The sequence below is a fragment of the Cricetulus griseus genome, chromosome 2 (assembly GCF_003668045.3).
Source record: "Cricetulus griseus strain 17A/GY chromosome 2, alternate assembly CriGri-PICRH-1.0, whole genome shotgun sequence".
Classification (NCBI taxonomy): Eukaryota; Metazoa; Chordata; class Mammalia; order Rodentia; family Cricetidae; genus Cricetulus; species Cricetulus griseus.
Genome location: NC_048595.1, coordinates 418,530,914 through 418,675,092, shown reverse-complemented (window position 1 = coordinate 418,675,092; position 144,179 = coordinate 418,530,914). Strand labels below are relative to the sequence as shown.

Genomic DNA, 144,179 nt, shown 5'->3' with positions numbered 1-144,179 from the left:
TAAATTGTGATTCAGGGCTTCAAGAGAGACAGGAAGGAAACTCTTACACGTGGGCACAGTCACTGTCACTTTTTATGTATTCTGCTGAGCAGCCTGCCCAGATTGAAGGCAGAGATATAGGCTCTGCCTGTCACTGGGTAGAGTGGCTTGAAACAGTCAGTCAGTTTTCATCTGCATGACCCCAGTGGACAAGTTGCTACCGGCATTTATCATGTGATTGTGCCCCAGTTCCGTCTTCATGGCAGGATGACTGTTCAGGACCCACTTAGGATGTCAAGGCATTCTCACCAAAGAGTGGATGGATGTCAGGGGGATTAAAACACACACACACACACACACACACACACACACACACACACACACACACGGAATACAAATTCAAAAACGTAAAAGCAACCATACATACAAAATTTTCATGTAGAACACGTATTCTCCAGGTCGCTCCTTTGATTCCAATAAGAAGTATTTCCTGCGGTAGTGTTTGGCAGGCCTAGGCTAGGGTCAGCGGCTGCATCAAAGAAGAGTCCCACACAGAGCTGCCTCTCCCCCGCCTCCAGTGCTCATATTCTAGTCAGGAGAGAGGAAACAGCAGTCATGGCAGAGAGGAAAGGGAAAGTGTCATGAGGGACACAAATGGAGTGATCTGGAAACCGGGAGCCAGGAATCCCATCCAGCTCCACTCATGATCTAGTGCTGACTCTGTGGGTGAAAGACAGCAAAGCTGTCTGGACAGTTCTCCTGTTCCTTCGCCCCATATGTGGTCTTCTCTAAGACAGGCCCCAATAACTAAGGAGGCAAAAGACAGAAGCAAGCTATTATCCATAGACACGCCTGCCCCCAAAGAAGAGAATGCAAACCAAATGTTATCTGAATGGTAACATTGTAACAATGTAAGTCCTTCACTACCTTACCAAGATTAGGAAATTAAAGATGATAAAGATCGACTTTCCCTAGTGCCATCTTTTATTTACCTTTTTACCCTAGTAGGGGGAAATATCTTTCTGTTGGTGTCTCCTGCTTCCAATTACTGACATTTCGTTTGGATGTGTTCTTTCCCTTTGGCTATGTAGAAATGTCAAATAAAGGCCATTGAGAAATAGCAAAGCACTCCTCGAGTGTGGGCATCGTTCCATCATAGTCTCAGAGGTACTGAGAACACCGTCACACACCTCAGGTGTGGGCCATCACTACGTTAGTCTCCTTACCCTGTACACACCATCACAATGTTGGCTTCTAGTCCTTTCTGAAAAAACAGGTTTCCCTTATTTTGTTTCTTATTTTTTAAATGACAGATGGTTAGGAAATATCTTCTTCACTCTTATAATTATTTCCCCCAGTTTTTCTCCATCAAACAGCAATTACTCTCAGGCATAGTCTTCCTAAGTAGTTATTTTCTAGCTCCCGAGGAGAATAATCACAGTGACTACATTCATCTTATGCACTTCGTGGCTTTTCTCAAACTTCTACTGAATATAATTTGTACCCCAGTAACTAACATCGACACTTTAAGCATACTCCATCATTAGTTTTTTTTTTTTTTTTTTTTAAGTAGAGCACATATTCTGATGAAGTAGTCATCTGTTTCATGACGGATAGTTTCTCCAAAATCTCCTTCAAAGTATACCTTCAAAAAGAAATTAGAAATGTCACTACCACACTGCAGACATTTTCCAAGGGAGAGGTGGAGTGTGGGGTTATCGTAGGTTTAGATTACTAAACATTTTTGCCATGCTAAGCAATTTACAAAACATGCAAATTATTTTAGAGAAGTAAAATCCCTTCTGAATTTATTTCTGAATGCTAGCAATATTGAAAACAAGTTAATTTACATTACACCAAAACCCCTTAAAATAGATTTAATAATTATGAAAATTAACTCTTGGCAAAGTATCAGAGAGGAGCAATTACCAAAGCCACAGAGGCATTATCGCTTATTTAAACTTGCAAGTGGTAAATGAATGTCAAAGGACAAAAATCCAGAGAGTTGGGCATTTGCAAATTTGTAATATTAAATGTTCAGCAACCTTATTTGGCCAGAGGTCATCCATGATTAGTTTAGAAAAAAAATCATGCTTGGCGTTTGCTGTTTGGTGATGACCACATTGCATAGATAATAAAGCGAGTGCAGTTTGTTGGGTCAAGCTTTGAGGTATGTTGAGAGCAGGGTGTGCCTAGAGCCTGTCACTAGAATCTTTCCTGGCTGACTCTAGGCCACTTGTGCTGCCATAACAAAATGTCTCACACTAAGTAATTTATAAGGGAAAAAAAGCTTATTTCTCTGGGCTGAAGAAATGGTTCAGCAGTTAGGATCACTGGCCGCTGTTCCAGAGGACTAGGGTTTGAGTCCCAGCATCCACAGGACAACCTACAACCTTCTGTAACTCCAGTCCCAGGGTATCCCAGGCCCTCTTCTGGCTTATGTAGGCACTGCACTCATGTGGTACATGTACAAACACATGCAGGAAAAAGACCCATACACATAAAGTAATGTGATAATTTTTAAAATGTTTGTTTCTCACTGCTTTGGAAGCTGTCAAGTCCAAGACCAGGGCACAGGGTTTGGATGGCTGGTGAGGGGCCCAGTCTGTTTCCAGGACAGGGTCACGAATGGCACCTCCTCTGAAGATGAACACTGTTTGCATACCTGGCAGAGTGGAGTGTGAAAGAAAGAACCCAGTGAAGTCTTATCGAAGGCATCTAACTCTTCACCATGGCTCCATCCTCATGATCTAATTACTTCTGAGTGCTATTACTTTGGTGGCTGTTTTGAATCCTGAATTTGGGAGGAGACACAAACATGGAACTATGGCAGACCCTTCTGCTCCCCTTCCCAGCAACTGAACTTCTAGTTCTTCTTTCCCACTTTCCTATGACTCACCTACAGAAGTTAAATGTTAATGCAATTGTGTGAAGGAAAGCATTTGCTAGCATTGGGCAGCAAGGTTTCTCAAACATGGAGATTCAGAAGGATTTTGCCCACAATGTACTTCTGGGGAACCATAATGTTCCTGGCAACTGCTATAGAAGGAGAATAAAGATACATATAAAGTTCATGAATCCCTGGAGAGTATCAAAACCAGGACCCCCCAGTGGTTCTCAACATATGGGTCATGATCCCCTTGGGGGTTCAAATGACCTTTTCACAGGGCTTGTGTATCAGATATACTACATAATAGATATTTACATTATGAGTCATAACTAACAAAATTACAGTTATGAAGTAGCAGCATGAATAATTTTTATGGTTGTGGGTGGTCACCACAGCATGAGGAACTCTAAGTACTAAAGGGTCATGGCATGAGGAAAGTTGAGAACCACCATTAGGGTCTAATTGGTTTAAGGGAAATGCAATCTTGACTATAAGATGGTGGTATTCAAGGAAATTAATGCTACTGTTAAGAAAAGAAAAAGGAAAAGCTGGAAGAAAGAAAATAGACAAGGCTCTCCTTCCCGGAGGACCCTTCCCAGTCATGCAGAGCAACGATTATAAGCCAGTTACTATGAATTCTGACAGTGAGTCCTTTGTCTCCAGCTGTCTCTAGTGCAAGGTCAGTAATAGCCAAGCTGGACAATGCCCAACCTCCCTCCTCCCCAGCTAGGCACTGTCGTGATTATACACCTCAGAGGTAATGATAGTAGTTCCCAGCCACTCCTGCATTCCCCAGATCTGTCACACCTCCTTCCTGTTTTCCTCTGAGTCTGTCCCACCCTCACCAGCCCTCTTCTGGACTGTCCCAGGTCCCCTAGCTGGTCTTCAGCTCTTCTACCGTTCTGTGAAGCATTGCCTGAAGAGGTGCTGTTTAACATGCCAGTCTATGCATGCCCAGGGAAGCTCTGAAACCCTGCAGAGGAATGGCCCACAGCCTTCATGAAATACCCATCCGTGGCGTGTTTCTACACCTCTCATGCTCTGGCCTTGCCTCAATCTCCTCTTCTGTCTCATGCTTCTCTTGAGTAGTGACTACCGAGGGGTCTTAACAAAGTCATGCTACTCTCACCTCCATGTGTTCTCCCTGCCACACTTGTAGACTCAGGGCAAAACCTGTTTCAGTCAGAAGGACAGACTGCCTGGAAGGATTTGCCTCTATAAAGCTGTCTCTTGCCACGTTCCATAACCCTTACCCCCAAACATATTTGTATTCCCCACTCTGCACACAACCCCTCAGCTAGTATCTAAACTCCCTCAAGTCAGACCCAATAGAATTGATTTTCAAGCCCTGTAGGTTAGCATGGTGATTGCCAGGGCTAGTATTTTCTTAAGGGAGCAGTATGTGGTGACTTACTCCTCCAATTCCGAGTGCTAGAGAAGCTGAGGCGGGAGGATTGCCCATGAGTTGAAGGCCAGACTAGGCCATATAATGAGTTCTAGGCCAGTCTGTGCTACAGGGTGAGACCTGTCTCAAAAAACAAACAACCAACAAAATAACAACAACAAAAACGAAAAACAAACCTAGAAGCAACAAAGGCATCAAAAGTTCTGAAGGAAGGAAGTAAGGAAGGTTGAGGGGTGGAGGTCAAATAGGAACTGTGGGAGACAGGACTAGGATCCTCTTCTCTGGGCTCAGCCAGCTGCCTTGGAGTCTCATCAAAAGCCCTATCAGTTCAATATCCTTCCTCCTCTACGTCACCTGAGAGCTCACGGAGGACCCAAGACTGGAGGACAGCACACTGATGGTCCAGCACAGTCTGGCAATTATGAATATCATTGATGAGGTACATGAACCTCCAGGTGTGCAGGCTTGCCAGCCTCTACGCTCAGCATTCCTGCCCAGTGTCTTCACTGCCAGGGTTCTCTGGTGATTATGTCATGATAGCCCGAGGTCGGAGCCTTTGTGGATTTCCAATATATGTGGTTGGCTGCTAGAATAATTACAGTCACAGGTCTCTTAATGATGGGGATCTGCTCTAAGAAATGCATCCTCAGGCAGTTTTGTGGAGGAACATCACAGAGTATCCCTACAGGCCTGGATGGTAAGGGTTAGTCCCTCAGATGGACAGCAGACACTGGGTGTATGACGCTGCTGTTGGTTAGCACATGGCGGTCTGCCTGTTAACCAACTAAACTCCTGCTTTTAGTCTACAAGCAGTATACACTAGGAACAGCAAATAGTCTAGTAAACAAATCAGTAATAAAGCCATCCATTATCAGGCATTTTGTACTCTAACTAATGGGATGCTGGTCAAGAATGGCATCATAGACTTGTGGAAACACGTATGACTTACCTTAAATGTCAGTAGGTGATAGGAATTTTTAAGTTCTATTATAATCTCACGAGGCCACCCTCATTTGTGCCATCTGTCACCGAAACATCATTATACCCAAACATAGTCATATTTGTCAGCCCTTGGCTGGGCAGTCCATTGATCTTGAGGCTTTTAGAGCTAGAATATATCTCTTAGCATCTGTGTGGTCTAATCCCCTCATTTTATAGCTCAGGAAGCTGACAGCTTGACAGGCGCTGTAAGTAGAACAACGAGTAGAATAGAGTACAATGCTTGGTAGAGAAAATTTCTTTTCTCTGACTTTTAACAGTCTGGTTTTTCCCTTCTCAATATAAGAATAACACAAACTCAGTGCTGACAAAATTAAAAACTAAATCAAACCAGAACTGAAAACAACACCCATGACTGAGGAAGATGGCCCTGTGGATAAAGCCCTTACTGTACAAACATGAGGGCGTGTGGTAGAATCCCCAGCACCCACATACAATGACTAGATCCAGCCACACAGCCACACCTGGCCACACATATGTAACTCAGTGTTATGAGGATTGAAGACAGGAGAATTTCTGGGGCTTGACATTTGCCAGTGTAGATCCAGGTTCAGTGAGAGACTCTGTTTCATAGGAAGAGGGTAGAGGATATGAGGGCAGAGCATCCAGTCCTTCACAAACAGAATGGTGCTTTGAAAGAAAATGCCCCCAGAGGGAGTGTTACTATTAGGAAATGTGGCTTTGTTGAAGCAAATGTGGCTTTGTTGGAGAAAGTGTGTCACTGTGGGGATGGGCTTTGAGGTCTCCTATGCTCAAGCTACAGCCAATGACACAATTCACTTCCTGTTGCCTGCTGATCAAGATATAGACGTCTCAGCTCCTTCTCCAGCACCATGTCTGTCTTCATGCTGCTATGCTCCACCATGATGATAATGGACTAGATCTCTGAACTGTAAGCCACCTACCCAATTAAATGTTTTCCTTTATAAGAGTTGCCACAGTCATGGTGTCTCTTCACAGCAATAGAAACCCTAACTAAGACAAACAGTTCCACTCTCTGGTGACCAACAAATATCTGAGCCTATGAGGACTATGCTCACTCAGACACAGCAGCTCCCCAGTGCTGCTGTTTGTGTTGCTCTTGTTACTTAAGAATATTAATGTGGATTAAATATCTGGTGTGAATTATAAACACTAATATTGTGGCTGCACTGTTGAAGGGGGAAGGTAAATCACATTAATGCAATGTCAGTGGAGGCAGTATTTAGAATTTGTGGCCTGCAGTAGGTTTCTCTTCCCTGGTTAAGGGTGGCCTGGCTATTATGTTAGCATGAAAGGCTACCTCCGTTATCTCTAGATAACTGAGAGATAGCCACGGGAAAAGTGGAGCAAGAGTGGAGTGGAAATCTCTGGATTGTATTTCCTAAACATCAAGGTGTGTGGGAACAAGTATAAAATTTGGGAATCTGTTAAATATGATGCTGCCATTGGTGCTGTGGTTGGAAAACTAAAATTCCTTCATATGAAATGTTATTAGCCTGCCTGTGGCTATTACTTGCCAGCAATCAACGCTGCCATTGTTCTGAAGCCTTTGTGTTAAAATATGCATAAAAACCATGATAATGGGAGAGTGGAAATCAAACTCTCCCCTGACATTCAAGGACTTAGATAGCAGGTCACTCAGTAGCCTTTGAAGCCTGATCTCTCCCCTGTGCCAGGCTTTGCTCCTGGGAAAGCAGGTGTACAGCATTCCTTCCTGGGGCCGTGTGCTGTGTGTCCTCAGTGAGGGCCCTCCGGAATGCTCCACTTACTACACTGTCTGGAAGTTCTGTCAATCATGACTCATCTCAAGTGTTACTTCTCCCATGACATCTCCCTCCCACGAACTCTTCTTTGATGAATGCATAGTCTTTACATTCTGTTCCAGGTTTGTACAGAGGTTCAATCAGTGAGCTTACATTGACACTTCATGAGCATTCAAAAACCACAGTTTATGTTAGAGTTTGCAGTTAGTGCTGTATAGTCTGTGGATTAGGACAAATGTCTCTTGTATTTTCCAGTCAGTCTCTCCCACCTACCTACCCTTGGCAGCCATAGATCTTTCTGTTGTATTCATAGCTTTCCCTTTTCTAGTATACCAAATAGTTGCAAATTATACAGCACATGCCCTTTTTAGATTGGTCCCCTCCCCGCCCCCGCCATGTGTGTATGTGTGTGTGTTACTTGTGTGTACATGTTTGTAAGTATGTACATTGTGTGAGTGTGGGTGCATGTGGAGGTTGAAGTTAGGTGTCTTTCTTTATTTTGGCCCACCTTAGTTTGAGGCAGGGTTTCTCATTGTTTGGAACTCACCAAGACTTACCTAGTGAGCTCTGAGGATTCTCTGTCTCCACTTCCTTAACACAACCCCTCCTGAAGAGCTTTTTACATTGATGTTGGGATCTGAACTCAGATTCTCATGCTCTGTCAGATTGGCTTCTTGCTTTCAGTAATAATACAAAGTTGGTGTTCCTTCATATATTTTCAAGGCCTTTTTTTTATTTTAGTGCTGAATAATATTCCATTGTCTGATTATAATGCAGTTTGGTTAATTAATTCACCCCCTGAAGATTCCAAGTTTTGTTGATTATGAGCAAAGCTGTGGGTTTTTGTGTAAACATACATTTTTAGATCTTTTGGGAAAACTTAGCTACCCAAAGGTGTTAAGGATGAGACAGAGACATCTTGCCATCTCAGGAGGGCTCCATGCTGGAGTCAGGAGTCCACCGGTTTATTTAAGCATCCTCTTAAATAGCTTTCCAACAGTGGGGGTGATAGCGGGAAGGCATCTATTATCATGTATAAAGCTGATATAAAATATTTTCTTTAATCCCAGAAACAGTCTTAGAACTGAATGTCCTCACCAGCCTCTCACCAGTCCCTAGGCATGCATACAAGCCCTCTGACATTCTACAAGGGCACCTCTTGCTAGTCGCTTACTAGTTTCTAGACACACTCCACTAGCCCCATGATGGGATCAAGCTGAGGATTGTACCCCAAAATATCAAAATTGATGTTTTCTGGCCCCGACAATTTAGTTAATGTCTTACAATGTGGAAGAAACTTTAGATGGTTACATATTCTCTTTGATGAGGCCTCTGTTAAGATCTTTGATTTGTTTTCTTATTATTGAGTTTCTGAGTTCCTTGTAATCCCCAGCACCCTCACCTCAGCAAAATTAAGGAGTTATTTGTATATTCTCCATGATAATCACTAATCTTGTGTGGGTTGATGGAGCTGAGATGCAGCTCCAGCTCAGTGGTAGAGCGTTTCCCAGCCCTGGGTTCAATCCCTAGCACTGCAGAAAAGGAGAACACTTTCTGCCAGTCTCTCCTCTCATTGTCTTCATTTAAATATTGCTAATTTTGATGAAATCTAGCATGTCCATTGCTTTTCGTAGATTGGGCTTTTGCTGATGGTATAAGCAGCACTGTGGTCAAAGTCATCTAGCTTTTCTTATCTTCCAGGAGACTTACAGAGTTCTGCCTTAAATTTTGATATGAGTGAACTTTTGTGAAAGGTCTGTGTCTAGGTATATTTTCCTTTTTGGGGGTCGGTATGAGGATATCTAGTTCTAGCACCATTTGTGGAAATGGCCTTTTTTTTTTTTAAACCTTTATTGTTCCTTTGTCAAAATCATTTGAGGGTTGGGGAAAAGGAGCTGCCAGTGACGTACTTGCCTTGTGGGCATGAAGACTATGATCCTACATAATTGCAGGCCACACCTGGTGTCATGCTTGTGAGATGGTGGAGACAGGAGGGTCCCTGAGACTTGCTACCTGGACAGTGTAATCTAATTGGTAAGCTTCAGGTCTGCCTCAAAGCAAGTGGGCAGTGTTCTTGGGAATAACACTGGAGATTGTCCTCAGCTTCCATATGTACACACACACACACACACACACACACAGACTCATAAACAATCAGTTGACTTTTTTGTTGTTTTTTTTTCGAGACAGGGTTTCTCTGTATAGCTCTGATGTCTGGGAACTAGCTCTTGTAGATCAGGCTGGCTTCAGGCTGGCAAGAGATCCACTTGCCTCTGCCTCCCGAGTGCTGGGATAAAAGGAGTGCATCCCCCTTCCCCCAGACTATTTGTTTTTAATCTCTGGTCTCTCTGATCCATTGACCTAATTTCCTATTCTGGCACTTGTACCTGCTGTCTTGATTACTGTAAAGCTAAAGCTACACTTTACAGTAAGTCATGAAGTCAGGTAAAGTCTGTCCTCTAGCTTTCTTCCCTCAAGGTTGTGTTGTCACTTCAAGTTCATTTGCTTCTCCCTACGCAACACTCCTAGGATTTGTTATTCCACAAATAACTGTCTAGATTTTGATTAGGATTGCATTGAATCCAGAAATCAAGTTGTGAAGAAATGACATACCAACCAATTTGTGTCTACCTGTCCACAAACATGGAATACCTCTCCATTTGTCTGGTGCCTTTTTAAAATTCAGTTTTTTAAAGGTAGCATATGACATTACATTTCTTTTGATAAAAGTTCTTTGGCAGTGGAAACTCCTCTTTAGACAATATGGATGCCAGAGTCTCTCAACTTGTTTCTGCATTTCTCTACTGGGTATTCGTTGTAGAGAAATGACTGTCTTAGCAGTGGTCCTGGTGGCTGTGTGAGTTGCTCTTATCAGTAGAATGTAACTGGAAGTGACAAGTATCACTTCTGGGCTAGGTGTTCATGGGTGGCCATGTGTTCTCATAACCTCCATGACAGTTCTCAAGATAGGAGTTTGGACATGTGAAGCACCATGTGGCAGAAGTTTGCTCTCCTACTGAGAATGCCTGAGAGTGCAGTAGTTGCTCCATTGAAGTGAGTAAAATAAATTCCCATTGGGTTAAACTGCTGCAACCTAACATTCTTTTTCTTACTGCACTATAGCCCTTTCCTTGATGAATACAACTTGGCATTCTTTTAGTGCTCAGGTCATTTCACATAACAGGGGATCGAGAGGCCTGCATTAAATTCAACTGGATATTTGGCACAAATACAAGTACTTTTACTGATGGAACATAGTTTGAAATACTTGAAAAATAAAAATATTCTTCCCCTCTTATTTTTGGAGAATAATTCTTGAAGAAAAAAAGACCCTTTTCCAAGTAATTTGCTTTATGAAGTATAAAGTCATTTACTTTGTAAGTACTTATGGGCTTACACTTTGTAATCAGTTGTCACTTTGTCTTGGCAAAGAAAAAAAGTAAGATGTTTTGCAAACTGGCTGTCATTCTGGCAAATGTGGATGCCAAAGTTTCTTCTGGCTATCTAAGCCAGATGGTGTAACTGTGGGCAATAATGGCAGGATGGAGGTACTCATTTGATTGATTGTCAAATTCTTGAGTCAGACTTCCAGACAAGGCACAATTAGTAAATAGGGCCCTTGGCCAACGGCATTTCCACACACACTCCCACACACACTCCAATTAGTTGTTCATTGTAAACTGATAGTGTTTTTATGGTTGGTATTACTTCTTAGCTTGAACTAGGGTCAAAAAGGAGAGCTATTTCTTAGCCCCAGAGTATCCTCAGTCAAAACAAGGTTGAGTCTTTAGTCCTTCAATTCCAGCTTTAGGATAATTCAGTGAGATTGAATATTATCTCGAATATCAGGATCTGGGGCTAGAGCGCTGGATGTCCCAGTGGCTAGGAGTGTTTGCTGCTATTGCAGAGGATCCGAGTTTGGTGCCCGGATCCCATATCTAAAGGCTCACAGCTGCCTGTAATTCCAGCTCCACAGGATCTGATATCGTCTTCTGGTCGCCACAGGCCTTGCACTCTCATACACAGATCAACACACATGCATAGGTACAGTATTTTTAAAAATTTAAAAATCTTTACAAGTAATTTAAAACAGGAAAAGCAATGAAGAAGAAATAACAGGTTTTGGCATACAGCCTTCCTTCCTCTCTCTCCCTCCCTCCCTCCCCCTTCCTCCCTCTCCCTCCCTCCTTCTCCCTCCTCCCTCCCTCCCTCCCTCCTCCTCCCTCCCTCTCCCCTCCCTCCTCCTCTCCCTCCCTCCTCCCTCCCCTCCCTCCCTCCTCTCTCCTCCCCTCTCCTCCCCCTCCCTCCCTCCCTCTCTCCTTCCTTCCTCCCTTTCCTTTTCTCCATATCTTTTGTTGGAGGTACTTTTTAATCTTCTTGCAGAACTCTTAACATTTTTAACCTTAATAGCTCAGTTTCTTTCTTTTCTGGCTCAGCAAGGAAGCTTCCATTGAGTAGAGTTTAGAGACATTTTCTTTTGATTTGTTTTCACTCCTCCATCACTTGGATTACCTAGCAGACCTACTATAGCATCAGATTGTTTTCCCTGAAACATGTCAAGTTAGTTACTTTTCTTGATGCTGGAATCAAATACCCAACAAGAAGCAAGTAGGGAAGGGCTTATTTTAGCTCATAGTCTGCAGGTCTGTTCCATCATGGTTGGAAAGACAGGCAGCAGGAGCAAGAGGCTGCAGATCACACTGTGTCCACAATCAGGAAGCAGAGAGCAGACAGGAAGTGAGGCCAAACTATGAATCTCAAGGAACACTCCCAGGGGCTCATTTCCTCCCCAATTGACCCTAACCCAAGGCCTGCCCATCTGCAGCTGGGGATCCAGTGGACAAACACAGTGTTGGCCTGTTTCCACCCCCCAGCACTGGGATTACAAGTGTGAGCCACCACACTGGATCGTTTTAAAATGTCCGTTTTGCAGCTGACCTGAGCAAGTGGGAGCTCATGGAACCCAGTCTGACAGCTGGGAAACCAGTATAGGACCCAACCAGATCCCCTAAACATGGGTGTCAATTAGGAGGCCTGGGCAGTCTATGGGCCCTCTGGTAGTGGAACCAGTATTAATCCCTTGTGCATGAATGGGCTTTAGGAGCCCATTCCCCATGGAGGGATACTCTCTCAGCCTAGATACACAGGAGAGGGCCTAGGCCCTGCCCCAAATGATGTGACAGTCTTTGATGACCCCCCACAGGAGGCCTCACCCTTCCTGGGGAGTGGATGGGGGGTGGGAAGGTCGGTGGGGGACATGGGAGGATGGGAGAGAGAGGGAACTGGGATTGGTATGTAGAATAAGAAAGTTTCTAATTTAAATAAAAATTTATAAAAAATTAAAATGCTAGTTTTGGGAATGGAACCCAGGAAGGACCTCATGCTTACAACAAAAGCTCTCAATCAACCAGCTTCTCCTCAGTTCCAGAGCCCAGACTTTTTGATAGGCTGCCTTAGTGTCTCTTTGTTTTCTCGTGAGAACAACCTAAGGGAGAAGAGGTCTATTTCAGGTCACATTTTAAGTACAGTCTATCATGGTTGATGAGACAAGAGTCTGAACTGTTCAGTCTCAAGGAGAGAGCAGCGTATGTGTGCTGCTGCTGTTTAGTCAGAAGAAGAAGGCAATGCATGGGTGCTGCTGCTCCATCAAAAGAGGACAGCAATGCATGGGTGCTGCTGCTCAATCAGGAAAGAGAAATGTATGCATGCTGCTGCTCGGTAAGAAGGGGAGAGCAATGCATGCATGCTGCTGCTGCTTAGTCAGAAGGGAACAATGCATGCATGCTGCTGCTCAGTCAGAAGGCAACAATGCATGCATGCATGCTGGTGCTCAGTCAGGAGGGAACAATGCATGCATGCATGCATGCTGCTGCTCAGTCAGGAGGGAGCAATGCAGGTGTGCTGCTGCTGCTGCTCAGACCCCTCTCTCCACTTAGTCTGGGATCTCCAGTCTACAGAATGGTCCTGACCCCAGTTAAGATGGCTCTTCCCACATCTATTAACATAATCAAGATTACACCTCATACATGCTCAGAGCCTCATCCCCCAGGTGACTCTAGATTCTGCCAAGATAAGAATAGTGTCAATCACATAGACTAATGATGACTTACACCATTTTTAGAGACTTGTTAATGAATATTAAAACCCAGTTAATGTATTGAGTCACACCACACTTTCAGATATCAGAACAGTATAGAAATTGGTAAATATCAATTCGTGAGTCTTCCATTAATATTTAGGTTGCTATTATATTATAATATCAAGCTGCCATATATAAGGCAAAGTTATGTATTTCTTAGTGTGGGTAAAAATATTTGAAACTCATTAATTTGGAAATATTTTTCTGGTCATTATTAAATTTCTAATTTAATGATATTGTTAGGATTTATTAGAAAATAAAGAAAAAGATCAAGTTTTTAGTCACTGAGAAGTCATCTGGGTGAGGCAGGAGCTAGCCCTCAATGGGCAGAGGGGGAAAGGGACCTGTGGTGAAAATTGCAAGTTGCTCCTACACATTGCATTCAGAACAGAGGCCAGAGCTGAAAGGAAGGTGAAGGGTTAACATGGCAAGCCTGAGATGCTGAGGAAGATTAAATAAAATGGCCTATGACTGGATGTTTGGTAACCAAGCTAGCCAGATGAAAGGAGGGCATCACCGGCAATGCAGGCTGCTCCCCCCCCCCAGACCTTGAGGAGCATATATAAGGCACCCCTACTCTTCAGACATCATTGTATCTATGCAGTTAATTATAATAGATTTAAGTGGGAATGGATCTTAACAAAAAGCTTCCAAGTAGGAAACGACCCAGACTCCCCTATAGAAAAGGAACTAAATATGCAATGTAATTAAGAAAGATGGGAACTACATCTTAGTGACTGGGATAGAGCTAGTTCTCTGCCAACGTAAAGCTACAGGCTGATCACTGAAGGGGAGAACACAGGAACATTATAGTTTAATGAACCGCATTGAGACGCCTGCACAGGGTATTAATGCTGGTTAAGTGCCTAATAGGTAGCAGACAGGTCAAAGCTGGAGTCAGGATGGACAGAAGGGGGTTCCAGCTACCCCCGACTGGATGAGCAGTACATGATCATCTTGGTTGGGCACATGATCAGTGTGTGTGATGCTCCATCGGTTTGGCTTGTGGAAGTGCAGAGGATTACCCAGTCTCAGTAGAGACTACTTCAGCCTTTGTCCAGCTTCTGTCATTTTCTGTAAGACCCCTGGATTGTGGAAATTGAATGGCTTTTTCTTCCCTTTGAATCCCCTCCCAACTCTCAAGAGTTTCTTTTCATGAATTTCTCACTTTCCTATGTCAGTTCCAAGTAAATCCATCTTCTACTTTGTCCACTTCCACCAGAGTCCACAACTTTAATTTTCATTGGTCTGGCAGTGAAATATTGGAGCCACTGACCAGATCAATCTTTGATGACTGTGAGTATCCCACTTCCTAAGTTCTTGTGTGACATACAACTGGACCACGAAAAGCCCTGTCACTCTCAAAACCTGCAGCATCAATTATCAGATCCAATGTGATAGTTTTGTAATGCAAGTATTTTATGGAATAATTGCCTCAGTGTTAGAGTAGTGGTGGTGGCGATTTGGACAAGACAAAGAGAAGACATCAAGTGCTTGCTTTCAGGTAGAAGGCAAGAATGCTACAAAATACTGAAAGAGATAATATTCTCTTTAATTTTATCACAGCATATTGCTATAATTATTATATTGTGTTTAATTTATAAATTTGATTTTATTACACACACACACACACACACACACACACACACACACACACACACGCACGCACACACAGAGGAAACAGTCATGTAAGGTTTTAGGCATCTGCTAATCATATTGATGCACGTTCCTTGTTGACTAGTGGGGACTTCTGCACTGTGAATATTTCAAGTAGTGATCAAAGAGGATGCTGACCAGCCATCTTACACATGGTGGTTGCTTAGTAAATATTACTCTCTTCCTTTCCTTCCTTGCTCCCTCTGTCCTTCCTGCTCTCCCTTCCTTCTTGTGTGTGTGTGTGTGTGTGTGTGTGTAATTCCAGGGGTCAAACCCAGAGCCATACACATGGTAGGCAAGTATTGTAAAGCTGGAGCACTGAGCTATATCCCTAGTCTGCTTTCTTTTTGTTATCACTGTTCCTTCATCATTGACAATGTAGCGATTTCTCCTGGCATCTTTAGCTGTACAAAGATTGAGCTCCTGTTCTCTCTCTGAGAAAGGGCCTTACTCGGGAATTCATGATACTTGAGATTTACTTTGTAGTCCAGGGTGGCCTCACACTTGCAGTCTGCTTTTCTGGGGCTCCTGGGTGCCTCCTTCACAGGCATACATCACTTTGCCTAGCACCAAAGGCAGTCTCAGTGTTGAGACAGATCAGAACTGTCTAAGTTCTTTGATCATCTCAAGTCCACTATTCAAGAGTTTCTGTAGTGTGATTGGCATTAAAGGTGGATGGACACAGCCTCAATGCTTCTGTAGCATGATTGGCATGCCATCTGTTTTTTGCTTCCAAAGATGCCTCACTTGGTTTTTCACTTTCAATTATAGGTGTCTCTCGCGTTCTATAAATCCACATATTCAGCAAAACACATGCACTTCCATGAAAAGCCTGTTTTGAAAGAAAGCCTCTCTATCCAACTCTTTCTGTTCAAAATTTCTTTGCTCCTGATTCAGCCCTGTGAATACAGGTTTATATTTGGAGTCTCCATATGTTCCTTCTAAAAACATTTCCTATTAAGGAACTTCCAGTTTTGCTGTCTTAGAAAAATACTGAGTGAACATGACCTAGGTGGGCCATGTGTTAGGCTTGTTACCAGGGCATCATGACTGAAGCAGGCATCAAGGAATACTTCACAGAAAGTTCTCCTGCCACACAGTTTCTTTTTTGTTGGAACCCTTGCTTCTGATAACTGGAGAGGGTCAAGCATACTCTCTGAGGAGAATGAGTTCATCTTCCTGGGTGCTAAGGTATTTCTTACCTTTACCTACCAGCTGGGCACTTCGCTGCTGTGGCGTGTGGAATGGCCAGACACCTGAAGTCACCACAGCATGAGGGGAAGCAGGAAGAGACAGATGAGCTCTTGTTGGTAGAGAGAAGCCATGGCGCTTTGGCTCAAGAGGGCAAAGCTAGCTTGGAGTTCTAGCCAAAGCCGAGGGTCTAGCTGTCAGGCATTGGCTGTTTTGTTTTGTTTCTTAATCCCCTCTTCTTTTTTTAAATTATTTTTTAAATTATTTCCCTTTTATTTTTTGAGATTATGATATAATGACATCATTTCTCCTTCCCCTTCCTCTCTCCAAACCTTCTCATATAACCCTCCTTTCTCTCTTTCAAACCTGTGGCTTATTTTTTTCATTAATTTTTGCTATATGCATATATGTACATATTCCTAAATACATAAATAAAACCTATTCAGTCTATATACAGTCACTTGTGTGTATGTTTTAGCCTGGGATGTAAGAGCAAAAGGGTGAAGGAGTTTGCTGTGAGATTGTGACTTCTAAGAACGTCAGAAATTACACCATAAATTCTCATCAACATGACTGCTTAATAATGAGCTGAATATGGAAGACAACAGCGATCGAAAGGCCAGTGTGGAAAAGAGAAAACCCAGCATGCCTAACGTGGATAAGTGACAGCCCAGCATGCCTTAGCCCTACACAAAGAACTACAGGCAACTAAGGAATGCTGAGATCAGGAGAAACAGTCTTCAACTGGCAAGAGCACACACTGGGATTTTAATGAGTGGATCTTGGCCAGCCTCAGGCTGTACCTGATCTCAGGGAAGCTACTTACTTTTGGCTGGAACATCAAGCTAGAAGGCAGGAAAAGACTTCAGAGCCAGGGGTACTGCCCTGGGATCCTTCCCCTGGGCTTTGAGAACCATGATAAGCTTTGATTCTGTCATGTGCACTAATGGTATTCTGCAGGGCTAAGAATGGGGAAGGACTGAGCCAAGAACTCAGCTTGACCCAAACTCTGTGTGGTCACCGGGCTGATTCTGGCTGGGCCCTTATTCACAGTCTTGCTTTCTTGGAGATGGTTTGAACTTCAAAATTCTTGCAGTGAGGTAAGGAATGGTTGTATGTTAGAGCATTCATTCATTCATTCATTCATTCATTCACTCACTCACTCACTCACTCAAATGTTTATTTAGCACTGATCATCTAAACAACACAGATGTGTGTGTAAACCGCACCAGCACACAAGCACAGGAATGTCCTGAGGGGCTGCTTCCACTGTGTTGCTGAAGAGGAGCATGGGGCATGGTGACATTCATCAGGCAGCTGGGAACAGATTTGATTTCATCAAGATGGAAAGCCCTCATGTCCCTGCTTATGACACGCATTCCTGCTGTGCTGGAACTGAACACTTGTCTTCTCTGTGTGGCAAGGCACTGAGAAGTCACTGAAGGGCTTAAGAAAGGTAGTGGCTCCGTTGTTACAGATGTGCATGCCCCATAGGGTCTTGCACGACATCAGCTTGAACTGGATTCTTTCTGACTTCTTGACTATCCTTAGGACAAGTCTGACTACATGCTGATACCATCAAGGGTATCCAGCCTAGTCATGGGGCCACCCAGCATCTCCGTCCAGAGCAGCTGGGTTGTGGCGATGTGGAAACTGCTCTCCCACAGGTGGAGGCTGGTAAGGTGTTTGGGTTCTCAGGATTCAGCCCAGAACTTCCTTGCTTGGGATAGGGCCACTGGCAGCTTTTCTCTTCTGCTGGGGGTGGGGGTGTGAGTGTGGGGTGCATATTCTTATCCCTTTTGTTTGGAATGTCTTTCCTCTAGAACTTTAGGTATTTGCTCCCTTTGCATTTTTAAATTTTCTACTTAAATGTCACCCTCTTAGAGGCCACCTCTGTCACTGAAGTAGCCTGCACTTGTCTTACTGAACATGGATTGCACTGCACAGCAACAGTAACAAACTCCAAATCTTGGTGATATAGCCAAGGTTTATCATTTCTTGTTCATGTAACAATCCAGTGTGGGTTGAGTAGCTATTCTCCAATCAGTGACTCAAAGACCCAGCTCCCCCACTCTGCCCACCTCTAGGGGTGTGCATATGTAGAGAGAAGGCTTTCAAGCCAGGGCCATAAGTCACACACCCCATCGGACAAAATTCAAGCATTTTTGCCCCCCTGCCACTGTGATGGTAAAAGGAGACTAGGAAACTGCCCTTTTAAAAATATTTATTTATTTATTTATTTATTTATTTATTTATTTTTGTATGAGGGCTCTTTCTGAATGTATGCCTGCATGCCAGAAGACAGCATCAGATCCCATTACAGATGGTTGGGAGCCACTGTGTGGTTGCTGGAAATTGAACTCAGAACCTCTGAAAGAGCAGCCAGTGCTTGTAACCACTGAGCCTTCTCTCCAGCCCCAGAAATTGCCCCCTTTTAACATAGGATATATCGTTTAATCTTCATAGTAAGTCTATGAGGAAACTGGTAATACACACTAATTTTAGGTAAAACCGGAGGCTTAGATTCACTCAAGGTAAAACTGAAAATCTGGCTTAGAAGGTGAGTATCAACATACTCTGAATTTAATCTCAGTACTGCCAGTATATATGTAATTGATGAACTATATATTTATTGAACGTAGAGTACCCCTCATATTTTCTGAGTGGCATCTTACACAGAGGACACAATTTTGCTAAGATGGCTAGGAAACAGTTTAGAACAGTGGTTCTGATGTGATCTGCAGGCTCTGGGGAGTCTTGACACCATTCTAGAGGATTGGAATTTCAAAACTGTTATTATAATAAGTGGTATCTGCCCCTTTCACTCTCATGTCCTCATGAGCTCACTGTGGAGGCTTTCTGACATGTGATTATGCCATTGCTGTGATGGTAATACTTTATAATGGACATACAGCTGTTGTTTTTTCTTTTATTGAAAACAGTTTTTTTTTGTCACATAATATATCCTGATTACAGTTTTCCTTCCCTCTACTCCTCCAACCTCCCCTCCTATCTGTATCCACCCCCTTTCTGTCTCTCATTAGAAAACAAATCAGTCTTCTAAGGATAATAAAATAAAATAAAATAAAAATGAATACATTGGAATGGGACAAACAGAAGGAAAAGAGCCCAAGAAAAGAAACACAAGAAACAAATATAGATTCAGAGACCCTCTTGTTTGCACTTTCAGGACTCCTGTAAAAACATTAAACTGAAAGCTATATACACAAAAGACCTGCAGGAGAGAGAGAGAGAGAGAGAGAGAGAGAGAGAGAGAGAGAGAGAGAGAGAGAGAGATACAGACACAGACACAGACACAGACACAGACACAGACACAGACACAGACACAGACACAGAGAGGTATTTGACTATATGATCTATGTGTGTGTATGATCTAAAAAGCTTTGCTATGACACATGAGGAAGGGAGCCTCCAAAGATGCCACTGAATTCTTTTTCTGATGGCCATCTACTGCTGGGCATGCAATCTACCCTTAAGAGTAGTTTCTTTCCCCAGTGAGACTCTCTTGAAACAAAATAAATTTTTATTTGCAAGTGGTTATCAACTGGACATAGTGTCTGGGTTAGGGATGGGGTCAGTGTCCACTTCTCCTTTCAGCTCTAGAGTCCTGTCTAGTCAGACCTGTGTAGTCCTCGTGCATGCTGCCTCAATCTCTGTGAGTTCATCTGTCTGTCAGTCCTGTTGATTTAGCGGTTGTTCCCTTGGTGTCCTCCATCCCCTCTGGCTCCTACACTCTTTCTGCCTCCTCTCCTACAGGGTTCCCTGAACCCCGAGGGGAGGGATTTGATGGAGACATCCCATTTATGTCTGAGCGTTCCAAGGCCTGTCATAGTCTCTGGCTGTGGGTCTCTGTATTTGTTTCCATCTGCTGAGGAGGAAGCTTCTCTGATGATGGATGAGCAATACACTGATTTAGGGTATAGCAGAATGTCATTAGGAGTCATTTTATTGCTATGCCCTTTTAGTAGAATGTGTAGTATTTGGTTTTGCCCTAGGTTTCTAGGCTATCTAGTCTTAGATTCTTGGTCACCCAAGGAGTGTTGGGTATGGTTCTGTCTTGTGGAGGGGACCTTAAGTCAAATCAGTACTGGTTGGTTACTTCCACAAGCTTTGTGCCACCATTGTCCTAGCATATCTTGCAGACAGGACATCATTGTAGTTCAAATGGTTTATAGCTGGGTTGGTGTTTATTTTTCTTTTTAGGTAGCATGCAGAGTACTTTCCTGTACCAAAGATGCTAGAACATAGGTAAAAAGGCTGTATGTAGGCACCAGCTCAGCTTCCATATGGTCAATGAATAGTATAGATTTTGGTTTCAGCAATGGGTCTCTGCTGTCAGTTTGTGGAGCCGCCTATAGTGTGGGAAAAGACTGGGTTGTTTGGGGTTCCTATAGGACCACTTTGGCCAACAGCTCAATTAGGTGTAGTAGAAGCTTCATTTGCTAATGAGATATCCAGCTGGGGCTCTGTCTTCCCCAATATTTGCAATTTTCATTTAGATCATCCCATCAGTGTATTTTAGGAAGCTTCTACTGTATTAGGTTTCCATACTACACCTCAAATGGCTCTTAATTTTCACTGCCTTTACCTGTATTCCCTTCCTTGTCACTCGCTCCCCTCCTCTTCCCCACGTGATCCTCCTGTTCCAACTCCCCATCCATCCATAACTATTCTAGAGAGAGGATTAAAACTTAATAGTGTAAAACATCCAAACTTTCCTAGAGAGATCTATCCCTTCACTAGTCCTTTACTCTATGCCTCACCTCTGTGGTTCTACAGACTGTAGCTTGGTTATCATTGGCTTAATAGCTAATATCCACATATAAGTAAATATATACAGTATTTGTCTTTCTGGGTAAGGGTTACCTCACTCAGGATGACTTTTTTCCAGTTCCATCTATTTAATCTCAAATTTTATGATGTCATTTTTTTAACAGCAGAGTAATACTCCATTGTGCAAATGTACCACATTTATCCATTCTTCTATTGATAAACATCTAGGTTGTTTTCAATTTCTGGTTATTATGAATAAAGCCTCAATGCACAGTGTTAAGCAAGTGTCTCTGTGGTGGGATGAAGTGTCCTTTGGGTATATGCTGAGGAGTGATAAAGCTGGATTTGAGGGTAGATCTATTCTCATCCTCCTGAGGAACCACACACAGAGTTCCAGAGCCGCTGTACAAATTTGCACTCCCACCATCAATCGAGGACTGCTGCCCTTACTCCATCCACATCCTCATCAGCATGAGCTGTCATTTGTTTTGTTGATCTTAGCCATTCTGACAGGTGTAAGATGGAATCTCAAAGCAGTTTTGGTTTGCATTTCTCTAATGACTAAGGATGTTGAACATTTCTTTAAGTGTTTCTCAGCCATTTGTTTCCTCTTTTGAGAATTCTCTCTTTAGGTCTGTATCCCATTTTTATTTGGGTTATTGGTTTTCTGGATATCTGGATTTTGAATTTCCTTATATATCTTGGATATTAGTTCTCTATTTGTGTGTTGTTGGTAAAAATCTTTTCCCATTCCATAGGTTGCCACTCTGTCAGAATGATAGTGTGGTTTGCCATGCAGAAGCTTTTCAGTTTCATGAGGGCTCCTTTATTGTTGATCTTAGTGCCTGTGCTAATGGTGTTCTGTTCAGAAATATCTTTTCCTGTGCCAATGATTTCAAGGCTATCCCCCACTTTTTCTTCTATCAGATGCAGTGTACCTGGTTTCATGTCGAGACCTTTGATCCATTTGGAGTTGAGTTTTCTGCAGGGTGCTAAGTATGGATCTTTTATGTTCAGCCATCTTGTCTGACCAGCACCTGTTGTTGTAGATGTTATCTTTATTCCAGTGTATATTCCTGGATTCCTTATTAAAAAATCAGGTGTCCATAGGTGTGCAGATTTATGTCTGGGTCTTTAATTTAATTTTATTGATCAATGTTCTTGTGCCACTACCATGCTGTTTCTATTTCTGTAGCTCTGTCATACAATTTAAGATCAGAGATAGTGATACCTTCCACAGTTCTTTTATTGTCCAGGATTATTTTAGCTTTTTGATTTTGTTTTGTTTGTTTCCACATGAAAACTGTCCTGTCAAGATCTGTGTGAAATTGTGTTGGAATTTTGACGGGGAATGCATTGAATCTCTAGATTGCTTTTGATAGGATGGCCATTTATACTATGTTAATTCTATAGATTCATGAGCATGGGAGATCTTTCAATTTTTTATATTCTTTGGTTTCTTTTTTGAATACCTTAAAGTTTTTATCTCACAAGTCTTTCACTTGCTTGGGCAGAGTTATCCCAAGATATTGTATATTATTTGAGGCTATTGTGAAAGGTGTTATTTCCTTGGTTTCTTTTTCAGTCCATTTGTCATTTGTAATGAGTTACTGATTTTTATGAGTTAATTTTATATCCAGTGACTTTGCTGAAAGTGTTTCTCAGCTATAAGGTTTCCTGGTGGAATTTTTGAGTCACTTATATATACTATCATCATCTATGAGTAAAGATACTTTGACGTCTTCCTTTCCAATTTTATATCCCCTTGATCTCCTTCAGTTGTCTTATTGCTTTAGCCAATACTTCAGGTACTAACTAAAGAGGTGTGGAAAGAGTGGACAACCTTGTCTTGTTCCTGATTTTAGTAGAATTGCTCTCAGTTTCTCTCCATTTAAGTTATATTGGCTATGGGCTTTCTGTAAACTGCCTTTATTGTGTTGAGGTATGTCATTTGTATCCCTAATATCTTCAGGACTTTTAACATGAAGGGGTGTTGGATTTTGTCAAAGGTCTTTTCTTCATCAAATGAGAATATTATGCAATTTTTGTCTTTCAGTTCTTTTATGTGGTGGGTGGATTACATTTATCATTTTACATATGTTGAATCATCCCTGCATGAGTGGGATGAAGCCTACTTGATCATGGTGGATGATGTCTGAAGTGTTCTCAGATTCAGTTTGCAAGTATTTTGTTGAAAAATTTTGCATCTATGTTCATAATGGGAAACTGATTTGTAATTCTCTTTATTTGTTGAGTCTTTATAATGTTTAGGTATCAGGGCGACTGTGGTCTTGTGAAACAAATTTGGCAACATTCCTTCTGTTTCTCTTTTGTGGAATGATTTGAGGAGTATTGGCATTAACTCTTCTTTGAAAGTATGGTAAAAATTCTCTGCTAAAACCATTTGGCCCTGGGTTGTTTTTGATTGAAAGACTTAATAACAGCTTCTATTTCACTAGTTTTAGGTCTGTTGAAATTGCTTATCTGATCTTGATTTAACTTTGGTAAGTTTTGTGTATTGAGAAAATTTCCATTTTCTTTTAGATTTTCCAATTTGATGAAACATAGGTTTTTAAAGTAGGTCCTCATGATCCTCTAGATTTCCTCAGGGTCTGTTGTTATGACCCGTTTTTCATTTCTAATTTTGTTAGTTTGGATCTTCTCTGCCTTTTAGTTAAATTGGATAAGGATTTGTTAATCTTATTGATTTGTCTCAAAGAACCAAATTCATTTATTATCCTTTGGGGTGGGGGGACATTGAGACAGGGTTTCTCTGTGTAGCCCTGGCTGTCCTTGGAACTCATTTTGTAGAACACACTGGCCTCAAACTCAGAGATCCACCTGCCTCTGCCTCCCGAATGTGAGAACTAAAGATGTGCACCACCATGCCCAGTTGATTCTTTATCTTTTTGTTTGTTTCTATTTTATTCATTTCAACCCCAAGTTATTATTTCTGGTATTCTGTTCCTTTGGGGTTTGATTTCTTTTTTTGTTCTAGTGCTTTCAAGTGTGCTGTCAAGTTACTAGTATGAGATCTCTACAATTTTTTTATGTAGACATTTAGTGCTATGAACTTGCCTCTTAGAACCCCCTTCATTGTGTCCCATAAGTTTGGATATGCTGTGTATTCATTTCCATTCAATTTTAGAAAGTATTTAATTTCTCAATTTCTGTCTTGACCCATTTTTCATTCAATAGTGAGTTGTTCAGTTCCATGTTCAGTTTGTAAGTTTTCTGTTGTTTGTGTTGTTGATACCTGGCTTTAGTCCTTGCTGGTCAGATAGGATGCAGGGTGTTATTTCAGTTTTCTTGTATCTGTTGATACTTGTTTTGTGTCCAAGTATGTGGTCAGCTTTAGAGAACATTCCATGAGGTGCTGAGAAGAAGGTATATCCTTTTGTGTTTGGGTGAAATGTTCTGTATATATCTGTTTGGTGCATTTGGTTTATGCTGTCAGTTAGCTCCAGCATTTCTCTTGTAGTTTTTGTCTGGATGACCTGTCTATTGGCAAAAGTGTGGTACTATTGTCTCCCATTATCATTGTGTGAATGTCAGTATGTGGTTTAAGCTGTCATAGTGTTTCTTTTATGAGTTTGGGTGCCTTTGTTTGGTGCATAGACATTAAAAATTGCAATATAATCTCGGTGAATTTTTCCTTTGATGAGTATGTAGTCTCCTTCCCTATCACATCCAATTAGTTTTGGTTTGAAGTCCATTTTGTCAGATATTAAATGTCTACACCAGCTTGCTTCTTAGGTCTATTTGCTAGGAGTGCCTTTTCCTATCATTTTCACTCTGATGTGATGTCTGTCCTTGATGTCAAGGTGTGTTTCATGGATGCAGCAGAAGGATGGATTCTGTGTTTGTATCTATTCTGATTGATAGTTTGTGTCTTTTTTTTTTTTTTTTGGTTTTTTTTCGAGACAGGGTTTCTCTGTGGCTTTGGGGGCTGACCTGGAACTAGCTCTTGTAGACCAGGCTGGTTTCGAACTCACAGAGATCCGCTTGCCTCTGCCTCCCAAGTGCTGGGATTAAAGGTGTATGCCACCAACGCCCGGCTAGTCTGTGTCTTTTTATTGGGAAATGGAGTCCACTGATGTTGAGAGAAATCAATGAGCATTGTCTGAGGATTCATGTTATTTGCCATTTTTGTGGCGTGTATGTGTGTCCCTTTTTTGATTTGCTGGTTTAGAATTATTTATTCCTGTGTTTTCTTGAGTGTTGCCAACATCTTTAGACTGGAGTTTTCCTTCTACTGTCTTCTGTAGGGCTGGATTTGTAGATAGATATTTCCTTCTCTCCTTTTTTGTTTTGTTTTTTTGTTTTTCGAGACAGGGTTTCTCTGTGTAGCTTTGGAGCCTATCCTGGCACTCACTCTGTAGACCAGGCTGGCCTCAAACTCACAGAGCTCTGCCTGCCTCTGCCTCCCGAGTGCTGGGATTAAAGGCGTGCACCACCAACGCAGGGCAGATAGATGTTTCTTAAGTTTTTTTTTTTTTATCATAAAATGTCTCATTTTTTCTTCATTTGTTATAATTGAAAGTTTTGTGGGTATAGTAATCTGAGCATCTCTGGTCTCTTAGAATCTGTAGAACATCTGTTCTGTGCCTTCTGGATTTTAGAGTATCCACTGAAAAGTCAGATTATTCTAATAGGTCTTACTTTATATGTTATTTGGTCTTTTTCTCTTGCACATTCTAATATTCTTTCTTTGTTCTGTATATTTAGTGTTTTGATTAGTATGTGTGGAGGGGAATTTCTTTTTTGGTCCAGTCTATTTGGTGTTCTGTATGCTTCTTGTACCCCAATAGGCATATCCCTCATTAAGTTAGGGACATTTTCTTCTATGATTTTGTTGAAAATACTTTCTGTGTCTTTGACCTTTGCTTCTTCTCCTTCCTCTAATCCTATTATTCTTATATTTGGTCTTTTCATAGTGTCCCAGATTTGCTGGATGTATCAAGCCAGGATTTTTCTTTTTTAGATTTAACATTTTCTTTGATGGAATGTATTTGCTACAGAGCTGGGAATGAGAATGAGAGATTAGATTTGGAGAAATGGAGAGAGAGGTGAAGGTCTGCAATTAGCCTAACTGTGTCCCTTGTTAGAGTGACCTTTGGATTCCCAGGCTGTTCTTGCTTGAGTTGGGGGCTGGGATAAAGTGATGATTGGGGGGAGGGAATTTGAGAGGGGAAGATCTGTGTGACCCACTTGAGGTGAGGGTAATGGAGGAGGGGAGGGCTCAGCACGCGTTCTTTTGTAGAGCTGGGGGCGAGACTGGGAGTTTGGATTTGGAGGAGATGGGAGTAAACTGAAGATCTTCAGTTAGCTTCCCTGCTTCCTTGTCCTAAGTGTAGACATATGCTTGTTCTCTCTCTCTCTCTCTCTCTCTCTCTCTCTCTCTCTCTCTCTCTCTGTGTGTGTGTGTGTGTGTGTGTGTGTGTGTGTAGGCACGTGACTCTGCACCTGTGCATATACACATGGTGGCCAGAGCTGGACATCCATTTTCTTCCTTGTTGCTTTCCACCTTATTGCCTTGAGCCTATTTCTCATAGGACCAGAAGCTGGCCACTTAGGGCAGGCTGTATATAAAGATAGCTCTCAGAATTGGCCCGTTTCTGTCTCGTAACCTGGGGTTACAGGCAAGCATAGCCATGCCCAGATTTTTACATGGGTGCTGGGGATTCAAACTCAGATCACTATACTTGCAGAACAAGTACTCCCAGCCATCTTCCCAGTCCCTACATACTAACTTTAAACTGAATTAACGAATTATTATTTTAAGTTTTAATTTCATAAAATCAACACTGCTGACATAGTTATAACCCCCATAAATAAAAGTCCCTTAGGGTCTTCAATGATTTTACAGAGTAATGGTTTCTTAGACCCAAGAGTAGGAGATATGCTGCATTTAAACTGTTCAAAATTTAAAAGAAATCTTTTTAGAAGGCTTATTTCATAGTAGCTTTGTTTATAAACTGAGATTACAGAATATTCTTCATACTAACTACATTGCAGGGCACTGTCAATAAAGCCTAGAGCGCTAATCAAGTAGCATAGATTACAGTTCTGAAACACAAGCACCTCAAAGACGTCTCCTCACTTTTCTGTGTATTGGAGATTCATAGCCTGACCAGCTTACCTGGGCTTGCACAACAGCCTCAAGTTTCTGGAAACAAAACTAAACTTTTACTGTATACTTTGTAAACAGTTCTTAAACTGGTGGTGTATCTTTCAGCTCTCAGTATGGTGGGGTTAGGGGTTAGGAGATGGAGACAGCTCAGTTAGTAAAGCACTTGCCTTGCAAGTGTGGGGACCTAAGTTTGATCCCCAGCATCCATGTGGAAACCATAGAAAGCAAAGTATGGTAGTGTACACGTGAGACCCCAGTGATGCTGGGGTGGGTAGTGTACACATGAGACCCCAGTGATGGTGGGTAGTGTACACATGAGACCCCAACCTGAACACTCCATATAGGAGTATGCCACCCTTCATACTAACTACCTTCAGGAGTGGATATAATTAATCTAATCACTCAGGCTTGCTGGCCAGCAACCTAGCTCCAATTCGATGGGAGAATCCCATCTCAGGGGACCAAGGTAGAAAATGACAGTGCAGGACACATGGTGTCCTCCTCCGTGCACTCGTACCTATATGCTTATATCCACACACACATATACCACCTACACACACACAATAAAAACACCTAACATGGAGATGCTATAAAAGACATTCAAAAAGAAGCCAGAAAAAATCAGAATGATGATTAGATTCTCAAATATGCTGGTGAAGACAGTAGTGCCACCCTAGAATGAATGGCCGCTCTCCTGGGCCAAGGCTGACAGCAGGAAAAACCACTAAAGATCCAGAAAACCCTGCCCCCCAAGTGAGATGGAATGACAATATTCCAAACAGAGGCAAGTTATCAACTCAACCTCACCAGGAGCCAGGTGGCTTCTGTTACAGTCATGAGTGACAAGATCGGACAGGAAAGAGAGGATGTGGCCAGTTCACAAAACACAACGTAACTGGGAGGAAAGTAGGTAGGCAGACAAGCAACAAGGCTACCATTTCATTTGAGCCAGCTGAGGAAATTTCAGGTGGATGACAAGGAGACCAAGGCGAATGGTTCTAATATACCCCTCACCCGTTTTTATAACCAATACCCCACTAGTAAAGAAGAGGTCAGCTCCCCAGGAGAAAGCTTCTATTATACTGCAATAAATACACACTCTTTAATTTTTGTTTGTCTGAAGGGACAAGACCTCTCTATGTATTTAGTCCAGGCTGACTCCAAACTGGTAATGCTGCAGATGCCCTGTTGCTGGTAGCATAACCACATAGGGTGACTGGGGACTCGAAATGTTGTTAGTGTAACCAAGGAGCTGTTTTGTTTTGTTTTTTGTTTTTTTTTTGTTTTATTTTTGCTTAAAAATGTTTTGAACATACATGATTATCACTTTAGAAAGCTTTGAGTAGATTGGAAGTAACTCAATTGTGTGTATCTACCTTTATAGCCTTAAATTATGGAATCTAAATATAGATTAAGATCTTAACATCTGAATTGGGATTTACTATAAATGTGAATGCTTATTACCCCACCCAGAATTATAAAATATGACAATAATATTTAAATTTTTTTTGAGACAGGTTTCTCTGTGTAACAGTTCTAGCTGTCCTGGAACTCACTCTGTAGACCAGACTGGCCTCAAGTTCACAGAGATCCACCTGCCTCTGCCTCCCTAGTGCTGTGAGCAATTGCTGTGGGCAGGTAGCTGCTCTGTGTGGTAACAGATATGTTTCATCTGGTTTGCCATTAGTTTCCAAGTCTCTGATGATGTAGACGTTACTGTCGTGCTTTAAAAAAGTGAAGAAGTTGATCCTGAAGATTTCAGCTTAGGCACTGATCCCCTGTACGCAAACACCGGCCCATGCTTATTTTCAATATAAATTTGTGGAGTTCAAACAAATTTATAGTTTATGAATATTTTCATCAAATTATCGTCCTTATTCATTTGTCTTTGCAGTTTGGATTGCTGGCTATTCTGTCTCCCGGCCTCATAGGGATAAGTTGAAGACCTAAGCACCCTGAATCAACTTTTCTGTGGCTACGGAGAAAACATCATGGCCAAAAGCAACTTATAGGGAGAGACAGATCATTTGGGTTTATGGTTCCAGGGGGAGAGTCCATAGTGGTGGAACACCATGGCTGCAAGGCAGACAGAGAAGTAACCTGACAGAGAACATCTCAATCATAAATAGGAAGCAGAGAAAGCAAGCTGGGTGTGGGACAAGGCTATCAACTCACAAAGCCAGCCCTCAGTGGCATAGGAGACATATTTCCTCCAGAGAGTCTGGGCATCCTAAAGGTCCCATAAGCTCCCCAAACAGTACCACTAACTGGAGACCAAGTGTTTAAATACCTGAGCCTATAAGGGGCATTTCTCATTCAAACCACCACAAACCCAGACCAGTGAAAGTGGCCTTATTTGCAAATACAGATGTTCTTTGATGTATAGGATTTGCTCCCTGTAAATCAATCATAAGTTGAAAATGTTTTAAGTAAAAAAATGCCCTGAAGAGATGACATGCTGGTGCAGGCTTGGAATCACAGTTGCATGAGAGGCTGAGGGAGGAGGCCAGCCTGGGCTTATAGAGTGAGTCTAAGGCTAATCCCAGGCAACTTAGTGAAACTCTGTCTCCAAGTCTCTAGACAGTAAAAAGAAGGCTGGGAGATAGCGCAGTAGTGGAGTGCTTGCCTTGCATGCTTCAAGCCATAGGGTTAATCTCTAGTACCAGAAAACAAGGAGGCGTTGAATAGTAGCTAACCCGTGGAACGTCATAGCTGAGCAATATGGTACACTGTGGCGTGTGTATTGTTTCTCCTTAAGATCACGAGGTTGGCCGGGTGGTGGTGGCACTTGCCTTTAATCCCAGCATTCGGGAGGCAGAGGCAGGTGGATCTCTGTGAGTTTGAGACCAGTCTGGTCTCCAGAGCTAGTGCCAGGACAGCTCCAAAGCTACACAGAGAAACCCTGTCTCAAAAAACTGAAGAAAAAAAAAAAAAAAGATCAAGAGGTTGGCTGTGAGACAATGGCCAGCATCTCATGTTACTTACCAAACACTGCTAGCCTGGGAAAGGATGAAGTATAAACTTCAAAGTGCAGTTTCTACTGAATGCATGTTGCTTTTCTTACTGTTGTACTGAACCATTGTAAGTCAGGGACCATCTATTCACAGATATAATCAAGTAAAGATAAGGTAGTATGGGGTTAGGGTGGGTCCCAAACCCAGTGTCTGATGTCCTACAAAAAGAGAGAGCTTGTGCACAGGGAGAAGATGCCACATGAAGGTGGCAGTGGAGCCTGGGTTTCTCATCCTACAGCCAAGGGACACATCCAAGGCTACCAGAGGCAAGGGAGGATCCTTTCCTGGCACCCGTGGAGGGAGCACGGACCTGATGACTTGTGACTTTCAAAATTCTTTGTGTGTACATGGGCATTTTTTTTAACTAACTAGTTTGTTGTCCTTTTTTTTTTTTTTTTTTCCCATGGGAATTAATACAGAGGCTTGCTGGTCTGGAGCTAGTTGAACGTGAGATCCAGAGAACAGGGTCATGACCCTGTTCTGCTGTGGCCGGCACAAGTGGCTTCTTCTGGAGAGATGGTCATAGAAGGAGCAGTAACTAGAATGAACTGAACTCATAATCTGATGCTGGGACTTTTCTGGGGGAGATGAAAACACCCCAGATAGGACACTGGCAACAGACTGAGGATGACTCCACCCATCTAGTTCAGTGAGCAGTGAGCTTCCTGGGGTCACCAACAGCCGCATGATGACTCAAGGCAGCTGCAGCACTCAAAAGCTATCCCAGCCTGAGTGGTGAGTCATGAAAGCCACATCCTAGGAGCCCGATGCCCAGCTTGAAGGTGGCTCCGTGATGGGAGAGACTCTTCTCCTGAGACATTCCTACTGCTTTTGGAACCTTGAGAAGGGGCCTTTACAAATACTGCTAAGTTTTGTTTACTGTCTTCCGTCTTTCCCAGTCCCAAGAGAGAATGGTTTTACTTCAGAGGAAATAAATGCTCAGCGTCCGGCCCTGACTCTAGCTATGGAGTGAGGTCATTGAGAATCTTAAAATGGAGTAATGAGATACTGCCTCAGCTATTTGCTGGTGTAAGGTAAAGAGTAGAATATTGAATTTGACCCTTAAAGACAATGAGGAGCTCTTGAAAACTAGGTAGCAGTAGGGACCACGAGCAGGTACAGGGAAGGGTAGGGCTGGGGATGTGGTGGGGCAGTGATTGTTACAAGGAGAAGACCGCAGAGGGGGTGACCTAGAGGGAAGACAGAGAGAGGCAGAGCACTGACCTAGGGTCTGCAACTCCCTGTGATGCCCAAACAGCTGAGGTTACGGCCCCTCAGGTCACCACAGGATGGTGTCAGCCTGGTTACCCCTACCTGCTGCTGCTGCTGCTGCTGCTGCTGCTGCTGCTGGCACAAAGACAGAAGAGTGGCTGGTCTAGAAATACTAGTGTTTGCCTCAAAGGGGAAAAGATGGGTTCAGGGGAAAGCAAGAAGACTCTGCTATGCAAGAAGTGTCAAGTTCAGATGAATGACCTGAAAGTTGGCAAATGATTTTGGTCCTTCCCAGGCCTTTTAGGTCTCCAGGAAAATGGAGATGGAAACATGGGCTTCTTTCCTGGGGGTGGCTCTGTGGAGGGTTCCATGGAGGACAGAGGCAACCTGGGATTACACAAGCTGTCACTAAGCACTTGTAAAATGTTGACCCTGAGAGGCAGGAAGGGGTGAGGCGTGACTCTCTTGGGTTACAAATCCTGTTTTCTGGGGGAAAGCTGGCCCAACAGCCAAGAGTAGGGAAATGAGCGACATGGATGCTTATCACGTGCTGGGTACTCTCCTAATCTCTGAGTGTGGGTGCTCACCTTCCTCCTCACTGCATCAGTACTGGGCCTGGTACTGTTCCCACTTTGCAAATGAGGCAATGACATGCAGAAACGCAAAGTTCCCAGTGCAGGTTCACAAGGAGAAAAAGACGTGTTTCCTTAAGTCTTGTTGTTGGTCTGGATTAGGATTAGTACCTGCTGCACTGTCCAGTTTATCCTTACAATCCAAGATGGGATGGGACCTCATCACTAGCCCCTATACAGTGCAGGATGGTCCTCATCTGTAGTCCCTATTGGCAGAAGAGGAAACAAGCTCACAGGATTTTGGTGAACTCTATCAAGGTTACTGTTAGAGGACAGCACAAGTTCAAGGCCTATCATAGCAAATTCCCTGTTTTTTTCCCATGGCATCTTTCTGGCTGCTGCAGAGGACTTGGCTTGTTTTAAAAGAGGTGTCTTTGAACAAGCTGGATTTTAGTATAAAGCGGCCAAGTCTTCAGGGTTGGGGGGAGGGGGAGAAAAGCAAGCTTCCTAAGAAACAGTAGCCTAGGGAAAACCTACCGACAGTGTTGAGGAAGCAGGAGAAAGGTAAGACCAGAGATGGCTGCTTGAAATGTACCGGAAGGAAGCTGTGAGGCCTGAAGGGCCCCTCAAGTGCACAGACTGAGGGTGACGAGGGATGAGGTAGGACCACGATCTGGGGGGCTGGCTGGGTTTGGCCCAGTGGCTCAAAGTAAGTATTTGAGCAGTGTTGAGAGAGCAGAAGATTGACTGCAGGTAGGGGACCAGGTCACAAGAACTCTGAGGCAAGTCTGGGCCACTTACAATCCTGACTGTGTTGGAAAGGAAAGGAGCACAGTAGAGAGAAGGTTGTGAGGAGGCTAGAGAGCCTAAGGGAAACCGGAAACTGCTGAAGCATGTGCTTCCTCAGGACCAGAAAGGGGACCTGACCAACCTCTAGGACGTTTGTGCTGGTGCACTATTTTGTCCCACAATGGCCAGAAAGATGGAGCAAAGATCATGTTTCATGCCACATTTTTTTTTAAGACAGGGTCTCACTTTATGCATAGAGATCTGACTGGCCTGAAACTCCGTATGTAGATTCGCCTGCCTCTGCTTCCTGAGTGCTGGGATTAAAGGCATGCACCATCACACCTGGCCTGCTATGCCATAAATATTTATGGAAGCTTATTCAACTCTAGTCATTTGCTAACCATGTGGTAGGAATCAGATGTCTTCTTGATACACCTTCATCTGTTAGGACAGGGTTTTGGCAAATTTGATGGCCAGTTAGCATCACTAAATCATGTATGAGGAACTTACAGAATTTTTGTGTCTTGTCTATAGGACTTATTAAAACACACACACACACACACACACACACTTTACCTATTCATTAGGATCCTGGGTTGTATATATACATCAGACACTCAAGCACCATTAAGCAAAAAGGGCACTTTATCCCATTACTTTGTTACCCCTGGCATCCAGGGGTCCACATGTACCTAGGAAGGGCTTAGTACTAGAAATGCTTGGCATCCTGGCCACTCTGCCCCTGGATTTCTGCAGACATCTGCTTCTCCGTTTACACGGCACTCTGACAACAGCTCCAAATAGTGCGATTTTATATCTTCTTTGTTTAAGGGATCAGCCAGACTGAATGGATTAGGATTGTTTTCCTTCTGCAGAAAACAACACCAAAAACAAAACAAAACAAAACCTCAAAGGGCCTAATCTAATTAAGGAATTTAAAGGCTCACATAATGGAAAATTCTAGGCTGACTGGATCCAGGTGGTCAGAGGGCACTAAGACAAGCCGCCTCTCCCTCTATCAGGGTTGTTCTCTACTGGTGCAGTTCTCTGGGGACCAGATAACTACCTGGACCACTTCAAGCTTCTCTCCTTCAGCAACAGCCTGGTTTTCTGAGAGTGCCACCAAGACTTAAGTAGCTCTGGTCAAGCCTTGCTTTAGCCACACTTTTCACTTCTAATCCACATGTTTCAGATGGAAGAAATGTGCCCAACAGCCAAGCCTGGGACCTATGCCTAGTCATAGAAGTGGGTCCGAGGATAGTACACCCCCAATACAGAGCTGTCTGGGGGAACAGTTCTCAGTAGGAACTCAGTACCTTCCTCAGTTTCTAATTCAGTCATCTCCCTATTCTTACTTTATGTATGGAAAACTGAGACAGAAGCCCTCATGGCTAATAGCCTCCAACTTGTAATAGTTTGACCTTACATCAGTGTAAAAATGATGTGCATTTAATAGGAACCATACTTTGAGCTTGGAGCTTTTCCCAGGCTGGTGATATATGCAGCACGAACATCCCCTGGGATGCTGAACAGGGCAGCAAGCTGCAGCTTCCACTCAGCCACAGGATCACAAGGAGAAACAACGGATGGTCTGCAGTGCTGTGTGCTGCTAAACTCTACGGTGTTGGTTAGGTTCAGTGTATTCTGTGCATTTTCAACTCCCAAGATTTTTGACTGACAGTGGGCTTACCCAAATGTATGTAACCACTTTGTAAGTAGAGGGGCATTTATAAATTGTAAACTGGGAGCTGACTCAGAACGTGGATCCCCCAGAAGATGGGATTTTGACCATTAGCAGGAGAGAACTGCTCCATGGAAATAGGAAATAAATGCTGAGCAGGCAACAACAGCAGATGCCTTCAGCAACTCTGATTTCTACATAAAGCTTTGGACTTGCACTTGCTGGGAGGTGAGTAAGTGATCAAGTTGTAGCAAGGTGACTGCTGCTTCTGTGACCTCAAACATGGAAGAATTCCAGAAAACAGGAAGGACAAAGGAAGAGACCTCTTCGATTCTTCTTGGAGTTGTTGCATGACGGGAGTAGGCAGTTTTTGTTTGGCTGATAAAAATAAAAAGGGGTTGCAGAGGTGGGGGGATGGTTCTTGGGTAAACCAGCTGCCATGCAAGTGTGAGGGCGTGAATTTGCATTCCCAGGGCCACTAAGGCCACGTGTCTGTCATCTCAGGGTTCTACAGTAAGACAGGAGAAGCCAGAAAGACTCCCAGAAGCTTGCAGACCAGGTAAGGTGGACAACAATGACATCCTGTCCCAATGAGGAAAGTGAGGACTACACACAAGACTTTGCTTTGACTTCCACAAGGGTGTCATGGCATACATGCACATGTACACACACACACACACTGAAGGGACCAGCTACCCGTTTTGGCAGCCATGACAGCCTAGCACATGCTTACCTGACCTTGCCTTGGTTACTAGGAGGTCAGACGCCTGCCTCGTGGCAAGGAACCAATCAGAAGTTAGCTGGTGGCGCTATGCTTTATGGCTCTGGGTGTGCTTTATGGACAAGTGCACAGCAATGACACACAGAGCATAACAATTGCCCTGGGAGGGCCTATGGGCCATAACAACCAGTTGACCAATCAACACAGGGCAAGCCTGGACGCACAACAATCCTGAGCCTGTGCGTACCCCTAGACACTCCCCCTACGCTGCCCTATAAGATCTCTATGCAGTGGCTTCTTGCCATCTTTCCTAGCCATCTGCCATGGTGGAAGGATGAAAGTCCTGAGCTAACATGGGGTTAGCTCGTTAAACAACTGCAATAAAGCCTCGTGCTGTTTGCATCAAGCTTTTGCCTCTGCCCAGTGATTGGGGTGACCTCAGTACTGGACCGAGATCCTGGGGGCCTGAGCTTCCAGGAGTCTTTCAACACACACACACACACACACACACACACACACACACACACACAGAGCTATTGTGCAGGAAAGGAACTTTGCACTTATCTATTTCTGAGGATTTAATAATTGTGTCTTTGAAGTGATAGGAGACAGATTAAGAGAAGGAAAGGCTATTTTATTATATGCATGGGTGAACCAGGGGAAAGGAATGTGAATACCTCTAAGCCTATGAGACCTGGAAACTTAAGAGGATCCCGGACTACAGACAGCAACAGAGGCATGGGCCTTCTTGAGGAAGGGGTTGATAGCAAGCTGTGAGAGGGAGAACCGGAAAAACTAGAGGTGTGCAACTATCTTGTTATGAACAAAAGCTCTCAAGTAATGAGAGTTGTCTCAGAGAGGCCCTGTCAGAAGAGCACTGTCAGTCGGGCAGTGGTGGTGCACGCCTTTAATACCAGCACTTGGGAGGCAGAGACAAGTGGATCTTTGTGAGTTCGAAACCAGCCTGGTCTACAGAGAGAGTTCCAGGACAGGCTCCAAAGCTACAAAGAAACCCTGTCTCGAAAAACCAAACCAAAACAACAAAACAAAAAAAATAGAAGAGCACTGTCAGAAGTCCCTGTCAGATGGTCTCCATCACACTGTCTTGTGACCATCTGAGCAAGACAATGACCTCCTGATTCTGGGCTCCCTAGTTGAGGCAACTCCCAGGAGAGAGGATCCATGACCATTGTTTCCTTTTTTTTGGAAGAGCCATCCAAGGGAGATGAAGGAAACTTGAGAGAAAGCCTCTAGTAACCTCAGTAGAAAATAGCATCCCCAGACTTTACTTCAGGATGCTATTTCCTGAACTCCTTCACTGTCAACTAGTGGACTTTGGCCTATTTGTACACCAGCCTACCCTGACTGTGCAGGAAGGTGGCCACCCATCGTCCTGTGATGGTGCACAGGGAGGCTGCACATCTGGAGGAGGCATCAACCATGTTCCCTATCTGGTTGCAAAGTCCCAGGAGAGGATCACATAAAGGAGACCACACCATCTTTCTAGAAGGAAAAAAAAAGCACAAGTCTATGGATCATTATATCTAAATGCACTTTAGAATCACCCCCAGACAATATAAAGAGTAGAGCCTTTTGCATATCCCAAGCAAGACTGAAAGTGAGGCCAGGTATGGTGGCGGCTCACACATATAATCCTAGCATTCAGCAAGCTGAGGCAGGGGCACTGTATTGAGTTCAAGAAAAGGTCAGGCTATAGAGTGAGAGTCTGCCTGAAACAAAACCATGTAGTTGGCATTTTCTTTGGGCTGACAACCAGCTACCAAATAAAGACACAGAGACATTAATTATGATGCTCAGCCTTAGCCTAGGCTTGTCCCACTAGCTCTTTTAACTTAATTTAACCTTTTTCTATTCAACTACAATTTGCCTTTTTACCTTTTCTTCATTCTGTACATCCTACTTTCTTGTTTCCTCTATGTCTGTCTGTCTGGCCCCGGTATCTCCCTGTGGTTTCTTTTTCTTTCTCCTCCCCACCTCTTCCCAAGCCTAAATTCCTCCTCCTACATACTCTCACTGCCTATACCTCCTCCCTCACTATTGGTTGTTCAGTTTTTTACTTGACCAATCAGATGCCTTAAGCAAAGTAAAACAGCAACACATCTTTCCATGATTAAAAACCAACAACAATAACAACACATCTTTACATAGTTAAACAAATGTAACACATGTTTGCACAACCCAATCAAAACCCAACCAAATGAGGCTGTCAGTGAACTGTCCCCTCTGTTCTTAGAACTGCGTTTTAATTAAGGAATCCTCAAGATGATGCTGACACTGAGACTCAAGAGGACAATGTATAAGTTCTTACATGCAAAATTCCTTGCCAAACAGCTCCATACCTACTCAAACATTTACCTCATTTTTTTTTTCTGAGACAGGTTTTCTCTGTGTAGCTTTGGATCCTATCCTAGCACTCGCTCTGGAGACCAGACTGGCCTCAAACTCACAGAGATCCGCCTGCCTCTGCCTCCCAAGTGCTGGGATTAAAGGCGTGCGCCACCAACGCCCGGCTAACATTTACCTCATTTAAGCTTCTTTTCTAAGCCACTTTTTATTTTGTATGACTCTTTTGACTGCACGCATGTCTGTGCACCATATGCATGCCTGGTGCCTGCGGAGGTCAGAAGAGGGCATTGGGGCCCTGGAACTGAAGTCTTGGATATTTGTGAGCCATTTTGTGGGTGCTGGGTACTGAACCTGTGTCCTCTGCAAGAGCAAAAGGTGCTCTCAAATCTCTAAGTCATCTCTTCAGGTCCCTTTACCTCACTTTGGAAGTCTCCTAGCTTGTTCACACCCCTGTTCTGCTGCTGCCTAAGTAATGCTGCAACACCCCCAGATCATAATTACAACAAAGGTTTCTTTCTCACCTCTGCTTCAGTTCTGCCCCCTTGTGCTAAAGAATATAAGAATGTAAGACACAAGTCCTGGCTAGGCCTGGTGGTTTACAACCTTCAGAAGTCCCTGCACTTGGGAGGCAGAGGCAGGCGGCTCTCTAAGTTCGAAGCCAGTCTGGTCTTCAGAGCCAGTTCCAGGACAGCCAAGGCTATGTAGAGAAGAGACCCTATTGTAAAAAAATAAATAAAAGGTCCCGGAGTAGCTGGAAAGGAGCAACAACACAGCTGTGAGAGGCACTTTCACCCATGTTCTGATGGCCAAGGCAATTCATATAGTCAAGTATGAATCAAGGCTGTGAGGAGAGGCCCTTTGATGGGGCATTAAACAGCTCTGTGGCAGGCTGAGCAGTTAAATATATACTCTTTCACACATGCTCATTTTTTCCCCCAACGACTACAATTTTATTTTTTCAGATATTCAGAGGACCACTGGTTGTTTTGGCTTGATAAACTGTGAGTGAGCTCTCTCTAATGTCTACACTGCTATGTAAGTTGTATTTCCCTAAGAGTGTGTGCCCTTTCTGAGCAAGTCGGTAATAATTAAAACACGGGGAACTAAGGAGGGGACAAAAAGGACACCATAAGTAAACATCATGTTGCAAATGCTCTCATTAGCAGAGTGCTGCATAGCTTGGGGGAAGTTGGATAGATGGAGTACAAGGACACAGAATGGCTACCCAGATTTCAGGAACCTGGGGAGTTCAATCCATTTAAAAACTTGAACGTTTTTCTGGCCTCAAAACATACTTTCTTGTGCCTAGGGCTGGGCCCCTAAAGGAAAGAAATGGGAAAGAAAATACGAGGAAGGGATTTCCTTTTTTAAATAACTGTGCATATGGATGGGGTACAGTGTGATTTTTTTACTCGTGCATGTAATTATTCACTATTAAATCGGAGTAATTAACATTTCTCCTAGTGGGAAAAAAAAAGTGAGATTTAAAAGTAAGGGAAGGAAAGAGGGAAGCTGAGCGGTTGAGACAGCACAGATCCACGGAGCAAGTAAGGAGACAGGACCTACTAAGAGAAAAATGGAGAGGAAGAAATGACTCAAACAGAAAGCTCTGTAACTTGAGGAAAGGGATCTTACTGGCTTTCCGTTTACTCCAAGCCACCTGTCCCTAGCCTTGCGTGGGCTGGTGTTGGAAATGCGGAGGTCAGGCACGCCGCCTGCCGGCTGGGCGAGGCGAGGGCAGCGGCGACTCGGCAGGGCCAGACACGCGGACACCCTCGGATGGCGGGTCCGGGGACAGGGTTTTGCAGTTGAGGATGAAGGGAAGGATCTTAGAAATGTGGTCGCGTCGGCAGGATGGGTGTAGGGGACGACGCGAGCGCCCGAACGGGCTGCACGTGGGCCGGGGCGCCGCACGGCCACTCCCCACCGCACCCGCGCCGTGGTAGAGACGTCGTAGTGACTTTCCCACCTCATGGCCACAAAACGGACAATGACCTCGCTTCGTACCCTACTCTGGGGGAACCAATTTCACCCACTAACTGTCCACTTTTAAAGATAAGCTCGTCACGAGGGCGCGACCGGTGCAAGGCAGCGGCGATTCGGCGTCGCGGGCACCCCACCACCTGCACACTCGCCCTCTCTCCCCGGCGCCCCAAGACCGTAGGGTATTACATAGAGGAACTACATAACCGGGTCAAACAAGTGCAACACTGGAAAAGTAACGGACCGGAAGTCCGAGCCTCCCTTCCCGGAAGCAGCTTCCGCCCGCCTCCTGCCCAGCTGCCCTTTTAAGGCGGAGCTTTGCACCGCTACGGAGGGGGGGGTGGGGGGGTGGGGGGAGGTTACTGCGCTTGCGCGGTTCTGCAGCCTCGGGAACCGTGAGTATCGGCTCTGAGACGCCGCAGGGTGGCCTGCGAGCTGTGTCCCTCCCGCCAAGGTCCCAAAGAGCCGGTGGGTCGCCCTTCGGAGCCGGGCTCCCACCCGCGGCGGGTTCGACTCTGTCGTGGACGCGGGGACGGCACACCCGAGGTGGCGGGCGGGCGGGCGGGACGGGTCCCGCAGCCGTGCTTTCTTCTAGGCACGTTTTCTGCCAGTGTGGTCGACTCCCGCCTCCAGAGTGACTCTACTCCTCTATAGCGAGCCAGCGAGGATCAAAAGTCAGGCAAACCGCCAAGATTCAGCCTAAGGATCCATTCGGCTCCATCTTCCCCCTGAACGTGGGCATGTAGGCAGGAAGACCCAAAACAAAACAAAAATAGCAAAAACATGGGAGCCGGGAGATGCCCAGGGCTATTACTGTCACTTTGTGCACCATTATACAGCTCCACACTCATGTAGAGTAGCAGGAGAGTGTAGGACGCCCCTCACGGAGTTGTCGAGTCTAGGTATTTTCCCCCAGAAGTATCAGTAGACACGAATTCAGAACCAAATTTTACTTCCCATAAGACTCGGAGGAAAAGTTGTTGAAGAAATTGCATGTACCTCAACCCGTTTCTTGCTTGAACTTGTAGATAGCTTCAACAGCTTTCTGAAGTTACTTCAGATACGATGCCACTAAGGATTATTTTTGCATGACAGGTTTCAGCAAAGAGACTCAGGAGAAATGGCCCTGGTACCCTATGAGGAGAGCATGGAGATAGGGCTCCAGAAATTCCATAAGCCTCTCGCCACCTTCTCTTTTGCAAACCACACCATCCAGATCCGTCAGGACTGGAGGCAACTGGGAGTCGCGGCAGTGGTTTGGGACGCGGTAAGTCAATTCTGGAGGGCCTCTGAAAACGTCTGCAGTCTTGACTAGATTATAATTTTAAAAAGGAAATTGATTGTTTTATTGAGATATAATTCACATGTGCTCTCTTCCAATGTAACAAAAGCCCTGGGTTGTTCAGTTCATTCATAGCAGCGCACTCACTACTACTCTCTGTTTATAAACTTTTCGTCATCCCGGAGTCCCCTTACATACATTGCATTTTGAAAGCTGAGGGAAGTGAAATGACCCACCAGTGATTGCCCTATGAGTACCAGAAAACTAAAAGGAAAACAGGAGCCTATTTGTCCTGGTCACTATTAGGTTAGTTTCCGAAATACCACACAAAGAAGTATGGAAACAGAACCCGAAATTAACATCATGTTTTAAGTTTTCTATAGTTGGAAAACATTCTTGCTTTTGTGCTTCTGATAGCTCTGTCTTCGTTAAGTAAATGATTGGCATGAAGACACTTCTATTATACTCCTAGTATAAAGCTATGAAAAAAAAGTAAAAATTATGGGATTGTAAACAGATGCTCACTGAATATGTGGAATTATAAAACTAGATGAAAAATCTACCTTCTGATGTACAGAACATGACCAGGGTCTCTGTCGGTGACTCAGCAGCAGGGCCCAGAGAGCAGTGGGCACTGTAATGAGTCTTTGTAGTTTGGCTCAAGACCTGGACATTGCTTTAAAGAAAATCAGAGATCATCAAGTCACTTCTTCAGAATAGTTTTGTAAACTTCATGAAATGTGCTTCAGTACAGTAAAACAGCAAGCTTTTTAGATGTAGCTGCCCCCTGGCTGACATGTACCATACTTCAGGAGCTTTGGCACCACTGTGCCTGTGCTTGCTCTAATAGATTACCTTATAGCAGCAGGTAAGTTCCTGTGGGTGGGGAATTTTACTTTGCAGGCAGAGAGGGAAGAAGAGAGAAGAAGGGAGGGGAGAAAGAGAGAATATGGATGTTGGGTCATTGTTTCTTCCTGCCAGCATTTGGCATCTTGAAGCCATACAGCTCTTCAAATATTTACAGACCTTAATCATAATCATATTGTGTTCTGACTCAGGCCATCGTTCTTTCCACGTATCTGGAGATGGGTGCCGTGGAGCTCAGGGGCTGCTCTGTTGTGGAGCTGGGTGCTGGCACAGGGCTCGTGGGCATAGTGGCTGCCCTGCTGGGTGAGTGCAATGGGCTAGCTTATTACTTATGAGCAGAACTCATTGAGAGATACACTTGCTGTTTCCTTGTGGTTGGGATCCCCTTACTGAGCTAACTTCTTTTTCCAATGCTTATGAGTTGTGGGCTACTGGCTGGCGTTCTCAGCTCTGGGGGCTGACTATAATTTCTTCTCTTTCTCTCATCCTCTTATACTTCTACTGAGAGATCACCTTGCTCTCTTTGATTTTATGATGCAGACAGCATTGGACAATAACCCTTGTGTACACTTTCTTTGGTTTAAAGTGCTAAGCCCATAGACTACTAGATTTAATCTCTCATTGTTGAGAAAATGGCTGGTTCTCAGAGGAAACTGATTGGGGTAGGGGGGTCTAGAATAGCAGAACATTGAATTATTTGTACTCTACTGATATTTTAGTCCCAACCTAAGTCTCTGTTGTCCTACTTTTTCTCTTCTCTGATGACTCATTAGTTTTCAGTATTCCCTTTTCTGTTTTGGTTCTATAGTCGGTGTTGCTTTCTTCAGTCTTGATTGGAGAACAATGGTGGGGTTAATGGATAAAGTATACTTAGAGGCTAGGAATGGATCAGAAGTTAAGAGCACTGGCTGCTTTTCCAGACAACCTGGGTTTGATTCCCAGCAGCCCCGTGCAGCCTATAACTTCAGTGCCAGGGGATCCAGCACCCTCTTCTGGTTCCATAGAAACCTATGTAAGTGGTGTACAGACAGACTACATGCAGGCAGAATACCCACATGCATAAAATAAAAATGAAGGCTAAATTTTTTTTTAAGATATACATTGTTTCGTTTGTCTAGAAGCAAAGACTATAATGTGTTTCTGTTGGCTTAGTGGCTGCACATGAATCCATTGATATTTTAATTGTTGTCTTCAGCATGGGGGGCATAGCCTGCAAAGTCAGCACCCCACTGTGGCCTGATGGGGCTTTTGGTCCCACACCCTGCTCTACAGTGGCCATTGATAATATAGGTTTAAATCTATTTACCAGCAAAGATTCCAAAGTCAGATGTGGGGTGAAAACCTGCTAGATCAGAGAAGCTGAGAAACAACCAGCTGACCTTGCTTTTTGGCCAGAGACACTGAAGGAGGTTCGTCTCTGGGCACCTGTGCTCACACATGGTATACACATAGTTTAAAACTTAAACAAACAAACAAACCATAAACCAACTAGATTGATGACTTTTTTGGAAATTATGAAAAATAATAAGACTGATACAAGTTTATTACAGAAATGATTAGCATTGCAGCAGGATTCCTATTTGCATTTTGATGTATTTCTCCATGTGCATTTTACATAATCACAGTTGTCATTATGGTTTTATGTCTGTGTGCGTCTGTACAAGTGTGTCTCTTCCTATGCCTATCATAAGCATTTGTGTTGCTGCATGATTTTCATACTCACTACAAAGTATTAGATTGGAGACATTTTGATGCTAAAAACTGAGAGTAAGAAAAAGTTTTAAAAATAGAAACAGAACTAAAACATGTAGTGATTTTGAGACATTTGGAAAGGGATTGGTTGTTGTCTTTTTCAAGTTTGTGTTTTGGCACTCAGTCATTTATCCTTGAATCCAGGGATTACTTACCAAGTGCCTGCTGGGTCAGTGTGAGCAGCACACTGTGACCAGACAGGCAGATTGGCATCTTAGGAAGCTTACTTACTTTCTTAGTCTAGAGGGAAGGACTAGGTAAAGACAGATTTTATAAAAAGTAGATGATACTATGCAGAATGTTAGTTACTATTGGGTGTGAGGCTTCCTCTGTAAGAGGAGCAGTTCTGTGTGCAGTTAGGCTGCATATTCCCAGGGTCATTCTCACAGTGACCTGTATAATAAGTAAACTCAACCATGAGCTTTCCTTAAGTGTTGACAAAGAGTTAATGGAAGTAAGTAACTTGCTCAAGGTTACACAGCTATGGATTATGGCAAGACTTTTAAACAGGGTTTTAGTTCGGGACCCCCCCCCCCCAAATCTTTATGCTACTTGGGAACTACTTATACATGGGAGAAAACAAATCCCATTTTGAAGATAGAATTCTGTAAGTTGGGTTGGGTTGGAGAAACCGCATTTAAAAAAATCTGTGTAATTTGATGCCCAGTTAAGCCTGGAGACTCCTGTCCTAAAATACAGTGCTCAGGAAGATGCTGTCTGCTCACTTGCTATCATTCTATAACAGCTGAGCCTTGGACCTGCATTCCTGCACACTAGCATTCTCCTGGCTGTTCCCTACCTCTCCCCTTTCCTTCTTTGTTTTACATTAGACCATTTTCCTAGTATCACCAGAGTTGAGGGATAGACTGTACATTAGTGTCATTCTTACAAAAGCCTGCATGACAAGTGGAACTGGTGGACTTACGTTCTCTTCATGTGGTATAATGGATGGGACCACAGAGTTAGTTAATGAGTTATGGTTTCAAATTCAGCAGCCCGGAACTTTGTGTCATGACTATTTCTCTAATGTTGACTGGAGCCCTCCCCATCTGTTCCCTGCATGACTGTAGCCTCCGCCCACCTGGTCTCTGCTTTCTCAGACTCACTTCCTGGAGTAGCTGCCAGATACTTATCTAAAATGTGCTATTAATTGATGGTGTGGTCTGTGTTTAAACATCCGGTACCTTTCTGTTGCTGCAGACCACATCCCTGGCTTGTTGGCAAGGTTTTGTAGTCTCATCCTATAGAGTTTATCAGTTTCTTTCATGTTTTGAGAAGTTCCCAGGACCCATACTGCTTATGCCTGCTGCCTTTTGCCTTGAATGGCCTTTTCTCCTTCCCCAGCTCACGGCCTCATCTGATGCGTAAGTTCCGCTTTCCCTTGAGGGATTTCTTGAGGAATTTCTTTCTGTGTGAGTCCTGCCATGCTCTCTGCCTCCCTCTGCATCACTGTTATTCTTAGCTTTTTCTCACTCGGGAGACTATGCTCCAGGTAAGGGTTTCTTGCTCAGCTTTGTGTTTCTAGCACATGGGTTATATATGAATGTTTTATCAAACGTAAAGCAGTGCTTATAAAACAAAAACTAAACCGGGCAGTGGTGGTGCACACCTTTGATCCCAGGACTTGGGGAGGCAGAGGCAGGCAGATCTCTGAGTTCAAGGCCAGCTTGGTCTACAGAATGAGTTCCAGGACAGTCAGGGCTACACAGAGAAACCCTGCCTCAAAAACCAAACCCACAGCCAACCAACCAACCCACCAAAAGAACAATATAAAAACTAAAAGTGATGACAAAGGTTTACACATTGTTTTTCCATTCCTGAGTGACAGCCCACTGGTTTTTGTTAGGTCCATTTCCATTGTCATTTATGAACAATATTAACTTGTTTTTCTACTTGTAGTATATATCTTACAGGAAGCCATTTTATGTCTTCTTGTTTGGTCCAACGTCACGCCCTTCCTTACCTTATCTTCTTCACCAGGCTGTAACCAACCTAGGTAAATTGCAGATTTTCCTAGTAGGCCTGTGCTGGCTCAGCTAAGTGTGACTGCAGTGAGCACTGCTGGGGCTCCCTGGCTAGCAGTAGTCACTTAGATATTTGTAGAGTTGGTAGATGTTTAGGGTATTGTTCGGGTGGCATTAAGATCCTGTGTCGTCATATCTAGTAGGTAGAGACCCCCAGGATAGGCACTAGAGGAGTCCTCAGAGTAAGTACTGAGGTAAGCTTGAATGAGTAGATCACTCTGGTATTGCCAGTTGAATGCTGTGTACCCTGCCAAGAAATACACAAATAAAAGTACTAATTCAAACCAGGAAGGCTGCTGCAGTTTTCATTCTCAGAGAACAGTCATTGAATTCTGCTTATTGGACAACACAGTCTGTCAGTGAATCAGTAGAGTGGTAGGTCCAGGTTTGAAGACCCAGACAGCATTTTTATCGTCATTACCATCTAGAACTGTAAACCTCAGGTTTAATTACATACGGCCTTAGTGTTTTATTAAGATAAGAAACACCTGGTGAAGCTGCCGCTGGAAAGATGCTGGGATCCTTTGGGAGCTTAGAAAACACACACACACACACACACACACACACACACACACACACACACACACACACACACAAAGATACTATTATGAAGGAATAAACCATTTTAAATATAAAGCTTTCTGATGTTAAAACTAGACATGATTATACTTCATAAATGAGTTATAGTAAGACTAACCAAATATAGTTGGCTGAGGTTCAGTTTTCTCTTACCCACATTGGTTTAAAAAATATAAATAGCTCTTAGAGTTCACTGTCAGTAACCCATAAAGGCAGATGATAAAATACTGTGCCATTAGTGTTCTCATTTGCATCTGGAATAGCACTTGGAAAACATGAACTTCCCTTTAACATGTCACTCAGTACACACTAAGTCTGTACACTAATTGAGAGGACAGTTTTTCAGTAATTATGTTTGTATCACATAAAAGCTCAGTTGTTTCAAAACAGCATGAAGGCAGTCTGGACATTTTCAGTAGCTGAGTTGTCTCTTGTGACAACTCCGTTTTATCATTAGTCCCTCTAAAGCAGAATTTTGGCTTGTATTTGTATCTTCTCATCTTGATAGTCATATTCAACTTCTCGGTTTTTCAGTCTTGAATTTTATTTTACCCTGAGCCCTACTGATTTGAAGGTTATGACCCACTGAATCAAGTTGAATGGTGGATACTCATGAAGGTCGGGCCAGCTCTACTTGGAGAATTGAGGAGCATCAGCTTGTGTCACTCTTTGAGTTGACAATTTACTAGAACCACTTTGGCAAGCAGTAGGTATGCCACAGACGCAAGCCGAAGGGTTACTTTTTATTTACACAGCATAAAAGGAGTCTAGTTCTGGTTTGGTTACCTCTCTGTGGAAGGTCGTGGTATTCTGTACAACATCTGGGAAAGTTAGATAATGCCCTGTGTTAACTGGAGCAGACCCTCTCTGTCCACTGTGGTTGTATGACGTTCACCTTACTTTCTGTTTGTCCCATATTATAGGTGCTCATGTGACTATCACGGATCGACAAGTAGCATTAGAGTTTCTTAAGTCAAATGTTGAAGCCAACCTACCTCCCCATATCCAACCCAAAGTTGTTGTTAAGGAGCTGACTTGGGGACAGAATTTGGAAAGTTTTTCGCCTGGAGAATTTGATCTCATTCTTGGCGCTGATGTCATTTACTTAGAAGATACCTTCACAGATCTCCTTCAAACCCTGGGACATCTCTGTAGCAGCCGCTCTGTGATTCTTTTAGCTTGCAGAATTCGCTATGAACGGGACAATAACTTCTTAATGATGCTGGAGAGGCAGTTTACTGTGAATAAGGTCCACTACGATCCTGAGAAGGATGTACATATTTACAAAGCACAGAAGACAGACCAGAGGGAGGACTTGTAGTAGGCATTGTTTTCTAAGAACAATGTGTCAGTTAAGGTCTTACAATCAGAATTCCCATGTTAATGTGATGGCAGACTGCAAGTCTGTCCAACCAGAGCTGCTCAAGGAACAAAGCACTTGTGTTCTTTGCAGACAAATTCATACCTTGAGCCATTGCCATAACTGTCTGTTACAACAGGCTCACTGCTGAGCAGTAAATGTACATGTGAGGTTTGACTGGTGTTCTTTCCTTAGTCAGTGTGCCCACTTGGTAAGCAGTTTCCACTGACAATCTGAAAAGAGTTGTGTAGAGGTGTCTTTAAACTGGTGAGATTCAGTCATATGTTCTGGGCTGTATGTTTGTCTCAGTTTCCTTGGCTGCTGGGTGTAACGGGGTTTACTGCATATATTCCTGAAATGTTTGTGCTGTTGAAGTCTCTTACTTTTTTGTGAGCTAAGGCCTTACTCTAGCCCTGCTGGGACTGAACCGGTGTAGACCAGGCTGACCTCAGACTTGCACTGATTGTTTTGCCTCTGCCTCTGAATGCTCGGATTACACATGTGTGCCATGGCATCTGGCCTACTATTTAGTTCTTAAGCACCTTGAGATGAAGATGAGTTTTCTGGTTCTCATAAGATACCTTTTTTACCAGATTTCAGGGGTATGTAAGCAAAGAAGTAAATAAAAATAAATTTTTACATTTAAAATGTGGGCTGAAATTTTCTTCCACAATGCTTTGTTTCAGCTTTGCTGTTTCTCACTGTTATTGTATCTGTTTCTTGGGTGGCTTTTTTTCCTGCCTTTTAATATGTTAGTTTTTAAACATTAACTCTCATTTTTTCATAAAGGTTAGCTCCCAAGGTACAAACCCTGTATTGTACCTATAATTACTCCTTGGATCTCAAGATTCCTGCTGGGTTGCAAGCTGCTGGGAGGCCTCTCTCACTTTCCTTCCCTAGTGTCCAGTAAAAAGCATATAACCAAGTGATCAGGGTAAATTCCATTTAGAGGTCACTGATGTTTTGTGGTGCTGGGATCAAACCCAAGGTTGTGCACACACTGGGCAAACACTAACCCCGAATTACTGCATCTCTAGCCAGTGTTATTGGCTTTTGAGTTTTCTCTGTGTAGACTTTAGGAATAAAGTTATCGATACAAGCTTTTCTTTATTATTATTATTATTATTATTATTATTATTATTATTATTATTTGGCTTTAGAGACCAGGTTTCTCTGTGTAACAGCCCTAACTGTTCTACTAGCTCTGTAGACCAGGCTGGCTTCGAACTCACAGAGATCCACTTGTCTCTGCCTTCTGATTGCTGAGAGTAAAGGTGTGAGCCACCACCACCCAGCTACGAGCTTTGCTTTTACATTAAAGCTTAACTAAAAACTCAAGCAGTTCAAACCATGGCATATTATGAGCTCACAATGGCATTTGATAATAGAAATTTGTTGTATAGACTATTCAAGGCCTTATTTTCTTTCAATAAATATTTTGGATATGAAAGTACCTGACATTGTCTTCTACATCTATTTAAAATGGTAGATGTATTAGGATCCTCTCTTGAAGAACAGAATGGGGGGTGAGGGGGGAGGATTATTAAGAGTGATTTATAGTCTGTGTAGTCTACCTAGTTCAACAATGACTATTTACTAATGGAGAGTCCCAAGTACCTACTAATTATTCAGTCCACAAGGCTGGATGTCTATCTGGCCTTCAGTATATGCTGGAATCCCCCAAGAAGTAAGCTCTAATGCCAGTGAAGGAATGAACTTGCCAGTGAGAGTGAGGGCAAGCAGGCAAAGAGAGGGTTTCCTCCTTCCATGTCCTTTATATAGGCTGCCACTGGAAGCTGTGGCCCAGATTAGGTGGATAGTTCCATCTTCAAACATCTGTATTTAGGGTGAGTCTTCCCACATCAAATGATATAATTAAGAGGCAGGCAGATCTCTGTGAGTTTGAGGCCAGCCTGGTCTACAGAGCGAGTGCCAGGATAGGCTCCAAAGCTACACAGAGAAACCCTGTCTGGAAAAACAAAACAAAAAAAAAAAAAAAAAAAAAAAAAAAAATCCCCCACAGGTATACCCAGCCCCTTGGGTTTTAGTTAATTTTAGGTGTAGTCAAGTAAAGGTGGGCTAAAAGCCATGAGCATTTGGTGATGTCCTGTTTCAACAGTTCTGATAAATGATATGAATCGGGAACATACATAGCTTACTGACTCTGAAATACTACTGTACCCCGACACTGAAGCTCTGAAACAAAATGAAAGCCTGACAGCATCACCAACATTGCAATGAAAACCTGATGCTGCTGTTAGTACGCTTCTTGGTGTGATTTCATAAAATAGTAACTACGGATCAGAGAAGGGTGAAAGTATTGCCACTTCTACTCCCTGTGTTCTACAAATAGAACACTCTGTGTGTGTGTGTGTGTGTGTGTGTGTGTGTGTGTGTGTGTGTGTGTGTGTCAGAGAGAGAGAGAGAGAGAGAGAGGAGAGAGAGAGAGAGAGAGAGTTTAGTCATTATAAGTGAAAATTTTTAGTGGTTTGGAATATTTTTCCAAGTCAGATTCCCTAGGGGAACATACACACACACACACACACACACACACACACACACACACACACACACACACACACACTGGCCTTTACATCTCAGTGTGGTCTGGCTATTGGCTAAAAGGGGCACAACCTTGGGCTGAAGAAAATACCTGTAGAGGGGTGCAATTGTCAGAAATTTATTCTTTTACATAGAAATCAGAATTGAAATTCATTGAAGTAAATGAATAAAATACCAGATTTTAAAAATTGGTTATTTTATGTATGCCTGTGTGCAGGTATATGCATATTAGTATGTACAGAAGCTAGAGTTGTATTCCATCGAGCTAGAATTACAGGTTATTGTGAGCAGCCTGGGTGCTGGGGATTGAACTTGGTCTTCTGAAAGAGCAGCAAGTGCTCCTTACCACTGAGCCACCTCTCCAGCCCTGAATGTTAGATTTGTTTATGGGATGGAATAACAACTTACTGTTTTAGACAGCCTAGCCATGTTGTCCAGGCTGACCAGAAACAACAGATACATACCATCATTCCCAGCTTGCCTGCGATATTCTCTTAACAAATACAGTTTATACTAGAAATATAACATACCACTGAATTTTAGGTGGTCATAAAGGCAGCTCAATAACACTGATGGAAAAAAAATCCATTATGATGATTTACCTAAATGGATAACTTCATTTGTTTCTTTTTCTCTCTCCTTCCCCAATGTGTCCAAGAAATAGATTCTCAGGCTATTAAAATAACAACACATGCTCTCAATAATGAAGCTACATGAATGTATGTAAGATTTACCAATAGCCAATGCTGTTTAACTGCTATACTTTTCTTTGCCCCTTGAGACCTTGTCTCGTTATATAGTCCAGGATGATCTTAAACCAATCCTCCTGTCTCACTCTTACACACTTTGCTATAACCCCAGATAACTGCTATACTTTATTGGAAGCATTTTCTATCAGTTCTTTAACAGAATAAAACCTTAAAAACAAACAAAAAAATCAACCCACCAATATATACAGTATTGGTAAGTTGTGCCAGATTCAGCACTTGAGTTGGTAGGAGGCATGTGTTTTGTAACCTTGCTGCTGCTCATAACCCATAGAAAATAGCACCTAAGTTCTTTAAAGAATAAGGGGAATCACTGTTGTGAAGGCTGCATTAGCAAGCTAGAGGCGTGTTCACACAAGCTGAGCAAGCTAGGCAGTCTTCAGTTGTGCTTGAACATTTGAAAGCTTGTTAGCCCAAAGGTTCTTAATGCTGTAAAACTGTAAATGCTTCTTGGTATAACCAGGAAATGGTTAAGTTTAAAAATCCTGAGATAGTCTCAGGAAAGAAATACTGTCAACATGGGATGCTATAGGGAAAACTAAGACTAGAAAGTCTACCCATGTCATAACCTTGTGTGAAAGTGGCTCTGCCACTCCAGTTTTCCTCCCAAAACCAACAAAAATGGAGTCAGACACGAAAGAAGTTAAGGGATGCAGCTCAGAGGTAACTGGCCTAGCATGCAAGAACCCAGGGTTCAGTTAACACATACATGAAGATACAGGATGTGTCAGAGCACTTGACTAGTATGAGCAGGTACTGGTTTCAACTCCAGTGTCACAGAAATATGACAGAAATATGTTTAGTGAAAACAGCTAGACACAAAGTCATACACATTGTATGAATGAAATACTCAGAATTCGTAGATTCCTAGGAAGGAGATTGTGGGTTGCCAGAGACAGGAAGAAAAGAGGGAAGTTAACCATTTAGTGGGAGTAGCATTTTATCCAGGTGATGGAAACTTTTTTTTTTTTTTCTTCTCGAGACAGGGTTTCTCTGTGGCTTTTGGAGGCTGTCCTGGAACTAGCTCTTGTAGGCCAGGCTGGTCTTGAACTCAGAGATCTGCCTGCCTCTGCCTCCCAAGTGCTGGGATTAAAGGCGTGCACCACCAATGCCAGGTGGAAACGTTTTTGAACTACACAGAAATGGTGGTTGCACAAGTGTGTGAGTGCATTCTCTGCTACAGCTAAGTGCTTCAGTTTACAATGTAATTTTGTTACTTGTATCTCAGTTAAAAAGCAAAAATAATATTCCTGGAGATGAGCCTGCCTTCTACTTGATGTTAGCCTCTCATCTGATGGCTGCTTAAACTGTGGAGAAAATGTAGTATCTAATGGGCAAGGCAGCATGGAGGAAGATAGCACTTTGCTGGAAAGTGGCAGCATTTAGGACATGAAGATTTTGGAGAGGTTAAAAGTTCTCTTTGGGACCTGTGCTTCACAGTGAGTGTAAAACATCAAAGTCTAGAATTCATTGCAGAGGAAAGGGCTACCAACTATACAAAGTTATTACAATTATATTCTTGGAGGAATGTGTTAGAATTTGAGAAAAATGACTTCCTGTCCCTCCAGTTTCTAGAAGTATGTCCTCAAATGAACATCAGGTGACAGCCACCATGGAGACAGGCATTCTAATTTTTCCAGAGGTCCATAGCTTACCAGTAATGTGCCTGGCACAACTCTGGGTTACCTTTTGTCCTCATAAACCTGATAGCAGCCTTTCACTTGTGTTTAAAGAAAGGGTCTCAGTATGTAGTTCTGACTTCCCTGGAACTCACTATGTAGATGAGGCCTGCCTCTGCTTCCCAAGTGCTGCGATTACAGGTGTGCACCACCATGCCATGTTCCATCTTTACACTCTTGAAGTCTCAGTAATTCAGTAAGTTTGGTTGTTTTGTAGAAGGGAGAAACATGAATCCAAGTGACTCAAGCTTCAAGCCTGCATTTGATGACCAGGAAATATTACAGCTTAGAACTAAAGTTCCAGAACTTACCTCAGAATATTACAGGAACCTTTTACTTTTAGTCTTTGTTCTTTGGCAATGGTAACCATACCCTTCCCTACTTCCCCATAGGACCTCACCAGAGATAGCCCAAACTAGCCTTTGTTTCTGCCTCCTATGTTTCCCTAGTCTGGGATTATAAAAGCATACTACTGTACCTGTCTCCCACTGCAATTGACACAATCACTAATTCAGAATAAAGGTGATCTGAGAAGTTGTTATTGTTCTTTAATACACACATTTCCTAACTGTAAGCTGCTGTACATGCCTTCATTAGCTACTCAACAGGACAGCAACACTTGCAGATCTTTAGGTCACTGCTCAACATTACTGAAAAAAAAAAAAAAGCTAAAAACAAGTTTAGTAAAATTGACTTTAGATGTGTTGTGAATTACAATTGTCTGTTGCTAAGCATCACAGCTTGTGATATATTCAATGTAATCTTTGCTCAGTTGACAAAATTAGTAAACTCAAATTCAAGAAAATGAGGGCAAACATCTACTAGGTGGTGGGGGCAAGAGGAGAGAGAGGGAGGGAGGAAGGGAGGGAGGGAGGGAGGAGAGAGGGAGAAGGGAGGGGGGGAGGGAGAAGGGAGAGGGAAAGACAGAGAAAGGGGAGATATCCCAGCCCAAAAAAGAGACTTTACAGAGTTTTAAAAGCATGTTTATGTGTCTGCACATAAATGTCTGTGTAAAAAGGGCATTATGACAGTTGATACCACAAAGATTACAGTAAGAAAAGCACTTTATGACAATATTTCACAAATTCACAAGGATCACTTTAATATACAAAGCAACTGCTACCATTCTGAACACAAAGCAGCCAGTATGTACATAGTGTTAATAAAATGCATGGTATCTTGGTACTTTTATTCTTTACATGTAAAGCACAAAAAGATTTAGGTAAAAAAATTTAAACAGGGATGTTTCTAGATTGTAGGGAATTTTATTAGAAATGTATTTCCCTCATAGTTATTAGTACTCAACTCCAATAGAAACATCAGAGTTAAAAGCGGATACCCTGTTTTGTGCTGACAGTTCTAGGGGAGGAATTCTCTACTCCAGTACTCAAGGAAAACCCAAAAAGCCAAACACTGTCCAAGGACTTCCCTGGTTATTTATTTATTTATTTATTTTCAAAAGTTTCAAGTGACATATCTAGGTTGGAAATGATCCCTTCTGCTGGGGGCATTATAACCGATGTGCACAGATGAGCTGAAGACAGCTTTATACACACACACAAAAAAAACTGCTAACTAACACACATCTCCATCCTAATAAATCTACACGCACAGAAAAATGTTGACAGATTTCCCACTTTTAATATAAATAATTTTATTACATACACATTGAAGTGGCACCTGGGTAAAAATACGTCTATAAAGCATTTACCAATTCAATTTTAAAAAACATAAGAAAATAAAACCTCCCAAATATAATAAATCATTTCATGTGGCCAACATAGATCACGATCTGCAGAGATCTTTCTTCCCTACTGTTTTTTCTTTCCACATCTCAGATGGACTCTCATGTCAGCTTAGAAATGCTGTTCTTCTATGGGCAAGTAGTGAATCATGCCTGGGAAGCAGGAGTTTCCTACCGTGTGACCTTTCTTACATACCTCCTAAAGATTATTCATCACCCTGTACTTGCTGCTAATCATTTAACACTTACCCAGCTGGACCTGCCCCCACAAGTACCACAAAGAGGACTGGCCAGCATTTGCTAATCCTCTGCTTGTTCTTATACTGCCAACTTGCTTCCCAAACTTTGCTCTCTTAGTTATTTTTTTAATTTTTCTTTTTTTAAAAAATAAATTTCAAGCTAAAACACCTGAAATATAATTCCTCCATTCAAATGTTTCTGGTCCTTGTTAAAGTTTGTCTGCCCCTGAGGACACATACAAAGGCTTAAAAACTACATTCACTCATGAGGAAGCATACCATGAGCAGATGAGTCAGCCGGAACCGCAGCACCCTGTTTGATTTGTTTGAAATTCTTCCATACTGACTCAACTTCATGATATGTTCAACCCCTCAAGGATTATATGCCTCTCTTGGCCATTGATTCTAGAAAGTCAAGGAAACCAGTTCCTAGGACATAACAGTGACGGTTAACTTAAAAGTCAACATTATTAACATTGAAAGTAATCAAGACACACATGAGCCACCCAACAGAAATTCTAGTTGTGCTTTGTACAACTCTGTGAACAAGTTTATTCTATGGTGATTTACCTATACAGGCCTAACAAAGCATCCTTTACTTCCCCCTCATCTGTCAAGTTTAGGCAGCATTTCTTTGAAGTTAACAAAGTCAAATTTAAAATGAAAATAATTTAGTAACAATGATTTTTACATAGTCTCCTGTGATGACAATAAATGAGCTGCTTTAACAAAGCTTGCACTATTCTGGAAGAAATTTTGGCATATTCTACATAGAATTAATGTTGGGGTGAGGATGAAATTTAAAGTTACAGGTATTTATTTTTTCTTTCAATATTTACTCATGATGAAAAAGTCTCAGCTCACTTTTTATTTAATTGGACTAGTCAAATTTAATTCCCAGATATTGAGCTTTTATAACATGCTTTAGATTAGCTATGATATTGTAATCCGTGAAAAGCTTCCATTAGGAAGTCATGATTTGGAGAGAGGAGGAAGACATAAGTCAGTGGGGAACTAACTAACTGATGAGGGAATTTCCCAAGTTGCTGATACCCAAACTGGGTCATTAAAAAAAAGTGCAAGTTACACCGAACATTTACAAAGAATTAATGTAACTACAACCCCACGTAAATATACAACCTTTGTATTGGGCCCCGGAGAATGATATGCCACCAGTTTTCAGTGTTACAAAGGCAAAACCAAGCCTCTGGAAGAACTGAAGATGAAGCAGCTATTGGTAGAGAAACGAACGTGTCACTAGCTCACTGGAGTCGGCAGAGAATGAAAGCCTCTTAAACAGTAAAGAAGACATTTAGATTTAAGTCACTCCAAGTAATTAAAAGCACCCAGGTTATATAACTCTGTTTCTAAGCCCCAATCTTTGTATGATTCCATGTCACCTTCAATGGTGGGAAACAGCAGGGAGGAGTCCTGAGAGACAGACAAACTTCAGCCAGATGACTTGTGATGGACAGCCTGCCTGACTGGCTTTGTGCTTTGGACACTAGCACTGCTTGCTGACCTGCAATCAAAACACATTTCCTGACAAAAATCCCTGTTCAAATGAAACACCAGAAGTCTTTGCCCAATATGATTCTCAAAAAAAAAAAAAAAAAAAAGCTATTGTCAAACTGTTCTTAGCAATTTTATAGCTGCCAGAAACAAAGCAGGAAAAACAAAGACAAAGAAGCTGTGGGGGCTAGGAGTTTTCAAGTGACTGGTAACATACCCAAAAGCATCAAGCCAAAGAAAACTAATAAAAAACTGGATGAAAAATAAAGGATAAAAACCAGTTCTGAGTGCTGGAGTAATACAGTCACTGAAACCAGTAGAAGAGATGCGGAGACTGTGCACAAGTGTGGGATTTCCTCTGACCTCAATACGCTATAATACTCAGCATTCCTGACTTAACAGCTCTCTCAGAGCGTTTAGATGATATACTGTATGTATGTATATATGTACACATATATTACAAAATGCCACTTCCCCACCCATTCTATGACATCTAAACAAGCACAGCACCTATGACAATATGATGGTTGCTAATATGGTACTTGCTTTTGATAAAGAAAGAACTTAAATTGTGTCTCATACCAACTTTTTAATATGAACATATTGGATCTAGCCCTTTCTAAACCACTTTTCAGTTAAACACTATCAAAGCTTGAAAACTCAGAAGAGTAATATATCAAAAATAAACCCCTCCCCATTTCATCTTTATTAGAGTTAATCTGTCCTATAGATAAGAGTGCCACATGGCCCTATATATGCAAAGTGAGCAATACCAAACTTGCTATTTTCTAGGCAAATCAGTAGCATATGTACAGATTCCTATGACAACATTTTCATTCCCTTTTGGCCAATATCAAGAGAAAAACATCACCGTTAATGTGGCCACATACAATCTTGGATATAAGTGTTTTTAAAAAATTATGTCATTTTCTTAATAAAGATTCTCCAAGTAGCTCAAAAACAAAGTTTTTTTTTTTTCTAATTCTTATATTTAAAAAACAGCTTGCATTAAAGAGGCTTGATTTCTTTCTGTATAAACTGAATCTTCAAGGCAGATTTAGCAACACCACATATTTCCTTCTCACCTTATTAAGTAGCCAGCTTCAAACCAGTGCAGCTGTGCTCCAGGCACAAGGGCCCAGGCCTCTGGACTCAAACTCATCCAGCTAGTAAGTGTGTCTGAGACTGCTGCTTGCAAAGGACTAAGGAGACCACCAATTTCCTAAGTATGGAGAAAGCCTCAACTTTTGAAGACAGACACCTAGAGATAACAACTTCTACACGCTAGGCAACTTTCCACTTGTGACTTTTAAAAGGCTCAATCTGACATTTTGACTTCAAGTGAAGTAATTCCAGTTCGTCAACAGATTGTGGTTTTGCTTCATCTCTGTTTAACAAATGATACATCTACATGCTGGTACACAGTTTTTATGCTATCTCTTTCCCAGTAAGCTCAGCAGGACAAACATCAACCTTTACAGTCGTTTGAAAGCCTTCTTGAGAATCTGGTGAACTGTCCAAACATAAGGATTACATCACTCAAGTCTTAGAATGATGCTCCTTCACAAACTGTTCATCCTTGAAAAAAGACAATGGTTTGTTACAAACAAGATATAACATTTACAGATAGTAACCTAAAGACTTATCTTTAGAAATGGGCCAAACATCTAACGCTCATATGTATATGCTGGCATTAAAACCAGCTTTCTTAATATCCCATGAGCAAGTATAAAATCACCTTCTGAGTTCAAGTTCTTTCTCAAACATGAAGTAATCTAATATGACAGCCTCCACCTTCCTCATACTTGTCTTTGAAAGAGTAACTTTTAGACTTTATCAGACTTAGTGTATAAGATGAGTTATTACTAAGTCTTACCATCACACATAAATGTAGACACTGAGTCAGGATTTAAGTAGAGAGCGACTTTAGGAGCAACAGAATAGCTACTGGATAGCTAAAGAAGTACCACCTTTTATGGGAGGAAAAGAGTGTTTTGCCAGTTGTTGTACCACAGCAGACACTCCAATGTCCAAAGAAACTGCTTTTCTTGTGTGCATTTAATAACACATTTCAGAATCACATCCTTGTAACTTCTTTCATTTAAAAAAATTCTAAGAGACTTTCTGAGAAACTACTGGAATACAGAAATGGCTGTAAATTTAGAACTTCTTTAAAGCAATCAGCTTGGACATCTCGAAAGCTCTCCTGTTGGTGGCACAACATAAATGCAACAGTGAAGTAGAAACAGCCTTTTAAAATGAGTGACAATATAAGGATTTTGAAAGCAAGGGCAAAAGCTTTTATTTATTAAAACCTTGTAATATAACTCAAGGAGTTGGCTTCCTGGCCAGCATCTGCTCATTAAGAATTAGTACTAACCAAATAAGCTTTGTACTTGAATTTTAACTTAACTAAAACTCAAATACCATGCTTGCTTTCAGTTGGTTACTTCTTTGAATGTATTCAAATTGCTGAATACACAGAACTGAATTCAGAAGTAACAACTGCCCTACAGAAGAGCTGAGGCTAATACAGAATGCTTCTCAGAACCAAGGACAACTTTTAGTTAGTACTGAAGAAAAGAACATACATAGAAAGTCTACTCTTCAACACTGAACTAAGATCCTTTTTTAGAGGGCATGTCTTTGAACAGTTAGTTTTACATAATTCACAATGAAACTATAGAAACATCAATTTGGCAATCAACACTTCTTCATTGCACCTTACTTACTTTCCTCACGCGCCCACACATTACTTCAGCTCGAGAGGCTGAGTAAGGCAATCATGGAGCTCAGCACAAACCTTGAAATCATTAGAAAGAAACAAAACAAAACAAACAAAACAAAACAAGCCAAGATTTCATTTCCCCCAACAATTTACAAATAAACAAATGATTACTTCTTGAGGAGGGTGGGAGATGGAGAGCAGAAGTCTCTTCATGATTCCTGGTGCTGCACATTTCTTGAGGGGAGAAGTGGAAGCAGGTGTTGGAACATTCACAGTTTAATGCAAAAGCAGAAATGAATGAAATTCTGTAGTTGCTTTCAGGCAGTTTTGCGCATAGAAAAAAAGAAATGTTTAGAAAATAAATGTTTATTTTGTCTTTCTGGTTGTGGCCAATCCAGTCCGTTTTCCACCATAACAGGTGAAAATTAAATCCCGAATTAATCTGATTTGTGGCAGTAAAGGTCCTTAAGTGCTTTTAGCTCCTCAATCAATGTCTTGTTTTGGTTTTCAAGCACTGCCACTCTGTTCTCTAAACATTTCACATATTCTTTCTTCTTTCTACGACATTCTCTTGCTGCTTCCCTAAAAAAGAAAGCACACAACAATCATTTCACGAATTCCATTCCAGTAGTTTTAGAATACCATGTTTTCTAGAGAAAACAGCTGAAATGAACAAATGGTCGGCATTGCACAGACAATAAATAATGTTGAGGTTGCCTGGTGAGATGGCATGTATGGAATGGCCCTTATTGCCAACCTGAGTTTCACCCTGGATCTCACATGGTAGAAGGTGAGAACCTACTTCTTTTTCTTTACAGATGTGCTTACACACACACACACACACACACACACACACACACACACACACACACACACACACACCCCAAACATAAAAAAAATTCTTTCAACTACTTAATAGATGCTTTTGGGAGCTGGGGAAATAGCTTAGTAGGCAAAGTGTCCGATGCACTACTAGCACCAGGACTGGATTCATATCCCTAGCACCCTGTTAAAAGCCAACAGTGAGGTGGGATAGAAGACCGAAGACTCCATGGAGTGAACTGGCCATAAAGCCTAGTAAATCATTGACCTGCAGATTTAAGACTCTTGTCTTAAAAATGAAGGTTGGCAGGTCACATGTAGGCTAACACATATCTGCCCCTCTCTGCTCCGCCAAATTCAATCCCCCAGTCTCATCCCCAGCTCTGCAGTGGAATACTTGCTGGGGGTCCCCACACACTATAAATATGTATTATTCTCATTGGCTCATAAAAGTTGATTGGCTGGCAGCTGGGGCAACAAGTATAGGCAAGGTGACCAAACGAAGGAAGGGGGGGGTGAGGGGGAGAAACAGAATGAGCCAGTAGACTCAGACAATCAAGATGAATGTGCCATGCTAATAGAGGTATCGCTATGTGGCAAATAAGGAATATGGGCTAATTTAAAATCTAGGAGCTAGTTAGTAATAAGCCTGAGCTATTGGCCACACATTTACAAGACTCTGTGGTAATTTGGAAGCAGCTCCTGGGATGGTAAAACTCCACCTACATCCCTGCTCCACTGGATCACACAGATCGCCCCTCCTAGCTTCCGTACCCCAACTCATTGCTATATCCCAGACCCCATCTCCAGCAGGCACTCCCCGGGAATCCACAGGCCACTTTGACCAGGGAGACTGGCAGGCTAACTACACATCTTTACCCATCTCTCATCTCCTCCAAATCCCCCAGTGTCATCCATAGCTTTGCAGCAGATCACCTGCTGAGGTCACTGTGCCCCCTCATCCTGCTCCCATCTCTTTATCTCTTCCTCCATTCCTCCAAGTTCAGTCCCTCAGTATCATCCACAGCTATGTAACCGACTACCTCTGGTAGCCTCTCCTCACACTCTGGCCTCATTCCCAGGGGACTAAGCAGATCCTGGTGGAACATCCTGCTTTCCTCCTTTCTGTGCACCTTACCCCTAGACTCATCCTAGACCATCTCCATTCCTAAGTGTCAGACCCCAATACCTACACACACATTTCACCCAGAACCTCCAGTGGCCACATCTATCAGAATCCCATGAAAATTTCCTACGAGGCAACACATGGCAACCACATTCTCCAAAAGAACGAGAGGGCAACAGAAACCAAGGAATAAAACACCCCCCCGACAAAGACAAGACCAGAATTACATTCTTCTCAAAGCGGTGGCAAGATATCAGCATATAAACAGCAATAGCCAGGACAATGTCTCTACTACAGCCCAGCAACCCCACCACAGCAGGCCCTGAGTACTGCAACATAGCTCAAAACAAGACAAAGACCCATAGACTTTATCAGTATGACAGAGGTCCTTAAAGAAAAATGAATAAATCCCTTAAAGATATCTGTGATAACACAAACAGTAGAAAGAAAGGGTTTCTCTGGGTAGCCCTGGCTGTCCTGGAACTTGCGCTGTAGACCAGGATGGCCTCAAACTCAAAGATCTACCTGCCTCTGCTTCCTAAGGGCTGGGATTAAAGGCATTCATCACCACTGCCCAGCTAAAGGTTTTTATTTTACTTCTGGTTTAGGACATGAAAAACCGTTATTCTGCCAAATTGGAAAAACCTAAAAGAAATGGATAATTTTCTGTATGGGTACCATTTATTAAGGTTAAACCAAGATCAGATAAGCAATTTCAATGGACCCATAAATCCTAGTGAAATAGAAACAGTCACTGACTGCCTCCCACCCCACCCCAAAAAAGCCAAGAACCAGATGGTTTTACCATAGAATTCTATCAGATTTTCAAAGAAGAGTCAATGCCAACATCCCTCAAATTATTCCACAAAACAGAAAAAGGGAACATTGTCAAACTTGCTTTACAAGGCCACAGAGTACCCTGATATACAAACCACATAAAGACCCAATAAAGAAATAGAATTACAGACCTATTTACCATCATGAAGATAGATGCACAAATTCTCAATAAAATACTTGCAAGTGAATCCAAGAACAAATCATCTGCCATGATCAAGTATGTTTTATCCCACTGATGCAGGGATGGTTCAACATATGTAAATCAATAAATGAAATCCATCAAATAAATTAATGGAAAGACAAAAACCATGTGACTATCTCATTAGATGCAGAAAAGGCTTTTGACAAAATCCAAAGCCCCTTCATGATCAAAGTCCTAGAGAGAACAGGGATACAAGGGACATATTTCTATATAATAAAGGCATTATACAAGAAGCCCATGGTCAACAACAATTTAAATGGAGAGAAAGTCAAAGCAATTCCACTAAAATCAGGAACAAGACAAGGTTGTTCACTCTTTCTATACCTATCCACTATAGTACTTGAAGTCTTGGCTAGAGCAGTAAGACAACTGAAGGAGATCAAGGGCATACAAATTGGAAAGGAAGACGTCAAAGTATCTTTACTCACAGATGATGATAGTATACATAAGTCACTCAGAAAATTCTACCAGGAAATCCCTATGTCTGAGAAACACTTTCAGCAAAGTTGCTGGATATAAAGTTAACTCATGAAAATCAGTAATTCTCCTATACATATGACAAACGGACTGAAAAAGCACAATAGCCTCAAATAACATAAAAATATCTTGGTGTAACTCTACCCAATTAAATGAAAGACTTGTGTGATTAAAAACTTTAAGACACTGAAGAAAGAAATTGAAGAAGGTATCAGAAGATGGAAATATCTCCCATGCTCATGGATCAGGAGGATTAACATAGTATAAATGGCCATCCTACTAAAAGCAATCTAGAGATTCAATGCAATCACTATCAAAATTCCAAAATTCCAATTCTGCACAGATCTTGAAAGGACTGTTTTCAGCTTCATAAGGAAACAGACACACACAGAGAGACACACAGATACACACACACAGACACAGACACATGCCCCAAAACAAAACAGGCTACCTAAAACAATCCTGAATAATAAAAGACTTGCATGAGGTATCACTATCCTTGACCTCATCTTGTACTAAAAGCTATAGGAATAGAAACAGCATGGTAGTGGCACAAGAACAGACACATTGGTCAATAAAATTGAATTAAAGACCCAGACATAAATCCAAGCACCCATGGACACCCCATTTTTGAAAAAGAAGCCAGAAATACACATTGGAATAATGTCAGTGTCTTTAACAAATGGTGGTCAAGCTAAATGACTGTATATAGAAGAGTCCAAATAGGTCCACACTCATCACTCTGTACAAAATTCAACTCGAAATGGATCAAAGGTCTCAGATACACTGAACCTGATAGAAGAGAATGTAGGGAATAGCCTTGAAATCATTGAAACAAGAAAAGACTTTTCTAAACAGAACACCATTAGCACAGGCACTAAGATCAACAATGAATAAAGGAACCCTCATAAAGCTGAAAGATTGTGCATGGCAAAGGACACTATCTATTTGGACAAAGTGGCAACCTATGGAATGGGAAAAGATTTTTACCAACTATATATCCGATAATGGGATAATATCCAAAATACATAGAAGAACCAAAAAAACCTAGGTGTCAAGAAAATTAATAACACAATTTAAAAAAGTGGAGGCAGGTGGTGATGGTGCCTACCTTTAATCCCAGCACTTGGGAGGCAGAGCCAGGTGAATCTCTGAATTGGAGGCCAGCCTAGTCTACACAGTGAGCCAGGCATAAACAGAGAAACTCCATCTTGAAAAACCAAAAAGGAGAGGGGTACGGATATAGATATAATAGAGAATTTTCAAAAGAGGAAACCCCAAACTCAAATGGCTAAGAAACACTATTGGAACATTCAACATACTTAGTCATCAGAGAAATGCGTATCAAAACTACTTTGAGATTCTTACACCTGTCAGAATGGCTAAGATCAACAAAACAAGTGACAGCACATGCTGATGAGGATGTGGAGTAAGGGGAGCAGTCCTCCATTGATGGTGGGAGTGGAAAACTTATACAGCCACTCTGGAACTCTGTGTGGTGGTTCCTCAGTAGGATGGGAATAGACCTGTCTCAAGATCCAGCTATATCATTCCTAGGAATATACCCAAAGGACACTTCATCCCACCACAGAGACCCTTGCTCAACCATGTGCATTGAGGCTCTATTCGTAATAGAAATTGAAAACTTAGATGTTTTTTAATAGAAGAATAGATGAAGAAAAAAGTGGTACATTTGCACAATGGAGTATTACTCAGCTCTTTTAAATAAAAGACATGAAATTCAAAAGTAAATGGATGGATCTTAAAAAAAAAAAAAAAACTATCCTGAGTGTGGCATCCCAGAACCAGAAATACAAATATGGAGAGAGAGAGAGAGAGAGAGAGAGAGAGAGAGAGAGAGAGAGAGAGAGAGAGAGAGAGAGAGAGAGAGAGCACGCATGCGCGCGCACAAGAGCATGCATGTATGTATGTATGTATGTATGTATGTATGTATGTATGTATGTATGTATGTATATTAGCTGGTAAGTCAATGACAACCAAGTTACAATCTGTAAAACCAAGTTACAATCTGTATAACAGAGGTCAGGTATGGAGTGAGGGATTGGGCAGTGGACAGACAGTTCTCATATGGAAAGCAAAACATAATAGTTTTTGATGGACGGAGGTATAACGTGTGGATGTGGCTGGGACAGGAGGATCAAGTAGGGAGAGGGACGGGAGAGGACAAAGGAGGGAATATGGGGAGAGACACCTAAAATTAAAGGCTATTTGAGTAGTACAGAAACCTAATATAGTAGAAGATTCCTAAAATAAATACATATGAAGACAATCTGCATAAAATCACCAAATAATGAAGTAGACAGAGCCCTAAGCAGGAATCTATTGTCAACAAATGAAGCTTCCAATATTAGAACTGGGTTACATCTGAGTTGTTGGCCAAAGTGTTCCCAAGGGAATCCACAAACAACTCTGTGTTGCCCCTGCTCTCTACAAACTGATGGTAGTGATCTATTGCTGAAACCAACAGCTGGACTACTCTGACCAAATTGAAGTTGAGCTGGTGCCTTCATGTGTATGTTCCAGTGTTCGTTTGTTTTTACAGGAAGATACTCTGCAGGCTACCAGAGGAGAAACATTAAGATGAATGCTGTCACAAACCTTTTGAACTATAATGGTATCCTGAATGCAAGATACGATAGGACAATGGTGGCACAAAGTTTGAGGAAGTAACCAACCAATACCAGAGTCGATTTAAGGGTCATTCCACAAGATGGAACCCATACCTACACTGCTTCGGTTAACAAGAATCTGAGATCTTTATATATCTGTTTCTATAACACTCTTCACAATATCCAAGATATGCAAAAGCAATGAAGTGTCCCTTGACAGATGAAGAAAATGTGGTACAATTGTGAACGAAATGTTATTTGGCCTAAAATGAAGGAAATCTTGATAAATGCTATAATGTGGACACTGCTATTTGAAATAAGGTAGTCATAAAAGACAAAACTGTACAGTTCTACTTCGAAGAGGTAGCAAAAGTAAAATTCATAGGACTGAATGGGGCTGCCAAGGGATAGGGATGGGGTTAGTAGTGAGCTGATTAAGTACATAGGGGGCTTTAGGGTCTTGTTTTGAGATCGAATCTGACTCTACTGCTCAGGCTAGCCTGGAACTCACTATGTAGCCTGGGTTGGTTTCAAACTCAGAGCAAACCTTCTACTTCAGCCACCTGGATAGGTGGGATTAAAGGCATGAGCCATCAGGCTGAGTGTTTTGCAAGATAACAATGTTCTGGAAATCTATTAAACCATGATGACAATATACACAGCATTATTTAACTATAAATTTAAAAATAGTCACGATATTAACATTTGCTATTATTTTTACAGTACTTTAAAAAAGGTTAGAAAAAATCTTAACAGATTAAGAAAATAAAAATCTATTCTTTAGCAAGCTTCAAAACAAACTCACAAACTACATCTATTGTTCAATGATCCTAGCAGTTAGAAGTAAAGAGCAATTAATGCAGATTAAGATTGGAAAGACCTGGCCGGGCATTGGTGGTGCACGCCTTTAATCCCAGCGCTCGGGAGACAGAGGCAGGTGGATCCCTGTGAGTTCGAGGCCAGCCTGGTGTCCAGAGCAAGTGCCAGGACAGGCTCCAAAGCTACATAGAGAAACTCTGTCTCGAAAAAAAAATAAAAAAACAAAACAAAACAAAAAGTAAAGAGCAATTTTACTGAGGAATTTTATAGCCAATCATTTATAATGGAAGCAGATACCCCTTATGAATTATGCAAGAAAGAGGTAAATTACTCAGTCTTATTACTGAGTATAAAAAGAAATGAAATGTTATGTACCACAAAAGTTTTACAAGGAATAAATAAACCAATATGTAAAACACATAAAACACTGTTAATATTTTTTGATATTTCAAGTGGTACTATTGTATTATGATAGATGTGGACATTATACTAGTACTGAAGAAATTTTCTCCAGAAATAATACTTAGAAAGTTCAACATACCACTATACAATAAAGAAGGCAAGTGGAGTGTTTTAGGACCCAGAGGAAGGTACGAAGGTGCTGACAATGGGAATGAGACAAGAGGTCAATTTAGTATTCTGTTGGACTCTCTTTTCAGCATCTTCAGTCCTTCCACACTACCCATCTTTTCTCTTTTGCCCACAAACTGATACAAGTTTTAACTGGGCATGGTGATACATGTCTACAAAATCTAGTACACATGAGGCTGAAGCAGGAAGTAATCTGAGTCATGTACTACTGTGTACCAGGTCAACCTGTGCTACAAATAACATCCATCTAAAATACACAATTTGTACAGGTCTTTCCAATCTTTTTTCAAGACAGGGTTTCTCTGTGTAGCTTTGGAGCCTATCCTGGCACTTGCTCTGGACACCAGGCTGGCCTCGAACTCACAGGGATCCACCTGCCTCTGTCTCCCGAGCGCTGGGATTAAAGGCGTGCACCAACAATGCCCGGCCAGGTCTTTCTAATCTTAATCTGCATTAATTATTCAATTAAAAAACTATGTGTACTGGGAACTGGGGAGATGGGTCAGTTGGTAGGGTGTGTCTTACAAATATGTAGACACAAGTTAGACTCCAGAGCCAGGTAAAAAAACCACCCATGGTGACCTGTGTTTGTAATCCCAGCACTGGGGAAGCAGAGACAGTGGGCATCTAGTGCTTGCTGGCAGGCCAGTCAAGCTTGCTTGCTGAGCTCTAGGCCAATGGGAGAAATATGGATGATACCTAAGAACACCACCAGAGATTGTTTTCTGGCCTCTATACACAAACAAACAAACAAACAAACAAACAAACAAACAAACAAAAAAAGTGTATACTGGTTCTGGCTTTTGCCCCAGGATGTAGTGAAAGAATAAAGTTACTCCTACTCTACCTGTCATAAAGAGGGTTACTAAAATTTGAGGAGACAAAAATCACACCCTCACTTGAGATAGAGGCAACTGGGTAACAGTAAATGTATTTTATCACTTCACCTAAAATATGTGATATTACAGAGAAGGGTAGTTTTAACTTCCGAAGAGTATAATAAATGGAGGAATTTGCATGTTATTACATGTTTTCTTCTCTAGGAACCCCCTCAGGCAGTAAGGAAAGAATACAGAGTCCAAAGAATTCTACGTAGTACAGTCCTGGAGAAGGAATGCAGCTGGGTGGGAGGAACATGAAACTGTGGTGAGTTGTGTGCATGACAGCACGCTTCTCCTCCTCCCCAGAGTCTTGCTAAGTAGACCAGGTTGGCCTCAAAATTCAGTCCTCTGACCTGAGTGCTGGGATTACAGGAGTCCACCACATCTAAAACAGATGTGTCCAACTTACAACCCACAGGCTGCATGTGTCCCAGGGTAGTTATGAATATAGACCAACACATCTATTCATTACAATATTATGTTGTTAGGTCAAAAGGTTGGACAGTCAAGGAAGGATGAGGAGGTGGCTCAGTCAAACACCTGCCATGCAGTGGTGAGGATTTGAATTTGGATCTCTAACAACCATGTACAGAAGGGATGAGGGCACACCTGGATTTATGATCCCTACCCTGGGGAGGTGGAAACAGGCAGATCTCCCAAGCTCACTGTCCAGCTAGTCTATCCAATCAATGAGTTGTGGGTCAATAAGAGAACTGTCTACAAAGTACAGTAAAGAATGAGGGAGGAAGACACCTGTTGTCATCCTCCAGCCTCCACATTCATTTTTATACACACTCAAGGAGGACCTGTGCAAGTGGGCGAGCATACACACAAATTACCTACAATATGCAGATATCTTTAAAAAGGATCAATTAAAGCCAGGCCTTTAATCCCAGTACTTGGGAGGCAGAGGCAGGAGGATCTTTTGAGTTTGAGGCCAGCCTGGTCTACAAAGTAAGTTCCGGACAGCCAAGGCTACACTGAGAAAACTCTGTCTCAAAAAATCACCCCCCTCCCAAAAAAAAAAGAAAGAAAAAAGGAGAAATAGAAAAACCAGAAGACAAAATTTTTCTATAAACCATCAGATAGCAAACATTTTAGGGTTTGCTGGCATATGAGCACATGCATGGACATATATAAGTGAAAATGATTCTGAGCAAGGTTTGATCCATAGGACACAGTTTGTGAATTCCCGATCTAAACCTAAAAACAAACAGATAAATAATACATTCTTGATAGTTTATTTTTATTTTATGTGCATTGGTGTTTTGCCTGAATGTATGTCTGTGTGAGGATGCCAGATCCCCTAGAACTGAAGCCACAGACAGTTGTGAGCTGCCATGTGGGTGCTGGGAACTGAACCCAGATCCTCTTAAGCACTAAGCCATCTCTCCAGTCCCCAGGCAATATCTTAATTATATGTTCTCTTGAAGGTGCCTACCTCAAAAGACAAAGATATGTGAGGATCAAAAGGCTGGCAAGGACACACTCTGTAAATACTAATTAAAAGGAACCCGGTGTAGAAAATTAATTCCAGAAGAAGCACATTTAATCTTAACTCTCAAATTGTCTGGCTTGAGAGAGATGCCTAGGAAAGGTTACTAAAGGGTCCTTCTCATGGGAAGACTTTCATTTGAGACAGGGTCTCTCTTTATAGCCCAGACCTCCTGCCCCTCCTCCTCCAGCCTTCAAATACAGTGATTACAGGCATGCATCACCACACCAGCCTGTTAGATAACATTTATTTACACACAAGGATTGCCAACTGTACCTTGCTGCTGATTCTGTGGGGAAAGGGGGAAGGGCTTGCTACATCTTAACCATGTTCACCTTTGTATGAGGATGTATCCAGAGATGATTAGAACACAAGGACTCAGACTTAATGCTTTCACTCACTGATAGACTCAAACTCTATAGACTATTGAGAGGTGGCAGGATTGTATAGAGTTGGGTATAAATGGAGGAAGTGAGTTTTTGGGTATGCCTCTGAAAGATGTAACATGGACATGACCTCTTCCTATTACTCCTATCTGCCATGAGGTGAGCGGCCTCAGCTTCATGTTTGTACTGGCATAATACTCTGTACTATCTCAGGCTTAAAGCAGTAGATCTGACAGGGAACTCAAACTTCTGAATCCATGGACCAAAATAAGAGCCCCCTTAGATTTTTCACAGGTGTTTTTCAAAGCAATATAAAGTACCAGGCATGAAGTCCCTCTTGTGAGAATTCAATTCAGTGAAAAGTTACTGCTGCTGTAAAAGCAGTGTCACTGCCATGTTTACACTTAGTAGTATAGCATGCATGGGTGGACAATGCTGCTTCCAGAAGACACGGCTTATTAAATGAAAATCTCAGTCAGATACCTGGAAGAATGCACTCAGACAGTACCCTGGTCAGCCCAGGTGCAAAGGACCCCTTTAAAAGAAAGACCTACACCCATTCTCTCTCTCTCTCTCTCTCTCTCTCTCTCTCTCTCTCTCTCTCTCTCTCTCTCTCTCTCTCTCTCTCTCTCTCTCTCTCTCTTTCCTGCTATTCCCCTGGGACAGACAAGATTTTTCCTGTCTTCCTCTTCTTTTCTGTCTTCTCTGTCTCTTTACCCCCAACCCCAATAAAACTTCTCACTTAATCTCTGTCTGCCTGGTATGTTTGTTCCTCCCTTAGGTCAACCTCCCCTGCCATGGAATGTGCCAAGGTCCCCCACACGCTTCATCATAACAATACTTCCCTATAAGTTACTGGTCAGGTAGACCCCAAAGATTCTCAAAACAACTTAGGCTACTGCCATTGCTTTTATTTGCTTGATATAACTACTGCTAAAAACACAACACACAGATTAGTGGTAAAGTGCTTTTCTAACACGAAAATGGCCCAAAGGTCAGTCCCTAGTACTGCAAAGAAGGGAGGGGAGGAACGAAGTTGCAGTGTTGTTTCCTCCTGCACATGGTTCCACAGCCTTTCATTTCTGTTCAACAAGAGCCAAATTATGTGGACATAATCTAACGTCCTTTCTAATTCTGACTACTGTGTCTACTTAGAATTGGTTTTTGTTGTTGTTGTTGTTTTTGTTTTTTGAGACAGGGTTTCTCTGTGTAGCTTTGGAGTCTATCCTGGCACTCACTCTGTAGACCAGGCTGGCCTCGAACTCACAGAGCTCTGCCTGCCTCTGCCTCCTGAGTGCTGGGATTAAAGGCATGCGCCACCAACACCCAGCCTAGAATTGTTTTCTTTAGTAAGTGCTGCAGCCTTAGAATTTATAATTAGGTCTACTTGAGACTTCTTAAACATAATAGTTTCTTATTTTAGAAAAGGTCAACCATTTCTTAACAAATACTTTAAAACTCCACATATTAATTTGTAATTTAATTCGTATTTTCAAATACATTTAAATAAAAGTTAGGCATTTACATTTCTGTTATGACTTAACTACTTTATAGCTGTTTGTGCACTAGGCATCTTTCCAACTTTCCCCTAATATCTCAGAATGGCTCTCCCCTTTCTCCGGGCTAGGTATAATTTACTAAGACTGTGACAGTTACAACTATTTTAGGAACAAAGAGATTATCCCTCTGAAATACAGAACTGCTCAAGGAAGAACAGCATTTCCTTGGAGCACCACAGTTCCTGCCTGCTCACGGGACTAATCTTACCTGACCCCAAGAACAACACTCTGGGTGCAAGGAGTGCCCTTATTTTACTCAAAGGCAGAAACTCAAGTTCAGAAATGAAATGAGTTCTTCTAAGTTCAACTTGTTTCAGTGAATTTATTATAGTATATGAACTCTTGGGGTAAGTATAAGAATTTCACCAATTTCAAATTGTTTCTATCTTTATACACTCGTGGTTTTCACCCTACCCGCCCTGCCCCGCCACATAATTTTCAAATTTTTTTTTTTTTTTTTTTTTTGTTAGTGAAGACTATCTTCCTTTATGCTACTTCCAGCTTACCCTTTCTGTGACAGGGTTTCCTAAAAAAAAAAAAAAAAAAAAAAAAAAAACAGAGCTTACAGAAACAGGCAATTTACCTAACCAGCTTGCCCCAGGAACTCTATCTCTGCCATCAGACTGGGATTACAGGGCCCAACCAAGTATTTCATGTGGTGGGTTCTGGGGATTTGAACTCCAGTGCTCTTGCTTGTGTGGCAAGTGTTTTAACAAATGAGCCATTTCCCCGGATCATTTGCTTTGTTTTTTTCTTAATCATTTCCACACTAATAATTTCCTTTTGATTTTAGATATTGAAACCACTGAAAGCTAATAAGTTTCTAAGAAAGGCTTATGTATGTTTTATAGATTCTCCTATCAGCACTTTAATTACTGAAGACTAAAATTAACTGCACATTAAGGCTTTGTCAGTAATACCATAATATTTTTAGAATTAATTTATTTTAAAAGAGTGTTTGGATGTTAAATTATTATTTTGAATAAAGAAAATGAATGCTCCCTAAAGCCTGGCATGGTAGCACAGGCTGGTAAACTCAGCAGACTGAGGCAGGAGGATCAAGAGTTCCAGGCTACTCTGACTCAAGAATACAAAACAAGGGGCTGGAGAAAAGAGCTTAGCAGCTAGGAGCACTTAACTATTCTTGCAAAGGACCTAGGTTCAGTTCAAAGCACCCACATCAGGAAGCTGACAACTACATGTCACTATAATTCCAAGAGATCTAATGCCTTTCTTTTGGCCTGTGTGGGCTCCAGGTATGCATGTGGTGCTCATACTTACATGTACGCATTCACACATATGCCTAAAATATATATAAATAAATCTTTAAAGTGAATAAAAATGCAAAAGCATTCACTAAAACAAAAATGGCTACTATACATTTAGTACAAATAAATTTAATGTGAATAAACTAGATCTAATGTTAATACACATGACACTTTGATGAATGTTATTTATGAAAAAAAATTTCATTAACCTACCCCATTGGTTGGGAAAAGTACAAATTCATTAAAGCTATATATTAAATCTCTTGTGGAAAAAAATACTTTATGATTGAAGACTGACCATTAAAGTTCCATTAATGCAGCTTAATAAAGCTTTAGCAATATCCATTAATTCTACCAGGAAACAAATAAACAAACAAAAAAATCAATGCACAGAATCTACAGCCACTAAATGTAAAGGCACGCATGGAAAATTTATAGATATACTTGACCCACAGCATGTAAGTATCTGGAATATCTATACCTGTTCTTCATTAGACGAACCTCTCTCTTCCGGGCTGCTTCTTCAGCAGGCTGCGTAGGAAGTGCTGGGGAGGATGCCATAACAACTCCAGGGGCGATGGTGCTAGTGGGTGCTGTACGAATTTGGTATGTTTGTACATCGCCAGAGGCAGCTGCAAAAAAGAGTGAACGAGGTATAAGATACAGAAACACTACAATTTAATTCAATTATGTGTCAATCAATCTAAACATACTTGGATTAGAAAGGAAATGGAACAGATGATTCTGGCTAAAAAGAAGATGCCAATTTACTGTACTATTAGTGCAGGTACAGGTAAGGATGTCTTAGTGTCTCTGCTGGGTCTTACATTTATGTTGCATTGGAATGGAGATCTATTCTGGTTAACATGCTTACCAACCTTAAGTCTAAAAGGAAAGTGAGGCCCACCATAGATGATCTTCCTAGATATAGTCCTCAGTGTCCTCCTTTGATTTGGATAAATTCATATTAAAAAATTTCAAGCAGACTCTTGCCACGACATAAAAACGACCATGATTTTTCATAAATAGCAAAATGGAAGAGAAAATAAGCATATGGTCAACTATTACGAATTTCTAATTCAAACAAAACTCAAAGTATGAAAAAGTGGACTACTGGGTGCCAATCATGGTATATGTAAACATATTATTTTAATGTAAGTGATAATAAACAACCTCAAGCTGGATTTTTTTTTTTTTCCTTTTTAGTTTTCTGAGACAGGGTCTCACTATGCTATCCTGGAACTCACTATATAGACCAAGCTGGCCTAGAATTCAGAAATCCACCTGCCTTTGCCTTGCCTCCCAAGGGCTGGGATTAAGGTGTTCATCACCTCGAATGGCTTTAGATTTTCTAACCATACAATCTACCATATGTGAAAAGAAACATAATCACAATTTGTCAATTATTTGCTTCTAAAAACAGCTTAATGATACACTGTCCTAATAAGTGACCTAACACTATGTTGAGATTTTGAAGGTCTTTATAAAATCATCCATATCAGTTAAAGTATCAATTGTATTGTTTGAGTGACAAATATTTATATACTAAACATGTTACCATCTTCAAACTGACGTTGAGAATTCAAATTCACTGACATCCTGCTTTACAATTTTTTGAGTACCTGCATGTAAAGTGAAAAGGTGTTTTACTCCCATTAATAAGCAAAATATTTCTTCAAATATCATTGGTTTAATAACAGGATATTGTATAAATATATTTGGGATTGATTAAATAAAAGGCTTTCTACTTAGTGTTTTGGTACCATTAAAAAGTAATTATCCATGGTGAAGGGATATAACTCTCATTAACACAGGCAACATTCGTTATTATTAACAAAAATATTTTAGAAGCAAATGTTATTTTCTCAGCCTATGAATTTTTAATCTGGTATAAACTATGAACTGTTCAAATGAATTAATGGAGAATAGTTAACACTCTCCAAACTCCTCTAATCCCTTGAGGACTTAAGAAAACTTTGCTCTCCAAAGAGCACAAGATTTACATAATGATATATGTTCTTTGGAATGTTTTTATCTGAAATCAAAATTGATAACTTTAGAAAAAAAATCTAAGTTCCTTTTAAATAAATAAATAAAACTAAAAAACAAAACAAAACAAAATACCAAAACCCCAGAGAAGAGAATCCACTAAAAACTAAAAGTTGGCACACATGAGGTATGGGGAGAAAAAAAGAGGCCCATAGTAGGTGGGTGTTAACTTGAGTCCATATAGCGTAGCTGTGATCTCCTTAGTTTTTCTTCTGATTTATCATGTTTCTTCTATCCCTGCCTACTGAAGGTATTAAACATAGGTATTACCCCGTTAAAGCTAAAAGATAGTTGTTTTTATGCCATGACATTTTCGTCTAAGTGAAAAAATAGAAAATTTCATGAGAAATATTTATATATGTATTAATTGTATACATAGCTAAATCTTTAATATCTAAATCTACACTGAAGAAACTACTTTAATAGTGCAATATACTTACTTTTCCTGTGTACACATTGGTTTTTAAAAGAATGTACCATATATATGAATTCTTAATTCCATTACCTTGAACAACAACTTGGTTGCTGGGCACTAGAATCTGCTGTCCATCAGTGGTCTGTGCATACTGTAGAATAGTGGTACCCGGCTGAGTGGCAGCTGCATTGGTCATGGTTAATGTCTGAAGGCCCTGTACCCCATCGGTACCATTGTTAGCCAGCTGTATAGCTCCTCCCTGGGTAATGGCAACTAAAACCCAATGAATTTTATTGTTACAAGTTTAATTAATACCATGTAAGACTTTTAAAACACACTAAACCCATGCAATTAGCAAAGCATAATGTAGGAGAAATTATTATAGACAGTAACATCACTAAAAAAGACTCAGTATATTCAAGTAAATGTGTACTCAGGAAAAACATATCCAATTGTCATGAGAAGTGTACTCTAGGAACTGTACTACAATAAATAATGTGTGGTAATAATATTAAGAATTAAGTGAAAAACTCAAATTCTTTTTGAACTTATTTAAACTGAGGAGGCCCTCGTTCACAATGATACTTTACAGCACCATTAACTGCCTCATCTATTATTTATATCTGTTGCCTTAATCATAAATGCATTTCTTGTAAGTAGGAAACTAATATAAGAGGCACTCAATAAATGCTTGTTAAAATATAATTAATAGAGCCATTTGTCAATGAATTATACTTTCTAACTCTTAGAGTGAGTTATAAAATCTGTCGGTAGTACACTCAAACAGCCCTGGGAATGGCATGATATTTCTCAAGGGGCTAAGGCAGAAAATTCACTTGAGCCTATGAGTTTTGAGACCAGCTTGGGAAAAATAGTAAGATCCCATATAAAAATAAACTAAATAAATGATTTTTTTAAAAAAGAAAAAGAATCCAGTAATACACAGATTGCCATTAATGTTTAAGGCCTTGAACTCAGCCTCTACCACATGCTATCCATCATCCCCACCAAAAATTTTACCAATGAAAGCAATGAAATACTCTGGACTTTAGTTATTATGAGTGTCTATTCATAAAAGGACAAGATCATCATTTAGATAAAATATCTCACTCCACTCTAAGCTCCATCTCTGAGTCCTCATATAAGGTCTTCCCTTGATTGAGGAATAAACACATTTGCCACTATCTGGCAAATGGAAACTAATGAATATATACCAAATAGATACTTCATTCTTAAAACCCTAAATCACCTTTATCCAACGATACACAAAAAAAGCTAATGGAAAGTTAAGTTATTATATTACTGGGAAGACATAATCCTTTAGAAACCAGAGCTGAAAAAAAAAAAAAATGGTTGACTCCTTCTCTGACAAATCTTACTAAGGACCAAGTTTTCCAAAACAGATTACCTGAACAACTTCATTGTGTGGATATGTGATGTGTGTGTGAGCGTGTGCGTGTGCATGCCCATGAATGTGCTTGCACATGTGCATATCCAGGACCTCACACATGATAAGAATGCACTCCATCAACTGAGTTATGTTCCAGTTCTCCATAATGGATTATAATTACAACAGAAGAAAGGTTTAAACATGTGGTAACAAAGTTTTTGACTTAACTATGGTACCATTGATCAGAGGGGGAGTTAGTTTGGGACCCATTATCAGTAAGCTCTGGGGAACTCTATTATCCTGAGGGATGTGTACACAAAAAACTGATTTTTCACTGCTCTATCAAGATGTATGAGTTAATGGTTATTATTTGATCACTTTAGCAAGATGAAAAACTTGTGGAAATTAGCACACTAGCTTATACAATCTTTCGTTAGCCAATCCCAGATTTTACTATCTTCAATGTGAAAAGAATGTCTAAGAATTATTCTACAATTAATTTTGATAATAAGGGATAACCCAGCAGTTAAGAGCACTGGCTGTTCTTTCAGAGAACCTGGATTCTAGTCCTAGCGCCCACAGGGAGGCTCTCAGCCATTTGCAACCAGTTCTAGGGGACTGGACATCCTCTTTTGGCCTCCACAGGCACATACACATCTGGCACACAGGTAAAACATCCATACACATAAAAAAGGTTTACTTAAAAGAATCTTAAGTTAACAGAATCAAATCTTCATTTCTCATATAGAGTTAACTTGCAAATTCAAATGTATTTCTCTCTCTCTCTCTCTCTCTCTCTCCTCTCTCTCTCTCTCTCTCTCTCTCTCTCTCTCTCTGGTTACAGAGCAATGAACTCAAAGTGAATTGAAAAAACTACATATGAAAAGATACAGACTCTCGTCCGATAAGCAATCATTTGATTCTGCTACTTTACTTGGAAATCTAAAAACATCCGATCGTAGAGATGTGCAGTGGTTGTAAACATTAAATAAGGTCACACACAAATATATAATTCTTTGAAAATGTTTCATCTAAAATTTACACATGTTTTTTAACTGTAATGTTTTATTTGTACACTTGATTATTTTAAAAGTGTAAGATAGTTTCAATGAAACCAAATTCATTAAAACAAGAATAGAAAGACAATCGAAACTTATATCTCTAGGTGTACTTGATGACTACCAAGAAATACAAACTAAGGAAATATGTTACAATTTAATATAATCTAAATACAACTAAGTTGTATTAGTTGAGATTCTGTACATATATTGGGCAGTTTATATAACAATTAGAATGAAAAAGGAGGGGTATATACAATTCTTCCTACTGGGAAAGCATGAGAGAGGTTTACAGTTCATAGATGTTATAAACCTCTAACCCTTAAATTTTGATAATCATGTTAAAGTTAAAAATACAGCGCTATAGAGATGGCTGAGAGGTTAAGAGCACTGACTACTCTTCCAAAAGGTCAAGCCAGCACCAACATGACAGCCAACAACAAACTGTAACTACAGTTCCAGGAGATCCAATGCCCTCTCATGGCCTCCATAGACACTGCATACATGTGGTGTTGACATACATGTAGGTACAACACTCATATACATAAAAATTTTTTAAAAAGTTTAAAAATAAACAAGTTATAAAGTATGTAGTATGCTATATATGTGAGTATCCATTATGATGTTTCTTAGGGAAAAAAAATCAAGAACATAATGCTAAATCAGTTTCATCAAAGGCACACATACATTTACAAAGATGATAGTAGATAAAATGAATAAAGCTTAAGAAAAAAACTCAAAGTACTAATGTATTTAAGCTATCAATATTGTTGGAGCAGTTTGAAAAATAAAGTACCTAAGGGGATGGCAGGCAATCCTATACTTTGCATCTTCCTTTTAGTTTCTGTATGGTTCTTCTAAAAACCATTCGCGAGACCCTTTATAGTAAGTGAATCTACTGCTGAAAGGAATGTGTTATACCCCTCAGTATGTTCATGCTAGGGGAGAATGAAGTCTTGTACAATGTCAGAGAAGAACCATCTTGAATACCTAAAATTATCAGGATATGAAATCTTAAACTAAACACAGGGAAGGGGATACCCTTTTACAGCTGCCAACAAAGAATTTAAGAAGGAAAAAAATTCCTCTAAGCTTATTTAGCTCAGTTATCATAGACAGTAAGATAGTTATCAAAAACACCACAGATGACTTAGTAGCTAAGAGTGAGTACTTACTCCTCTGGTAGAGGACCTGAGTTTGGTTCCTACCAACCATATTAGATGGCTCACAACCATCTGTCACTCTAGTTCCAAAGGGTCTGATCCAGAGGCTTCCCAGAGCATCAGTACTCATGTGATGCACATAAATTCATGCAGGCGCACAACCCCCCCAAAATAATGAATCTTAAAAAAGCCCTTCCTTATAAATAATATCAAAAGTTTTGGTGTTGGAAAAGCTATTTTTAATGTAGCTGGAATGCAAATTGTAGGCAGGCAAACTAACATTATGCTGAAATTAAAAAGCTAGTAATTTGTGTAGGAATCATGTAAGAGATAAATGGAAGAAGGCAAGAATAGAGGGGGGGGGAAGAAAATCACATTTCACAAATGCCCTTTATCAACTCAAAAGTACTTTCTAATGGATTCAGGTAAAAGACCAAAAGAAAAAAAATAAACAAAAAAGGAAGTAAGACAAAATTAATTAAATGTAAGACAGATATGAATTGGAAACTATAATGGTTTTCAAAAGTCTTTACTTTCAGAAAAGCGCAGCAAGGCTAGAGAGATGGCTCACCAGCTAGGAGCACTTACTGTGCTTTCAAAGGACATTGATCAGTTCCCAGCATCACATGGTGACTCATAACCACCCATAACTTTATCTAATTCCAGGGGATTCTGAGCCCACCTTCTGAACTCTGTAGGCACCATGGTGTACATACATACGTGCAGGCAAACATTAATACACATAGTATTTTCCACTGCTTGCTTGCTTCCTTCCAACAGGGCCTCTCTATGTAGTCTTGGCTGATCTGTAACTAATGATGTAGACTAGGCTGTCTTGAATTCATAGAGATCTACCTGCCCCTGCCTCCTGAGTGCTAGGATTAAAGCCATGCAACACAATACCTGGCACACATAGGATTTTTTTTTTTTTAACTAAAAAAGTGACAGTATCTTATGTGCATATTGTCATAGTTCACTACATCAGCTTTCAGCTTTTCTAGGAAAAGAATAATAACTGAACACAATGGCACTCCTACCTGAAACACTAAGCTCAAAGATTTGGAAATGCTATTTTTAAGAAGCAGCATTAAATAAAAAGTTACAATAATGGAACTATTTTTGGTCTTCATCATGTTTTCCTTATCTGAAGAAAACATCTTCTCTTAACATTATGAGAACTAAATCTAGATATTTAGTCCTTCAAAAACTTTCAGACTGCTTCATGAAGCTATACTAAACTGAGGCAAATGTAACTGACTCACACACTTATGTACTCCTAACACTACAAAGGAAAGCCTTTTATTATAGACTCTGATAACAGGGCAAACAATGGCACCTAAAGCCTTGGCATTTATCATTTCTTTAGAGAGAATCTAACAGTTTATCTTCTCACTTTTCATAATAGAAAAAGTTATTACTCACTATACTGCCCACTGCTTGTCTGGTAAATCGGAGTTGGCACTGTCACAGTGGTGATGGCAGGGGCTGAAGTCTCCTCTTCCGACTTTTCTTCTTCAATCCTTGGCACCCCTGGTGCATCAGAAGATAAGTCATTCAAAATTTTCCTAGAAAAATAAGAGGCTATTTTAATTAAGAATAAAATTCACTAAGTATAAATAGTAAACATTAGAAAACTACTAATGTATAGGGCAAAGGTTTAAACTATATGAATTATATAAGTAAAGTTCAAACAAAGCAGGAATTTCAAATACAAGAAGTAGGTGTGTATGGGGGGCTATAATAAATAACACTATTTAGGTTTTGTTTGTTTGTTTGTTTGTTTGTTTGTTATGATATGCCTTTGGGTGTTTTGTCTGCATACCTGGTGCCTGTAGAGGCCAGAAGAGGGCACTGCAGACCCTATGATTACAGTTGGATGGTTGTGAGTTCTTATGTGTCCTGGAAATTGATCCCAGATCTTTGGAAGAGCAGCTAGTGTTCTCAACCTTTGAGCCATCTCTATCCAGCTTCTATAAGCCATATATATTAATTCTGTGTGTTTACACACACCCAAGACAGGATTTCTCTGTGTAGCCCTGGTGTCCAGGAACTCAGAGATTTGCCTGCCTCTACCTCCTGAGTAATGGGACCAAAGGTGTGTGCCTTTAATCATCTGCTTAATTTGGGTTTTAAGACATCAGTCCTGTTGGGTGTGGTGGCACACACCTTTAATCCCAGAACTAGGGAGGCAGAGACAGGTGGATGGATCTCTATGAGTTTGAGGCCATTCTAGTCTACAAAGAGAGTCGACAGCCAGGACTGTTATACAGAGAAACTCTCTCAAACTGCTCCCTCAAAATAAAAAGTGTCTTATCATTAATCTCAGGTTGGCAAAGTCACAATCTTCCTGCCTTAGCTTCCCCAATGCTGGGGTTACAGTTACACACCCTGCATTCCATGGCTCTAATACATATGTTTATAGATAACTATACAAAACCGTAACATGAAGATATATTCCTTATTGAGGATTATGGTTGAAGGTTAAAAATTACCAATTTGGTCTCACAATCTAACCCAGCTTCCTTCTTTTGTAAGAGAATCCAAAGACACAGACAAAGACATCATTAACATTCTATTTCTGGTTGCTCTAGACCATACTGTTGAAGAGAATAACTTTTTTGAAATAAATTCTTAATCCGAATTAAATATTTGAACAACTGGCTTACTTTATAATCAGTTTTGAAGACTTTACATTTATCACTATAGTATCAACCTATTTATTTCAACCCACTTTCTTTGCCTGCTATATGGTCTTTAACGTACTCATTCTCCTAGCCCCAGGACACTCATTAACCCCCTAGTTCTGTCATTTATAAATTTAATACGCATGGCTTCTGTTTTTCCAGATCAGTTACTAGTATAAAAATCAAGCCAAATGAGCCCAAATGGAGCACCTTCCTGCTTCATACGAATCAATTCCTTTATGAGGATAGGTTATGCCAATAAAAATCTATTTATATTATCAACCAATATCATTTTTCCAACCTTGCAAGCATGTTATATAAGCTTCAGTTAAACAGTTTGCTATAGTCTAGATATAAAGGCTGCATTTCAGGAATTCATAAACTTCATATTAATATTACCCCAGTGTGAACGTCTCATTATAAGGTAAGGTAACATCCTTTATAACCCTTTCTTTACACGTTTTGTCTCTAGAGCTTTCTTATGATTATTAGAACATTATTTATTTAAAGAACGTGGTAGAATTATGGCCAGAAAAAAAACTAAGGCAAATATTGTCTTCAATATAAAGCTGGTATCTTAGTGGGTTTTCTTTTCCTTTTTTTTTTTTGTTTTTGTTTTTGAGTGTGTATGTGTGGAGGACAACTTTGTGGAGTTGGTTCTTTCCTTCTACCCTTACATAGATGGAACTTACCAGGCTTGAGCAAGCATGTTTATCTGATAGAGCCATCTGGATGACTTGTGGCTATGATTTGCATAGTTTACAGAAGTCATGTGATTTGTTTCTTAATACTTTGTTGGATTTGCTTCAGGATCAAAGCTGTTATATAGTAACATGATATATACTTCCATGTCTCAAAATCTAACACTTGCTATATTTTAAAACAAAAAGAGAAGGGCTGGAGAGATGGTTCAGCAGTTACTAGCTTCAACTCCCAGCACCAATGGCAGCTCACAATGTTTGTAACTACAGTCACTGATGATCTGACATCTTATTTTAGTCCCTGTAGGTACTTCATGCACATGGTGCACAGAAAACACTCATACACATAAGATAAAAATAAAAAAACAGATTACACACTGCCTATAATATATATCCCACAACATAAAATTTCTTAAGACTTCAAAATCAATTGACATAAGATTTATAATTCATAATTTGTGAAAAAGAACTTAGTAGCAACTATAATTAAGTACATGGATCAAGGTGAGGCTTCAACCACTGTTAAAAAAGGAGCAAGGCCACAGAGAAGGCTCAGAGGTTAAGAGCACTGGCTGCCACACAAAACAAAATAAACCTAAAAGAAATGATCAACAATAGCAGCTTAGATAAATAGGTACAATTTAAATTAAGACGGAAGGTAACTGTAAAATTCTGAATTCTATAGTAAGCTTAAGAGATTAGTAGGTGTGTTGTTTCTAGATATACTCAACATGGAGTCAACTGATATACATACTGGTTTTGACCTTCTTTCGAGAAGGCAAGGCATAGATGAGATTTGAACCCAAACTAGAGGATGTGAGCAAAGTACTACCCTGAAAACTACTAAATACAGGTGTTTGCTAAGTACCAGGACATAAAAACATCTGTAGATGAACAGCTAAGCAGATCACTAGTGTATCCCCAAAACAATGCTATAATTCAAATATACCCCAAATTTTTTAAAGGAAAAGCAGCAGTCAGCCTAGATACAAAAACAGAAAGATGGGGGAAATGCTTCCCTAAACTGTTTAGAGCAGGGATTCTCAACCTTCCTAATGTTGTGACCCTTTAATATAATCCCTCATCTTATGGTGACCAGAACCATAATTTTTTTCATTGCTACTTCATGACTGTAATTTTGCTACTGTTATGAATCATAATGTAAATATCATTTTCTAATAGTCATATGGGGGCCATGATCCAATGGTTTAGAGTAAGTATAGTAAACTTATTTGAGAAGTAACTCAAGAGAAATCATCTACAAGACACTTGGTTTAGCAGCTTTCTAGGTATTCTGATACCTACTATCTGCCAGGTACTAAGCCTTTCTGCATGTCTCAGACTATTAAATCACATACCTGTAGGAAGGCCTCCTTGAAAGAATTTCCCTTCGCTTTTGGGAATCAGTTACACTATCCACAGATTCCTGTGAATCCTCACTTTCTGCAATAGTTGAAATCTGAAAACAAAGAATAACTTTATCTTGATTATCAAATTTAGTTCCCATAAAATATTTAAGTCCAATACAAAGAATGTATATATAACCCTTATACATGCTTCAGTTTTAATGGAGACAACTATACCAATAAAACTCATCTCCTACAGACTAAAATGATGTCATGGAAACAAAAATATTTGTCTTGAAAATGCCTTTAATTTCTCCCAAGCAAACAATCCTGAATATATCACTAACAGCAATTATTCCTTGCAGTTGTTAGAACAGAACTGCCAACCAAAATAATGTTTCTGTCATAAGGGCAAGAACAAATAGTTGGGCCTAAGTCTCTGACAACATAATTTCCTATAATTGCTGTGCAAACACATATTTACCACACTGTAGACTGTTTGTCCTGGCTAATTTTGATACAAGCTAGAGTCATCAGAGGAGGGAGCTTCAACTGAGAAAATGCTTCCATAAGATCCTGTTGAAGGCAGGCCTGTGGGGCATTTTCTTAATTAGTGATTGATGTAGGAGGGCTCAGCCCACTGTGGGTAGGGCAATCCCTAGGCTGGAGGTCCTGGGTTTTGTAAGAAAGCAGACTGAGCAAGCCATGAAGAACAAACTAGTAAGCAGCACATCTCCATGGCCTCTGCATCAGCTCCTGCCTCCAGATTCCTGCCCTGTCTGAGTTCTTGTGCTGACTTCCTTTGATGATGGTCAGCGATATTTAAGTATAAGCCAAATAAACCTTTTCTTCCAAGTTGCTTTGGTCATGGTGCTTCATCACAGCCAAATTAATCCTAACAAAGACACTGTTGTTTTCCTGCAAGTCAGTAAACATCCCCATATATAAACATACTTCAAAGTTGGCATTCTATAATTACTTTTAAGTAAAACGTCAAGGTAATGAGCTATGCATTTCGGTTAAGGGCCCTCAGATTGGAAAAATTGGATGGATGGATAAAGACTATGTGGAGTAGCAGAAACTAGAATTTACTAATAACTTATTATGTGCCAGATTTCATGCTAACACATTCATAGAGTCCACTATTTCATACAGTAAACATCAGGTATCAGATGAGTCCTGGTCTTATGCTCATAGAAGGAGATAGAAGAACTGAGACATAAGCAGGGTAGGTACTCAAAGGGACCACAGAGCTAAGGAATGTGACCTCTGCTCATGGTCAGCACTTCCACTTTAGACTTTACCAGCATTAAAATCTTGGTGGTCGCAGTGTCAATGATGTCAGAAACAATAGCCTTGTAGCACTTTAGGTCACTCTAGACTCACAGTCCACTCATTTGTGTGTGCTTGTCTGTAATATTATCAAGTTTTTCTAGTCTATATTACAGAGGCCTCACGTGCTTTCTTCCATGAAGTACACATGATGCTGTCACACTGAGAAGGAGACTTAAACAAGATGAGAGGGCCTATGTAGGTTAGCACCACCTCAAAATAGCCAACAACAGCAATAAGGAAAACTATACTCAGACAAAAAAGAAATTCCAATGGAACTCCACATGCAGTCCAGCTCAAGTACTAGAGTGGACACTCCCCCTTGACAGTGGTGAATGATGTGTATGCTCACTTCAGAGAGAAATAAGGAATGCTTTAGCTGCCATACCTAGCCTACTCACTGGCTCTACACAAATGACCTCACAGATAGACGGAAGATCAGAAACTGGGAAAAAAAATCATAAAAGGACATGAGAAATCAGTAACCAATAAATTCAATGTGGGCAGTACTATGGCAAGTTTACCTATTTTCGCTAATCTTAGCTCCCCTTTGGCTTTCTTTTTATCTCCGTTTGACTCTTACATATAATAAACCCCATCCTTACAACTATCTTACTATTTTTCCCTTGGGGAAAATGGGGGGTAGATGAGGCTTTCCTGGTCACCCTGGCTGGCATCAAACAGACAATCATCCCAGCCCTGCTTCCAAGTGCTAGGGTTATAGGTATGCACTGCCATGCCTTGCTCTTAACTACTATCACAATTTTAAGGACATACACTGACCCAGAAGACCTCATTCACTCTGAAACTCACTAAAACAAGCCCTATGTAGCTCAGTTAGTTGTGTTTGCTTAGAATGAACAAAACCCTGGATTTGACCCCTAGTACCACATGAAAGCAGATCTGGTGGCTTATGCCTATAAACTTAGCACTGGGGAGATAGAGACAGGAGGATCAGCTAGGTTTTTTCATGCCATATAGTAGGTACAAAGCCAACCTGGACATATGACTCAACAATAACAAAAATCAAAATATATAAATAAGTAAACTAAGCACAGATTGGTTTCGAAGTGAAATACTGCTTTTTTTTTGTTGTAGCTTTGTTTCCTATACCAACTCAATGGATTTTGTTGACCCCCTCCAATCTAAAAGATTTTTGCCAATTTAAACAGAAAGAATTAACTAAAATGAGAAAAACCCAAACCACATGGCTATAAAATGTACCAACACGGAGAGAAGCCTGTGTACCATCTTTACACTTGGAGTTAAGATGATTATGATGCAGCAGTTCTAACAAATGTAACAATCTGGTGTGTGGGGGTGTTAACAGGGAAGAAGCTATGCTTGTGGGAGCCAGGAATACATGGGGAAACTCTGTAACTCTCAATTTTGCTGTGAAAAAACCTGCTCTTGAAAATGAAATCATAAAAAAAATAATACAGGATCCACAATTTTTACACTAATAAAAATATCAAGGTCCAATTTTATAAATATTCATAAATATATAAAAATTAAAACCCAAATACAGACTCCACGACTATAACACTCCAGCAGCAGAGCTCCTTCTGCCTGTCCTCACACCTCCTGACATGTCCTTTAATGTCTGTCTCCCCAAGTTCCTTAAACAGGTCTTTACCTTTGGCCATCAGTAACAGTCTAGACATTTCAAAAATCCAAACCATTATTTTTATTTGACATTTCAAAAGAACTATACAGTGGTTAGAGATAAAGAAATATTAAAACTATACAATCCTTTGCAAACTTAAAGTGTTTTGATTGATTACAGTTAAGACTCCTGGTTTAGATAATTTTTCACTCAAAAAACCTCAGTAAAGCCTAGAATACTGATCCTAAAATTTGTTCTGCTTATGTCCCTTACAAACAAGAAAACTGGGGTCTGGAAAAGTGGCTCAGGTAAGAGCATCAGCTGCTCTTCCAAAGTACCTGGGTTCAATTTTTAGCACCCACACAGCAGTTCAAAACCACCTCCAACTGCAGTCCCAAGGATACCCTCTTCTAGCATCCACAGGTACCAGGCATGCACATCTTATACAGGCCTACATGTAGGCACATTAGAAAATTTCACATGAACACACACACACACACACACACACACACACACACACACACACACACACACCCCTTGTAAATTTTAAATGTTATTTATAATCAAATATTTAGGATAGGCATAAATATGAAATAATTTATTTAAGTAGAATTAAGTTTTTCACTAAGAGTGAGAATAATGTCCTTTAATGTGCTTCACTGAAATCAATATCTTTCAACAGTGATTCTGGTCAGGTAGGGAGGTACATGCCTTTAATCCCAGCATTGAGGCAGAGACTGCAAGGGCTGCCTATACAGCAGCACTTACCCTGTCAACCTAGGCTTAAATTTTTGGAAATGTGATTGGATACCTAGTTTAAAAGAGAATTTTAAAGGTAGAGATTAACAAAACTAAGCTCTTTTTAGCTGTGCTTAATTTTTTTTTTTCATTTCCATCTATCAATGAGGTAAGCTGCTGATGAAATTGATCTAGTGTATCTGATCCTTGGATCTAACTAGTTACTATGCAAGAAGGTATGGCTTTTTAAATTTTTCTGCAACAGGATTTCATTATATTTAGCTCTGGTTTGCTTGATCCTTGCCTTGTAGACCAGGCCTGCCTTGAACTCACAGACACCCATCCCCCTGTCTCTGACTCCCTGATGCCAATGTTAAAGGTATGATCTCCATGCCCAGCTAGTTTCATATTAAACAGAGAAGTGCAGCCGCTACAGAGAGACTTCTGAAAAAAAACTGAGAAAAGTCTAAGAATTTAAAGTATATAGATAGGAGTTTTTAAAGAAAACAAACCTACATTGTTTACATGAGAAAAGTTAAGAAAGCACCTTCAAATTTCTCTCCACAGCTTAAGTTTCTTCTAAAAAGTAATTATTCTTTCATTTGTGGCTAGTACTCCCCACCCCAAGAAATGATTTTTTTTTTTAACAATTTCTTAAAAAAAAAAAAAAGCCAAACAAACAAAAAAAACCCTACAGGTAAAATATCCCTTCAAAGCCCTTGCTAGCCATAACCAAGACTAGACTAGACTAGAAACTTTGGAACACTTGTCTTAGGTTAAAGAAACAAAAGCCACTCCCCCACCACCCCTATTCTTAAACCAGACAACAGTAATGCTGTATAATGGCCACAGAACCACTATGCTGTACAAGGTTTTTACTGCTGTCCCCATCATATCACGAAGCATTAAAGAAGATTCTATCAACACTGAGTTTCCAGCCACTTTCCTCCTCCGTACTCTACTTAGGGAACCAGCAGTACCATGCTAGTCTTTCAAATTCCAAACATACTCATTTCCACATCTTTGGACTGTTTTAATCAATAGCTTGGCTCAGCTGCTTTACTGACTTCTGGTGTCTGCTCACTGTGTTCCCCAACCACCTCACATAGATTATAGCACCCTTCCCTTTGCATCTTTTCTCTACCCTTTCCCCTGTTCAATTAACCTCTGAGCACTTATCCTCACCTGACATATTTTACTTTTTCATAGTATGTCTCTCTTCACTCAAATGTGATCTTCATGAGAACAGAGATGTATTGTTTGTTCACTGCTGTCTTTGATAGCACCTAGAACAATGACTGGCACATAGCATGTGATCAATAAACATTTGGTGAAGAAATGGATGTAATAATTTAAAGTAATAAAACCTATAATTCCTTTTTGATACATTTTAGACAGCACTATATTGAGATGTGGCCCAAACTGATACATGCCACTACCAACCCTATGTACACTGTGAAACTGCCATTATTTGTAAGGATTCTCACATTATCTGTGAGATGTGATTTATACATGTAGAAATAAATTAGGATGGCAAAGTGAAGCTGTACATGAAATAATTAGTTCAGCACAGTCTCTGATATTACTGTATTAAAATATATCAACAGAAATCCACTGTTCTTATTCTCCCATTAAGAGACATATACCTTGTAAATTTTGGAAGCTTTGTTATATAACATTCTACCATCTAGAAGCTTGAGGGACACTTTCACTCTGTTTGGTAACCTCTTGTAAACCACTACTTCCTAGTTACTAATACTAACCATGGCTAGCTGGCTCAAATAACCACGCAAATTTAATACATTCTCCTAGTTTAGAGCATTTAACAAAAAAGAAACATACATTTACATCTCCATATAGTCCAGGCTTCAAGGAGTCCAACTTTTCTCTTTTAAAATTATATAGCTCACTGTGATAAAAATGTATTCTTGAAAAGAGAAATTTCTAGTAAAGTTAAGGACATTCACTACCTGGGTTTAAGTTATGTTGCCACAAAATAAGATTAAAACTAAGAACATAAGCAACAATTAAACATCACATTTTCTTAATTAAAAACTATAATATACATTTTGTACCCTAGTTTTATTTTTTAATTAAAATAAAATCTCTGTAAGTGAAAAAGATAGTAAATGTGTTCAGTGTCACTTGACTTATTACTATCCAAAGTAGATCTATCTCTAAAACTCTTGACAAGCAGACCAAGTTCTCTCTATTATATTCTAGAGAAGAGTTAATGCATGGAATTAGTAATGAGATAATATGGAGGATGACAAAGTAGCATTCAATGAAACAAAAACTAAGTCAAAAGACTACTTCTTATGATTGTGGTTTCTAGAAATAGGCCTTTACTTGGATAATACTGTCACCGACTTGTTAATAAAGTCCATTCCCAGCATCTTCAGGAAATTGGTAACTTTTCCTGAACACGACAACAGTTCTCCCCAATAAGTGTTAAGGCAAACCAAAAGCATGAAAGAAAAAAGTAGAAGAGGTAACAGCAGCTCAATACCTCAGCATAAAGCTGACAAAACCTGACATGGGTACTGATGACAGTAACAGAATGATTCCAAGACAAAGGAGGAAACACCCTAGCAAATAGCAATCACTTCTGCTACCATACAAGGAAAACAAAAAAACAAAACAAAACAAAAAAACAATTAAGTCTGAGTGAGAGAAATAAAAGGTTACATCATATAATCAATGTGGGAGAAAGGATAGCTTGTTGGATCTGTAATTTTCTTTAAAGTAGGGAAGGTGTGGGGAAAGAAGGGAGAGGAAATAGTCCTACAGGAAAGAATTCCATTTGCTTAGTTCTTAGGATCACCAGGTCACAATACCAGAAAGGCATATTCTGGCTAGCCACACAATATTTCAGCAATTAGGCTTCACCTCTAATTGTACAGTCCTCAGGAGGTACAGCTTCCTTTTTATCAAAGTGTTCATGCAATTCTGGACTACCAGTTGGAGGGAAAATGTTATAACCAAGTGATGAGCAGGTACAACACTCAGGCTGAGAGTTTGATTCAAACCTTGAAATTCCATGTTCATAGAGAAGGACAAAGACATAAATAATTTCTCACCTTCCTTTCTAAAAATAGTTTTCTTCAAATCTAGGACCTAGGACTCACCTGAGTTCCGGAGAAAAGTCTTTTTAAGTCCTTACAGGAAGACTGTGAAGTAAAAAAATATGAAATGGGAGGCTGGGGTTATGGCCTACTTGCATGAATGTTCAGTCTTTGTTTTTTTTTTTTCTTCAATCAGCTGAATTGCAAAGAATCACACTGCTACTGCTCTTGGGTCCCTCGACCTAAGTAGTCACCTTCAGAAGTTTAGAGTGCCGTTATTCCCTTTTACCCAAAAGGAACAGACTCTCCAAAGAATCAGAGAGTATATGTGATACAATCAACATCTTTATGATGTACCTCCTGAATATATTATTACTTCAAAGTTATATACTCTACCTAAAACCTCTAAGCAACCAATATTATGTCTAATGTGATCTCTAAGTACAAATCCTATCTCAGGCAAGGTTATCAATTTTTATGAAGTCTTTCCCCATATAAACTTAGGTTTACTTTAGGTTTATTTTCCTTAATTGAGGTACATCAGTCCTACAAGTCTTTCCTAAACATTTCCACTTATCACATGTATTTACTATCTCTCTAAATAAATGCTTTTTCTTCTGTAGCTTAAAGAAGTAGTTTTAGGTCTGTCCTTGCATATATAACAGAACTATACAGACACAACATACTCATTTACTATGAAGTAAAATAAATCTAAACTAGATATGTCCTTATTTTCACAACTAATAAAAAGAGACAGAAATGGCTATAAACAAGTTATTAAATATATGTGGAACTTTTCATACACATACCTGAACTGTTTGGACTTGTGGAGACTGAATAACTGATGGCTGGGCCGCCTGAATAACTCCATGGACTTGGACTGTCTGCCCATTGGGCAGCTGCACTAAGGTTACAGTGGGAGCAGATGATGTCGCATGAGCTGCTGGCATGGATACCTATAGAAACATGGAAAGCAATTACCAACACAGAAGTCTCTGTGAGACTACTCAGGTTCAATATGAAGTAATTACTAATAAAGCAAAACTATGACCTTCTTGCTTGATAAGAATTCAATGATTTAATATTCTTTTAAAGAAAATTTCAAACGCTATACAAGTCCTCCTCCCCTCTACTTTTTTCAGCCTGACCCAAGTGACAAAAAAAGCGAGTTATCCCATGTATCATCTACACCCGAAACCCAATCATGCTCTGAAGACTAAGGAATACTTCAATCATATGGTGCTTTACATTTTCCTCCTGTTTTTATATCCAAGTTTTCTTTTTTAAGTTAAAGGCTGAGTTATAAGGATTATTTTTACTTACAGACAAAAACCATCCTAAGAGAGTAATTCACACAATGTCAACAACAGGCATTCTGGCCTTAAGCATAAAGTTTTCAGAATACCCTGGTGTTAAACTAGTTAACAGGAGGGATTTTAAGACACGTGTGTGTGTGTGTGTGTGTGTGTGTGTGTGTGTGTGTGTGTGTGTGTGTGTGTGTGTGTGACAGAGGGAAAGACATGCATTACTGTCCAATGTCAGAAGCAGAGATACAGAGGTTCAAAAGGTTTCAATGGTCTAATCATAAAAACATCTCCATGTTGCCTTAAAAAAGTTTTCAAGCCAGGCATAGTAGGACATGCCTTTAAACCCAGTACTCAGTAGGCAGATGTAGGTAGATCTCTGTGAATTCCAGCCCAGCCAGAGGGGTAGTGAGACGGTGTCTCAAACAAAAACCGTGCATTTTAACCAGTTATAGTGTCACATGCTCATAATATCAATACTAAAGAGGTTGAGGCAAGAGGATTGGTACAAGTTTAAGCAAAGTCAGCCTAAGCTACTATTCGAGCCCTTGTCTCAAAAATAAAACAACTTTCATCTATTCTGAGAATATAGGAGGAATTGCTGGAGTATTTTTTTTTTTTTTTAAACCAGATAACATGGTGAAGTTTCCATTTTAGATCAATCGATTTAGTGGTTGAATAAAAGACATAACAAACACTTCAGATGGAGAAAACTGGAGGTGGGGGGGACCATGAGAAAGCCTATATAGTGGTTAGGGTAAGGTGATAAAGGCCAGAAACAGGGTAGTAGGAGGTGGTAAGGAAGGGCTTTTTGAATGACTAGCTGAAGAGGAATTAAAGATGATAGAAGCAGCAAATTGCCAACTGAAACAGAATGAAAGACAGACAATGTTTGGGATAGCCAGGGTTGTATGAAAGGTGTAGCACTGAATGTGGATTTGAAGAGACAAACAGCAAGAAGTGGATGCTTCTGTGAAGCTGGGGAAAATATCTTTGGAAAACAAGTTATCTTTAGCACACAGATTAAAAGTAGCAGCTTCCTTAGATGGCCACAAAACCTTCCTTTATTGGTCCTATTCTCTCTGGTCACTCTGAGTTATGTTTAATTTTACATGGTTTTCTAAATGTGGTACCAGGATTATCTGCAGAGTCACATAGGTTGTCCTGTTTATAACATCATAATCTAAGAGGAAACTAAGGAAGGATATGGTCCCCTCAAGTTTAAAAGGTTCAGTCATAGAGTTCCTATGAGCTAATTGTTGCATCTTAATTCCATAGGAAAGCTGTTTGAATATTTGAAGTAATTACAGCGTCAGCGTCTCGTTCCATGCATCCTTTAAAGGCGAACATAAGAAGCTAACCCAGTGACTTCTACCCTACTTAAAAGTTCCCATAGACATGTAAATCTAACATAAAGTACTAAATAGCCTGACCCCCTTCTTGTGAATGTGGGCAGGAAGCAGACTCTAGCACAGAGTATCTCCATCCCTCCTTTTTCACTTTGAAGACAGGGTCTCATTTAATTACTGAGGCTGTCTTTGAACTTGTGGTTCTATTGTCTCAGATTCTCAAGCAGCAGTTATTACAGGCCTGTCCTACAAGGCCTGGCTAAAAATCCCTATATTCCTACTACCAGAACCACCACAGCATTTTTGCTATTTTTACACAGTGCCAGGGATTAAACTCAGGGACATGTGATTGCTAAGCTTGCTAGGCCAGCACTCTATACTGAGGCACATTGCTACCACAGGTGTCCTGTCGTCCCACAGTGATGTTTCGACGTACAAATGTTTTGGGTCACATTCACAACTACCTTGGAAAACACGTGGCCTGGTCCCAAGTGAGACATGCTTGACAGATGTTTCTCAAGACACACAGATGTATTCAATTTTTATGACACCATGAAACCTATTTTTCAGTTTTAAAATCTGCTATAAATATCTCTGCAAAGTCTTACTAAAAATATGGCTACATAAAGGATATAATAGAATTTGTTTAATGAAGTCCTATTATTACTTTTTACTTATATTAAAATTTTACATTCTCATCTGAGTGTGAAGATGAATGTCTGTAAACCTAGGACTGAGGAGGGTAAGGCAGAACTGCTCCAAGTGTGAGGCCAGCCTAAGGACACGTGGTGCAGTGTCTTAATAAACTAAAACTGTACATTCTCATGATCAAAACCAGAAGCTTCTTTAAACCTTAAATTCTAAAAGTAAGATATATTTTTGTTGATTATCTTTCTTTCTTTACTAGTTGGATTCATTTTGTTTTCTTGCCCTCCTATTAATTGACAATCATCTTGCCTTAGCTTTACAATGTTTTTCTAGTTTTGAAATGCTGGCATTAAAAAGTTATCTGGAGTCAGAATTAGCAGGAAGTTATGTTAAAATCCATGATATACACTTCCCTGGAACACGGGAGGTGGGGAGATATAAAGGTCAAAGGATGGGAAGGAATGCTGTGAAACTCTTTGCTGTGGACATGACACTGCTGTTACACTAACAAACTAACAGTTCTGATTACCTGCCTAGATGGAGCTTGTACCATTCTGTCACAGATAGAATGGGGGGTAGGGCTTCAAAAGTTCCCAGAGAAACTATTAGCAGTTAATGGTTGCTGGGATTTCTTTAGTAGTATAGTAACTTGCAAGTTGTCCATACTTCAGTAAGTAACTCCCCACTCAACGTTCATGTAAGCAGCCATAATTAAACTCAGTGGGTCACAACAATAACAACAAAAAAAACATCAGAGAAGAAGGGATCTTGGAAACAAGGGGTTTTGTGGGAAGAAAAAGGTAAAGAGGTCATGAATGGGACCCAAATACATTACATGAATGCATCAGACTGTCAAAAAAGATTATTTTTTAAAAGTGTGGAGTGTTTGTTTTAAGGAACTTGGATGAGCCAAAAACAAAACAAAACAAAACAAAAATTATAACTAGACAAGAAGGAAGGGGAAAAGATAAGCGTTCTTAAAGTTCAAGTTCAACTACACATTGTTAAGTCTTCAGTGCTGGAGGACTGCCTAATGACAAACAGAACATGTTCCCTTCTGAGTTCCGAATTATAACTCAAAAAATTGATTTCACTTTTATATGTATAATCATGTAAGAGTGGAAACTAGGAAAGGAGGCAACAGTTTTGTAGGCTGGAGAGCAGATGGATCAATAATAACAAACAAAAACTCCAAGACCACAGGTGGCCAATTCATGGAAGAAGGGAAAGCCTGCTTTGTACCACAAAAATCCAGATGCTTAGTACCTTCAACACTTCATGCCACAAGGTGGCATGAAGAGAAGGGCTGAAAGTAAACAAAAGGGCGGCTGGAAGCTCTTTAGGAACAAATGAATCCTTTTTTTGTAGAAGAAAAGTCTGGCCCACTGTGAGAGAACAGTACAGAACCACTACAAATAATGGGTCTTAACCACGTAACACCAGGTTGACTGAGTCAGTATTAAACCCTAGCTCTCTTCTCTCCCTTGGCTCCCAGGCCCTTTCCACATAAATAGGATGAGTGAAACCTCTGAGGACCCGGTATAACTCAAGAAGAAGGTCCAAGACACTAACAGTTAAGATCACCACTGCCTTACAGTTAAGTTCATGGTTGGAAGCTGTTGGACTCCAAACCTACCCATGAAGCTTCTAAAGTAGCTTCTTAGTCATTTATACCTATTTATCATTTCATGTCCGGGCATGAGCCCAGGGCTTTACATGTGCTAAGTACATGCTCTACCATTAAGCTACAATCCTATCTCCTAGTCTCCCCTCACTTTAATCCTAAACAGACATCCAGAGTGTTAAGAATTTGGTGAAAGCCTCTACTAGGAAAGATGGAGAATAAAACAAATGGAAATGGAGATGAAGAGCTATATGGTCGTGTGAGAAAAAGAAACTCAAAATAACCACCCAAACAAAAAAAGAAAACCTCTTTCCCTGGGGATAAAAGAAAACACTACCTTATGAAATGGGATATTCTGTTAAACACCAAAGGACCACCCAGGGAACAAACAGAACTCTCGGAAACACGATAGCAAAATAAAATTTCACAGGCAGGATGGAGTGCATAGAAGAACCTCCCAACAAGTAGAGCAAAAGGGATGAAAACAGCAAAGAAAATATGAGGAAAATGAAGAAACAAACAAGTCCAGAAGCATAACATCTGGATCACAAGGATCCTAAAAGACATGAAAAACAAAACCACCACCAACTAATTCAAAGAAATTTCCCCAAACTGAGGATGTGAATTCCCACTATAAAAGGACCATTGAATACAGAGAATTAAAACAAACCAATTATTAGTATGTACTGCAAGTTGAGACCTAAGGCATTTTATAAATATACCAGATATAAGAAAGAAATTTAATCTCATCACATTTTGTAAACAACACTAAGTGGATCACAGAAAACAACAGAAAATTTCTAAAGAAAAAGTCTTCTTACCAAGAGTTCTTATTCCAGTTAACCTTTCCTTTTCAAGAGTCTGTTAGCTACACGCTCTACCTTTTTAAGAATACAAATTCCCTAAGAAAAAGTCATGAGAGCAGAAGGAATTTCCAAGATGACTCTATATAGTCAACTGAGGGAACAACCAGGCCAGAAGAATAGTGCCACAACAGAACAATGTTGAAGGTTGTCATCAAGGAGCCTGTTCAGCTAAATGCTCAGATGAACTTCCATTTCTGTGTGTACTGACAAAGTGCTGCCTCATGTGATATATTAACTTATCTCCAAGTATATCTGGCGTTATCTTACTCTTCAGATCTGCAGGGGAAACCCCGTTCTCTTACAAGAAAACACAGGCAGCCTGCCTACTCTTTCTGACTATTCCTGCAGGAGCCCCAGTATCTGACTCACTCCCACCCTCATCCCAGCTGTGGTGAGCCCTGTATTTCCCAAGACTTATTCTTATCAGCCATTTCCATTGTAGACTCGTAACTCTTGGAGAAACTGAGGTAGGCAAAGGAAAGCCTCTGAGAGCAGGATTATTTTTCTCAGGAGCTTTCATTTTAGAGAGGAAGCAGCCAGGTGTGGTCATGCACATCTTTAATCCTAGCACTGTGGAGGCAGAGGAAGATAGATCTCTGAGTTTGAGACCAGCCAGGGTTACACAGGGACAGACTGTCTCCAAAAATGAGGAAAGGGACTAACACAGTCTAACCCTACAGGTTTATATGTATTTGGTTTCTATATTAAGCACTGTTGTTGTTGTTTTTTTTTTTGTACTAATATTGAGATTAAAGATTTGTTAATAAGGGAAAAACAGATAAGAGCAAAACAGTAAGTACAAAGATGATAAATGGCCTTAAGGACAGGACACTTAAAACAAAATCAGACTAAATGTATTTAAAATGCATAGAGAGAAAAACTGCTTTATTTCTTAGGACTGCTTGACACACCAGTTTACTTACTTAATCTGCTTTTTAGTTTTAGACTATATAAACTTAGCCTTTCAAATATATCTGTACCTCCAGGTCCCAAAATAAGTTTGTGTGATATTAAAACAAAAACAAAAAAACAAGGCAGCTGTCATAATCAAGGTTTTATTGCCTTGAGAGGGCCAATTAATTTATGTTAGTAAAAAATAATTATTTCTGGATCATGTCACTACACACACTATATTAATGTTTAATGGTGCATTTTACTGTTAATTAATCATTACTCTCATTTCTAAACATAAGCTAAAACTAACAGTAAATCTGAATTCTGATAGTCTTAAGAAAATTTTCATCATTCTATGTATATTTCTATTAAAAACTAAATTCTCTTGGAAGAGACACAGCCTGAAGTCTCTCCATGTATTTTATACCTGGGCTAATGTGGCAATCTGTGGTTGGGCTTGAGCTGTCATTTGTTGATTTTCAGCTTCTGTTACAGCAGCATCTCCACTCTGCTGGTTGTCTGCTCCAGATTCCATGGTCATTTAGTTACCTACAATAATATGGAAGAGCGTTACGAGCACTACAGTGCTTTTCTTGTGTGACTTTAAAGGCAAACTTCAAATTATAAATAGGTTTATGTGATGGTTAGGTTAGTAAATGCACTTAGAAATCTAGTTAAAACAATATAGTTCATCTTTACTCAACTTGTTCAAATCTGCTGAGCTATAAACCCTAGTACCTTCAAAAAACAAACAATGAAGAAATTCAAAGTCTTCCTTCGGGTGTTTCTTCCTAACAGGAAATAGGGATGGTCCCTCTCATGCCTCTTCCTTTACTAACGAGGAGGGCAGAGGTGGCAGCAAAGCTGATTTCTCAAGCTGCACCAGCCAGGTTCAGAAAGAGGGTAGAAAGCAGGAGCGAGCGTCAGGTCTGAGATACTGGCTTCACATCCCTCCTCTAGGCATTTCCTCCTGTCAGAGCAAGAAGCAGAGCAACTGTCAGCCACTTCCTAGTAGACAAATGTAACAAGGCAAATGAACCCAACTTTCAAAAGCCCATGGAGTGGGCTAAGGAGGTAAAAAGGTAAGATTAAGGTCAGCGCCTAGTCAGAGACTCCAAACACTGAGAAAGTTGTGGTGCTATACTCCTCACCCACAGCAGAGTGTAACACAGAAGCAAACACATTTTTATATATCTGACTGTAAGTTCTAGATAAGTCAATACTGGACTCTAGTACATTTGCTAAGTAGTTCTGCCAACAGTGTTCGTATTTGTGTAGTGTTCTGGCACCTCACGGCAGCAAAAGTTGGTGGAGAAGAGCTCCCAGTGACAATAGTTACATGGCAGATTAGCAAATTTTCAGATAACTGGGAAACAATCCTTTCTAAACATTGTGTGTGTGTGTGTGTGTGTGTATAGGGAATACTTCTGGTATATCCCTCTTCAAGCTCAATGCCTACATATTACCAGACAAAAATGAACTGATTATGAGTAATATCTATACTCATCCCTCACATAGTAGAGAAATCAATGTTTTACCAAACAACTCTAAAACTAAGAATCAAAATTGACACGCCTTATATACTATCAAAATGTATCCAATATTTAACACATTATTCATAATAGTTTAAACTGAGGATAAATATAACAAGTTAGAAATACCAGCATCCACAAAACACAATGTAAAAAGGTCACCAGACTTGACAACATGGTTATTTAAAACAGTCATGAAGCTACCAAGACACTGGGAAAAATAACTGCCATATACGCCACAATATCATCCAAAATGGAAGTATGAAACTCAATATTTAGTTTATAAAGATGCAGTTCAAAGATATTTAATGTAGAATTTGTTTGTTTTTTTTTTTTGTTGTTTTTTGGGTGTTTGTTTGTTTTTTGGTTTTTCGAGACAGGGTTTCTCTGTGGCTTTGGAGGCTGTCCTGGAACTTGCTCTTGTAGACCAGGCTGGTCTCAAACTCACAGAGATCCACCTGCCTCTGCCTCCTGAGTGCTGGGATTAAAGGCATGCGCCACCACCGCCCGGCTGTAGAATTTGTTTTTTTAATATCATATAACCAGCTTTAGGAGGGTTGGGAAAAGAATTACTGCAGTAAAAAGAAACCTGTCTACAACATAATGACATTAAATTGAAGGGAATCCCATTTATGTTAAAAGAAAAAAAAAAAAAAAGAAAGAAAACAACAGATGTGAAGGCGCATCCATGGGAAGACTGTGGGGGATTAAACACTCAGCCAGAAGTGTTACCTACAGAACTTCTAGAGGATGACACGTCTCATCTGGTATTCTTTTTACATACTTTACCATCAGTACTGGTTAGGGATTTTTTTCCTTCTAGGGATTCAAGAGTGTTTGTACAGTTTAAAGAAAGAAAGAAAAACAAAAAAACCTCATCAATAACATTTCTGAGCCATGGACCAAAACTATATTTCAAGAGTTATTTGAAGTTACCCATTGACATTTTCTCAAATTTCACTTTTTCTTTTATGTAATTACCTATTTTGGTGGACTATCTGCTCTGTATTTACAACTGGGGGAAAACCTTGAAATAACCTGGTTATTATCACTCATGAAAAAAAATTTAATTATCACAACAGTTATACTCTAAAATTTTTAAGAAAAACTTAATATGTAAAAATAAAACAATTTAGCCATCCCCAAATGTGTCTATGCTTTTGACTTGGAGGAATATGGCACGTGGAACAAAGTACTTATTTCAGGAACAATAAATGAATATTGTAATACCTCCTTTGCAGATAAAATACACACAATCATTTAAAGACTTAATTCCAAGCTATACATATTTTTACAGCTATGTTGCCATTCACAAATAATTACATTCTACCATTAGCTCATAGGCAATCTACAGATGGGTCACACTTTTTGTTTCTATTTACAACACAATGAGATTACTTTAAAAAAAATTAAGGGATAAGCTTCTTTATGAGATTTTGGTTCAGAAAATAAGATTCACCACTAAATTATAATAAAAGAACAGAAAATTTAATTATAGTATAGACACTCAAAACAGGGCTATGATTTTTATTTCCCCACTCTAACTAGATAATCTTCTTTCTCATTGAAAGCTACGGTTTTTCCAATGGCTACAAAATCCCAACTAAACTGCTAGTATTTTGTTACCAGTTCATTCTGGTGGCTACTGACCCTTATTCAGGGTAGGTATCAACCTTAAACTGTCAAGGTTTAGCTTAAACAGATAACAGCCAAATGGGCAACAGCACAAATAGTGTCCTCCATAAGAAAATAGTGTTGGTAAGAATTACTACGGCGATGAGAAGGTTCAACTATAACAGACACTCTTCTTTTGGTTTCCACCTTGAAGGCACTACAACAGCAATTTGCCAGTTGGACTGAGGTGACATTTTTAGTAGGATCATTCATGTCACCTTGTTCAAAACCTTGTTCTTGTTTCATGTCCTCTAATATGGGAAGAATAGACTCTGTAGCAACATGTGTAGAATCTTCAGTTTTTTTTTTTCATTAACCCAACTGCCATATCCAGACACAGAATAAACCTATCATAAACAATTTGTGGGATCCTGAACAAATAAGACAGTTACTGGACTAATTTACAACAAAATTCCCTTTACTAGTATATTTTACTAACAGTAGTCTTAAATTTCATCAATTTACATTATATACATTATGCTTGTATGAAAACACTGTATCTGAACATGCTGAGCATTATTCAAGCTACTAAGAGAAAACAAAGAACAGAATGAAACCTTATTATAGACATCTTTTCCTTATGGAGCTTATATTCTGCTGTGTGGGAGCAGGGCAAGAGAGCAGGCTAATAAAATGTCTGTCATGTCAGAGGATGTAAGTGTGTAGGAAAATCAAACTAGTGAAAATAGTGGCAGTATTGTGTGTGGCATAATATTCAGTATTATGAAGGTTAACCACTGAACCTGTCCTAACAAGGTAGCATTTAATTCCCCTAAGTAGCACCTACACTCAAGTGTGTTAAATCGGAAATAAAATTGGCAGCACTACCTCCCTATCTGTCTATACCAAGTTAATGAAAATTGTCATCAAACTGCAAATTAAAGTTCATCAAAGCCAGACAAACTGCCACTTTTACAATCACTAAGTAAAAAGGAAGTTTTTGAACCTTCACTTACTTCTTTTTCTTGATTTTTATTCTGATTTTCATAAAAGAACCTCAGTTAAGATCTCCGATATTTTACAGGTTTTTTGAAAAGTAAATCCATCTTCAGGGGTCTGGAGATGGTTGAGCAGTGAAGAGTACATACTGACTGCTCTTGCAGAGCCCTCAGTTTGGTTCCCAGCACCCACATCAGGCAGCTCACAATAACCTGTAAGTCCAACCTCAGGGAAGCCAAGTCTGTATCTCCTGGCTTCTGCTAGAACCTTCACAAACATGCCCAGTCTCACACAGGCAGACACATATTAAAATGAAATGTCTTAAAAAAAAGGGGGGGGGGGACAAATCCATCCTTCTCACAACCTGTCTATTTAAGCCCCTAAATTTACAAATTTAATTCTTTTAAAGATGTCAGATAAAAGAGTTCAAAGAAATGCATTTCTAACTAATGGAACATATGCTGTTTGTTAAGATGGAAATGACCTCAATTAGGATTGAGAAAAAGATTCCCCAGCACAAGAACAAGCTCACAACTCATCTTGAACTCTTAAAATTCCAGGGATTTAAGGAAACCACATAAACAGAACTCTGAAGTTTCTAGGGCAACTTCAGCAAAAGGCATATTTGGGCACAATTTAAAAACTGACTAGGGTTAGAGAGATGACTTGGCAGTTAAGAGTGTGGATCACTCATTCAGAGGACCTGTGCTTGTTTCCATCAGCTCACACTCAGTTCCAACGCTAGCTTCAGGGTCTGACACCTCTGGCCTCAGCGCGCGCGCACGCACACGCACACACACACGCGCGCACACACACACACACACACACACACACACACACACACACGCACGCACGCACGCACGCACGCACGATAATCTTTAAAAATAAACCTTACAATTCTGTTGCCATAAATGCATTAACTAAAAATGTTCTGCAGAAGTATATCCATTCTCACATGGGATACAATCATTTCTAGTTCTTTTGTACTTGTTTTTAGTTTTCTGAAGAATTTAAAAGCCTTGTCAAGCCATCCTTCTGCTTCTGATATGTGCTTCTTTCTGAAGTATTACTGAAGAACGGTAAAAGCTCAGCTTCTGTAAGACAGAAATTATTTCACAGCCAATAACCATGTAGCATTGCCTGCACTCCTCTACCTTAACCCCTGCAAAGTTCTTTCTGGCTGTTACCTTGAAACATTTGCCATTTATATGTTCTGGTATGTCTAGTCTAACAGAATTGAAATGTATGTAATCAATACTCAAAACTGACCAATGCTCCAAGTTTCTGAGACTAATAATAGTCTCCTGGTGCTAAATAACATTCCTTTATTGAAACCAGGTAAGGCAAGCCATATTCAGTCATCATATGCATAACATTTTAGACACATACCCAACTTAATACTTATTAGCCCCAACTGTGTAAACCCAAGATTTGGTCAGACTGGTTATATTCTAAAAAAAATGAAAGTGTACGTATTTTGAAAGAATGAGTTAAGACAGGCAATGAGATCAATTAAAATAAATAGCTGTCAAGTTGATTAAATTCTGTTCTCAAAATTTCTGAGCCCTTACCAAGGTCCTTTTCAAACAGAGAATACATTTATACTTAAGTCTCTTCTCTAGATAACAGAAGACAAGAAAAGTTGTAATATGAAGGTGATTATAATGTAATAACTTAAACAAATTCTAGGGGCTGGAGAGAGAGCTCAATTGAAAGTGTTTGTTGACCCTTCCATGATCAGAGTTAGGTCCCAGCACATCAGGTGGTTTACAACTGATTATCACTCCTATTCTAGGAAACACACAGGTACCCAAACACACATGCTACATGCACACAGTCACACCCCCCACACAAATCCTTGAATAAATTCTAGAAAGGCTTTAGTTTTTGTACTTTCATAGACAATCTGTACCAACAGTAAACACCAGTATAACCTAACTACCTCTCCAAAATGGAGACAGCATATAGCAACACACTGCAATATTATTTAATAAATTCCCTGATTTATTTGCTTAACTCAAGAGAAATCTTAATTTCAGTATTTTACGGCTTACTGAAGTTTTGTATTACCATGTTATTGGCATGCCAGTTTGAAATAGTTTAACATGTAGCATAGCTTAAATAAAGTATTATGTGATTTGTGTAAACACTGTATAACTTATGGCAGTCATTATAAATATCTAGTATATAGTTCTTTTCAACAAGAGAGTTGAAAAATCCAAGTTTTTCATCTTGTTTTTAAAATATCGGCAATATTCACTTGCCTTGTTCTCTTTCAGGTGAGACTACAAACGGCTCTGAAAACAAGCTTTCTGCTATCTATCTATCTAGTCACCTAGAGACAGTGCTACCTGACAAGCACTGCAACTACACAGCATTTGACACAGTGAGGTTTTTTTTTTTTTTTTTTTTTTTTTTTGATGACAATAGTGCCTTTAAAAAAACATTTCTTTACCATATGCAAGCACAAAGTATGGCGGTCAGAGGGCTCTCTGTAGAGGGTTCTCAGCTTTTATTGGGAGGTTCCTAACACTTAACTCAGGTCATGAGGCTTGGCAACAGGCACCTTCACCCACTGAGCTGCATCACTGGCCTCACATGGCAACATTTTTATCCCATCTCTTCCCAGTGAACTTTCTCTGCAAATACTCATCTCATACAGCTTTTTACACTGAACCTTTTCAAAAAGCTGACCCTTTAGGCAATGTCTATATGTAAAGTGCTACAAAATAGGCCTGGAAGCTCATTTCTTAAAAATAAAAATGATTATCTACCATCAACAAGTAGTTACTTTTATAAAATAGTTTTCACATTGAAGGAGAGTAAAGCTGTCTTTAAATTTTAAGTTCTGATTTATACTCTAGTTCAATTCCCAAACTGTAAGGATTCCAAAGTTATGACCTGAACTTAAATATTTAGCAAAACCTAAGGACTATGTGAAGCTACTACATTCAATGGAGCCTGAACGACTGAGTGTTTTTTGGTTTTTTGTTTGTTTGTTTTGTTTTGTTTAAGAAGAGGTCTGTACATTTAAGCAGCACTATTAGATACTTTGAACTAAGTCTTGAAATGCTTTTCTTGGTGAAATGTTTACAAGTTAGACATGTAACAGTGAAAACTCAGCTCCCTGAGGTGAGACTGCATGCTAGGGCAGAGGTTATATGACACACATCCAGGCTTTAGCTCTGACCTTACAGACAACTAGAGATGCTGAGAGGTCTGTAAGGAATTTACAGGCTTCAGGGCTATCCTTACAGCCAACAATATCATAAAAGTGGAGAACTGTCTGTATAGTCAACACCGAAACTCTACAGAATTAGAAATACACAATTTTAATTATATGCAATTAAATTTCAGCAAATGAAAAAAATCCAAAGATATATCATACTTTATTTAAAACAGACATGGATATTCTATAAAGCTGATAAATGGCATGCAGACAAAGGCAAAATTTTATTTATTTTTATTGTACTAATTTATTTACTTTTTACATTAGGGTTTATTCCTGGTGCAACACACTGTGAATCTAGACAAATATATTGACATGCATTCACCATTATAGTGTTGTGTGATATTTTGTTTGTGTTCTGAAAATTAAAGCTTGCTTGTAGTCAAGAGGGTGGAACTAGCCACTAGTTAACCATAGAGATCTGGAGGACTATACAGACAGTAAGTGATAAGGCAGGTGGAGAGAGGATCTGGGCCCTTTTGGTCAGAGGAATGGAAGAGGTAGGAAGCAACTGTAGCTGCTCTGCTCCATTGCTTCTCTGATCTTTCAGGTTTTTATTCTGATATTTGGCTCCCAATTTGTTATTGGTAAGATTAATTAGATTAATGCTTTATCTGACACCCAACCTGGGGCGCCATATGTAAACAGATGTTTCCTGTCCGAACAGCCCAGTACCAAATAACTGACTCAGAGGCTGAGTATGAATTATAAATGCTGAGCCTATAGCTCAGGCTTCTTAATAGCTAACTTTTACATTTTAAGTTATTTCTATTCATGTTTTGCCACATGGCTCATGGCTTGTTACTTCATTTTTTACAAGTCTTGATTACTTGCTGGCTGGCTAGCAGCTAGTGACTTGGCCCCTCTTTATCCCAGAATTCTCTCAGTGTCTGACTGTTCCTCCTATACTTCCTGTCTTTCTACCAGCCTGTCAGCTCTTTATTATCCAATGAGAATGATACATATTCACAGAGTACAGGAGGATTATTCCACAGCATTTCCCCCTTTTGCGTGCATGTGCAGAAGCAGGTGGATCTCTTAGTTGAGTCCAGCCTGGTCTACAGAGCAAGTAAGTTCCCAGGCAGCCACAACTACATAAAGAAATCTTGCCTGGTGGGGGGGGAGGGGGTTGAGAAGTCTGCAGTTACAGACAACATGCTGTGTCTACTTCTTTTAATCTGTACAACTCTAAAAGAAAACCACTGTTAACCCTCCCTTTCAAATTTATGGCCCTCAAAGAGTAAATCACTAAATAAGTATGCTTCCTGCACAATGAATGTTCTGATAAAATACTCAAGAATGTCCTTGCAAAGAGCTACAATTTAGAGATGAAATATTACATCAAAGGAGACAAGTACAAAGTAAACTTATAACCTGGCTCCCTATAAATATTCCCTCTAAACAAGTATTGCTATTTAATAAGCTATTTAAAACCACACCTTCCATTTGGGAATGATTGGGATATAAGAAATTGGGAATAGGGGTATATGACCTAGCACTTATTATAATCTCTCTACTATACAGATCTGATTAGGAAAATAATTAAATTAATTCATTTTCCATGACCTACACTACTTCCTCCAAGTGATGTATTTATAAACTAAAACTGATACTTCTTAAAGACAAACTTTAGTAGTTATTAATAAAACAAGAGCCTTGAAAACTTTTTCCACAGAGAGATAATGCTACAAAAAACAAATGCTTTCCTGTGACAGTGAGTCCATCATTTACATTCCACAGGGCCAGTCCAGTCTAAAAGAAAATGAAGACACTATCACTCCTCTCACGTCTAAGTTTAAAAGTGAATTTCCCAAATAGAAGAGTTTATAAGTAAATACACTACACCCATACTGACACCGTTAAGTTCACTCAAAATTAGCCAATTAATATGTTGAAAATTGTCACTTCTTCGTTCTTCATTTTCATTTCCTTTCATCAGTCCCTCCAAAAACAAAAACAAACAAACAAACAAAGGACTATGTACACAGATTAATGGAGAAGAACTGGAAGTAGAATATAGCTTCACACACATTAGAGACTTCAACTGTGTTTCATTAAACAGTGGTATTGTTTGCTGGGATTTCAGAGTTATTTGGAAAATGTGACATTAAAATTAAAAAAAAAGAAAAACAGAAAAGATTCAGCTAGGCAGTGGTGGCACAAGACTTTAATCCCAGCACCTGGAAGGCAGAGACAGGCAGATGTCTGTAAGTTTGAGGCCAGCCTGGTTGACAAAGTGAGTTCCAGGACAGCCAGAGCGGTTACACAGAGAAATCCTGTTTCAAACAAATAAACATTCTAACGGCACAAGCAACAAAAGAAAGTAACTGATGGACTAGGAATAAAAGTAAAAGTATTCATGCCTCAAACAATACTATCAAGAAAGTGATGGAGCAGGGCATAGTGGCACATACCTCTAATCCCAGCACTTGGGAGGGAGAGGCAGGTAGGTATCTGTAAGTTTGAGACCAGCATAGTCTACATAGTGAGTTCCAGGACAGCCAGAGCTATATAGTAAGACCCTGTCTAAAAAAACCAAATAAAGAAAAAAAAGTGAAATGGCAATTGATAGAATGAGAGAAAAAAATGTCAATCATATACCTGGTAAGGCACTTATACCTAGAGTGATAATTCAATTTAAAAACAGGCAAAGGATCTAAATAGATACTTCTCAAAGATATATAAAGGACCAATAAACACATTTGAAAAGATGTCTGATATCATTAGAGAAATAGAAATCAAAACCACCATGGCATAGCTTTCTTGGCACCCACAAGAATGGATATAATAGAAAAGATAGAATAACAAGTGTTAATGAGGGCACGGAGACATTAAGACCCTCATTCACTGCTGGTGGGAATGTAAAATATGTGTAGTAGCTTTAGAAAATGACCTGACAGTTCCTCAAAACAGTTACAATGGGGTTAACATACAGCTCAACACTTTCCTGGGTATCTATGCAAGATAAATGAAAATATGTCTATATTAGTATCACGTAGTCAAAAAATGTCTATGAACTAATGAGTATAATATAGATTATTATTTGGCAAAAAAATAAGCACTGATAAATATTATATGGGTGAACTTTGAAAATATTATACTAAGTTAACCATGATCAAGAATACAGTATATGATTTTATTCATATGAAGTGTCCAAAGCAGATAATTTATAAAGCATAAAGCAGATTAGCAATTGTCTAGGGCTGCTGTGTAGGGAGCTTAGGGGGTTCTGGCTTCTTTCTGAAGTAATGAGTACGTTTCAGGGCTGACTGTGCAATAGATGCACAATTTGATAACATAAAAAAACAGACATGGATGGATTTTAAATAGTAAATAACTACCAAATGGGTGGATTTTATATAGTAAATAACATTTCAATAAAGCTGATACAGAAATTATAATGTCCTTTACAATACACTGGAGGTCAAGAAATCTACATTTTAAGATAATTCATTGTATTTTGTGTGTGTGTGTGTGTGTGTGTGTGTGTGTGTGTGTGTGTATTTCTTTCTTCTTATATAAAACAAACGTATGCCTCCTATTTAGGATTCCTTATAATGTCAATCTACAGTTATTCTAACACTCTTGTCACCAATTTGTATATATATCAAGTTCACTAAACTTCACTGTCCTCATTTTGTAGTCTACTTTACTGCCTAGAATATACTCTTTTTACTTGTTGTAGTCTACTTTACTGCCTAGAATATACTCTTTTTACTTCTACCTATACAAATTCTTCAATATTCCATTTGAATGCTGCTTGCCCACTAAGACTCACTGCATGAATTTTCTTCTCTTCTAAACTCCATAGCTCTTCATGACAGCAGTGAGGTTATCCTTGCATCACCAGCCCTTACAGATGTACTGCAAGCTCTTCGTAAGTAAAGACATATACAAACATTCTATTTATAGCACCTAAACAATCTTAATATCCAGGAATTATTTTCTTAAATACCTGAATATATTTTCTTGTGATTATTCTACCAACTATGAATCGATGATCAGCAGATATTCCATGAACAAATTAAATTAGGTTGACACAAATAAGAATAGAATATGACTATTATTATTTGCAGCAAACTATAATGTTTCTACTGATTGAAGAGAATGACACCCCTTTAAGAGTAACAATGGATGTTGGTGGTGGGGCACGCCTTCAATCCCAGCACTCAGCACAGGAGGCAGAGGTAGGTAGATGCCCTAGATCCAGGCTAACCTGGTTCACAAAGTGAGTTCCAGGCCAGCCAAACCAGAAAGTGAGAGTTTTGTCTCAAAACAAATCACAAAGTAAAAATGAAAAACCCTAAGAATATAAATGCTTCCAAATAAACAATAACAATTATCACTGTGGTGATGAAAAATAAGATATCTCCAGGTTTCCTCCTGTCAATTGCTAAATCAAGCATGGATAAATTTCTCAAAAATGTTTTATTATATCCTGGCTAAATTAAACACTGTTTGCTACATCTATATCATAATTGCAACCAGAATCGTACATGCAAATAACCAGCTTTGAGGATACAACTGAAACTGAAATGCCAGTTTCAAAACAGATCCATTAACATTTGGGAAAGAAACCTTCCATCATGGCTGGCATTAGTCAACCTCACTCCTCCATTAAGGTAACATTACTTAGCTACTTTAACTTACTCTTCAAGTTAGGATCAATCTTTTCTCCTTTCAGAAAAAAATTCTCTGTTAATCTTCTAGACCACCTCCTCATCAAACCTTGCTTCAATTTATTTAGATCAAACCCTTGTTCTCTATAGGCAAGTGTTCTCTCTCACGGAGTTATATGGCCAGTTCTAACTACTATTTTGAGATTTATATAAACAGCCTCAAGAATTAAGTACTTAGTAGTTCTGGATAATGTTTCATGACTAGAATGTCTAATGTGTGAATAAATTACAGATAAGTATGTATTAGGGAAGGTACTGCTTTATATTTATCTGCTAAAATGAGAATATGTAAGCCGTTAATTTTTTTCCCCTTGGTAGTCCAACAGATAATCAAAAATCTAGGCAAAATATAATAAAATATACTTTCCCATGAATTTGTCTGGAAGAATTAAGAAAAGAGAAGAACGTAAGACAAACAAAACCAGAACTTGAGACAATAGAGCACACAAATTAAGGGAAGAGATGCATTTTGAATGTTGAAAAAAACTAAATGGCTACCTTTATTCAAAGTTTAATTTCAAAAACCTACATTTATAAATGTAATAAGCTTACACTTATTTCAAAATGATTCTAAGCCAGCCACACCTTTAATCCCAACATTTGAGAAGCAGAGTTCAGGCCATGCTGGTCTACAGTACAAGTTCCAGGACAGCCAGGGCTACACAGAAAAACCCTGTCTCAAAAAACAAAGAACAATGATTCTAAACAAACATTAAACTGAAGGAAGAACTAACAAAATAGCCATTTTTCACATTATCAGTTTGTTGTACCATCAATGAGGTGATTCCAACCCAGGATGCAACTCAAATACACTGAGAAAACATTTACCTTACAGATAGCTGGCAAATCCTCAGAAGTCATCTGCCTTTATAAACTTCACCGAACTCTCACTCACCACATCTGTCTAGATGCTTTGTGCACACCTTAATTATGCAGCAGGTAAAAATAGCATGTTGAAAAAAAAATAGCATGTTGGCAGTAACTGTCTTATAAAACTGTAGCGTGTGTCCCATACCACTTTCATTCAACTTAAGCCCTTACATCTACAATTAAGTCTATCATGACAGCTTTACTTAATACTACAAGAAAAAAGTGGAATGCACTGTTCAGAAACTGTCACATGTATATGTAAAATGTACTATAGCCTCATGCTGCTTTGAAGAGCCAAGAAGGAAACAAAGTGCTGGGGTTGAAATGTATCTGATTTAGTCCAGCTGACTGACTAAGGGCTTTCAAAAAGAAAAAAAAAAGTAGTGTGATTTTCAGGAAACAGATGTGCATCAAACTACTCATTTTCTATTTAAGCAAGAAATAGAAAACTTACTGATTACACACACACACACACACACACACACACACACACACACACACACCCCCAACCAACCAAAACACTGTCAAGAGCACTATAATCCCAGTACCCAAAAGGTTACAAGAAGCTAAGTAGAATGATTTCAAGTCTGAGGCCAACCTCAGACCTACAATAGTCTAGACTATACAAGACCCTTCCTCTCAAACAACCAAAATAAATAGAAAGAAAAGAACCTCCCTTCAAAAAACACTAGACTAAATTAAATTCTTATTTTATCAATAGAGAAAACTACCAATACTTTTTCGGTCAAACTATTTAATTGCATGTTCAGGATGGTAATAATTTCTATGTCAGCCTAAACTCACCTTTTGAGTTAAACCATTACACACACACTCCAGCAGTCTCTCTATACATCTTCATCTTTTAACTAAAGCTTTTATAAAGTGGAGTTAAAATAAGGCAGTTTAAATGCCAGCTTCCTTTCACAAACTACCCCATTATTTCTCACTCAATGATTCTTGCTTAAATAAAGTGTTTGTTTGTCTGAGACCAGGTCTCACTATGTAGCCCTCGCTAGAACTTGCTTATAGACCAGGCTGGCCTTGAATTCAGAGATCCAGTTGCCTTTGCCCCCCTGGGTGCTGGGATTAAAGGCATGCACTACCAAGCTTGGTGGCATTACAATTTAAAAGGTCATGTATGACCTAGAAATAGAATCAGCTCAGTAAAAGATTAATAGATTTAAGCATATCCATATAAAAAGTGCTTTTTTAAAAAAGGTCCAGGCTGGAGAAAGGGCCCAAGAGGTTAAGAGCATTTACTGCTCTTCCAAGAGGACGCAGGTTCTGTTCTGACATCCACATGGTGGCTCACAACTTCCTGTAACTCCAGTTCCAGAGGATAATCCGATGTTCTCTTCTGACCATCTCAGGTTCCTGGACACATACACAGTGCCCATTCATATAATCAAACATACACATACATACATAAAATTTAAAGATCTTTTAAAAAGATCTTTATGTGCTTATACAAACAAAGCCATTATAATTGGCCTGGGAAATGAGTGCAGAGAGACAGGCAGGCAAGGGAGCACAGAATTCAAGACTATCTGTATTGCATGCTATTATGTGTATAAATGGAGATACACATATTTACTTGTGTAAAATAGTGTTTGTGAAGACACTGGGCAACAGTGGATTAGAGAACAGAGGCTATTATTTATGTTTTGTACTATAACCATCTGAATAATTTAAAAAACAAAACTGAAAATACAAAAGGAGGGGGGTCACTCCTTTTTACTTCACCAAGAATCTTCTCTTTCTTTTGATTGTTTTCTAATGATAGGTAACTGTTCCCAACAGTTTCTTGAGAGTAAAGACAGTGAAATTCCTCATTAGATTTGTGGAACGTTCTGGCTCAGTATATTCAATACAGGAAGTTTGGAGAAATTAAGACATCTGCAGAAGGCTCCAAAGGTAGGAAGTTCAAGCTAAGGTGGACAAACAGGGCTGGGTGTTGGTGGCAGACGCCTTTAATCCCAACACTTGGGAGGCAGAGGCAGAGGCAGGCGGATCTCTGTGAGTTCGAGGCCAGCTGGTTACAGAGCGAGTGCCAGGATAGGCTCCAAAGCTATACAGAGAAACCCTGTCTCGAAAAACCAAAAGGATGGACAGTTATAATCTGCTGAAGACCCACCTTAGGAAAAGTACTTTCTATTTATCTAAAAAAAAAAAAAAACAGAAGTATTTGCTGTTATTATAATTTTACAAATGAGGAAACTGAGGCAGAGAAAGCTGTCACATTCCCTTGGTAGGTATGTTGACAGGGCTGGCAATGTTAGGATTCAAAGCCAGACTTGTAACTTTTCCAAAGCAGATAAGACACTGTTTCATAAGACACTGTTTCATGATACCGGCTGTCAACCGTAAAGTGTTAAATATTCAAATCACCATGGACTACTGTCAAGTGTTACAGCAATATAGTCAAGTTCACACATGCTCAAGCAATAAACTACTGTAATTATCTATTTTCTAATATCTGCTATATTCTTAAAATCAGATTTGAATGCTAACTATTCAGAATACAGAAGCTAGTGCTAGAAGTAACACAGCAAGAGAGATGTCTACATGAATGTATAACTGGAAAGTTCACACCGATGTATCTGCCAATCTACCTGTTTATGGAATTATTAACATTTTACATTTCAGTGGCATAGTGTAAGCACTGTCACAAGTAAACAATGTTGTCTACTATTTTTAAAAAAGGCATATAAGATTAAAAAAATACATACTTGGTCTTCCACAACTACTTTCAACAAACAAAAACAAGTGCCTTAGGAGCTACTTCTCTAAGAACACTAAAATATCTACTAATTTAGAGCTGATCTGTGAGTTTCTGAACATGAAAAAAGGAAATTTATGGATCAGGTTTCTGTTTCTTCAGGCTCTTGAGTGAAATTTTGTTCACAAGTGGTTAACACTAGTTTCAAATTCCAAAAGAAATGTTCATTTAGTATCCACTAGGTAAATTCTTTCAAATAATTCATTAGTTTTTTAAATGCACAGGTCAATCCGAAAAAATGAGAGAGAGAAAGGAGGAGGGAAAGGAGGGAAGCAGACACAGCTGTAATTTTTACCAGCCCCTGGGAGACAGAATTACAATTCAGTGACAGGTTCCAGGTGATTGCTTGAAAATTAATGTAGACAAAAAATATTCCAAGTTTCACTTGCAATTGCTGAGAATCAATTTGATTCTCCATAAATGACTCCATAAATAAAATTTAAGATATCTTTTGGTCAAGGCTGAAGACAGGACACGACAGGAATAATTTTTTATTCTCACAAGGGAAGAATCCTCTTCATGTATCATCACTATTGGCTGGTAGAAAATCTTTTGAAAACACTATTTTACCATCATCACTTTGTATCACTTCATAATTTTGTGGAAATAAAACTCTCTTCTCAATCCTATGGAAACATTCCCTCTACTGCATCTTAATTTTCTTGACAATGGCAAATTGTCGAAGAGCTAAAGACTAGCAATGCAACAAAGTTTCAGAGTCCTTACTGACACACAGTAAAACCAAACACAATGGCTCTGTTGTCAATCAATATTTATTCCTACCCGAAAATCTTGTATGCATTAATCACAATTCAATTGTACAGTAACTGGTTGTTTTAAAAAAACTGTGCATCTTTCAAAGTAGTAAATAATTATTTGGGGCTTTGCTTTTAAGTCGAGGAAATGATCAGTAGGTGCACAAGATTTTAATAGACAGCCCCAAAGTATCTTATGCTAAGTTGTGAGGCCAGATGTGATGCAAACTAGAATCAAATAGATCATACTGCAATGCTCTTAGAAAATGTCTTTCAATCTTTAAAGTATCGATAACTTTTTGACAGTCCCCTTTGCCAATATTCTAGATGAAGGGAAAAAGAGAAACACCACAACTTCTGTCATCAACCTCAGACTTGAGATTGCCTACTACACAATATACAAATAATGGACAGTTTCAATGACCATGTTTAGAGTGAGAATTATATCAATCTTCTATTAAAGTTTAGACAGACGTGTGTGAGAAACATAGTGGTGAGTGAGCAAGATTAAGGGGAGATCCGATGACTCAAAAAACCTTGGCAAGACTGCCCCCCTCCCCCCAGTGGTATAAAACAAAAAGTACTTCGGCTAATATTCGTTTCTAAGAAGGGTTTCAGAATGATTGACCTCAAGTGATTATTATCTTATTGGAAAGGGTTAAAACCGAAACTGTTTTCAAACATGAGCTTCCCTTTTACAAGATCCCAACAGTTTCTGTAAAAAGTTATTACAAATGTTCTTAGCACCCCTTTCCTTCCCAAAAGAATGCATTTCCATGACTACTGAGTTGTTTTTTTTATTCTTCATCTTCAAAACCGAAGGGTGTGGGAAATAGTCAAAAATCCTCCTTCGAGCAGCCAAGGGCAGAAAACAGCATTTTCTCCAACCGCGTGGGAGCAGGGGAGAGGGGCAAGAATAAAATACAGCACCAGAGAAAACCTTGGGTTTCGAACTTTATTGCACAAAGAGCAGAGAGGAAAGCAGGTCGGACGCTGCAGCTCGTCCGCTCGCCGAGCAGGCACCGCCGAAAAGGCGGCAGCACCTTCACCTCCTCTGCCCTCAACTGTCGCCTTCTTCCTCCTCCTCCTCCTCCACCCCCCACGGGCACCCAGGCGGCGGCCCGGGCGGCTAGCCCGGCACAGCCGAGGTGTGTGAGAAAGCAAGCGGGCGGGCGAGCGAGCAGGCGGGCGGCGGCGGGCGGCGGCAAGCGGGGGGCGGCGGCGGGCGGCGGCGGCGGCGGGGCGGCCTCCCCCGGGGCGGCTCCGCTTCGCTCCGCTCCGGCTCCGCGCCTGGCCTGGCCGGCCGGCCCGGCCCGGCCCGGCGGCGGCGGAAACGCGGGGCTCCAGCTTGCCGCGGCCAGCCGGCCGCCTGCTCGCACCCCGCCCGGGCCGCCCCCCGCCATGAGCGCCGCGCGCTGGCTGCAGGCAGAGTCGCTGCCGCCCGGCCGCCGCTGGCTCCAGTCCGCCGCCATTATTCTTTGTTCGCTGCGAGCGGCGGCGGTGTTGTGGGGCTCGGGCGGAGGCTCCATCTTTACCGCGGCCCCTCCTGCGAGGGGAAGGCCCCGAGCGCGGGTGTCCGGCGCCTCCCCGGCCCCCCTCCGTCCCCCCGGCTCTCTCCGGCTCCTGCCTCCTCCTCCTGCTCCTCTTACCGGTGGTACAAGCTCCTCCGTCACTGCTTTCGTTCGCGGCCCGGATCTCGCTGGAGTTTTATTCTCTCCCCCACGTAACACACCGCGTCAAACTACACCTCCGCCGCGTCACTCACCAACACTCCGCTTCTCCCAGCCGCCCGGGCCACAGGCAGCAGCAGCCGCCGCCGACTGAGGAGCCGCAGCCAGGGAGCCAGCCAGCGCCGCCCAGTGCCGAGTGCGCAGCGGCCACTCACGGAAACAGCCGAGCTCGGCCCGGAGCCGCTCGAGAGGCCCCGCCCCCACGCTGGCGGCGGAACCTGCCGAAGGCTTTCGGCCTCTTCCGGGAGCAGCAAAGGCATGGATCGCGGAAGACAGGTGTAGGCGGGTTGAGACCCGCTCTGCTGGAGCGGTCCAAACCTCAATACGGCGAGCTGAGGCTTCAAACGCCGGCTGAGGAAATTTGGAGGAAGCGGGGTTTGAGTGCGGCCAGATCGGGGGATTCCCGGGGTGGCGGGGACTTGATGGAAACCCCCGCGCGGTCTGATCCTGCGGCGGAAGCAGACCGCCCGGGAACTTTGACAAGCCGCGAGGGTCAGGAGCCGTGCCGGCGAGCTGGAAGGGCAGGCGGACGCCGGCCACCAGCAAGGGGAATCTGCCGAGAACTGTCTAAAGGGCCCCAGGTGGTTCTTTGCCGGAATGAAAGCTACCTGACACGTGGCATGTGAGATTCTGCTTGGCTGCCTGTACAGCCAGAGCCCTGCGGTATGTTGTTCTCTCTCTGAGGCGGGAGAAGTGATCTTTTCTGGCCGATGCTGCTGTTAACACTCGAAATAGATCCTCACCTTACCTGCCTGCTTTTTTTCAGGCAGCATCCTGTGTTGCCTTTTCTCAGTCATTTCTGCAGAGGTGGAGTGCAGCTGCGGCGAGGTGGCGCGGCTTCCACCCTTTTGCACCCCTGGAACTTGACAGTGTGACTTCCGTAGCCTCAAAGCTACTACTCTCTGAGGTTGCCCTTACCACCAGCTCTTCGCCCTTTTTTTTTTTTTTTTTTTCTTTTTTCTTTTTTCTTTTTGAACCCCTCAGCCTTCTCCCTATAATTTTGTTCCTGCTGGACTCTGGCCCTTATTGACTTTTTGTAACCCTGAGTTTGCCTTCGTTCTGTTTCCTATCCCTTCCTACTTTCCCGGAAAGTAGGAAGGGAGTATCTTGATTTTCCTTTTGCTTCTAACCAGAACCGTAAACATGCTAACGCTTCATCCTTTCTTTAAAACTATTCTTCTGGGACCGATGAGATCGATAAAGTTACTTGCCACCAAGCCTCATAATCTGGGGTCACCTACCAGAACCCACATGGTAGATCCAGCTCCCATAAGTTGTCTTTTGACCTCATCACTTACACCACAGTACACAGTAGTATGTGTGGCCAATAAATAAACAAATAATGTTAAAAAGCTTCCTCCCTGAGTAGCTCTCAGAGCTCCACCTGTCTCTTGCTGTCCCTCTCCATTTGCAGTGGCATTTGTTGTCACATTCTTCCTGTCCATCTAATTTTCAGTCTCCCTTCTAGAAGACCATCCCAGCATTTGAGCCTGTTGGGCGTCTTCCAAATACACTCTCCCCTCTTCTCTTGCCAGTTTTCCTCTTACCCCTACTCTTCAACAACTAGCTTCTTTATCTGACTCGAGTTGGAATCGTCTGAGCCATGAGCCTCCACAAGTGCCACCATAGTCTCTTTCCTCTCTTCTTCCGCTGGCTTTAAATGCCCTCTCTCGGACCCTCCAGTCTTCTGAAGCCTTGCCCTGGAACTCGGAGTTCATCTTTCCAGCAGCCTCTGCTACAGGTCCATGTGGATGAATGACCAGAGTATGTTGTCAGTCCTATTCAGCTTGAGTTGTCATATTCCCTCCTAACCTTCTTCCCATAGTTCTTAGTCAGTAAAGGGTCAAGACATCCATTGGGATATGCTAGAAACCTAGCACACTTGATACAAAATAGGATAGGTTAAATTGTCTGCTTCCTGAAAATCTGAGTGTATGACCCGTTCCCATGTCATTCACCATCCTTTACCACCACGCTTTGCTAAGCTGCCTTCCTCTCTTGCTTGTAGTCCTTCCGTAGCCACCATCCACATTCTTTAAAATTGCTCTTGCCTCACTCCAGTCTATTTGTCACTCTGCTGCCAAATGAATTGTAATGACACAGATCCAGTCAGGTCACCATCCTTCCTTAAGCCCTTCAGTGGTTTCATTTTGCTTAGTATACACTGGCTAGAGCTCCATTATCTGGACTTGTTTCTCTCATTTCTCCAACTGTCTCCTTTACCCTTTGTTCTCCAGCCATATTAACGAGTCTGTGTTTTGCAGGATCTTCTCTCCCTTTCCCTTCTAGGGCAGGCTCTCACCTCGGCCTTTGCACTTGCCATCCCCTTTACCCAGAATACTTTTATCAGGTTGTAATCCATCATTTTCTTTTCTGTTTCATGGTATCTGTAATTTATTTGTTCATTTTCCTGGTAATCTGTGTATTTCTTCCTTCTCATCCCTAGGAATCCTAGCAACATAATGTCTAAGATATAGTAGTGCTCATTAAATATTTATTGAACACCCCAGACTATTTTTTTAAAATAACATCTTTGGGTTCAAATCCTACTCTTAGTAGATCTGAGGTTTTTATAATAAAGCATTTAGACTTAGTGGTTTTTAAACAAATTTCTCCCAGTTCTAGAATCTGGAAGTCTGAGAGCACACTACCACTATGGCCAGGCTCTGAGCCTATCCATCTTTTGGGATGCAAGTTGCCATTTTCTCTTTGCAGCCTGACAATGTGAAAAAGCAGTCAAGAGCTCTCAGGTTCCTTTTTTAAGGGTACTAACTAGGCGGAAAGATGGATCAGTGATTAAGAGCTCTGACAGAGGAACCAGGTTCATTGCCAGAACCCACCTGGCAGCCTGCAACAACCTGTAACTCCAGTTCCAGGCATGTATTGCCATCTGCTACCTTAACCTACATGGTTTTAGAGTTGACTTGTATGGAGCAACAGGGAATGAAGAAATGACAGGCACAAGTAATATAATGCTGGAATGGGCTAGGCCTTGCACTTGGATGGAGATGCTCTACAAACAGCTGGGAAACAGCAGGTTTGTTATATATAGCACAAAAGAGGAGGCTGGGAGAGGAGCTGTCTGAGGCTGCAGTCATGGTGATGAGGAAGCTGCAGAAGGTACTTTATATGTGTTCTGGTGTAGGCTAAAGGACAATCAGTCATACTGGGAACATACTGGGAACAAGGAGAAGGCTTTGCCGTTCCTGTGGGCTTTGGTATCCTTGACATGGCTGTGTTTGTGTCAACAATACACATTCACTTGGGACATCATCCTCTCCTCTCTTCTGGCCTCCAGGGGCATGAGGCACACAGATGGTGCATATATATATATATATATATATATATATTATATATATATATGATCTAATACTTTAAAGATATATACTAGTTAGTTTTTATCAACAATACAAACCCTGACATACCTGAAAAGAGAGAATTTCAGTTGAGGACTTACCTCCATCACACTGGTCTGTGGGCATGTTCTTGGGACATATTTTTAATTAATGATTGATGGGGGAGGACCAAGCCCACTGTGGTTGGTGTATAAGAAAACATGCTAGGCAGGTCATGCAGAGCAAGCCATTATGCAGCATTCCTGCATTGGGGGGTCACTATTTTATCACAGCAATAGAGAAACAAGCTAGGTGTGGCATTCATATAGGCTCTGCCCGCAGGATCCATTTATCTCCAAAAGACCCACCAACATGTTGATGGATAGGATTTCGGTATGAGTACAAACATTCAATTTATCGTACTAATTCAGCCACTTAGCTAATGACTCTGGGCAAATTACTTACTCTTGTGACTCAGTTTCCCCATATGTAAAATAAAATAGCACCTCACAATGCTGTTGTGGTGATGAAATAAGGTAATAAATGTGAGATGTACCAAGAGCAGTGTTTGACAGGTCTTGAATTCATAAAAATGTTAGCTGGATTTATGTTGAGGTCTTTGATCCATTTGGACTTAAGTTTTGTGCATGGCGATAGATACAGATCTATCTCCATCTTCTACATGTCCGCATCCAGTTATCTCTTTGTGGAACTATGACCTGGGAGCTGTAAACTGAAATAAACCCTTTCCACTCCAGGTTGGTTTTGGGCAGTGTTTTAGCAGCAATGGAAGGCAAACTAAGATACCGCATCAAACATCGCAACTTGCTTTTATGTTTTTTCCCCTTTGTTCACACATTTAGACTTTTTTTTTTGTTTTTTGCACATCTGCCAGTTCTAAAGTGCATGCTAACATCAGGCTTATTTTATCATTTTCACCTGTATCATCCCATCTGACCCGTGGGACTCACACAGTTGAGTTATGTGTTCTATCTAGTGTCCTCTGTACCCACATAACCTTGCTCATTCTTATTGATTCATTCAATGCAAGTTATTTTGCTGTACTTAGGCAGAATCTAGATTTGAAACCCAGTCTTCCAATGGATACTCTGCTTTATCTTCAGCCTGTACACCATAGATATAAACCAGGAACGCCAAACTTTGATACACACAATTTGTGTTTCTGGGACTTGAAATCACTTCCATTTTTTTTTTTTTTAAATTAGCCTCTGTTGGAAAAGAGAGTCCATACTGGTGGTGAAGAAAGAGATGAAAATTGGCCATGTGGGTATAACTTGATGCAGTAAAAGATGCAGTATCTTCACTGGGGGTGAAGAAAGAGATGAAAGTAGGCCACGTGGATATAAAACTTAACACAGTACAAGATGCAGTATCTTAAAAGAGGCACAGGTTGGAAGAACATCCCATGAGATGATTCTAAAAGGCTTTAAGCAGACAGTGTGCTTGAGAGCTTTTCTCTAACCACAGCTTCCTCTTTCTGTTATTTTCCTCTCTTGCTTCTACTGTTAGACCTACTTTTCACCTTCATGGGGTTCAAGTTCCTTGAGCCAGCTTACAGAAGTTCATTGCTCTTTATGGCTTGATTTTCCTTCCTATCTAACCCAAAGGTTCTGATGATCTACTTCATTCATCCTAAAATTATCTGGTGAACCTGCCATGCACTTTTCTAGAGACTGGAGTGAAAACCAACAGTAAGCAGATCTGATGTCTCTGCTCTCCCAGGGTCTGTTTTTTTTTTTTTTTTTTTTTCATTCCTTTGTGCTCTCAACCAATGTCATGATAGTCTCCATTGACTATCTAATTCACAACACTCAAACTTTCATGTTCCTAAATCACTCTCCCAAACTATGACTCATTTAAACAACTTCCTCCCCACATATCTACTTAGATGTTGCCTTAGTTTGTGTTCTCCCAGAAGGCAGAACTGGAGGCAAAAGCATTTGTACTATTTTCTTAGAGAGCAGAATCTTAGAAAATAGAAGAGAAGGAGAGGTTAAACTTCAGTCAAAGGCATGCTTACACCACTCTCCCTTCTTCTCAATAATGCACATACACTTCCATATTGTGTGGGTGTTCAATTTTAAGATGTGTCGCCAGGATACAAGGCAGAGTGCTGTTGGGTCTACTTCCTGGGGTCACTTGTCCAGCAGCAGTAGGACAGTACTCAAAGGCCCTTCTACAGAGCCACAAGCAAGACTGTGACAATGTAAGGTGTCCAAAATAGAGTGGTTATTCACATCAGACATCTTCAGCCTTTGCCATCTTAATTAGTGAGGTCCCACATCTATTCCATCAGGGAACCTCATTGGTACCTTAAAAATTTATCTCCAGGCTGACTCTCACTAGTACTAGTGAGCATGGTCCATAGTAACCTTCATCCGTTTCCTGGATTGTTACAAAGCATCTTAAAAAACCTGTCATGACATCCCTTACTTTCTACTTTTGGTACCCTGGGCTGTTCCTTTACTCAAAATGTCTGTTTTTCAAACAGCCAACACTGTTATATCCTTCAAATCTTTGCACTGAGCAGGTTTGAAGTTCTTACTGAGGCCTTTCTCTTACAAATTAAAATTGTCACTTAACACCCCATATACATAATTCACTACATTTTATGTTTAGTGGTGAGTAGTTCCCTGCTAAAATTCTAAAAGCCAATATCTAGAAACATTCCCTGATGTAACCAATACTCCATATGTTGTCAAAAAATTTGCAACTTGTTAGTTTTGAGTCTAGGTTTATTTTCTTGGTTACTCCCACAATAAAAATGAAGTGAAGTTAGTAAGGGATTTTCTCCTTAAGATTTCCTTAAGTACTAATATGACAGTTGAAATCCTAAATATTTTTTTCTCTAAGAGCCTTAATACCATAATGGCCCAAATGTCTTCACCTCTGAATAGTAAGTCACATAATTTACTGTTGCCTCTTATATGTACAGTGTCTTAGTTACTTTTTTATTGCTGTTAACAGATAGAATGACTAAGGCAACTTTTTTTTTTTTTTTTTTGGTTTTTCGAAACAGGGTTTTTCTGTGGTTTTGGAGGCTGTCTTGGAACTAGCTCTTGTAGACCAGGCTGGTCTCAAACTCACAGAGATCTGCCTGCCTCTGCCTCCCGAGTGTTGGGATTAAAGGTGTGCGCCACCAACGCCCGGCATAGGGCAACTTCTAAGAGAAAGTATTTAATTTGGGGCTCACAGTTCCAGAGAGTAGTGGAGTCCATGGCCATCGGGGTGAAGAACATGGTAGCAGGCAGGCAGGCATGGTATTGAAGCAGTATCTGAGGGTGTCTTAATCACTGTTCTATTACTGTGAAGAGACCCATGACCACAGTAACTCTTATCAAAGAAAGGATTTAATTGGGGTTTGCTTATAGTTTCAGAGGTTTGGTTTATTATTATCATGGTGAGGAGCATGGTGACATACAGGCAGACATTGTGCTAGAGAAGAAGCTGAAAGGTCTACATTCAGATCTTCAGGCAGCAGGAAGAAAGATACTGGGCCTGGCTTGGGCTTTTAAACCTCAAAGCCAACCCCCAGTGACACACTTCCTCAAACAAGGCCATACCTCTTAATTCTTTTCAAATAGTGCCACTGAGTATTTAAATCTATGATCCTATGGGGTCCACTCTTATTCAAACTACCACTGAGAACATACATGTTGAGACAACAACCATGAGGCAGAGAGAGAGAGAGAGAGAGAGAGAGAGAGAGAGAGAGAGAGAGAGTAACAGGCTAACAGGGGATGGTGTGGGCTTTTAAAATCTCAAAGACCACCCAGTGACACACCTCCCAAGGCCACCTTCTAGTCCTTCTTAAACAGTTCCACCAACTAGGGACCAAGCAGCCAAAGATATGGGCTCTGTGGGTTATTCTCATTCAAGCCACCATTATTGTGTATGTCTTTATCTATTAAAGTATTTTATTTATAATCCACTCACTTGTTTACATGGTTTATTGCCTCACTAGCTCATTGAAAGCAAAGTTTGTTTCTTTGAACTTGCCTCACTACTCACTGGTACATTATAGATGTTCAATATTTTATTCCCTGTGCTGAAGACTGAACTCAACATCCCCACATCAATGTTTCTTGAATGAAAGAGTGAATGGATGGTTAGAGTTTCTCTGAAGCAAGCTGGTGTGCCCTACTCAGCCATTTCAAACATCTGGTCCATTCATTACTTCTTCCTCTGCAGTGTAGATGGATGCTTGAGACTATTCATAGTTGAAATCAGTGCAAGAAGGCGCTGGTATAAATGCTTACTAAGTAATTTGTGATTTTGACTTTCTAAAAACAGAGAAATCACAGATGCATTCATAACTATTCCTGATCTGTTTGCCAGTTACATGTTCCCATGTTGTGTCTTAAGATCAGTTTGCTCAGAGAGAGAGGAGGAGGAGAGGGAGAGGAGAGAGAGAGACAGAGAGAGAGAGAGAGAGAGAGAGAGAGAGAGAGAGGAGAGAGAGGAGAGAGAGAGAGAGAGAACAAATAAGAGATGATGAATGAGAATTGGAGGTAAAAACCCAAGAGAATCAAAAGCCTTTGACATATACCTCCCCTTACACCTCCAGTACCATTTTTTTTCTGTTCTTTACAGTGAATTTGTTGTTCCAGTTTCTAGCAGCTTCATGCTTAGTAGTCTACGAAGCTGCTCTCCATGGTACAGAACCCCATGGCCAGTTCCCATGTCTGTCTTGACCTATCAGTTATAATTGTCATAGTAGCTTACTTGCTACTCTCTGAATATTTCTTTATATAGCTCACAAAGACACTTTACTCTCCTGGTTCATTCCTATGTTACTGTTCTTAATCTCCTTGTCATTTTGACCAATTAATATTGAAGTTTCTCCCAAGACTCTGCCCTTGAACTGTTCCCCATCTGTTTATACACTCTCTGAGTGCTCTTGATCTTATGACTTCAACCATGAATACACTCACAGCTCCCTCATCTGAAATCCACACTTAATTCCACTACTTCAACACATCTGCTAGGACGCTTAATAGACCTATCTGTTTTAATATATCCTAAGCTAAATTCCCAACCAGCATTTTCCCTCAAGACCTTTTCTACTTGTAACCTTCACTGTCTCAGTTAATAGCAACTCCATAGTTGATTGCTGGGGTTAACTCAACAGCTATTTTATCTTTTAGGGCTTCACACATGCTAGGCAAGTGCTCTACACCAAGCCACATCACTACCTCTCAACAGTGGTTGAAAGCACTTCCATACCCTCGCACAGTTCATAATCAAATCCTGTTCTCTCTTCAAAGTAGATGACCATCTTTACTGAAAGCCTGTTGCTCCAGACCACTATTACATATGACAAAGATCTTACCAGCCAGCCTGAACCTATATTCTGTCCTCAACATGGCAGCCAGGATGGTTATATTAAAACAAATGCTTGTGCTGGCAAGATAACTCCTAAAGGTAAATCGCTTTAGAAACTTGGCTGCCTGGTTTTGATCCTCAGAAACCATGTAAATGTGAGTGAAGCAAAACAACTCTCCAAAGTTGTGCTCTGACTTTTGCCTGGGTACCTGAATTTCCCGTCACTAATAAATCAATCTAAAGCAGACAAGCATTATACCATGACTGCTTAAAAGTTTCTAGCAGCCCCTCTCCACCCAAAGTAAAAGCCAACATTCTCACATTTGATCCTTCAAGACCTTATTATTTCCTCATTGTTCTTCCTGCTCTTATTGCCCAGCCAATCCTCCATTTGGCTGTAAAGGCCTAGCGACTCTCCTAGGTCTTTCCTACAGACTTTGCACATGCTCTTGTTTTTGCTCTGACTGCTTTGCACAGGCAGTTCCTTGCTTCTTAAAAGCTCCCATTCACCTGACATCTACACCAAGTACTCAGATACACTGTTTGTCTTAGTTGGGGTTTCTCTTGCTATGAAGAGACACCATGACCATGGAAACTCTTATAATGGAAAAACCATGTAATTTGGGATGGTTCACCAATCAGAGGCTTAGTCCATTATTGTCATGGTGGGAAGCATGGCAGCACTCAGGAAGACATGGTACTAGAGAAGGAGCAGGAAGCAGGAAGAAAGAGAAACACTGGGCCTGGCTTAGGCTTCTGAAACTTCAAAGTCCACCTCCAAGTGACATACTTCCTCTAGCAAAACCACACCCATTTCAACAAGGCCACATCTCCTAATAGTGCAACTTCCTGGTGAGCAAGCATATCTATGACTTTATGGGGAGGGGGGTCATTCTTATTCAAATCACCACACCATTCATGCTGATGTAGGCAGATCTTTCTGAATGCTGGTGGGAACTAAGGCACCAGATAATGAAGGGTCAACAGGTTCACCCTGTGTCAACGGCTCTTGAGTTTGTTGTCTCACATTGATGTGAGACATCACAGACAAAGGAGGGAACAAAGTAAAATTAGGTTTATTAGGTTTATTAAGGAAAATCAAGAAAGACTCCTGAGAATGAAAGGAATCCCAAGAGAGGGATATTGCTGAGTGGTATGGTACAGTGGCTTTTTCTGAGAATTGTGGCAGAATGGACAAAGACTAGGGTATTTTTTGGTTAAGACTGGTTAATTCTCTGAGCAGATTGCTGGCTAAATCAATGGACACACACACACACACACACACACACACACACACACACACACACACACACACACACACATGTGCATTGTGCATGTCACTTGGCCCAACCAAGGAGATGATCATGAACTGTTCACCCAGTCAAAGGCATCATCATGTTTTATGGAAATATATATATATTACCTTGGCTAAGTCTGTTAGCTTTTCATTAAAATATTCTCTATTTATTCTCAGATTTTTTGTCCAGCTTATACTCTACCTGAGACCCTTGCACTTATAGCCTCTAGGGAGGTAATTCTTGCCTCATTGCTTACTCTCGCCTCAACACTACCTCTGCCTTTCTGCTCATTTTCTCTCCTTATCTCTTTTCCCACTGTTATGTGACTTATCCTGGGAAATGTGAACAAACATCTATCCATCCCATTACAGCACTGAGGGCAGACTATAGTAGATAGATAGATAGATAGATAGATAGATAGATAGATAGAAAGATAGACAGAGATTCTCACTCAAGACCAGCTTGATGACTTTTGGAAGCATCAGTGACTTGAAGGCAACTGCATCATCATCAGAAGCCCTCCCCAGTGTGGCTGACAGCCCAGGAAAACTGCATCCTTGGAGCAACTTCAGGCACACCCCCCCCCATACCTATTCACTGCTTACATAACTTTCGGGAGCAGCCTTGTGAATCTTGGAATTTTTTGAGTTTCTCAAGCTCTGTATGTTTCCTTAGCCTCTTGAGTCTTATGAACCTCCCTCATGTTCTGGGAGGCTATGTTTCAATATCTATGTAACACTTTCTTTCTTTTCTTTCGTAGTACCGTTGCTTTCTGGTATTCTGTATTTTAACTCAATTATTGTTTATTGTTTGCAATCTTCAGGATAGACACTACCCCATAATCCCTACTTTATCTTTCATATATAAAAGACTGGCTGCTACTCAAATATTTGTTGAATGAATGCAGTTGAGATTCTAGCTTTAACCTTCTGGCCAGTTTGGTGCACATAGCAAGTCTCTCTTTGATGGACCATGCCTGGGTGCATCTGTATTTTCTGTACTGCAGCCAGAATCCTGCTGGCTCCACCAAGGTGTTGCTTTCTGGTGTCAACACAGCTGGATATAGTCAGCAGTTTTGTTTCTGTTCCATAAAATGTGAAAGTTAGGACCTCACTGATGCCTTTTGGACTTTCCACTGTCTCAGAGTCAGAATTGCGGAAGTGATCAGCAAGATTGTGGTTGCTTTGCAATATTATTTCAAGTACCATGTGGTAATGTGCTGTTGCTGTTCTTCACTGTTTCTACAACTGAAAACAATGCCTTACGAAAATTCACATGATCCATTATCCTTCTTGAAAAAATTTAAAAGGCCAGTGGTTGGCAATTGAAAACAATAATAGTAACAAAGATTTACTGAATGCTTCCTTTGGGCCAGCCACTCCTCCAGACACTTTAAAATATATTATCTCATTTATTTGTCATAACAACTCGATGAAAGAAAATATTGATATTGGGGATAATTTACAGATGAGGGACCAGAAGTCATAGAGGAAATATGTCTCGATCCCTAGAGTGGGCGAATGGCAGTTTGTTCGTGGTCTATGCACTTCAATTCTGTGTTCCAGGTCCTGCCTGTTAAATGCAACAGCGATGGGAGAAGGGAAGCTAGCTTTGAAAAGCAAGTCAGGTAATCCCATGACTTGGAGGGACCATACCAACTGAAACACTGTCTTCTCAGTGAGCCCTGTTACTGCTTCCCTGCTTGACTCGAGAGTCAGGTGAAAGACCTACCCTTTCCCTCTTCAGAGCAAAGAAGCAAGATGCTTGAAACTCCCTTCCCAAGTTCTTTCTCCTTCTTGGCTCCAGGAGACCTTGCTCGTTAATTGAGTTCTGAGAGGCTGGTGACAGTGAGGGCCCTACCTAAAACCCGACGGACCCTAGTCCCATGCCAACAAGCAATTTACTTTGGCTTAGGTGATGAACTCTTTCCATCAAAGCCCTTGCCACAGTTACTTTTGATTGTTTAATGTCTAGTAACTGTAACCTCTGTGTGGCAGATATACTATCTTATTCATGCCTTATTCATCATATCCTTCATGCCTATCGTGGTGTTAGTATGTAGAAAGAGTTCAACAAATTCTTTTGAACGATTCAAAGGGGTATTTCTGTAGAATATCTGCAGTCATACCTACGTTACACATTTTCTATAGCTCAACTAGTCCATCCTTTAGAAATAGTGAAGATGTTTTTCTTTAAGCTTCCTTAATAGCTATTGGGTTTTCATGTTGTAGCCTCATGGCCAATGTCTTTGGATTTCAATTTCCTGTGCTATAGAATGAAAATACTTAATGGACTTGTGCAAGATCAGACTATGAATTTGAGAATTAAATTTAGAACTTGCAGGTATAAATTATCTTTTTAAAAAAAGATTTTAAGCTGGGCATTGGTGGCCCACGCCTTTAATCCCAGCACTCGGGAGGCAGAGGCAGGCAGATCTCTGTGAGTTCGAGGCCAGCCTGGTCTCCAGAGAGAGTGCCAGGATAGGCTCCAAAGCTACACAACACAGAGAAATCCTGTCTCGAAAAACCAAAAAAAAAAATTAAAAATAATTTTTATGACCAGGCATTGGTGGTACACTCCTTTAATCCCAGTACTTGGGAGGCAGAGGCAGGCGGATCTCTTAACTTCAAGGCAAGACTGGTCTAAGAGCTAGTTCCAGGACAGCCAGTGCTACACAGAGAAACCCTGTCTGAAAAGCAAACAAAAAACAACACAGTAATTTATGCATATGGTTATTTTTCCTGCATGTGTGTGTATGCACTGTATGCATGCCTGGTGCCTGTGGAGGCCAAAAGAGGGCACAGGGTTTCTTAGAACTAGAATTATAGAAGGTTGTGAGTCAACATGTGAATGCTGGGAATGGAACCAGGTTCCTCTGCAAGGGCAGCAAGCACTCAACCTTTGATCTTTTTAAAAAATGTATTGCTTCACTCTTTCCATCTTTTCCCACCCTTGTCTACTGCTTCACAGCTAGCACACAAATTACTAAGTGACATGTCTTTCATAATATTTATATGCACGCCTTTAAAAAAATATGTTTTCTCTCCCCTTATTTCTTTTTCTGCTTTTACTCAGGTTCCTCTCACTTTTGCTTTCAGCTTCCTTCCCAAGCACTAGTGGGGTTTATAAAGACATTTCTGAGACCAGCACAACCTCATGAATGGCTTAAAGGCCTTATTGAGATTGGATGATGATTATGATGATGATGATATATTATTATTATTATTATTATTATTATTATTATTATTATTATAGTTTTTTCGAGACAGGGTTTCTCTGTGTAGCTTTGGATCCTATCCTGGCACTCACTCTGGAGACCAGGCTGGCCTCGAACTCACAGAGATCCGCCTGCCTCTGCCTCCCAAGTGCTGGGATTAAAGGTGTGTGCCACCAATGCCCGGTGAGATTGGATTATTTCTATTATGACATTTATGCTCTTGTCATATTTATATCAGTAATAGATGTGAGAAGAACCTCAGTGGCTGGACTCAGGATGTAAACTATTTGGGCTCCTGATCAAACAAAGTGACTGAGCATATGCTGTTGCTCTTCTTTTTCCCTACCTTCCACAGCAAGGGAGTAAGAGACCTTGCCGTGAGACAGAACAATGGTTTCCCCAAAGATACTGCTATATAAACACAAGGCTTCAAAGACCTCAGAGTGTCCATGAAAATACCAAAGAAAGAAGTAGGAAAGCTCCAGGGGAGTTTGAATATCTTTAATCACTTATGCAGTCTTCAAGGCAGCTGGGAGCCAAAGATCCTTGTGACCTCCTACAAGCAGCAGCAACAATATACAAATGCAGACCCCAGAGAACAGGGTTCCCGTGCTCCAGGGTGTAGCTGACTGTTAATGGATATTTGCTGTCTACTGGGCCTTATTTCTCTTCTTGCTCTGCCTTCTTCAAAGGAGAGAGATAGCTAGTCACCCTCCTCCCACACCAGCTTCCTCGTCCACTCTGCAGACACTGTCCAAGGACGAGGTCACTGTGACTGCCTCAGACACTGACACTGACTGTTCCTCACAAAAGACCATGTCCTAATTGTGAAAACTTCTAAATATTTCTATCGTCTGGCAGAAAGGATTTTTTGTAGGTATGATTAAGTAAGGAATTTGAGATGGGGAGAGTCTCCTGGGATGTGTGGATTGGTGATCATGCTGATACTTGGAAAGAAAAAGAGGGGCATTAGTCAGAAAGGAGAAACCAGAATTTGCTCTCCTGCTGGCATTGAAGATGGAGGATGAGGCCATGAACTAAGGAATGCAGACAGCTTCCAAGGGATAGAAAAGACAAAAGGAACAGTGTCTGGTAGTATTTCCAGAAGTATTTCCAGACCTGCCTCTTGGTTCTTGCATGAGATAGATCTTGAACTCCATCTCTCTAAGACTATAAATAATAAACATATTTCGTTTTAAGCCATCAAGTTTGTGTTAATTAGTTACAGTGTCCATTAGAAAATAATGCAGCCCCACCCCCACCAACATGGGGGCAGGAAAGAAAATAATAGCAGCTGAGATACTTTCTCACAGATAGGAAGTGGATGGAGGAAACACACCTGACCTGGAAGAGTAGGGCACCAGTGCCTGAGTTTGTGGAAGGAACAGGAGGCCACGCCTTCTTCAAACCATTCCCAGGTTCAGGATACAGAAAGATACAGAGAATTTAGGTAAATATTTGAAAGTTATGAATCTAGCTGGCAAAGTACTGATAGACATACTCTCTCCTCCCATCCTGAGAAAGGCAGAAGAAAGATCTTCCAATAGTGGTTTCTGCTCACTTTCCAGTTACTTTCGGTGGTCTCCAGTTGCCAAGTCCTGGTCCTGTACACAGACCTTCACTTGGCCATTTTAGTGCCTTGTTCTTTTTCATTTAATTAGTTTTAAATTTTATTTGTTCTTATTCTATGTGCATGAGTGTTTTATCTGTGTAACAGGTTCAGAGAGGGCTTCATATGGAGTGGGAAGAATGAGAGCACCAAGGTGCAGCACTATTGCCTACAGCTCTGCCAACAACCATGGGTCCCGCATGGCTGCCTTTCTGCTGGGTTCTGGAAAGACAAGGGAAGGGTGAGGTAGGAGACTGCCATTTTCCAATCAGTTTTCCTTTTCAGTAAATGAATTTCCATCTCATCAGCCACATAATACAGTTATTCATAACATGCTTCTCTTTCTTCACCCTTTGCTAAGGCATCTGGAAAGAAACCAAAGAATGCAGTACTGTTTTCTAAGAAGCCATGAGCGAACAGCGTTAGTGACTCTGAGATGTGAATTGCGTAATGATAACAAGTTTTCTGTTTTATAATCCTATAGGATGTAGTTCAGAAACACCAGAGGATATTTAAGGATACTTGAGATTTCTTTCAGTATATACATAAAATGGATCATATGGTCAGTAACTGTCTCTTAACATAGAAGTTCGTGTATAGCCAGATAAAACTGATCCATGCTAGGTTTTGTTGTCATGGAAGATGCCTTGGTAACACTGGAAAACAAATCATAGCAGACTCATGTTCTAACAGGAATCCTGGTGACCCAAACCCAGGTATGGGATACCATGTAAGAAAGCAGCTGGTCTCTGCATTTGGAAAGAATAACAGAATGCTTGGCCTGTAATGCTGAGTTCCCATGTGTCCTCCAACTAATCATATTGAGGTATCTAACTTACATGACTTCCTTAGGTTCTTCTTTTTCTGATACCTTTCCACCAATAGCATCTACAGATAGAGCAAAGGAGAGGAGTGGTGTATTTTAAAACTCCTCTCACCAAGACTCAATCTCCTCTTACACTCACCTTGGTGGGGATTTAAGTGTACTGATGATAGGAAGGGAGAAATACATTGTTATTTGTTACTGTTTTGGAACTGTATTTCCCTTTATAATAAGACTAAAGCGTTACATCTCTATTTGGGATCTACCCCTCCCCAACTTTGTGAAGATATAATTGACAAATAAAAATTGTATACATTTACAAAGCACAGAATGATGTTTTGATCTGTGTGAACTCATTCAGTAAGCTGTTAGCATTTTCATCACCAAATGTTTTTAAAAGAGAATTGTGGTAAGAACAGTTAAGATTTACTCTGCTATGTATGATACATGGCTATTAGTTCTAATTACTGTGCTGTGCAAAAACATTCTCTAGAGTTGAACAAAACTCTCTAGAACTGAAAAGAAGTGCTTTTGAAATAATTTACTTATTTTTATTTCATGCTCATTCATGTTTTGCCAGCATGTATGTCTGAGCGAAGGTGTTCGAGTCCCTGAAACTAGAGTTACAGTTAGTTATAAGTTGCCATGTGGTTGCCAGGAATTGAACCAGGTTCCTGTGGAAGAGCAGTCAGTCCTCTTAACTGCTGAGCCATTTCTTCAGCCCCAGAAAAGAAATGTTTTTAATCTGCTTGTTCAATTTGGACAGCATACTGTCAGCAGTCAAGGTAAGGGCAGTTTCTTGCCCAAGTCGCTAGCTTTTGCCACAAAGAAAGCAAACGCCATATGGAGTTTCTTTGAATTCCATCATCCTTTTATGAAATAGATTAGTGCTGCCAAGAGCAGGTGTGTCTCACTGTCATGAAAATCCTTGTTATTAAAACATTTAAAATACCATATTCTGTAGGTTTCTGAAGTATTTGAAGGCCATCTATTTAAAATATGTCTTTGATTGACCTTGAAAACATACCTAACATGACTTTAAGTTTGATTGTTATAGATGACTAAGTATTAACCTGTATTTCCTTATTATCCTAAATAGCTTTCAAGGACTAGAACTTAATATTTTTAAATGAGCTGCATAAGTACAATACCTTAAGCAAGAAATAGAAACATATAGTAAGACAAAATAACCTGAAATTTGTATCAATACACAAAAATATCTTACACAAGAGTAGAAACATATATACAATATAATAAAAATAACTTTAAATTTATATCAATATACAAAAACATCTTACACAAGAATAGAAACATATATACAGTATAACAAAATAATCTTCAATTTGTATCAATATACAAAAATTCATAGAACGTAAAGTATTTAAGACCAGTAGTTGATTCTTTTAGTTTAAAAGCAGATTCAATAATCTATCCTTTTATCCTACCATTTCTTTTTTTATTTTAAAGATTTTATTTATTTATTATGTATACAACATCCTGCTTCCATGTATATATCTGCACATCAGAAGAGGGCACCAGATCTCATAGCGGATGGTTGTGAGCCAGCATGTGGTTGCTGGGAATTGAACTCAGGACCTCTGGAAGAGCAGTCAGTGCTCTTAACCTCTAAGCTATCTCTCCAGCCCTTATCCTACCATTTCTATACTCCCTTTTTTCTTTTCAGAAAGAGATCCCTGAATGCAATCTCATTTGTTTAGCTTTTTTCCTGACCATGACCAACAATAACTTGTAACCAAACCCCTTAAACAAAAACAAACATCTATAACCTACCAAATGACCAAAACCACCAACCTCATCTCTTAAGAATGTGGGCATTGTGTTCTCTAGACTGCTTTCTGTTGCCAGGGGCACTGGCATCTTTGGGTGACCTTGAGAAAATTAGGATAATGATTAGGTCTTGGCTAGAATAGTCTATGAGACTGGACCATCTCAGCTAGCAGCTTTGAAGTTGTTCTGGATGCAGAATTTTGAGGAAACTGCAACAGAGGCATCTGAGTCTGGATCACCTAGGCTACTTGTTTTCATTGGTGTCTAGTCCTTGTGTTCTGAAAATATATAAACTTTTGAATGTAACATATATATCTGCATTAACACAAGTATGGAATGTGAGGTGTGTACATGTCAGTCAAAGATGATTTTTTTTGTTTTATGATTAAGCAGGTAAAAGACATCTGTCAACTTTATAAGTTTGTTTGAACTGTATAAGTAAACCTCTATACATGCCATATGAAAAAATGGCATGTAATAATAAGTCATGAGGAGTTTGTAGCCAACAAGATTTATCATCCATCTCTGAACTGTTCCCATACACAGGGATCAGCTTACATGTCAGCTGTCCTGTAGTCTTTCTTGGCTTCCTCCTTCATGTCTGTACCCAATATACTCAGGAAGTCTCTCTCTCTCCCCCCAAGTCTAATTGGATCTCTACTAACCTGGAAGAAATCCATAGCCGTTTGTTTCCTGTGTAAATAAGAACATAAACTCTTCCCCAACATAATATATTTTCTGACTTCCATTTTAACATTAATGTATCTTTAAAATATATAGGTTGGTTTAATTTAGTAGTTTTTATAATCCAATGTCTCTCAGTAGCTATTGTCCGTTCATTAGCAGTCAAAAAATTCAAAATTAACAAAGTACCACATAAGCTCCAAACTTCCTGTGTAACAACATTTCCCTTCCTTGACATGGCTTGTTTTTTATTGCTTTACTTCTCTCTTTAAACTATTTTTATGACTCTATATCCTTTTGTCCCCCTTAAACCTATGCACATTGTTAAACACGGTGTAACCTGTTTAGAGGTTGTTGGGTTTTATTGTTTTTTCAGTCTGAACCTGCTTTACTACTTATCTGTAACCTTTTCTGTCTGCATTAGCAAAATCTTAAACTGCCTCACAGCTTACCTCATGACACACTGGCTGTTCAAACCTGCAGACAGAGGGTGGGAGACACATCACTGTACTGCAGCCCGTATGAGAGACTGTGGGACTAGGAAGCCATATTTGGCTCTGTTTTTTTGTTTTTGTTTTTGTTTTTGTTTTTGTTTTTGTTTTTGTTGTACGTTTGGAAACTTTAAAAAAAGCTTTCTCAGACCTTATGTGGAAATACATATCCCCATATTGTTAGATACATTTCTCATCAGGACCATTGACTCCTGGCACTGGAGATTTATTATTAATTATGAAAGCTCAGCCGATAGCTTTTGCATGTCTCTAACTAGCTTTTATAACTTAAATTAACCCATTTCTATTTGTTTACTTTCTGCATTGTGACTTTATTACCTCCTCTCCATCGTTGCCATCCTGCTTGCTCTGTGTCCCTGGTGTATCTACCCTTCCTCTTCTCAGTGCCCTCTGTGCCTGGAACTCATGCCTAGCTATTGGTCATTCAGATTTTTATTAAACCAACCTGAGTGACACATCTTCACAGTGTACAAAAAAATTACTCCATAGCAAGTAAGATTTACCAACAGAGTCTTGAGTATGAATGTTTCCTTTCTGTGCAGATTATTTTTTTAGCAAGATATCTGTGTAATGAATTTCCGATGTTTGGTATGTTCTTAAAGGAGGCCTGTGCAACAGGACAGTGATTTGGTGTATGTGTTTGTGTACATTGTGTAAAGTACAGTCCCTTGTTCCAGGAAATGTCTTCTTAACAACCAGACGTAGAGGAGAGCACACATGGCTATGCCTCCTCAGTACAAGGGGCTTCCATTTGTGAATCAGATAAAAATAGTCGTGATGAGATGTTTCAGCTGGTGAAAACAGCCACCATGAAGCCTGAACCTAAGTTCAGACCCAGGGTCCAAGTGGTGGAAGGGGACAATTGACTTCACAAACTTGTCCTCCAACTGCCACATGTTCACTGTGGCACATGAACCCACCCCTAGATAGATAGATAGATGATAGATAGATAGATAGATAGATATAGATAAATAGATAGATGACAGATGTTTTAAGAAGTCTGTTCCATCATAAAGCATTGGATGGAGCAGATACATCCTCAGTTCTGAGGTTCTTTTAAGCTAGGAGACCCCTTGATATTTTCTATCAAGAGAGAATATATATATATATATATATATATATATATATATATATATATGTATATATATATATGAATAAATATGAATGGAAAGTGATAAACAGTCTTCTTAACCAGATCTGGGATCTTTCAGTGTGGACTATTCCCCAACCAAAGAGAAATAAAAATGCCCCTGTCTAATGCTCAGTAAATGTTACTGGCTCCTATCTAGTCTCTAGCACTGTGTTAAGCATTTTGTTTTTGTTTTTATTTTAGACGAGGCTTTGTGCTAGACCCCATAGAATGCTTTTGTAATTGTGTGTCAGAATTCCTTGTGCTTTTCACAGGAAGCTGGAACTGAATCATCTGCAGAACTTTTATATAACCTGGTCTACCATCTTTAGTTCAAGATTAAACAAATACCATATGCTCTCGTGGCCTACATCATATGAGATGTGCAAAGCTATAACTGAAATACTCCCTAAGTGGGTCGCTACAGCTAGGGATTCTTGCCCGAAAGAATACAAGGTGAAGCCAAAAAGAGTTTAAAACACACTCTTCTCTTTCCCCCAGAATTTGCCTTGAGTTGTCCATTTCCTGTCAGAGCTTACTGTTTCAGAGGCTGGACGCCTGCCATGTGTTATGCACTCTGTTACCCATTCATGCAATTGTCTAACCTATATTCTATAAGGACCTGAAAACCAAGAGCTAAGTTTTATTCTTCCTTTTGGCCTCGATATCCCCTTTGAACTTAATACAGCTTTTCTCTGGATTAGGGGAGGAAAACCATAGGACACAGAAGAGGCTGATTTGGAGCAGAGAGAGCATCCAGATGTGGGGGTGACAGATGGAATCGGCAGGGAAGGATTTGTTCTCGGGATCCTTAAGGTAAGGACTTACAAGGGTGCCTCAGCTTAGTGTGCTGCACTCACTTTCTCGTGTTTCGCAGATCCCTCACCCCCAGCACCTCAGGTTGAAGGTCTGTGACAATCCTGTGTGGAGGAAGCACATCAGCTTTCTTTTTGACTCTGGGTCACATTTTGGTAATTCTCACAGTATTTCAAACTCTTTCATCATTATTGTATCTGGTATGATGATCCTTGAGGTCAACATCAGAGTGGTTTGGGGATGACATGAACCTTGCTCATACTGGTCAATGGAAGCAATAAACATTGTGTTCAGAGTGTTCCAAAGATCAGCTGTTCCCCAAATTCTCCTCTATTCCAGCCTCCCTGGTCCCCGAAACACAACAACACTGAAATCACACCAGTTAATGGCCCTCCATTGCCTTACATACACAGTATATGTTCTAGGGAAAGGAAGAGGCACACATCTCTCACTTTAACTTAAAACCTAGAAATTGTTAAGCTGAGGGGAGGGTAGCATTTAGAAAAGCCAGGAGAGGCTGGAGGCTAGACCTCTTAAATCAAACAGCTAAGTAATGGATATAATGGAAATGATCACCCAAATGCTATAAAAGTGAAATGACTTATTGATGATATAAAGATTGAATGGTCCAGGTAGACCAAAGCAGTCCAATATTCCCCTGGCCAATGTCTATCTCCAGCAAAACTCCTTCTCTTCAGTTCTACAAAGGCAGAAGGAGGAGATGTAGCTGTGGAAGAAAAGTGTGAGGTTACTAGGGGTTGGTTTGTTTCGGGCCAGAGATATGGTTGGTTTCACAGCAAGAACGTATGCTTAAGTTGGTTCCCAGCACCCACACCAGACGCCCAACAGCTGCCTGTAACTCCAGCTCCAGATGGAGATGTATACAGAGTCTCATGAGGTTTTCCTGTCTGCTAACACAACAGCTATTCTGTAGTCATAAATCAAGGAATAATTTTGACTTCAAGTCTTACTATTTAAGAGACATATTTCACCTGGAATATATAGACAGTAATTTCTCTGATGGAGCTGGGCAATAGCAATTGAAAATTTGCATGCTTATTTATTCATGTAAAATTTATACAACAATAAGAGTAAAAGGGTTGCTATATTTTGCTACTCTTGGTGGTACACAAATATGAAAACAAAGGGCTACGTGTCTGATACTGAGTGCACATTCCTCTTAAGAAGTAATAGAAATGCCATGGGTATGTCACTTGAATTTACTCATGAAGGGAGAATGTATGTCCATGTACACTGTGTTTTCTAATATTTGTAGTCAAAACCAATGAGTAGTGTAACAGACACAAACTATACTTCTTATCAATTTTTTTTTTGGTTTTTTTTTTTTTTTTCGAGACAGGGTTTCTCTGTGGCTTTGGAGGCTGTCCTGGAACTAGCTCTTGTAGACCAGGCTGTTCTCGAACTCACAGAGACCCGACTGCCTCTGCCTCCCGAGTGCTGGGATTAAAGGCGTGAGCCACCACCGCCCGGCTACTTCTTATCAATTTTGATGACTTGTTCAGGGTCAACAGAAGGAATCAGCAAGTTTTGAGGTCTAAAATAAAAAGCCAAAAAAAAGGAAAAAGAATTAATATTAAGGTGAATCTTATTCCATTAACACAAGGAAAATCGTCACAGATGTGTGTGAGGTAGTCAGGATTTCATGGGAGGAAGTCACTAAAGATGCAGCAGGAACAGCAGCAGAAGTAAAGGGCCTAGGCTGTATTGCTGCAATCTCATGATGAAACCTTAGTGGATGAGTTGTTTCTTATGAACGAAAAAAGAAAATAATCTGATCCTTACCTCAAGAAGTTTAATCCTGGTGAAGATGTGGAGAACTTGTTGAAATGACATCAGATTTGAATATTACATAATCTCAGTTGGTAAATCAGTGATAGATAGGGTTTGACAATACTGGCTTTTATTTTGAAAATATTATATCTATATATCTTATCCTATCATCCATCCATCTACCTATCTATCCATCCATCCATCCATCCATCCATCCATCCATCCATCTGTCTACATCTGGGTGTGGTAGTACTCTCCCATAATTCTAGCACTTGAAGGATTGACAGGACAACCAAGCATTCAAAGTTGTCCTTAGCTATTACTCAGTTCAAGATCAGCCTTGGTTATTTGAAAACTTGTGTCAAAAAACAAACAAATCCTATCAAACAAACTCACAGGCTACAGAGACATACTTTGTGAAGGGAAGACATAATATTGAGCAGACTTTACTTATGTCTTTCTTATTTGAAGAAATTGCTGTATCCACCCAACTTTCAGCAACCAAGACAACCAGTCAGCAGCCTTCAACATCCAGGCAAAACCTATGAGCAAAAAGATGACTGAAGACTCCAACAGTGATCAGCAACTTTCAACATTGAACTACTTTAAAATTGAGGCATTATAGTAATTACTTGATTCTCTGTGAAAAAATACCTGGCCAATGCAACTTAAGTGGGGGAGGTTTGTTTTGTCTCACAGCTAGAGGGCACAGTCCATAATGTCAGAGACGGTGGCAGGATGGCAGCAGGAGAAGAAGATGCAGGTCATATTGCAGTCACATCCAGGAAGCAGAGAGAGAGAGAGATGATGATGACCGTGCTTTGCTCACATTCTCCTGTTTTATTTTGTTTTGTTTTAATTTACTCCAGGATCCCAACACAGGGAATAGAACAGACCACATTTAGGGTAGTCTTTCCAACTCAGCCAGCCTAATCTGGAGAACACCTCATGGGCATGTCTGGTGTTCATTTTAAATCCCATCAATCAAGATTAACCATTACTGTTTTGTCTATTTCTTATTTCAGACACAATGAACTGACACACTTGTGTAAACATGACTCTTACTTGCACTTAGAAACAAAAGAGAGTTTCAGAACTTGCATTAGGCAATATTAACATGAATAATTTTAATGAGGTGGTTTGAAACCAAACCTGCAATATCTGATGTATTCTTCCATTAAATAACAACTGATAAATATTTTTTAAAGTACAAAGATGTCTAAGTTTTCTCCACTGTCTTGAATTTTCTCAAGGGGTAAAATGATGACAATGGCATCACGAGATTATTTTGAGGGTGAAATGGAAAGACCCATATACATCACACAACACTGGAAGTGACAAGGGAGAGTGCAGATTTCCATAACTGCTGTCACCAAAGTTATATTCATTGATAAACATCTAGAATTTTTCTGTAGAGTTTTAAATTCATAAATTCTATTCCAATGCAATATATGAAAAGACAAGTACAGGCAAATCATTTCAAGCAGCTTTGAAAAATTTTCATTTTCAGAGTTGGTCTTTTTTTGAGTTTAAGTCTTTTAGAACATATTTGCCTCAGAGACATTGGTTTTGGGGAATTTTCTTTTCTTCTTGCAATGTTGCTGTTACATCAGGAATGTTGGAAAGAAGCGATGAGCATATCTGAAATGTGCCCCTCTGCTGAACTCAAAGTTTCTTTCAGTTCACAGACACCTACTCTCCTTGTGCTTGCTCTGTCTTACCAGAAAGTGCCAATGGAAGGTTGCCAAGCAACCACATTTGTATTCTTTCCTCAAGTCCTGCTATTTGCATTCTTAATTTTTTTAAAAATTATAATATAATTACATCATTTCCACCTTCCCTTTCCTCCCTTCAAATCCTCCGTCCATGTAGCCCCATCTTGCTCGCTTTCAAATTCGTGGCCTCTTTCCTTAATAAGTGCTGTGTGTGTGTGTGTGTGTGTGTGTGTGTGTGTGTGTGTGTGCGTGTGCGTGTGCGTGTGCGTGTGTGTGTGTGTGTGTGTGTGTGTGTGTGTGTGACAGTGTGATCATTCTTGGCTCCTCTCTGTCACTTACATCCTGTATCCCACCCATCAAGATTCAAATTGTTCATACTATTCTGGCCTGCAGCCTCATCATCCCTCACCTATAATTACCCTTTAACAGGTTTTTCTGCTTTTGTCTTGGCCATACAACAATTCTATTCTCAGAACTGGCCAGAATAAATCTCAGAACAGTTAGATAATGGCTCTCCTCTACTTAAACTTCCACTTCCTGTTTCTCTCAGAGTAAAAAGCCAACCATGCTCATGGCCCCCAGGCCCTGTGAAATCAGTGCTCCCTGCTTCACCTCTCTTCTTCTTTTCCTCAGGTCTCATACCCTTTGCTACACACATGCTGGCCTCTTGGACATTTCTCAATCTTGTAAAGCATATTTCCCCCAGAGGGTCTTTGCTCTAGTTCTTTTCTCCCTGTAACATCTTTCTTCCAGCACCTGTAGAATTAACTCCTGCCCTAGTTTGCTTCCTGTTGCTGTGATAAACACCATGGACATAGCCAACTTGGGGAGGGAAGGGTTTGATTCATTTTATAGGTTACAGTTGCTTGCTAAGGGAAGTCAAGGCAGGAATTCAATGCAGGAGCTTGAAGCAGAAACCATAGAGAGCATGCTGACTGAAGGGCTTTTGAGCTCTTGTTCAGCCTCGACTCTTATTGCCCAGACCCACTTGCCTAGGGATGGCACTGTCCACAGTGTGCTGGGCCATCTAACATTAATTAGCAATTAAGTAAATGCCTTACAGATACCAGCCATCTGATCTAGGCAATTCTTTAGTTGAGAGTCCTAGGTGACTCTAGGTTTGTGTCAAGTTGACAGTTGAAGCTGTGATATTCTACTTTTTGTCAATTTTAACATGCAAACACAGCACTTGAGACCATAACTTTACCTTTCTTGTTTGTCTACAAGATGTCATATTAATAATACAATATAAAACATAGTCCAGCTTTCAAAGCCCTATAGTCTTTTAAAAGTTCAATACTTCAAAAGTTCAAGGTCCCTTTAAAAAATCAAAGTCTCTGGGCTGGTGAAACCCACAGAAACAGCTGACCTGAACAAGGGGAAATGCATGGATACCAGACTGATGTCTGGGAGGCCAGCATGGGACTGATCCAGACTCCTGAATGTGGATGTCAGTGAGGAGGCCTTGGCACTCTATGGGGCCTCTGGTAGTGGATCAGTATTTATCCCTGGCATAAGAAAGGACTTTGAGAGCTCATCCCACATGGAGGGATGCTCTCTCAGCCTGGACACATGGAGGAGGGCCGAGGCCATGCCCAAGATGATATGACAGACTTTGGGGATCACCCATGGAGGGCCTCACCCTCCCTGGGGAGGGGGGGTGTGAGGTGAAAGGCTGGTGGGGGGTGGGGAGGAGGGGAGGGAGAGGGAGAGGGAGCAGGGATTAACATGTGAAGCAGGCTTGTTTCTAATTTGAACTAATAAAAAATAATTTCTTGGAAAAAATAATAAAAAATTCAAAGTCTCTTAATCAGGTTCCTATAAAATCCAAAACAAGTTACAAACATTTTGGGGAGAAAAGGGGCATAGTTCATTTTACAGGTTAGAATCCATCATCAAGGGAAGCCAAGGCAGACACGCAAGGCCGTGACTTGAAAGAAGAAACCATGAGGAATGCTGCTTACTGGCTTGCCACCCAGATTATTCAACTCCCCTTCTCATATATCCCATGACCAACTGCCTAGAGATGGTGCTGCCCACAGTAGGATGGACCCACCTACATCAATTAGCAATTAAGAAACTGCCTCACAGACCATATGACTACAGGTCAAGCTGATCTAGAAAATTCCTCAGCTGAGGTTCCCTCTTCTTGGGTTACTCTTAATTTGTGTCAAGTTGACAGTTGAAGGTAACTATGACAACTCCCCTACTTTCTTCTAAAATGTGCTTCTATCTCATGTCATTCCAAAACATACCTAAGCTGTCTTCAGACTGGGGGCTAGGGAGATTGCTCCATGGGTAAAGTGCTTGCCTATGCAACCATGAGGACCTAGGTTCAGATACTCAGCATCCATGCAAAAGCCAGGGGCCATAGCTTACACATGTAGCTGTAGAATGGTGGAAATAGGCAGATCTCTGCAGTTCCTGGGGTGAGTATGAGAATGGTCCACACAGAGGAGGTGAGAAGGATTGAATGTGTTTGGGGTCTCAGTTGAACTTTCACAGATAAAGTGAAGCAGATGAAAGACCTATGCAATGCTATGAAATTATAGATGAAAATAATCCCCCCCCCCCGTCAGTTTTGGGGTCTCTTATAAGAACACTTACCATTCACAAGGACCCGGCCTTTATGATATAATTACCTCCCTACCTTTTAATGCTATCATATCGGGGGTAGGAAGGACTTCTGCATGTGATTTTGGTAGCAGGATGCATTCAGTCTATTACACTTGGGTCTTTTTCCAGGTGGTTATTTAGCGTGAATACTTCTCATTGATATTAATTCAGACTTTGGGAGTCAAACTCAATGAAAATAAGCTTTGCAGAATGTGTCTTCGAAGTACAATATTAACGCCCTTCTGTATGAGTGTACCACATTACTACTATAGGAAAATGGAATTTCAGCTTGACCAGCACGATGCCACATGTTTGTTTAGGGTGGTGGCTGGTAATGAAATGCTATGTCCTACCAAAATACAAGTTGCAGGAGGCTGGAGAATTGGCTTAACAGTTAAAATACAGATTATGAAAATTTACATTGGGTGTCATTAAAGGGGAGTTCTATGGCACAATTTTCTGACTGAAGGTGTTCTCTAAGCATAGAAAAGGGGTGTATTTAGCCTTTACTATTTGGCACCTGGGATAAGGCAAACCCTTTCTTATATCAGCCTTTTAGTTTATAATGTATAATTTACCTGTTTTTGACAATATGTACTATCTGTTAGTTTCATTGTAAATAATTATTCCTTCTAGTTAAACACCAGGCCCAGTTGTTTTTAGTTGTTGAAGGATTGCATATACTATCCACATGCTAATATGACATATTCTAGAATTGTATATGCTTGAAAATTTTGCCCATGACACTTAAGCTTCAGTGGACCAGTGCAAAACCATTCTTTCCTCTAAATTTTGACTCTGGGAGTTTTTCTCATATTATTGTAAGACCCCCGAAAAGCTCAGGCTTTCAGGATCTTAGCCCAGGACCGTGGCCACCCCAATCACCAGACTGAGTAGAAAGCTTGATGAAAACTGCATGAGGCTTTATTGTTGTTTAACGAGCTAACCCCATGTCAGCTTGGGTCTTTCGTCCATCCACCATGGCAGATGGCTACAAAAGACAGTTTCGAAGTTGCTGCATACAGATCTTATAGGGCAGCATAAGGGGAGTGTCTAGGGATATACACAGGCTCAGGATTGGTGTGCCTCCAGGCTTGGAGGGTTTGCCCTGTGTTGATTGGTCAACTGGTTGTTATGCCCATAGGCCCTCCCAGGGTGGTTGCTATGCCCTGCACGTCATTGCTGTGCACTTGTCCGTAAAGCACACCCAGAGCCGTAAAGCATACCACCACCAGCTAACTTCTGATTGGTTCCTTGCCATGAGGCAGGCACCTAACCTCTAGTGACCTAGGCAAGGTCAGAAAAACACATGTCCAGCTGTTATGGCTGCTGAAATGGGGAGCTGATTCCTTCATTATCACTGAAATTTAGTCCCTTGCTGGCACATAATAATCCATTCATATTATTTAAATGACTAGATCAAATAAATTTGGTTCAGAAGAAATGTTTAGGCATGTGCTTCCAGGACTTAGATTAGGTATCTGTGATATAGGATTCATCATATATTGGTCTTTATGGGAATATACATTATACAAGTTCTGTGGCACACTTCAGTTGTCAGCAAACAAATTTTTTTTTAGAGTTATTTGTTTTTGGGGCTGTGTGTAAGCACATATTTGTGCCATAGCATGAATGTGGAGATTGAAGGACAACTTGGGGAAGTTGACTTGGCTTCTGGAGAATCAAATTCAGGCAGTCAGGTTTCCTGGAAAATGTCTTTACCTACTGAGCCATCTTGCTGCCCCAGTAAGCTATTTTTTTTTTTTTTTGGTTTTTTTGAGACAGGGTTTCTCTGTGTAGCTTTGGAGCCTATCCTGGCACTCTCTCTGGAGACCAGGCTGGCCTAGAACTCACAGAGATCTGCCTGCCTCTGCCTCCTGAGTGCTGGGATTAAAGGTGTGCACCACCAACACCTGACGAATAAGCATTTTTTAAGAACAGTTTTAAACTTTCTGAGCAAATGAGCAGGTACTATTGAGATTCATATGTCCCCTCTCTGCCCCACAGTTTCCCTATTAATAACAGACTTCATTAATAATAAATGCCTTTATTCCCAGCACTTGGGTGTTGGGACCCTGCTGGCTGACCTAAGGTGCTCTTGGTGTTCTCTGTCCCCCTGGATTAGGCGTTCACTTCCCTCTTTCCGCCAAGGCCTGTATGCAAGTATGCAAACTATCTGCCCATTGCCAGGGGCCAGGCCTGGGAAACATGGACCTTGGTCTGAGTAAATTTCCACTGTGACTGCTGTTGATATATAAGTCTTCTCCCCTTTGAAAATAAATGGCATTCTCCTTGCAAGAATAACCTGTTGTCTTGTCTTTATTTAACCCTCAGATTCTCTCACCAGAGCCCATGAAATGTTGTAGCGCTAGCTGCTGTTACACTTGGGAGATAGAGGCAGGAAGATCTTTCTGAATTTGAGGCTAGACTGGTCCACAAAGTGAGTTCTAGGACAGCCAGAGCTTTTACACAGAGAAACCCTGTCTCAAAAAAAAAGCTTCCAGTTTTTGAGATAAATAAATACTTGTCATAATGAACCAGTTTGGATTACATGAGAATTATTGCCTAAAGTCTGTAGTTCCTGCAAAGTTCTGGGGTTTGCTTAATATTGCTTACTGGGCCAGGATCCCATCCTGCTAAGTTTCATTGTTTTGACTCTTTAGGCTCTATTGGCTGTGACAGTTTCTCAGACTTTTCTCCTTCGATGGACCTGAGAGTTTAAAGAAGACTGTCATTGTGGAAGGCCTGTCCTTCATTACAATTTGTCCTCGGCATATTGTAAGCCATCTAAACTTTCTGGTTACTCTTATTGTTGTTCCATGTTCAAATTGAAATGTGGGATGGAAGTGTGATATGGACAGTGAAGAGTATTGGGACAAAAGGCTTGCTTTGGGGAGCTTCTTCAGTTTGTCAGGGGTGAAAACCTGGACAAAATTTGGCTTGCCTGCATTCACCCTTCCATCTGTCTAGTCAACTTGGCAGGTGTTCACCGAGCCTACGCTGTGAGGACGGAAGTGTGTTGGATGTTGGGTTGTTCGATGATAAGGGAAGCAAACTGGAAACAAAAGCAATCTAGCAGATAACTTGTGACAAGTCCAGAAAATAACACATTCTTATATTAAAGAATATCTCAGGAAGTAAGGGGAATGGAGGCTAACTTAATTAGAATGATACATTGGTTAGACTCTGGTCATAACTGTATGAGACATAACTTGAAGCGACAGGCAGAACTATGCTTTGTTCGGAGAATTAGTCATTCAGTTCAGAGCTGATGTGATAGCTCCCCATAGGGCCAGTGCCCCAGACTCGTTCCATTTTGTTGCTCAGACCATACATGGATTCATTTCCTAGGATCATCATTGCCTGAGACAGTTTCCAGGGCTCTAGCCATCACATCTGAATTCATGTCAGCATGAAGTCAGAATGGGCAAAAGAACTCCTATTTCCCCATTTCTGTTTAGCTCTTACTGGCCAGAATTTAGTTGGTAGTTGTGTATGCCTCCTAAATATCAGTAGTTTTCTTGCTATAGAACAGAGACTCACAAACTATAGCATGCGCCAGAATTACCCATAAGATGTGCTGACATATGGAATACTGGACTACATCTGTAGTTTCTCATTTA

General features: G+C 40.5%; 3 protein-coding genes across 14 annotated transcripts; 2 read left to right on the top strand and 1 right to left on the bottom strand.

The window, feature by feature from the left end:
• The first annotated feature begins 39,623 nt into the window (after window positions 1-39,623).
• Window positions 39,624-48,587, top strand: Mettl21a (methyltransferase like 21A). Of its 5 annotated transcripts, XM_035441002.1 has the most exons (5): window positions 39,989-40,012; window positions 40,366-40,537; window positions 41,611-41,722; window positions 46,349-46,484; window positions 46,698-46,838. In XM_035441002.1, coding segments are annotated over exons 1-4 (390 nt in total). In that variant the 5' UTR covers window positions 39,989-40,010; the 3' UTR covers window positions 46,453-46,484; window positions 46,698-46,838. The 5 variants fall into 5 exon arrangements, with proteins under 5 accessions (XP_027252900.1, XP_027252899.1, XP_027252901.1 ...); XM_027397099.2 differs by lacking the exons at window positions 39,989-40,012; window positions 46,349-46,484 and adding an exon at window positions 39,624-39,665 and having other exon boundaries at window positions 46,698-48,584; XM_027397098.2 differs by lacking the exons at window positions 39,989-40,012; window positions 46,349-46,484 and adding an exon at window positions 39,626-39,738 and having other exon boundaries at window positions 46,698-48,584.
• Window positions 48,588-53,109: 4,522 nt separating this feature from the next.
• On the bottom strand, window positions 53,110-113,935 carry Creb1 (cAMP responsive element binding protein 1). 8 transcript variants are annotated; one of them, XR_003481506.2, is made up of 11 exons: window positions 113,797-113,935; window positions 96,429-96,660; window positions 96,118-96,239; window positions 89,815-89,961; window positions 89,069-89,110; window positions 82,277-82,377; window positions 78,956-79,098; window positions 74,013-74,195; window positions 71,940-72,090; window positions 58,537-58,947; window positions 53,110-57,215 (listed from the first exon to the last, which is right to left on the bottom strand). XR_003481506.2 is itself a non-coding variant. In XM_027397091.2 (10 exons), the coding sequence occupies exons 3-10, from the start codon at window positions 96,229-96,231 to the stop codon at window positions 58,803-58,805; spliced, it is 1,026 nt and encodes a 341-aa protein (XP_027252892.1). In that variant the 5' UTR covers window positions 96,232-96,239; window positions 96,429-96,660; window positions 113,797-113,935; the 3' UTR covers window positions 53,110-58,802. The 8 variants fall into 8 exon arrangements, 7 of the variants coding, with proteins under 7 accessions (XP_027252892.1, XP_035296892.1, XP_027252897.1 ...); XM_027397091.2 differs by having other exon boundaries at window positions 53,110-58,947; XM_035441001.1 differs by lacking the exon at window positions 113,797-113,935 and adding an exon at window positions 100,731-100,749 and having other exon boundaries at window positions 53,110-58,947.
• LOC107978610 (WAS/WASL-interacting protein family member 1-like) lies at window positions 107,651-138,162 on the top strand. Its single transcript, XM_035438838.1, has 6 exons — window positions 107,651-107,686; window positions 112,970-113,529; window positions 113,573-114,540; window positions 128,791-128,928; window positions 134,323-134,434; window positions 136,697-138,162. The coding sequence occupies exons 1-3, from the start codon at window positions 107,651-107,653 to the stop codon at window positions 114,501-114,503; spliced, it is 1,527 nt and encodes a 508-aa protein (XP_035294729.1). The 3' UTR covers window positions 114,504-114,540; window positions 128,791-128,928; window positions 134,323-134,434; window positions 136,697-138,162.
• Window positions 138,163-144,179: the final 6,017 nt, after the last annotated feature.

What these genes read in the sequence shown, in the direction of transcription:
- Mettl21a (XM_027397100.2), top strand. Translation starts at nt 40,391, where the DNA reads ATGGCCCTGGTACCCTATGAGGAGAGCATGGAGATAGGGCTCCAGAAA. An exon ending in CGGCAGTGGTTTGGGACGCG is followed by an intron (nt 40,538 to 41,610) that starts GTAAGTCAATTC and finishes GTTCTGACTCAG; the next exon opens with GCCATCGTTCTTTCCACGTA. An exon ending in CATAGTGGCTGCCCTGCTGG is followed by an intron (nt 41,723 to 46,697) that starts GTGAGTGCAATG and finishes CCCATATTATAG; the next exon opens with GTGCTCATGTGACTATCACG.
- Creb1 (XM_027397091.2), bottom strand. Translation starts at nt 96,231, where the DNA reads ATGACCATGGAATCTGGAGCAGACAACCAGCAGAGTGGAGATGCTGCT. An exon ending in GACAAGCAGTGGGCAGTATA is followed by an intron (nt 74,196 to 78,955) that starts GTGAGTAATAAC and finishes ATTGGGTTTTAG; the next exon opens with TTGCCATTACCCAGGGAGGA. An exon ending in CAACCAAGTTGTTGTTCAAG is followed by an intron (nt 72,091 to 74,012) that starts GTAATGGAATTA and finishes TCTTTTTTGCAG; the next exon opens with CTGCCTCTGGCGATGTACAA.
- LOC107978610 (XM_035438838.1), top strand. Translation starts at nt 107,651, where the DNA reads ATGGCTGGCATTAGTCAACCTCACTCCTCCATTAAG. An exon ending in AACCTCACTCCTCCATTAAG is followed by an intron (nt 107,687 to 112,969) that starts GTAACATTACTT and finishes TCAAAACCGAAG; the next exon opens with GGTGTGGGAAATAGTCAAAA. An exon ending in CGGCCGCCTGCTCGCACCCC is followed by an intron (nt 113,530 to 113,572) that starts GCCCGGGCCGCC and finishes CGCTGGCTGCAG; the next exon opens with GCAGAGTCGCTGCCGCCCGG.